Source organism: Elaeis guineensis, chromosome 5 (genome assembly GCF_000442705.2).
Source record: "Elaeis guineensis isolate ETL-2024a chromosome 5, EG11, whole genome shotgun sequence".
Lineage (NCBI taxonomy): Eukaryota > Viridiplantae > Streptophyta > Magnoliopsida > Arecales > Arecaceae > Elaeis > Elaeis guineensis.
This window is the reverse complement of record NC_025997.2, coordinates 6,449,987-6,594,165: the sequence shown is the minus strand read 5'-3', so window position 1 is coordinate 6,594,165 and position 144,179 is coordinate 6,449,987. Positions and strand designations below refer to the sequence as shown.

The following is a 144,179-nucleotide window of genomic DNA, read 5'->3' as shown; positions in this document are numbered from 1 at the left end:
CTCCTGTGCTCTTGAGTGCCATTCAATCAATTCTGCCATGCTGTAAGATGCATCTCTCATTATTGCTTATAAAAACTTATGAAATCTGTGTTCTATCACCTTTATACATTTTTTTTGTCATGTGATACTATCTTGTCAGACAACATTTCTGGTCCTTTCCGTGTCATCTTTAATATTGATTTGATTTATGTTATGGGCTTTAGACATTGTAGGGGTCTTGCTCTCTGAGTATATATTATTTGTTTAATTTGTGTTGCTGCAGAAATTCTTTGGTGATTTCTTAAGTGAAACTATGGGATGATCACAGTCTTTTTGTTGGTGGGAGATGATTTTGATAGTTGAATTTGGTTTGCCTACCTTGATCACTTCTGAACTTGGAAATTTCAAACCTTGTTTTTCTTTTTTTGGTCAGTTGGTGGCATTATATTCATTTCAAATCTGTTGAACTGCTCATCTTTTATGATTGGGATATGAGAATAGCTTCAGCATTTTGCCCTCATTATAAGATGCAAAATTTGATATTTGCCCAGCGAAGTATGTTGTCTACAATTGTTTCATGTTGGTTTTGTGTGTAATAGTCCAAGAACTGTATGCCCTGCTTTCTATGTTGGAATGGCCACAAGGTGGATCTTATCTATATTGTCTAATCAATATTTTATATTGAAAGTCTTATACATACGACACCTTGAAAAGCTCGCTTATGGATCCATATATGCTACCTCTTATTCTGTAACTGAAGTTTGGTTTTTTAAGATACTCCCCCATCTCTTTCATCAGTGCAGCTGCCCTTAACGGCACAAGAACACCTCCTCATTGCTTTTGTTATAATGTTGTCTTTTATGTTGAAAAATTGGATGTTGTTTATTCATGATGCAACGAGAAGGATGAAGAGTGATTTGATCGTCGGGATTAGACTTCCAAGATTAACACACAGATTGAAGCAAATTGGATTGAAGAACCCTTCGTTTGGTGATGGAAGATTCTCTTCGAAAAATTTTTATTAACATGTCAAAAGGCCACCTTCATACAGAGTATTAGAAGCATGGTTCACCGAACCATCCCGAATTGGGCTATTCCGGGTGTTCCGAGCCGTACCGGCCACAAATCGGAACGGTTCGGCCTTTGGAATCATAACCTCGGACGAGGGAGAGGGAAAGAGAGGAAGAGAGAGAGAGAGGAGGGGAGGGAAAGAGGAGATGATGCTGTCGGAGGGCCGGTGGTGGCCTGCGGAGGCCGTCGAAGGGCTGCGGAGGCCTCCGCGGCTCCGTGTAGCCCAATAGGGCATTTAATCTAGAGAGAAAGGGGGAGCAAGGGTACTGGAGGGAGGCGCAGTCGGCCGAGAGGCTGTTGGATGGCCACCGTGGCCACCGGATGGTGGAAAAGGCATGGACGAAGCTACGGAATATGGGCGACTACACCTGTTTATCGTGTTTTTTTTCTTAAAAACGATGACAAACCTATTGCTGCTTCACTATGGTTAGGCTTTTTCAAAAAACCTATGTTTCACACCCGTCGAGCCGTGAGCCGCGATTACACCTTCCGATGGCCCTGGCGGCTAGCTAGAGGCCCTCTGCTGGCCTCTTTGTCGGCTTCTTCTCTCTCCTTTTTTTTCCTCTCCTTCTATCTATCTCTCTTTCTCTCTCTCTCGGCCGTGATTTGGTGTAGGAAGCGAAGGCTTTGGCGGCCCTCTGAGTGTGCCCCCAGCCTGCCTATGACACCATCGGCATCTCCTCTTGCCACTTCCTCTCTACCCCTCCCTCCCCTTCCTCTCTTTCTCTTTTCCTCCTCCCTGGCTCCTTTCTTCGTTCCTATGTCGGTTCGCGCTGGTTCGGTCCGATACAGGCCTATACCATCTCGTACCGCTAGCCGGCCAGCATGAGTCCTGGCACTGGTTCCACAGACATTGATTAGAAGTGTATTTTGGACATGACCCCAAACTCTAATTTGGTATTAAAACTGGTACAAAAATGTTCTTGAAACAGAAATCCAGCTGGTCATAGTACTTGCCGGCTGTACCTTGTGCTTCATCAATTCAGCAATTGTTTGAACATGGCCATGATGCTGACTGAAATTTTTGCTTTTATTCTGTAGTTGGGAGTTTGTATGTATGGTGTTGACTTTAAAAAAAAAAAAAAGAGACTAGTGAGTATGGATCTTATTTCAGCTCTGAAGCTCATCTGCAATCATGCCAAATAGCATTCCAAGTGAAAAAAAGCTAACATTACCTGACTCTCATCTCTGCATTAGATATGCAGTAAAATACTACCTTGGGTAGTCTTGTTAGGATTTTTGTCATCATTGTCAATTTCTTTGGAGTTATTTATGGTTATTCCATTGTGCTAGCTTTATGGTTAGATTGAATGGATATTCTGATGAATGTAGTTTATCATGTAAGGTTCATGTGAGAACCATGGAATAAACCTAATTTTGTTGATATGATTTTATCTTATAATAGACTTGTTTATGTGGACAGTTAAATTTTTTTTTATTATAGCCCTTAATTTCATCATGCAAGATTATTTTTTTTTATGACAGATGAGAGGAATTTTCATCTATGTGGACAGTTAAATTTTTTTTTATTATAGCCCTTAATTTCATCATGCAAGATTATTTTTTTTTATGACAGATGAGAGGAATTTTCATCTTTAGCTTCCACACGCTAAAAGTTGTTATTATCATCGATGAGTTGCACCGCTGTTGTGCAATATGCCATGCAAAAACCTAGTACTACTCCCCCACCCTGTGCGCTCCTCTTTTTTTTTTTTGTTTTTGTTTCATTTCGATAGAAATTTTTGCTTGTTCGAATATTTTATCTTTGACTGTTGATTAGTGAGAAAAGATAACATTTTATTTAGGTTCAGTATCAGAGAAATTAAACTGCTCTAGGATATTCGGCTTGGTATACAGGGCCAGTGACTTTGATCAATGAACTTATTCTGTTGAAAGTGTAGCTGGTGATGCAGATTTATATGACTAAGAAAAGAGCCATTGAATCAAGCTATATGCATCAGTATTCCATGAGATCAAAGAATCAACAAGTATGATGCAGTACCCACCAATGGATCCCTGGTATCTGGATCTCCAGCTATTGGTTCTCTTGTTTTGCTGCATAAAGTTGCCAATGCATTAGGCACATGGGGGGTAGGGATAGGGTTGATGTGAGGAAGTTATAGCTGGTTGTGGTGGTCGGTGATGGAACTTAAGGGGCTAGGGAGGGGGATAATGTGATACCGGATCCTAGAGAGTGAAAGTAGGGAAAGAAACTTGTTGCGCTTCTGGTCTGGTTTCGTCAGCCTCTGACTGGTAATTTCATCAATCAACAAAGAGCAGTCCAATGCTGATCCTTTGAATGGTATTTACTTACTTTATGCTTGAATATGTCAAAGCTCAAAACAAGAGTTAATTAATGTGTTGGTTACATTTTTTGATGACATAAGGTAGATCAACCTTTTGGTAAGCTCTGTAACCAAGTTTAATTCTGATGGCACATCAGTTTTAATGAACGGAAGCTGCAATTAGGAGAAGTTCTATGAAGAAAGAAATGATGCAAGAGGAGAAATAGAGAAAATGGATGCTTATGCCTCGTGGAATCAAACTCTCAATTATCTAGGAGAAAAAGATTTGCCTTTCTTTGTCATCAATCAATATACATGTGCCATACACATGTCATCTGCTAGAGGGGGCAAATTGACTAATATTCTGCCATTAACAGATCGATGCTGATTCATGTGTCTTGAACATGTGTGGATGATATATGCAGAAAACAGAAATTTAAATTGGGTATTAAGAGTCACTAACCAATTCTGTTTATCCAATGTAGTGATCCAGTTAATCAAACTGCTATAATCAAGTTACCTTGTCCAATTTAGTAAGATCATTTTTTGAGCTGGGTGCTGGAGTATCCATCTTGGTTTGGATATCCAGTAAACATTGATGTCCAATAACGTTGATAGATTGGTTGATTGGTGAACCACATGGAATGCTGCATTGACCTTCTAATAGACCAAGTCTCAAACAATTCAATGTGCATTTGCACTAATGATGCACAAGTTATATGTGATATGAAATGGCGGCTTCCTTTTGCAGTTACAAAGTGTAGGTGACAAGAAGTGCCACATTAATTCTTAAATTCCATGACCAATGGCTTTAATCTGCCTTCGCTGTAATTTTTCAAGTCCTTTTCTTCTTTACCTTCTCTACTGGTTTTAACTTTTTTCCAGCTAGTTATTGCTCAGTTTTTTTATTAAGATTTTCCTTGCTGTGTCTCTCTTATGAGTTATTGTAGTCCACAATTAAGTTTGTTTTCAGGTGAATAAATGTTAGATACTTGCTCTTGATTGCATATAATTATGACGAATTTCTGTAATCTCTAAAACTTTGCAATTAAGGTCATTAGTGGTCTATCCATTTCTTTATGTTTGTCATATTACAAAATTAGATCCTTATACATAGCATGTAACTTAATCTGTCCATATGTTCATTATTTTTTAGTCATCTGAGGGAAACAGACCGATTATTTTCTGCATCAAGTTTTCTGCCGTCGGTCAACTTTAGAATATCTCCATTTGCTTAAATTACTAATCTTCTTGAACTCTGCAGACTCTTCATTCCTAGAAGGACAGATTAAGTTAAGTGACTTCATGAAGAGAGCATGCACTAAATTAATGAAAGTTTTGGTTGCATTGCAACGCAAACATCCTTATTCGTTTGGTGACCAAACTGTTCTTCCAGCTGTTTTAGACTTCTGCTTGAACAAGATAACAAATCCTGAACCAGCAGTTGCATCGTTTGAGCAGTTTTTAATTCAATGCATGGTCTTGATCAAATCGATATTGGAGTGTAAAGAATACAAACCAATCCTCACTGGTCGTGTGATTGATGGAAGTGGGGAATCCCTAAGTTTAGAGCAAAGGAAGAAGAGCATCGCTATGGCTGTTGGTGACATTCTTAACACTGTTTTGCCTAGCGACTGCATAATATTGCTGTGTAACATTTTGATAAGAAGGTAACTACTGCACTGGACTTTCATGCATCTTCACTTTTTCTTAGATCTATGTCGGGAATAAGTCACAGGCATTCCGTGAACCTCTATTCTTTATTTGTAAGTTGTTGCAAGGAACCTCACACAATAATCTACATGATCTTATTTAATAGAGGTCTTCCATTGTAAAATTTCCCTTTTTTGCCTTTTGCGGTTGTTAGAATTTTGTATCAGGTTATCATACACATATAGCTAGCTTAAAGTTGTTTTATATTCATCTAATAATGAAAAGAAATTGCATTTTTTAAAGGCACTTGCTTGCTTTATCTAAATCTAGATTGCTGTAAGAATCACTGTGGTTGTTTCATTTGATTACCTAGCTATTTTCTAGCAGTTTTTGCTCCTACAACTGGATGTGTGTTATTTGCACTGTCATTGCAGTTATTGCTGTCTCTAGTTGTTGACATCATAAATTGGACTTGTTTCAAGCTTCTAGCACGGTTGTGCCAGTTTCGAACTAGGTCTGAGCATCAATCAGGCAGGATGGATTTTGGTCCCTGCGATGACAGTATTAAGCCTTATGAAGTTTTTTGTTGTTAGGAGATCCAAATGGGACTTGAAAGGGAAAGAGGGAGGGGTCTTACTGTTTAATGAGGGACTTTGTTATGGTTCATCGGCACAGGCATATCATAGATCCTTCATAACCTATGCAGGTCGCATTTGCTTACTATGAGCTATTTCACACTGAAATGGCATGCCGGTTGGTAAACAGGATACTAAAAGCCATGTTGAAGTGATTGATAATTATGATACTCAAATCATTTTTTCACACTATGAAATGGCATACCAGTTGGTAAACAGGATACTGGAAAAACATGTTGAAGTGATTGATAATTATGATACTCAAATCATTTTTTCTATTTGCTTATTTTCGGGGCATGTTTTTTGTTGTGGTGTTATTTAATGTTGATGTTGGTTATGTTTCGCAGCACTAACCTGCAAAACTATGATGCAGAGTATAGAAATTTGGTTGATTCGACCTTGTATAAGTGCTTTAGATGACTTCCCTCTCAAAGCCTTAATTTTTTTTTGAAGCTAGAGAATGTTTGCTATATTGAGCAATACATCTTACTTTTTTAAAATCTGAAGCTGTGCTTTACAGCCAGTATTTGGCATGCACATCATGCTTGTGCTTTGGTTGGCTAATACGGGCATGATATGTGATTTCTTAACCTTGATCTGGGTGATCATATCTAGAATTTCAATAACTTCTATTGGATAAAGATTCTGTTGACATCTTTTTTTTACTTTTACTGTAGCTATAAGAACATTGTTGTGTCCTGAATTTTCTTATGCAACATGTTTGCACAAAAGGTCCTGAATTTTCTTGTGCAACATCTTCGTACAAAAGGTTCTATTTATATAAAAATATGTCAGAATTTGTGAGAGTTTTTTTTTAATCCATTTAGTTGTGCATATTGCAGTTTTGATGGATAACAGGTCCATTTTGTTTTTAAGTCATAAAAAAATGCTCTTTAGAATTAGATGATGATAGTGTGATTGCTAGAAAAGAGTCTTGCTTATTAAACATACCCTTATGTTGAAGAATGGGACCATAGAGGTCTGGTTCTTCCAGATTAAGTGGTTCAATTCGTGCTCTCTTGATCCAGTATGCTTTTTTTTTTTTTCCCTTTTCAATTGTTGTCGATCATCTATCTATATAGCCAAGTTTATAGATTGTTGCTTGAGTGGCGCATGCAGTGGTTTAACGACTTTTCATTGTTTTTACAGATTTAATTCCTTCATAATACGTTCAGTTTATTTTTTAACCTTCATAGTGACTACCTGAGGCATTGCTTATTGATCTTTTAACAGGTATTTCATTTATACAGCAAAAGATTTGGATGAGTGGTATCAGAATCCAGAGTCTTTTCACCATGAGCAGGATATGATTCAGTGGACAGAAAAACTAAGGCCATGTGCTGAAGCTCTATATATTGTTCTGTTTGAAAATTATAGACATGTTAGTACACTTATCTTCTTGCTTTTGGTAATTTTGCAATCTATATATTTTAATTTTGATTTGAATAACAAATGATCTCTGTCATGTTGTTCTCAGCTGCTTGGTCCTGTGGTCGTTTCCATTCTTCATGAGGCAATGAATTGTTCCCCACCTTTAGATATCGAAATTACTCATGGAATGCTTCTAAAAGATGCTGTTTATAGTGCTGCTGGTCATGCGTATTATGAGCTTTCTAGTTACCTCAACTTCAATGAGTGGTAGTGTTATCATCATTTTGGAAAATATTTGCTTTTGGTTTTTAATTTGTCTAGAAGAACAAGATTTCTGTTCTGCATATGTCTGTCTTCATTTACACTTTTCTTGAGATGCTTTCCATGGAAGTTATTTGTGCTTGTCTTTACATAGTCTATAGAAACTTAGCATCATAGATTAGCATATACATTGATTCTTGTTTAACCTGTGCATTTTATAGTTTCAAGCAAGGATTGAGGTGGTGGCTGCACCTAGCCCTGCTGACCATGCTGTGCCATGATGAGCCCATGCCGGCCCATGCCATGTGTCAGTATGTGCACGTGCTGAATAATTACCAGCATGGGTAGTGACTCTTAGACACATTGGTTTTAAGGAAGGTTTTGAAGTATCGGCAATGAACCCCATATAATTTTCCCAACAGAACAGTATGGTATCGGTACAATATCGGTGCTGAACTGCTGATGGTATGTACTGAAACTAACAACATCAAAAAGCATAGAAAATTGTTGATATGCATTGAGTATGTTTGGTTTAGGACCACCAGTACCCAGGTTTTGGTGTCCTAGCAACCACACTGGTGCTGGTCTTGCAATCGAAACAGTGCAGTGTGATTGTAGCTTCCCATTCCAGCAGTCCTTCGAATCCATGGTTTCAAGTATTCGTTGTACAAAATTAATATTTTTCAACCATGCTTTAACAATACAAATTAGCTAAGAGATTTATGATGAAATTTCTTGGACATAAATCGTGATACAATGACAACTCGTGCTGTGTTGTGCATGTACTACCGGTACTACAACTATATCAGTGTTATCGCTGCTATGGTTATCTTTAAAGCATTTTGATGTTACAAAACAAAATTGGTGCCATAATGCCTGCTATTCAGGTCAGGACCGTTTTGGAGGAGATCACCATGGTGGGGTAGTGGTCTGAACTTCATAGTTTCTGCTGATTAGAGTCATGTATGTCTAACAATAGGACTGATTTTGAATATTTTGAGACACATTCAATTTTGAACACCATGCTGATCCGATGGCATGTGAAAATGTGCTCTACTCGTGAATGGTGGTATTGAGGAGATCATCTATAGCATGGTTCGTTGAACCCCCCTAGTTCAAGGTGTGCTGAACCGTATTGATGGCCAACTGGGATGGTTCTGGCGTTAAAAACGAGAAACCGGTAAGGTTGTAAATTTCGTGGGACGAGGTTGTTCCAGTTTTTCCATGGAATGGGATGCATCGCCGTCTTGCCTCGTCCCGACACTTGGGATAGAAGATGTCTCAAGACGTCTCAATCAGGATGCAGGGATGCTAGCGGACGGTCTGTCCCAACACATGGGATAGTACCCCGTTCCGGTGTCTCACGAGACGTTCCGCTGGGATTTGAATCCTTGCCGGCAAGGGGAAAGGGAGAAGGAAAGAAAGAAAGAAAGAGGAAAAGGAGGAGGGAAGGAGAAGAGGGAGACAAAGCCTTTGGAGGGCAGTTGAGCTCATTATGCCACCGTGAGCTTGACAGAACCTGGAAGAGGGGGAGGGAGGGAAGGAGAGGGAGAGGAGGTCTTTGGAGGGCCGGCGATGCATCTCCACTGTGTCAATGAAGGCCAGAGAAGGGGCTTCACCCTTCACTTGATTAAAGCAGGGGCTTCGGCCTTTGGGTTTATCATGGGATGTCGACAGCTGAAAACCCTAAAAAAAGTAGAAAAAATAGTATAGTTGCCGATTTTATGCGATAAACCCAAAAAAGAAATACGAAATAGGGCCGAAGCCCCTGTTTCAATCGGGAGGGCAAAGCCCCTCTGGCCTTCATTGGCACAACGGAGACGCAGCGGCATCACCAGCCCTCTAGAGGCCTCCTCTCCCTCTTTTCCTCCCTCTCCCCTCCTCTAGGTTCTGTCAAGCTCATTGTTCCGAGCTTAGTTGCCCCCCGAAGGCTCTCTCTCCCTCTCCTTTCCTTCCCCCCTCTCTCTCTACCTCTCTCTTCGCCTCTCTCTATGTCGGTTTGGGCCTTGTACTGAATGGCATGGGGGCAATACCGAACCACACTGCTGGCCGACTGGTCTGAGCTCCGATACCGATACAATAAACCTTGATTTGTGGTAACCTACATGCTTTTAGGAAGAAAACCTTCTTTAATTGTTTTTTGAATGCATTAGTCAAAAATAATTAAAAAATTGGTTACATTAATTGTCCACATTGGATGTTATTGAACACTGATCTATGTCACGACCATATCTGAGATGTATAGCTGTTTAGGTTTATCTACCACAAATTTGCCCAAAAATATTTTAATTGTTTGTCACTAGGTATGAATTGTATTTGTTCACGTGTGCTATGTAATATTTGCATGTGTGACCATATATTGTACCAGCTTTTTGCAATCTATATGTTTACTGTGATGTTGCATAGCTTTCTTCATCATGCACATTCCTTGAATTGTTGTTATAGAAGACTATTGTTGAAATATGTTGGCGTTCTTTATTGTTAATAATTCACTTTGTCCTTCCTATTCATATGCAGGTTCCACAGATCTCTAAGTATAGAACTGGCAAATGACCATCCAAATATGCGCATTATTCATCGAAAAATTGCATTATTACTTGGACAGTGGGTTTCCGAGGTTCAAGTTTTTATTCCTTAATCCTGCTTTGTTAGGTTTTTCTTTTTGTATTTCTAGATGCTGTGTTTATTGCAAAGCATATTTTATTATCATGGTGGTTATTCATAGCTTGTGCTTCCATTCAGGCTCATATTCCTAAATCTAGTTCTCAATGGCTTTAAACATTCATATACTTTTCAGCTACTGTTACATCTTTGTCTTGTCCTTAGGCAAACACAAAATTTATTCAGCTAGTAGTAGTTTCAGCATGGTTTCAAGTGCTAGCTATGCCGGTCTGTGCCAGATTGCTCATACCTGGCCAAGTTGGTAGCAATGCCTAGCACTGTAGTGATTTAATTTTTTACCAAGTAATTTGATATTTTAAATTTTTTTAATTAACGAGGATTTAAAATATTTTTAGCTTTTCATTTTTATATTTTGACATTATGTGGCACATGTACCAGCACAACATCCAATTGGCATGCCCATTAGCACCAATGTATAACATTTTGGTTTCAGCACAGTGGCATTGCTGGTAGCAAGGAAGGCGAAACCAGAATCGAGACCTGTGCTGGTCAGTCAGTGGTACAAATCGGTATGGGTCCGTATCGGATCGGACTGGTGTGAATTGACACAAGAGAAGGAAATTGGGGATGAGGAAAAGAGAGAGAGAGGAGGGGGGAGAGAAAGAAAAGGAGGGAAGCCATTAGAGAGGCCGTTGGAGGCCCTTCGGCTAGCTGTTGTGGCCGTCGAACAGCGCAATTGACGCTTGTGGCACAGTGGGGGTTTTTTTTATAAAAAATCTTGATTATAGTGAAGTCGGCAAATACATTGTTGGCTTCACTATTCATCGTCGTTTTTAAAAAAAACGTGATGAGTGAACAAGGGCGGTCGTCACTGTTTCGTGGCCATGGCTCTGTCCACGCATTTTCCACTGCCTGATGGCCACGATGGCGATTCTGCACCCTCCGACAGTCTCTTTGTCGGCTGTATCTCCCTCCGATATCGTTGCTCTCCTCTCTCTTCTCTCTCTCTCGATTAATCACTCTATCGGGCACACATCGAGCTGCAGAGGTCTCCACGGCCCTCTGGCAGCCTCAACAGGTCACCACTGGCCTCCAGCGGTGTCGTCCCCTCTTTCCCTCCCCTCTCTCTCTCTGTGTTTCCCTTTCTTTCCCTCTTCCTCCTTCGGTGTTCCGATTTGCTCGGCCGAACCATCTCAGTTTGCCGCCGGTATAGCTGGAATGCCTTGAACCTTCCGGCTTGGGATGGTTCGGCAAATGCTAGTTGGTAGTGTTACATAATTAGCTTTTTGATCATTGCAGATTGTTTTAAGTATTTTCAGTATTCAGTTTATAGTTTGCTGGGCATTATCATGTGATGGAGTCCAATACTTTATCAGCATGTACTTCATAATTCTTAAACTAAGCTGCATCAGCAAAAATGATATTTCTTATAATGTAACGCATTAAAATAAAACTCGTTAACTAGGAAGAGCATATTTGTGGTGAAATATCCAGTGTTAAAGTTAAAATATGTGAGGTTACTTGTGCTTTTTAGATTTTATCATTTCCATTGTCGAACTTTTTCAAGCTAAGCTATTTTGTCTTGGGCCCATTTTAATTGTTTTTACTATATCGCATAAAACCAGTCAAGCTGCTGATTTGGGTAGGGTACTTAGTTTGTGCTTTGCAGAAACTATTATAACATTTAGTTGGAGTCATGTCTGACTCATGATATAAAATGTCAGCATTGTATATCATTAGTTTGATATAGTGTGACACTGATCCTATCATGCTAGAGTAAAGGTCATAATGCTTTTGATGTAACTGAATCCTTCGAAAGACATGGCACTTTAACCTCTCTGCTCGTTGATATGAAGATGATGAGTTATATGTCATGTGGTTTTTATCAAGACTCATAATAATACGGTGTGCATATTATAATAGCAAAATGCTTACAGTTAGGATGTTAATTGGAACTGAAATTAATGGTTTTGTCAAACATGGAAGCCATCTATTTCTGATAAGTTTGTTTACTCTTGTAATTGATGGTGAGCTAGTGAGAGTTGAGCCTATGCTGTACATTTGACCTTGCAACAATTTTCAGTTTCCCTGTTCAGCTCACTGCCATTTTGTGCTTTGCCTTCTGATGATTACCTTTTTCTTGGTAGATCAAAGGTGAAACTAGAAAGCTGGTGTATTGTGCTTTGATCAAATTGCTTCAAGACAATGATATAGCTGTCAGAGTATGTTTTCTTGTCCTGAATCATGCCTTTCGAAATGTTGGATTTCTTAACTATACAACATCAACTTGAAGAATTGAAACAATGATTTAGATCATGTGGGACGGGGGTCTCTTGATATTTCTGTGGAATTGGACATGCCGCTGTCCTGCCATCCCAATACTCGGGATGAGGGACGTATTGGGACATGCTGAATGGGATGCTAAGACAATGGTGGAATGGTCTTGTTTGACATTTAGGATGGTGCTCCATCCCGACATCCTGCGGGATGTCCCACTTAGAATTGAATCCTTGCATTGCAATAACTTACCATGGGTGCATTTTCATCTAACACTCCAAGGTTTTGCTTTGTTCATTAAGTGTCTTATTTGCATGTGTCTTTTACAGCTGGCAGCTTGTAGGTCTCTATGCTATCTCGTTCAGGACACCAGTTTTTCCGAACAAGATTTTTTTGAACTTCTACCAGCTTGTTGGAGTTTATGTTTCAACTTGATGGAAGATGTTCAAGAATTTGACTCAAAGGTTTGTTCTTTAACTGAATTTCTTTAATTTCTGAAAAAACGATGTATTCTGCGTATTTTTTCCTTCAGATTGGCGGGTTAATTGTCAAGGTCTGAAATCTTGGTTATGATGTGCTTTGTTGTTGATGGCTGTATCAGAATCTATTGTTTGTTTTTCGAGACTGCTTACAGTTCGTGCAGTTACTTTAGCTGATAAAATATGGAAATTTGAGTTTGTTGCTATGAAATTTGTCTTTAATCGATAAATCTGTTTTAATGTATTCTTGCTTTTACCTCTCATACATTCTCTGGAGATTGAGAATGAAGAGGTATATGCTTATGTTTGAATAGATGTATTCATAGACTGAGGCTCATGCCCTCATGTAATTGTCCTACTTTGAGACATTCACATCATTTCTAGTAAGACTGAAGAACTGAAAGGTAACATTAAGAATTAAGGAAAAATAAATATATTTTAATACACAATGTAAGTTAAAGTGGAAGCATCTGAGAGTGCAAATTTAATGTTTTCAGTATTATAATTGCTAAACAAAACAATATACCGAAGGCTTTTCATGTAAAAACTCTAACGAGCTCTACTATCCGGTTATTGGATTCTCTCAGATTCATGCTGTCGGTGACACCAATAAGAGAGGAAAACATACCAACTGCTTTCAAATAAAATAAGTACATCTTGCTGTAATCGTGGATAAGTATGTTATCATGCTTCGAATGAAATTTCAAAAGTACAACCTTTAGTGAAGAAGTGAAAAAATACAGCTTTTGACTACTTGAAAGGGATGCTCTCTTAAATGTCCATTGGATTAAAAATTTGACTTTTTAATGCTAATTTTGATTTTGCTTGAGTGCTTGTATTGAAGAGCAAGGGATATTAAGGGCTGGACTGATTCAAAATTGATAGATTTTAACTTAGGTCAACGCTGTTGTAAAAATTGAGGCGAGGCCATTGGAGATTTCTTGAAAGCTTCTATGATTCTTCATTAAAGTAGGCTTACATATTAACATTTTAAGCTTATGTAAAAATTGGAATCCGTGCCTTGTGTTCTCTGACACCATCCATGGGAAACATAAGCTTCAGGTATTTTCAATTCTTATGATTTTTTTTTTAATAGTAGATGGCTAGAAGATTCAAAATGGTAAGGCTTTAGGTTAGTGGCTTGTATATAATTATACAAACTACTACATAAATTTAGCATTATATGCCCACCGAATTAGTAAGGGTGTTGTGGCAGCATTGAACCCTGCTCGAGCAAGAAGGCTCTGTTTGGTTGGTCACTAAGAATGTGAGAGAAGAAATTTTGTAAGAGAAGAATCTTCTTTTTCAATGACCGGTGAAGGAAATTCAAAGGAAAAAAAAAATTTCAAGAGACTACATAATGTATGTGTTTTCTAAACGCCCATATTTTTCCTTGCCAGAGATAGTGATTTGTTGGGAAAGAAAAATCAAATGCCTGTTCCTCTCCAGGACTTGGATTACAACAAAATTGTTCCATGCCAGACCAAGAAAATTAAAAAGTAAAATTTTTCTTTATGATTTTCGTAGGGCAGGCAAACAGTAGAAAATTCCCACATATTTATTTTCCATCAGGGTTTCCCCCTCCTCAGCAATCAAACAGAGCCTAAGAACATCGATCTAATAGGAATGAATACTGTTGTCTCTCATTAATTATTAATGAATAACTACACACCTGGAACATACCTTCTAAATTTCAATACCTAAACTTGTATTCATATTAGGCATCTTTTCTTGCGATGATAGAATTAGAATCTACATATGCAAAACCGCAGCTGATGAATGCGTTGCAAATAAACAAAAACCTTCTCATCCACTACATGACACTGACATGCAATTTGTTAGCAAGAATTACTTTCACAAGGGTATGCTTTACAGTTGTGCCTAAAAGCATGCTCGATATTTTTAAAGTTATACTTTCTCCTTTTCTTTAGCTTTACCTGATTTTGCTAAGAGGGAGTTGGTTTTGGCTTATCTCATCCCAAGTTTTATGATTTTGTCTGTTTTTTTTTTGGTTTTGAGGCTGTTCAAGATGTGATCTGCAACTAAATCAATATATCTAGAAATGTGCTTGCATTGATATATGCATTTAAAAATTCAACTAGAAAATATCCATGTATAGTTTCTAGTATTCTTTAAATCTGTGTTTGCTTTATTGCAATCTTCTATTACATTTAATCTTTTGGTTTTGAGTCTTCTTAACTTTTTCCCATCTTCTTGGGTAGAAATTCTATGAGCCTGTAGCAAGTTCATTCATCTCTTTCCATAACTTGCTTTTATTTCTCAACCTGTGTGCGGTCTTGCATGAACATGTCGATGTGCTTTGCTGGTGCTTATATGTTTGTGTGTGTGCATGCGCGGATGACCATGTTGTGTGTGTGTGTGTGTTGGTGAGTTTATATAGAGACTTACCTCCTCCATTCCTATTTCCAGGTTCAAATTTTGAATTTGATATCTGTACTGATTGAACATGTTGGTGAGAAACTTGCTCCATTTGCAAGTCAGTTGGCAGATTTCTTCCACAAGGTATGCTGTTGATCAATGACTTTGGTTGCTGTAAAGCTCCTGTCTATGCAGATTTATTATTTCTGTAACATGGAACAACAATAGCTGTCATTTAATTCTTTGTACATGTAGTAGAACTGTAGAAGAGTTTTATGTGGGAATGCTGTTTAACCTAGCAAAGTAATAAATATTGTTAGTATGTGAATATGTCATGGCACTTGTTTCTGCATAGTTGAATGTAAAGCCTATCCATTCTTTAGACATCATGACATAAGTTTTGAATTTCTGTTAAACCATTCTGCACACAAAGTTGCATGCTTTTGGAATAAAAAATGTCGTCATACTAAAATCAATCAGTTCAGCCTGCTAAAATTAGTCATTGCAGTTAGCATTTTTTTAAAAAGCAATATGTCGACCATTTTGTTTGCCTTGAGATGCAATGTAGTTATATGACCTTCACATATTAGTTTCACATTCAGATCATGAACCTAATTATAGATAGGCCCCCTCCACCACCCCACCCCATTGCCTCTTTTTTTCTCTGTGCTGCCCGAGACTGAATCATCAGAACTCTGAAATGGTTGCTTTGAGGTTGTTATTTGAGATTGTTTCACTACCTATAGGGTGTTGTTATTTTGTACCAGTTCTTGACAATGGTCTGATTTTGGGGGCTTTCTAAACAAGCAGGCTGTATGGGAAGTACATAATGGCTGTTTTTAATTCCCCTGATGGAATAGTTGGTATTGAAATGATCGTTACCTGTTGGCTGTTGTTATTTGTAATTGCTGGCTCAAGGGACCAAACCACTCATAAAGGGGGATGTAAATTTTGAGTCTGAGGATGTATCAAGCGTAACAAAGAGAATCCCAGAGACCAACTCTTTGGCCTGCTTACATTTCAATGCTTGATGGACAGAATGGGTAAAACTTGGGGTGCTTTATAGATCAATTATCATTTGCTATAGGCTAATACAGTATGCGTAGACTTGTGCCTGATCATGCATTTCTAATGCTTGACTTGGAGGATATTTTTTTAGGGTTGAAAACCATGTGCATTTAAAAATGTCAGCCATAGCATTGTGCTTCTAATGGGGCTTCTAACATGTATATTTAATAATGATATGCCATTGAACCAGAATGGTTTCAAAAGACATTATTAAAGGCAAATTATTGCCGATGATAACATGAACAAGATTTTGCATGAGTAAAACAAAAGAGGCCATATTAAAGAGAGTATAAACAGTGTCTTTTCTGATGTACTCCATATAGCTAGATTCCAAGTGTGGTGGTATTGAATATCTTCTTTCATATAATGGAAATGATTATATTTGAGCTCAACTTTTCCATTTAAACAATTCTATGATGTAATGCTAACAAATTGTCGCACTTCTTAACTGGTTCAGTTGTTTGAATGAAGGTCTCCATTACGTATGACCTGTCAACCTCAATAATGATCTCCTTTGCATTCTTGGGAATCAATGTCCTGGTGTTTGGGTGGACCCTGTTACACTTGTATTAAATTCAGTTTGGTGATCCCATGGAGTGCGATTCAGATTTCATGAAATGACAAAGAACAAGTTTTGCCACAGGAATTTTATGATTTGACAGAACTTTTTGGTGTATCATTACTTCTTTTGTTCAAATTTTATTAAACCTTTTCAGTTTCTCCTACTGTAGGTATGCTCCATTAGGTGGTCTTCATCACATGATATATCAAAACTTGGATTTGCCAAACAATCAAAAATTCACTGATTATGAAACAATAAATTATCTTTTCTTTAAGGTGAAGATAATCCCATACTAGAATGGGATTGGAAGTGAAATCATTTTTTCAAGGTCTGCGAAAACTGCAACTTGAACTTTAGACGGAAAGAAGTGACAACCTGTGCAAGCTTACAATAATTGTAATGTATCCATTGCCTTGCCGAAATACAACCTTGAGTTTTATTTTGTATGTTCATATTTGATTTCATTCTATGTACTTAACTAACTTAAACATGTTTTAACATGCCATAGTATTTTGGTTTCCCGAACATGATGTTGAGTCTTTACAATCATACTATACTACTGTTCGACATCGCATGAGCTGTATTATTTTATTATTATACTTGAATTTATACTTTGTCTCTTTGGTGTTAAACACTTGTTGAGCATAGGCCTTATATTGGAAGGTATCTTATTAATTTATTTTTCTCAAGAGATTTTACCTTTTCTTGTGGTAATGTCCATTCAATATGATGCACTCACATAAGCTGATATTTATGATTTCTTAAATATTATCAGATCTGGGAGGAATCAACTGGTGAAAGTTTATTACAGATTCAACTGCTGGCAGCCCTCCGGAATTTTGTGTTTTCTTTAGGTCATCAGTCGTCCATTTGCTATAACATGCTTTTACCTATCTTACAAAAGGGTATTGATATAGATAACCCTGATGCTCTCAATCTTCTGGAGGACAGTGTCCTGGTTAGTTAATTGAATCAAACTTTTAAACCTTCAAGTTTATTTGGTTTGATGTTGTTGTTTCTAATTTTAATTATGATCATGCTATGCAGCTTTGGGAGGCGACACTTTCTAATGCTTCTTCAATTGTGCCCCAGCTGCTAGATTTTTTCCCATATCTAGTTGCTATTACTGAGAGAAGTTTTGACCATTTGAAGGTTTGCAATCAAGTTTAATAGTACAACTTGAGTATATTTGGATTATTTTTTCCTTAAAAGTTCTCTTGCCTATAATGTTTGCTTGGTCTTTGCCATCCAATTGATTTCTTGCTGTCTGTGCCCATAATACCTTTTGTATTCCTGGATCTTGCATTATTTTCTTGTTGCAGGTTGTGAATGGAATGCATTCACGCCGTTGCATGATTGAAGAACTTCGTGGCCTCTTTTATTTTGCTTTCTAACCGAACATATTTGTTCATTGTTTTGATTACTTCCATCCTTTTGCTTGAAAGCTCTTGGTCAAGGTTCACCATCTTCGTATCCGACATTGTACAAGTACCATCCTTTTATAGTATTGGTATGCAGTACAGTATGAGATGGTGAGGCGTACCGAGTGTTGGTATAGTATGAGATTGCAATTCCAGTACTGACCGGTATGGCAAATCTTGCTCATAGTACGGGCATAGGAGCCTTACTAAAATTGGCCATGACTCTCTGGTCTTATAAGTACTTGAAGTATAGAGTCATAACTTTGTAGTAGCTTGTGTCTCGACTATACTAAAATCAGTGCAGCTTCAAGAGCAACCTCTTTGTTTGAGTGCCGGTTGGTTCCTTTTCTATTTTGTCTTCATGATATAAGTTGAAGGTTGGAAATAGGTCTATAAGTTTTTAAGGAGTGTTAGGTGGACAAAAATATGAAAAGTACAATATGCTTGGACATAAGAACCACTCTGGATTTTGGATTGGCATAAATTAGGATGGTTTTTCCTACGGAAAATTGATTAACAAGGGTAGGTGCAGGGTATTGGAATCAAGACCTAAGTAAGGTCTCAAAGAGGATTTGGGAATAAAAAGTGTAAGATTTGGTTATATTTTTTTATGACAGAGTTGAATATAGTCTATGTCGAACAACAAGAGACAAATTAGTTTAGGAAAAGTCATATGGGGATGATAGCTAATATGTTTATGTAATCAAAATTAGACTATCATTTACTTTTGTGGAAATTATCTAGCTTTACTGAAACAGAGATTACTTGGTGAAGAAGAAGTTATGATTTGTAAGAAACTCTTGAGTGTTGCTGCTCTTATGATGTCACCAACTATTCTCACTTTGTTGATGGCCCTCAAAGATGTCTGTGAGGACTGATTTCTGTTATTTTCTGGACCAATCAATAAACCAGTGTAGGCTGCAGCCTTGTTAGCTATATAAACGGGCCATTTTTTTAAATATAAGACAAAAACCTAAAGAATTTTATTTAATTGCACTTCGGGAGATGCTGGCCTCTAGAGTGTTATTCTATTAGAATTATGTCATAAGTAGGATTTTTTTTTTCTGTTTTAAAATATGGAAATAAAGTTTGATTATATAGGGTGTTCTTTCCTGATTCTTAATGATACTTATCTAAAGTTGTGGATCTTGGACTCTTGGAAGCCTAACACCAAAATTTCTCTTATACTTGATCCTGCAAATTCTAGAACTTCCTCATCCTGATGTACAACTAAAATATAACTGTCAGACACTAATCATACCAAAAGGGACTGAAACTGAGCAACTGGTCAGCTAAAAAACCAATGAAACAGTTAATATATGAATAAAATACCTTAACTACCATATCTACTACAGAAACTTTGATCAACCCCATGGTATGTATAAATGACAAGAACAACTAGGAGATTTGTTGGTGGCCAAACTTTCGTGGGGGCAACAGGACCCCATTTTTCTTCTTTTTATTTTCATTACTTCTTTCTTCTCTTTAGAAATCTACCCCTGCTTTACTTGAAACCCTCTTTTTTTTTTTGTTCAGAAAACCCCTCATCATCGTTGCCGATACCATGGAGCATCAGCCAATGGCTTTTCCTTATTGCTCTATTTCTAGCATCTGCTAACGGCTTTTCCTTATTGCTCTATTCCTTGGCCTTCAATTTATTATGCAATCATCAATGTCAAGTAACTACTTTGTGACATTGAAATTCAGAATGCTAAAGGGGTTAAATTATCCACTCCTGAAATCCAAGTTATCCACTACTCATGGACTTCCTGGTTATGACTCAGAATAGAAACTAAAATCCTTCTTCCTTCTTGAAATCCTTGGTTAAGGAAGATGCAGAGGGATGAACCTGGAAATGTTGTTAATAGGGTTGGATGGGAGATGATAAGGTCTGTGATCTTCCGTAATTTGGTTTGGGGCTGAGGGGAGAAAGATAGTGCTGGAGTCTTGCCTAATTTGGTTTGGGGGCAGGGGAGAGAGTGTGCTGAGGTCTCACTGTGAACTATTTTCACAAATTAAATGCCTACTCTGTATATTATGACCTGCTACATGCTCTCCATCAGCATGGGTGATGTTCCACAGACCACCCATCGAGACGACAGGAAAAATAAACCCTCAGACTTGATGCATGGATGCAAGATAAAGAGGCTAGGGTATGATAACGGTGGGCCACCATATGATTGGCTGGCAGTAGTGGGAGGGGAGGGGGACAGAAGATGGAACATAGGGTGGCCTGCTGGTTAAAGAGTCTAGAAGAAGCAAGTGCCTTTTGACATTTAAGATTTTTTGGACTTTAATCTTACAGATACCCTCAGACAACCAAAATCTCAAGGCTTGCTACAACAGCAATGACGTAAGGATAACGAAGATGATGAATGACTTCGTGTATACTTTGTAATACTTTTATACTTCTTTGTCATATTTTATTTTATTTTATTTTTGCCTTTTTTCTTTTTGGCTTTCTTGCCTTTGTTCTAGTCTTTTTTCATGTTCTAAATCTGCTCTAAGATGTCAGATATACTGAATCATATTTTAAAATTGTGGCGTGATGTGAAATGGGATATTTTTGCTTTGGGATGGGTGATGGCAGTACCAATGATGCACTTCAAAATTGTTTGTAGGTTGGAAAATGTGCACAGAATCAAGTGTTTTAAAAGGGGACTTTGGGTTTCTGGAGCAGGAATTTAAGCTTAAATTGTTCAGATATTAGGAACTGGCAATGTACTAATAGCATGTCATTATTTTGCCAACATTCCATTGGTCAAAGGCTAATTAGAATTGGATCTTGTTCATGTGTTTTTTCATCACCTGATCAATATTTTGATGCTTTTTGAAATTTTGGTCAACACAATATGGTTAATATTTTTTACTAGATTGCTATCTTCATGTTGCTAAAGCCACATATAATGACTTCATGAACATCTAAGCAGGAACAAGGAAAAAGATAGATATTGCTTTATAGAATTAAATCTGATTAATTGTTAGTGCAGGCGACAGTCAGTATCATTGAGGACTATGTAATTTCTGGTGGGATTGGATTTCTGAATAGGCATGCTTCAAGTTTAGCTAAATTACTTGATGTTATCATTGGAAATGTTAATGACAAAGGACTGCTTTCAATTCTTCCCGTCATCGATATTTTAGTCCAGGTATTTACCTCTCAATTTTCTTGGCTTTTAGATTTCATACAACTAATTGTTATGCTATTCATTTGATTAATTTAAAATATTCAACTTAAAAAAAAAGGTCAAACAACTGAAGTGTCATGGGTGGATGGGTGATCCACCTAAATAGAATGAAGTATCATTTTTTCCCCTATTTTCTGATCTGTTCTTTCATTTCTTTTGTTAAACTGAGGTCACACAGGTAAATTATGCTTGACATTTTGTTAAACCGAGGTCACACAGGTAAATTATGCTTGACATTCGAACATAAGACGTCATACAATTTCTTGCTTTCTTTCTAACCACTTATAGCTGGTGCATTAATTTCTCAGTTTTTAAGAGTGAAATACTATTTTATTGTTTCCTACATCTCTCTTGACACAAATTTTATGATTATCTAATATTTGGAGATGATGATGACATTGATACGTTGGCTTCGCAAACTGTGTACTTTGTTTTGTCATCTGGATCCTCTTTTGCAACTGTTCTTCATTTTGAGATTAGTCTGTAGTCACTGCAGCAATTCTGATAATGGATGTGCCTTTTTTGTCCATTGTATAATTAGACCATCCTAACATAATGTGTACTTCTTCCATCTTGCATCATATTTTTTTTTTGAATCTGTGAACAAGTCTTTTTTTTAATATTAAAATCAGTAAGCAAGTTAGCACGGTAAAGTGTCCTAGTGGCCCAAGGATTTGAACCCTCCATTGGTGGTTGAATATGCTTATGTGGGTCTTTTTTTTCTGGTTTTCAAGTTTTGAGGGCTGCCCAATATATGAATCTGGTGCTTTCAGACTTTTGTGAAGGAGGTTGTGCTAGTTGGGTCTCAAGATAGAGATGCCTGCTATCAGATCTTTTTCATCTAGACCTTTTTCAAGTTAAGAGGAACGTTGGAAGATTGACAGATGACCTTAGACTACATGTTTTTCTCTACCTGCCAATTGGCCGTTTAGGAAGATGACCACATGTAGACTTGTCAAATTCCCACCTATCTGCAATTAACTTCAGATTTCATACCCCAAAAGTGGAATTCTTTCTTAGTGGAACCTGTGATCATGGATAATCTTTCTCCTTATGGAATAGTGATGTTGATTTATGCATAGCTATATTGTGTTGTTTGTAAGCATCATGTTAATCAAGTTCAACTTATATGTAGTGCTTTCCTGTGGAGGCGCCTCCATTGATATGTGGAGTTCTTCAGGTACTTGGGTTTCTTATTGTTTTATGAAATCTTTGAGAAGCATCAAGTAAGCCTTATACTAAGTTTGTTCCCCTAATTTCTCTTCTTCATGATATTTTCTAGAAACTCATTCTTATATGCTTGAGTGGAGAAGATGATTGTAATCCTTCCAAGACAGCAGTGCGTGCATCTGCTGGAGCCATTCTTGCAAGGGTCCTGGTGATGAATACCAACTATCTTGCCCAGTTAACATCTGAGCCATCTCTTGTAACAGCCCTTCAGCAAGCAGGGCTTTCTGTTAACCAGAACATACTTCTCTGTTTGGTTGATGTTTGGATTGATAAGGTAACAACATCAAAAGTGCATGGCCCTTGCACAGCTTAAACTCTGTCAAATTTTACCTTTTCATCCAGTAATTTTATATTGTATGATTATGTTTGCTTTCCTGCTTTTCTTTGCTTTGTATTATAATATTGATTATGATGCTTATGAGTTTTACATCTTGGATTCAAGTGTGATGTTCATATTCTTTCTTTTATTCTATGGAACATTATCTAGTTTGAATGGCTTTGTTATATTTTTTTGGTGAGCATTTGTGTTGGAGCTGTGTATGCTTAGTTCATATCTTCAGTCCTATGACTTTCAGATTTCCATTGCTATGGATAGTATTATTTAATGATTGTTTATGGGCATATTGCTATATAATACATTCTATGTTTTGGTATGCAATCTTAGTCTTGAATTCGACATCTTATGCAACCACCACCTTTGCTGTCTGCTGGGCAATTTGTTCTTTCTTCTAGAGGACCTATGGTTAGTCCCAATAGAACCCATGCTGCAATCTCTTGTAGTTCATGTGGGCTATAGGCTGGTTTTGCTCTAATATCATTTGTAATAACCCAAGACATCACCCAAAAAGGCTAACCAAGAATGTGTTATTTGGGTTTTTTGTTACTGCATAGGTATCCAAGATCTTCCCAATGTGGGACCAGACGCATGCTTGCATAGGTCCTCAAGACATGGGTTATAGATGTCTTGGTGCTGTTAGATACTTTAAATGTGGAAAAAACTGTATAGAAGAAAATGTATTTATGCCATGGAAGGCACAACTCATCCAAGTTTTCTTGATTGTAATTATGAGGGATAAGGATGGACCTAAGGTATTTTTTTTAGTTATAAATATGAGCAATAAATATGTATATAAGGTATTCAGATTATAATTATGAGGAAGTAAACTTCTGGGAACCCACCGGAGGGATGAATTTGGACTTCACTCTTCCTTGCACATTCCTTGTATTATGAGCTCACCTCCTTTCTAAACGATAAGAAACTTTCGGTATCAGCCACACTTGTACTCTTCCTTGCACAATCCTTATATTATGAGTTCACCCCCTTTCTAAAAGATAGGAAACTTTCGGTATCAGTCACACTTGTTCTAATTTCATCCAGCAATATTGTTATTAAGATTGAAAATCCATTATTACCATGAATTTCTCTTTTCCTGATGGGGGAGTTTATTGGAGACTAGGTCAGAAAGGGAGAATTATGAAACAGCAGATTCCTTTTGCAAGCATATAGTTCGGTTGGAGTTTGGGATGTCTGTGTGCGCGCGCATGATTGTGCTTCTTTTTTTTTGAGAAGGCATGTGCTCTCTCTCTCTCTCTCTCTCTGTCTCTCTGTCTCTATCCATCTATCTATCTAGCTGTGTGTGTGTGTGTGTGTGTGTGACCATGTGTGTGTGCGTGTTTTATTTTGGGCGGGGGGAGGGGGAAGGGGGAGTATGTCAGGGGACTCTTTGATGCAGAGTATTGGGAGTGTGTGTGTTTTTGGGGGGTGTTTGAAGCTTAGAAAGATGATTAATAGGGGGTTCTATTTCTTGGTAATAGCCATAATTGCCAATGTTTTCTATACATGGGAGTCCTGCTGAAAAAGTCTGTTGATGTCTGTTCGCATGCTACACACATTAGACATTTGGATATGTGTGGAATACTTCAACCTTGCATTCTTCTTAGCTTGCAGTGGGTTCCTTTATGGCAACAAGAAGGAAGAGGAAAAGGACTACAATGACTTGATCCACTGGAGTGGCTGACAGTCATGATTGAAACACCTATATTATATGATACATGCAAAAAAGTTACATTAAATACCTTTAGTAAATGTTGTGAATTGAAATGCTACTAGATATGTTTTATTTTCTATCTTGTTCTATGTCACTCTCTTGCTGAACAAAACGTCCAAATCCTAAGTCCTGCCTTTTGTATGCATGTCTGTTCAATACCATCATTAATGTTTAAAGATTTAAAGTTGAGGTACAAACCTGGACTGATCACGGACTGGTACTCTACATACTTCAATACCTGGTTGTTTGGGCCTGGTTGGCTACAATCCAGGCATGCCAGGTTCCCCTGTACTGGTCCTTGCATGGTTTGGTATATATGACCTGGTATGGGGCCAATCAGGTGGTTTTCCAGTCGATTAATTGTTCTTCAGATGTCCTGGCCATGCAACTATCCTTTTCACCAAGGAAGGCTTATTCAAGTGTTTTTATTTTCAACCAAATGTCTAGAGAATGCTGTAATATATGTTACTCGAACACATAAAGAGACGAAAAGATGAAGCATTGATGAAAATAATACAGGAGGTTTCTCGGTACTCCTGCTTCTCACATTCTTTTTGTCTTCCCGACAGGTGGTGAGGAACTTTCCAACTTACACCAAGCTTGTTATAGTCTTTTCTAAAGATCATAATGCAAAACACAAAAACCATTTTAACCGCACAGGATGTTGATAACAATGCTATTTGAAATGTGAAACCAGAAAATGACCATGTTTATACCTCCACCCCCAACAACCACCACCAATGTATGCATGTTTGTAAGAGCACTAGAAAAAAATAGCAAATCAGCAACAAACTGCTGGCCGGCGACCGTCATTCAGTAGCTGAAAAATCTAGTACTATGATATTTGTTGTCAATCATTTAAATGTAGTTGTTAAGAACTGCACAAGCCTCTAGCAAAATAAATGCCTAATTTGGCACTTATTAGCTCATGCCTATTGAACAATTTAAGTTATCTTGCATAATGCAGGTCTGTATAAGCTCCTTGCTCTTGTTTATTTGAAATCTGACATATTTAAGAGCCAAAATTCCACAACTCAACTAAGCCTTAATCCCAAACTAGTTGGTACATAAATCATTTTCCTCAATTCATCTCTATTTAGGGCCATATTTATTAAAAGATGTAATGATATAAAGTCATTCCTTACTACATCCTATATGATTTTTGTTCACCTTTACTCTTTCTATATGTATCAAGTCGTTCCTTCATACTAGTATCATATCCCTGGCCTACGCTGAAATGTCCAAACCATCCAAGTCATCCTTTTCTCAATCTGTCCTCAATTGGGGCTATCTCCATCTTTTTATAAATGACTCCATTTCTTATGCTATCTTTTTTTTCCTATTATCATACAACATATCAACATTTTCATTTTGGACTTATTCGTCTCATGTACATGTTGTTTGCTAATCATCAAATATTTTATGCATAAAGCATAGCTAGCCCTGTAGCTGCCCTATAAAATTTTCCCTTTAAATTGTAGGTATAATATGATTACATAATATTTGAGTTGCATTTCTTCATTTAATCTAACCTGCTTTAATCCCATGGATAACAACCCCTTCAATCTCCCTCATGAGTAATCCATTTTACATACCAAAAAAATCATCCCTCTTTTAGGATTTTCATGATCCTTAATCTTCATTTCTATTTCTAATTTTACTAAAACAATATTCTATCTCTATGCATTCTATCTTTGTCCTACTTAACCTAAAACTTCTATAATCTAATGCTCTCCTCTATAATCCAACTTTTGATTAACTCTGACTTTGGTTTCATCTAGTAAGATCTGTAAATAGTATGCATCAAGAAATGTCATCCTAAATATGCATAGTAAGCTCATCTATAACTAGTGCAAAAACGGGTATAGAATTAAAGCAGATCCCTGATGTAAATATATTGTGATTGGAAACTCACTTGTATTATATCGATAGATCTCACACTAGCAACCACTCTATCATGCATGTCCTTAATCATATTACTATATCTAATGAAAACTCTTTTTTGTTCTAACATCACCATAAGATTTCTTTAGCAACTTTATCATAGGCTTTCTCTAAATCAATAAAAACTATATGGAGATCTTTTCTCTTTTCTCTTTATTTCTCCATTAAGCTCCAAAGGAGAAAAATAGCTTCCATAGTAGACCTTCTTAGCATAAAACCAAATTGGTTTGCTGATACTTTTGTGCCACACCTAAATCTGTACTCAAATCACCTCTCTCAAAATATCATAGTATGGCTTATGAGTTTGATACTATGATAGTTAGAATAATTTTGAATTTCATGGTTATTCTGGTAAATTGGTACTATAATGCTCTTCTTCCATTCATCAGGCATCTTCTTGGTCTTTAAAGTTTCATGAAATAAATTAGTCCACTAGTTACTCCTATATCACCTAAATATTTTCAAACCTCAATAGAGCTTCTATCTGGTTCAACCGTTTTTCCTATTTTTATTTTTTGTAGCCTTTACCTTAAATACTTTGATTCTACATGCATACTTGACATTTCTATCTTTAATGGAACTAGCAAGGCATCCTTTGTCATTTACATGACTTTCGTTGATTAGCTTATTAAAATATCTTGTCCATCTTTCTTTAATCTTGTTCTGCTTAACTAAAAGAATTTTGGATTTTCTTTGATGTATTTAACTTGAGTCAAGTCTCGAGTTTTCTTTCAAGTCTGGCAATCTTATAAACATTTTTCTTCTCATCTATTCCAATTTGCAATATAACTCTTCTTACACTTTGAATTTTGTCTCTCATACTGCGTTTCTAACCTCCTTCATGGTCATCTTATAGCTTTCATACTCTTCTCTATTGTTACATTTAGGTAGTTTTTGGTAGCATTCTCTTTTAGCCTGAATCGTTGATGAAATTTTCTTATTTCACCACTAAGTTTTCGTATAGGAAAGCAAGGTTCACCAAACCAGTACAGGGGCTCGTATTGGCCAGTGAATGTCATGGCAAATGATTTGTCGACTTCACTTAAGCAAAGTCGGTAAACCATTTGCTGACCTGGAACTAAAGTCAACAAACCATTTGCCGGCTTCAGTTTTAAATCAACAAAAAAAAAATATAGTGCATCCTCTGTTTCGAAACAAAATAGGGGAACCCCCTGCTAGCTAGGCTTTCAAGCCCTCTCTCGGCCTCTCCCTCCACCCCCTCTCTCCCTTTCTTCCTCCCTCTCCCTTTCCCTTCCTTCCTTTTTCTTCCCCTCTTTCCCCTTCTCCCTTTGCCTCCGTTTTGAATTGATGCACTGAACTGTGCTGGTAAGTGACCAGCCAGTTCATGGATAGTCTGGTTCAACATAATTCAGCAAATCATGATATTGATTTTGCCATTTTGCTTCCATATTCTATTCTTGAATATTTGTCTCTACTCACAAATTCTATCATCTAGTTCTAGAGTTCTATTTTCTTTAGTCCTCTTTCATTTCCTTATACATATGCAAAACTACCAACCTATATTGGGTGGTTAAACTCTCATCCTGTATAACCTTGCAATTTTTGTACAAAACTCAGTCAATTTTTCTAGCAAGGAAGAAATATAGTTGACTACTATTTTGTCTACTTTTAAAATCTATATTATATTTTTCCACGTGCCCATTCAGATCTCCTCTGATAATATCTTTTATCTGCTAGGAATCTTTTAAATTAGTCCATCCGTGTCCTCACAAAAGCATTGCTTTGTAGCATCATCCAATTCTACTTGAGGGGCATAAGCACTAATTAATTAATATAGTCCTCTTTGAATACTAACTTTATCAAGATTTTCTTCTTCTCTCTTAATATATACAATCTTATTTTTTAAACTCTTATCTATAATAATTTCTACTCCATTTTCGTTCCTATATTTTCCAGTATATCAAAGTTTATAATCTGTCTTACGAATTTCTTTTGCTTATTCTCCTATCCACTTAGTCTTTTGTAAGCAAGCTATGTTAAGTCTCCTCCTGAACTAACTTCTTTACCCACGCTTGTCTGCGAGAGTGTGAGAAACCTTGCCTTCCCGCCACATCCAAGTGTCTTTGTGGTACGTTGCTTTTTTGGAGATTGCCCTAGCTAGCCCTTGCTCACTTTCACTACACTTAGACCCAAGTGCGTTGCTAGTAGGGAACATTCCAACAGTGTCCTTATATGAATTCATGTTCATCTATAGTTTTACACTAGCCACTAATCTACTGCAACCCTGGTTAGCCCTTGCTCACTTCTCACTACATTTAGACCCGATGCAGCACGTTGCTGCTTGGGAACATTCCAATGGATTTCTTATATGGATTCATGTCCATCTATAGTTTTACACTGGCCACTAATCTACTGCAACCCTCCTCTGTTATCTAGGCTTGGGACTCTCTATGTACAATACATAAATGGAATTATGTTCAAGAGCCAAAATATGATCTGGTAACCTTGAATTGAGAGGGAACCATCAGAAACAGTTTCATGTGAAGAAACTCATCTATCAAAGCTACTGCATAATTTTTTGAATGACTTGTAGAACACGGCCTGTCATTGAATAGTGCCTACCTTGTAGAAGTTTCCTTCTCAAATGCAGAAGTGACTGCTATCTGGCACTGTCCTCGCATGCACCTGAGAACCAAAAATCATGTATATGCTATATTCTTCAGGTTATATGCCACAAAATTGGCAAAATAGAAAAGGTAACAGTTCCTAATGCCTCAAGTAAAGCTGCTGGATGTAAAGGGGCCATGGTGTACATTGCACTAGTGTTTCCTAAATACTGCAAAGTTTTGATTGATGTCTTGTGAGTTGCATTCTACATCTTTCACACAGTTTCTGGTGCATGTTCTCACCTGTTTTCCTTCAATTCGTCAGATGGATAATGCTACGGCCATACAGAGAAAGATCTTTGCATTAGCTCTTTCTATTATTTTGACTTTAAGAGTGCCGCAAGTCATTGATAAACTTGATGACATCCTAAGGTATATTTTCCTATTAATGGACAATGAACACCTGTTTTGTGTATCTTCTTTCTGTAAAGCTAATGATACTAGTCTTTTTTACACGTAGTGTTTGTACAAGTGTTATTCTGGGAGGAAGTGGAGAATCAAGTGAGGAAGATCCCAGGTGATATGTCATATGAGTTTAATACCAGTTTTGCAATTAAGGTTTTTATCTTTGGACGTTCTACAGTTTCTACATGTTTATGGACCTTTTTTTTTTTCGTCACAGTGGTGATGCAACAAGTTCTTCCGAGCCCCACAATGAAAGTCTTGCATATGGTAGTTTTGCAAGTAAAGAGTTCAGGAAAAGACAGGTAAGGGCTGATGTTTGCAGTAGGGAATCTTAATTCATACTTTCATTACATGAAGGAAATGATGTTAGGAAGAAAGTTTTGAGTTCCAAGTCATTCTTGAGGGGATTATCTTCTGTGAGCAGATAAAAGATTCAGATCCCATCAAGCAGTTGTCATTGGAGGATGTACTGAGAGAGAATCTAAAAGCATGTGCAGCTTTTCATGGGGATGCTTCCTTTAATGCGGCTATTAGCAGAATCCATCCATCAGCATTTGCCCAGTTGCAGCAGGCATTGAAGATGGCTTAGAGAACGTGAACTATACAACTCCATTCCTTCAATATCTTGGGTTCACTGGAAGCAGAATAGGTTCTTCTGCGCCATGAGTACGATGTCTCCACAAATTGCTTACAAATGCCTTTATCCTGGATCTAACATGTGGCGTCTTTCCTTTTTCAGGTGTCTTTTAATGCTCTTGCCTGCTTGTTCTTTTTTTCCCGCAAAGTTGCTTCTGTCAATCGACCTTCACAGAATGCTGTAGAATATCTCATATGGAGATTGAGTAGTTGCTTGGGGAGTGAAAATACCATATAGGGCATTGAATAGAAAAGAAATACGTTATGGGCATAGAATAGAGAAGTTAGCGTGCAAGTTCTTCAGCTGTTGTGGTTTCTGCATCCTATGATATCGTTTGAGAAGTTATTGGGTAGGTAGCCCCTATACAAAGCAGGCAGTTCTTTTTTTGTTTGTCCTGCTTCAAGCTAGACTGCAATATTGCCAGGCGATGTTGTATTGCCGTGTGAATTGGGTACCTAGAGTGGGTGTGTACCATGAAAGTGGGTGTGTGACAGTGGCCTCAGATGGCAGTCGTGGAAATTGGCCTCTTCCTCACAGCAAAAGCATTCATTTTTGCATGAGCTATTGTATTTTTATCCATTGAATTTTATTAAAGGATGTTGTAATCAGCGCGATGATACGTTTATTGGAGCTGCCTATAAATTGTTCACATATGAATCAGCAAGCTTGGATTGCAAAGACTTTCACGTGTGTGTTATGCTTGCATGTTTGCAAGTACGAAACACAGAGCCTAATCATTTTGCGGTGGAGGTGATATTTTTTAGTCGAAAGCATGTTTTCGGTGCATCCATTTCATACTCGACGGCAAGGTAAGTGGGGGACATTCCCCATCCTGGCCTATAGAATAGAGTTATCCCTGAAGATGTTCCCTTGTCGGACAAAATGACTTAATTCCGGCCTTTTTGCAGAATAGGGAAACCCTGTGGAATAGGGCGTAAATAGCTGCCTAATTATCTCCTGTACCTGTATTTAAACACATGAAAGGTGGGTGGATAATTGTATCCTCTTGTAGAGAAAATCAAAAGGTTATCAAGTCACGTTTTATGGATCAAGTCTTGCCACTTCAAACTTGTTCAAATAAGTTTGGTAGTTTCATTTATTCTTTTCAAGTCTGCTTGTCAACCAAACGCAGCTTCACGAAAATGATATGTATCGTTTGGCAGATCGGTGTTCGGCGCCTTCACAAAAATCCGGTAAATAAAATTTGGTTTCTTCGCTGTACGAGCAACAGCCACTGGTCATAAGCCACAGCCTGGTTGTGTGACAGCAACTGTGCCTTGTATTAATGGATTACAGTGAAAGTTTCGTTCAGACACGCTCCTGTAACCATGAGTTCTAACTAACAGGAACTTAAAAAATGAACCATCGTATGGTTCGTTTCAGCCTGGATGGTACGTCATGGGATCTCCAGTGGGAACTTTAAGTTAGAAGCTGTCCTCCCAGCATATTTCCTTGATGAACAGGTTTCCTGAATGATGCATCCCCAATGAGCTGGAGACGCGTGGAAATCTAAATAGGGACTAGGCGCTCTCCACGATATTTAAATAGCTAAATTAGAAAAACGGTTATATTTTTTAATGTCTTTAATGTGCCATTATTGAATGATAATTTTTTATCAATTTTTAGGATAAACTATATTTTCGATCTCTGGATTAAGTCAGATTTTTTAAAATAATTTTTAAATTATAAAAATTTAAATTTTGATCTTCTAACTATCTGAATTGGTTTAATATTGTCATTAAGTACGATTCTAGCAGGTTTTTTCACGAAAAGTCTGATGTGGTAAAATTAAATATTTATGTAGAGTATCTTTTTTAATATAGTTTTAAATATTTTTAAAAAATGATGCTGACTTGATCAAAATTCTTAATATCCTCTTCTCAATTTGTAACTGTGTTCTTCCTATTTCAAATAAAAAGGATAATTTTCGCTATGGTTCTACCCAATTGTTCGATATTCATTTGTTTGTCGGTCAGACGTTCTTCGTTTTTCTATTGTCTTCAGCATCTTTCTTCCCCATTAAAGTCAGGTATGCATCCTAAATTTATGTGGGTCTTGGTTCCGTATATGTCTTATTTTTGGAATCTTATTTTTCTCATTTCTATCCGTTGTCTTATGAAATGAAGGGTCCTTCTTTATATAAGCCATCCTCCAGCTACAATCTTTATGGATAAAAATTCGATAATTGGATCTATCGGCTCCCATCGATTGAGGATTTCAAATAATAAAAGAGAATGGTTTTATTTTTATAAGCAACAGGCTCAAATAAGGACCTTATGGACAAAAACAAATCCAGATCCAAAGTTTTTTTTTTTTTTGATAAGAGGTCGAAGGTACTTTAGTTGCCCATGATTTGGGGTATCAGTTACCTTTTGCCTTAATCCTATTTGATATTTTTCTTATTTTTGACTTCCAGAAGTATTTTGTACACAGGAGGTATTTGTCTTGTGACTACGTTGAATGGTATAATGATGAAATCTACCTCCACAGGAAGGTGGTCATCAATCGACATGAGGAAATGGATGAGATAGTAGATCAAGTCGGACACTTTTGTGCCAAAGAGAAAATATATTGGAGAATTTTTTTGTTATCTTGGGTGATTATTAGCCTATTGATGGCCAAGAATCAATAGCAGTAGGACCTTGGGATTCATTATTTTGAAATGTATTTTGAGAATTTGGTGTGGGTAATGTTAGAGGTTCATGGGCGTTAAATGGAATGTTTGTAATGAACTAATCCAGAATTGGAACTAAAATCTTTGTGTGCTCCTCAATTTATCAATTTTTTTAAAAAATATACTACAAATAAATACATGAAATGATGTTATGGAAGTAATCAAAAATAGAGCAGGACTAAATATGTTATTATCAAATATTGAGTACCAATTAAAAATAATTCAGAAAGTTCATGGACTAATGAGATATATATTATACAAGCCACTCATTGGAAGTACAATAGTAATTCATTAAAACCTAATCTATATGCAGACATAAAAGCTATTAGCCACCTAATATGAAACATTTAAAAATTTATTATCATTAATAATAGTGTAGGACCACCATTCATTATACAATATCATTTGGTGATTCTTATCTTGACTTTGACTCTGTACACATCAAATAGAATGGGACTATCATTTACACTTTTTAAAATTTTGGACAGAAATAAAGTGGCAAGACCAATATTGTTTACATCCAAAAATTGAGATCCCTATCATTTACAACTATTGCAACACTACTTACAATATAATGAAATCCTTGAGCAGTAGATGAACTAGATCCATCTCTCCCACTACTAGCAGATGTAACCCTCATAGCCCTCTTAGGTGGTCGAAATGTAGCCCTCCCATCAACAGGTCCAATCCTCCCACCCCTAACTCCAGCTGAAACTCCAAACCTTCCAACAGATGTAGATGAAGCTAAAGCTCTCCCGACAGCAGATGAAGTGAAACCCTCTCAGTAGCAAATGAAGCTCTACCAACAGTGGATCTAGCCCTTGATGCAGCAGCCCTCCTAACGACACCCCTATGTAATGGAGGTCTTCCGGTATGAGCCCTCCCAACTGCAACCCTAATACTGCTATCAATAGCAGCAGCACCCACATGGAGCATCAATCCTAGCAGATATAGATCCCTGTAAGGTAGCAGAATTAATTGGTTAGTATATTATTTTGATTGTTGATGTGAAATATTTGATTTTTGACATATCAACATGCCACAATACTTCGAAGCAAGTCTAAATCCCATGAATCTTCCACTGTTGCTCTCTTGCCCTTAGCTTTCATGTGTTAAAGTAGAAGTATCATTGCTTCATTGCATCTATCTTGGATTTTCTTCAATTGCTTATCTCCTGTAAGTTCTTGAGTTATATCCTTATAAATGATATCTTTCACACCTTATTCTTGTGTTAGTGTTTCTTATTCTATTTGAATGAAGTATTGTGGTTCATCTATATCTCTTCTTCTTTGCTTTTTTGACAATTAGATGGCCTTCTTACTATTAGAGATAGTGGAGGAACTAAGTTAGTCTTAGGCCATATGTTATATCCATTAAGTGGTTGAAGAAAATGAGGGTATGTTCTTAGATAGGTTTTTCTATTAAAGTAGATATGCTCAAAATCCTCTGACCTCTTTTTTAAGAAGTATATACACTGTATCAAATGTGCACAAGGTATACTAGTCAATTGCCATCCGAAATAGCTGCATTCATACTTATCCAAATCCACAACATACTGATTAGGATCATATTCAACCTCACATATGCTGCCACCAACCCATGTTACTAGACAATACCTTAAAACTTTCTTATTTTTTCCAACTTCATGATGTTGGGATAAATTGGATGATTGTATTTCAACATCAATTCTCTCTTCTTAATTGTCCTTGACATCATAGCCTTGCATATCATCTCCATCATTTGTACTATTTGCTTATTCTTAGAATGCAATATGTAAGCATTAAAAGTCCCAGATAAATTATTTAGGAACACATCATATCTTGACCATATCCTAAATATATGTTTGGACCAGAATCTTGTTAGAACAGCCATCAACCATTGATACATAGTTGAATCAATTTGTTCTATCAAATTTAGTTGGAACTTAAAATCTACCTTTGTAGTTGCTCTTGCTGCCTTCCATAGGGCATCCTTAAGTATCAACTCCTTGAACTTTGCTTTAAATTTGCCAAACAAATGATATATGCAAAATTTATGATCAACCCTTGAGAGTAGATCATCAAATGTAGATAGCAAACCTTGATAAAACCATGACACATGATTAACACATAGACTATTATAAATAAAATAATTTTTGTCCAATGCAAATATGTAAATTATAATGGTACCTTCTACAGGTCAGATATTGATGTCCATCCTTTGTTCTTGTATGAGCCAATGCTAAACTGAAGATGCTCCAAGAACTAATATCAGCTATCTTTGGAATCAGCTTCAACAATAGCCCAAGCAATTGGGTATATACCATCATTTCCATCAATCCTAATTACAGTAATTAACTATCCCAAACAAAATCTTTTTAGATGACAAGCACTTAAGGCAATTATAGACCTGCAACCATTCAGAAAATCTTGCTTATGGGCAGCAAAATAGATATAAAATCTTTTAAAGATTGATTGTTGGGAATAGTGTCTCAAAGCCAATCGTCAGCCTGTTGATGGTTGTGCTCCTTTTGTATTAGTACATAAATTATAAATAAATAAAAGTTATTTTGATATTTTTTTATCACAAATGTTTCATCTTCTAATGAACTCCTGTGTTGTGGTGAAGTTCTTAGGACTATTTAGACTCGACAAAGGAGGATTTGTCGCTTAGTCCTTAAACCTGTTCGCGATCAAATGATACGTTGTTACCAAGGACGACAACGTTTATCGAGCATAGGTCGTTGTGTGCATATGGGTTGGTTATCCTCATAACCAAGGAGTGTGGAGACACTGGTATGGCATACAGGTGAGATGTAATGGTACATCTGCACTGAACGTGACCGACTCCGGAGCTATTTCTGCTGTCAAGATTTACTCCAATGGGATATGGGTATAACTGTCCCTTCGATCTGAGACCGCCACGGTGACTTACAGGCAACTCACTGCACTTAGGCACTGGACTACCTGAATTTTTAATTCAGTGACGGAAGGCTGCTGGGTGTAGTCAAGTACTTGACTTGTCAGTGCGTGTGTCAAGATGGGATTGACCACTCCAGTTTAGGAGCTGTGTACAGTCATGTTTCAATTTAGCAAAATCTTGGCCAGGGTAGTCCTAGTGAGGAGTCACAGGACTGATTGAGTTGAGCATGACTCGGATGATCTAATCAGGGTTGACAGTTTAACCCTGAGTCATCCTAAACACAGAGGTCAAAAGGGATGAATTATACGGTAACCATATTCACGTAGGTTCTGAATATTGCGATTGCGACTATTCGACCTATCCGAATATTGGGTATCATTGCTAGATAGTCACTTCGATTAGTACAGGAATTGGTTCTTGTGCTACCGGCTTAGGTTCGAACCTGCGGGGTCACACACATTAGAGGTTCCTTTCTGATCTGATGGTTGATTATGAGTCTTATGTGTTTGGGACTCTATGATTGAGAATTAGGATTCTCTGATCATGAGTTCCACACATTTTGGGTACCGGGGTCAAAATTTTGAATTTCAAATTTTGAATTTGAAATTTGAACTCTTCGATCAAGGTTTCATATTGATGGACTTTGATACCCGATTGCCCATCAGATTTGAACTCAATAATTATGAGAGATTTTATTAGTGATTTGATCGCTAATTAACTCAATTTGATTGAGTAATTATTTTTGGATCAAGTCCAATTGAATTGGATTCAGTTGGGTTTGACCCGATTAGGTTAAGAGTTGACCTAATCGTCGAGATAGTTTGGTCTCTGATTTGATCAGGAGTTTGGCTTAGTCAATTTCTAATTTGATTAGAATTTATTGAGCCTAATTAAGTTGGATTTAATTTAGTCTAATTGTGCTTAACCTATTTTGATTAGGTTGGTTCAATAAAGATCAACCACCATTTGAATTTGAATCCCTGCACCACCTTAAATCTCTGCGCCCATTTGAATTCACGAGAAGAAACTTCTCGTGAATTTTTTCTCACGCAAAGCCCTTCTCACGCCCACTTTTGTGCACCATATGGATGGATAAAGCTGATTAGTTAACCATTCAAATTCAAAGCATGTTTGAATTTGAATGGATAACTTATCTCTTTTGCCTTCTAGCTTATTCATCTTGTGCGCCACATAATTCACACGAGAAAATTTCTCGTGAAACCTTTCCACGCACAAAGAGTCCATGCCCTTCTCTTCTCACGCCACAAGTGGATAGGGATGAGTTGATTTTCATTTGAATTCAAATTTGATTTGAATTCAAATGTGTAACCACTTGTCTTTATCCTCTCACGCGGATAAGACACGTTTTGAACTGTTTTAAAAGAGATAGGGAGCTGGGGCGTGCGTAGAAAAATTCTGAGAAAGAAAGTGGGGCGTGAGGAAGCCTTGTGCGTGAGGTGAAGGTCCAAAACTTCCGAGAGAAAAAGAAAGAAAGAAAATTAGGCGCAGGGTTTTTGGTGTGTACCCTAGGGTTTCTACCTAGGGTTCGGGAAGTGAGATTGGTGTGCCACGAGTTCGTGAGTCCACCAAATTTTAGGAAGAGATCCATCCGCCTCTCAACCAATCGTGCAGACAATCCAGAGCATCCGAGGAGTCGGCACACATCGATCGAAGAAGTTCGATCAACATCAGCCATCAAAAGGGTGAAATCACGAACTAACATTGTGAGGAGCCGATCAGACGGGAGCTTGTGTGGACGATCCGCAGAGGTCAGACACTAGTGTGGCTGTGACGTGACGATCAGAGCCCCCCGACGGTGATCAGATTGCAGTGATCGATTATCCGCAAAAGGTGATGTGTTCTGAACACAGTACAGTAAAAAGTTTACTGTTTCAAATTTGAATTTCAAATTTAAATGCAAGCTGTTGTATCATATTTAGATCTTAGTGTAGGGTTAATTAGTATTAATTAATGAGATTAATTAATAATTTCACTGTAAAATAGTAATTTTAAAAAATTTTAAAATTACTATTTTGCCTCTGCACTGAATTTTCGCTTCAAATGGTATCAGAGCATGGTTCTAGAATATGATATACATATGCATGCATAGATTAAGGTATAATCTATAAGTTCAAATTGAAATTCGAAATTTAAAATTTAAAATTTGAATTTTGAAATTTAAAATTTGAAATTTGAAATTTGTTTGAAATTTCAAATTTGAAATTTGAAATTCAAAATTAAAATTTGAAATTCAAAATTCAAAATTTAAAATTCAAAGATTGAAAATTTAAAATTTAAAATTCAGTTGAAATCTCAAATTTAAAATTTAAAATTTAAAATTTGAAATTCAAAATTCAAAATTTAAAATTCAAAGATTGAAAATTCGAAATTTGGTTGAAATCTCAAATTTGAAATTTAAAATTTAAAATTTGAAATTCAAAATTTAAATTTTAAATTGGTATATTTAGATATACTTGATCCAAGTAGCAAGTAATCTAATTGGGTTGGTTGCCATGGCCGTCGGTCATAGGAGAAAAGTAGGGTTTAAAGGCCCTCTCTTCCCTTTCGATGGGGTCTCCTATGGCGGTAGGGGTGCCGATGTAATTATATCCCATGCCGATGAAGCAGCGAAAGGACTTAATTATAAAATTTATCATGAATGTGTTAGATTAGATCTAAAAAAAATTCATGATTTATTTTGAGTTATTTTCTGTTATGAAATGAGCAATAGGATTGCTGTTTATGAAATGTGCTGACCCGTTTGTGAAATGAGTCAACACATTTGGTGAACAGAAAATAAAATCTTTCAAAATTTAAAAATTATTTTCGAAATGCCAAACCCTGACCCATCAGCCCAAGTACTTAATTAAAAGAATTAAGTGTTGTCTAGTAGATCTAGAATTATGAATTAAGACCTAAGATAATTGCATAAACTTGTGGGTCAATGGGTTAGATGAATTAGGTCCATAATTGGGTTAGACCTAAGGTTAGCTTAAAAATAGACTAAATGGAGTAATTGGTCAAATCTAATCAAAAGTTGAATTAGATTAGGTCAAGGATACTCTAGACTCAACTTCAATAGTTGTAGTTGAATGGGTCCATGTCTTTAACTAGACCAAGATGGACTTAATTCATAGCTACGCGGTGGAGCCCTATTTACTAAGTTGATCAAAATTAAAACTAATGAACCGGTTGGTGTTAAGGTAAGTTCGGCAGTTTTGACCAGTGATTCTTAAGCGGGAGCTACTCGCATTGATTCGATCATTGACGAGTTAATGGCAAATCCCCACCACTGATCTCACTTACCTGGCCAATCTGGTAAGTTAGATTTTGATTAGATCACTTGGTGATTAGAGCTCACCCATGTCATTAGGTAAATCGGTGTGACTGATTTAGGTGCTCCTAATGCCAGCTTTAATTAAATCTTTTTTAATCTGACTTGGTGTAGTCAGTAGGAGGATTGAAATTGGCTGGATGATTTCTTCTCTACTATCCTTTAATAAAATCCTCAAAAATTATTAGGTCCTAAAATGATTAAGTTATAATGATAACTAAGTCAATGCCTCCCATTAAGTGAGTGATAATGAGTCCATTAGTTCAATGATCATTGGAGGCCCAAAGGTCTGGTGCTCATTGGCTAATGGAATTATCATTCATAATATGATAATTTGGTTGAGTCTTTCTGATGGTGGTTAGGTTGGCCGGCCAAAGTCGGGCCTGATCATTTATTGGTCTGATTCACCAAATTAAGTTATGTTAATGGTTGGACTTAACCAGATCTTTTCAGTGGAGGCCAAAGCCTACTGATTAGGTTCTCAGGCAAAATCAATTACTAGAAGTTGTTTAGAGAAACAACTGGTTAAGAACCTACCCATAGATGCACATGGGTTGACCAACCAAAGTTGGGCTCGTGTGTAGTCTGTGTAGATTCTAGTACCCATTAAGGAATTAAAGTAATTCCTCAAATTGGAGGTTGAGGCTACCAGTTCGTAAAAATATTAGAAAAAATTTTAGACTAAAGTCCAAGTCTTTAGTATTAATTTATGTACTAATAGAGGTTTGGTTTTTCTTTATACAGCTATGGCCACTACCCTGTCGCTCCGGTCATTATTAGATAATGACAAGCTCATGGGACCTAATTTCGATAGCTGGTATCAAAATTGAAAATCGTCCTTGAGCATGAGCGGATCCTTTATGTAGTAACGGATCCAGCACCTGAGGAGCCAGCTCCGAACGCTAGTAAGGCGATCCAAGACACTTACCAGAAGTGGCTCAATGACCGCACTATCGTCCGATGTATTATGCTGGCAGCAATGAATGACGAGTTCATCCGCAGGTTTGAGAACGCCCAGCCATAGGAGATGCTTCAAATGTTGAATGACTCCTTTGGCACGCTTGACGACGTTGAAAGGCACAAAACTAGTTGTATCATTTTCAATGCTCGGATGAGGGATGGGGTCTCAGTTACTGATCATGTACTGTACATGATCGAGATGATTGAGCGCCTAAGCAAATTGGGTTTTCCTCTGCACGAGCAGCTCGGTAAGGATGCGATCCTTAATTCCTTCCCAAGTCCTTCCTCCCATTCCTTACTCATTTTCGAATGACAAAGCCTGCAGCAAACTACCACGGGTTGTTGGGGTTGCTGCAGAACTTTGTGAAGGATCACCAGCTCCATAAGGAGTCGGTGAATATAGTGGGAGGGTCTTCTTCTCGTCGTCGACCCTTTGGGAAGGAGAAGAAGAACAAGAAGGTGCAGCCTCATGCTGGGATGGATGCACAAGGTCAGACCAAGAAGCGCAAGCCCGACCAGAGCCAGGCGGAGTGCTTCTTTTGCAAGAAGCAGGGGCATTGGAAGAGGAACTGTCCTCAATACATTGCCTCCTTGGACCCGAACAGGCCGAAGAAGAAGCAAGGTAATTATATGATAACTCCTTGCAACTTTTTCATTTGTGATACTACTGCCTGGGTATTGGATACCGGAAGCCCTTATCATATTTGTAATTCGATGCAGGGTCTGCAGGTCAGTAGGAGATTTGATGAAGGCGAGAGGTTCCTGAACGTTGGAGATGGAAGCAAAGTTTCAGTTCTAGCTTTAGGAATCATGAGTCTTGTAATCAATTCTCGTAATGTAATTCTGAGTGAATGTCACTATTGTCCAAGCTTTTTATTAAATATTATTTCTGTAGGTCTTTTGGTCATGTACGGTTATGATTTTTTAATAAAAAAAAATATTTGCAATATCATTTTGAATGGTGTTACAATGTTTGTTGGATAATTAAATAATAGAATTTACTTACTATCACAGCTTGTTAATATGGTTCAAAACTTCGATAAACGCCCTAGAATAGATAATGTGTCAGAAGTCTACCTTTGGCACTGTAAGTTAGGTCATATCAATAAGAACATGATAAATAGGTTGGCTCAAGAAGGAATTCTTGAACTTGGTAATTGTGAATCACTTCCAACCTGTGAGTCTTGTCTTCTTGGAAAGATGACCAAGTCACCTTTTACTGGAAAAGGTGAGCGAGCCAGTGAACTCTTGGGTCTGGTACATTCTGATGTATGTGGACCTATGAGCTCAAGTGCAAGAGGTGGATATTTCTACTTCATAACCTTCACAGACGACCTATCGAGGTATGGGTATGTTTACTTAATGAAGCATAAGTCGGAGTCGTTTGAAATGTTCAAACTATTCTGAAATGAGGTAGAAAAATAAACTGAAAAGTGTATTAAAATTTTTCGATCTGATCGAGGAGGTGAATACCTTTCCAATGAGTTTCTGACATATCTAGGGGAGAATGAGATTCTCTCTCAATGGACTCCTCCTGGAACACCACAGCATAATGGTGTGTCTGAAAGGAGGAATCAGACCTTATTGGACATGGTTCGATCCATGATGGGGTTTGCTGGTCTGCCGATCTCCCTCTGGGGATATGCGCTCGAATCGGCTTGTTACCTTCTAAATAGAGTTCCGAATAAGTCTGTAGCCAAAACGCCATATGAGATATGGATAGGACGTAAGCCAGTACTCTCGCACCTTAGGGTTTGGGAGTGTCCGACTTATGTTAAACATTTAATTACAGACAAGCTTGGACCTAGGTCTGACAAGTGTAATTTTATAGGGTACCCAAAAGAGACCAAAGGGTATTATTTCTACCTTGCTGATGAGCAAAAGGTGTTTGTCAGCCTTAAGACAATCTTTTTAGAAAAGAAGTTCCTTAGTGAAGGAACTGTTGCCTCTAAGGTCGAACTTGACGAAGTTCGATAGGTGAAAAAATCGACACATGTTACTGAACCTGAACCGGATTTGATTAGATCAGATTCGGAGCCCATTGATTATGCACCCTTAAGGCGGTCTGGTAGAGTACCACATCAACCGGACAGATACTATGATTTCTTGGTCCGGGATGGCGATCCTGTCGAACTTGATGAAAACGATGAGGATCCGATCACCTACATGGATGCAATGCAGAGATCTGACTCTGAGAAATGGCTAGAGGCCATGAAATCCAAAATGGAGTCCATGAAGGTCAACGATGTGTGGACATTGGTTGACTCACCCGAAGGAGTAAAACCCATAGGTGTAAGTGGGTCTTCAAGAGGAAGAGGGGCGCAGATGGAAAGGTGGAGACCTATAAAGTCCGTCTGGTTGCCAAGGGATATCGTCAATGTTATGACGAGACATTTTCTTCTGTGGCAATGCTCAAATCCATTGGATTATGCTTGCGATAGCTGCCTATCTAGACTATGAAACCTGGCAGATGGATGTGAAGACAGCTTTCCTAAATGGAGAGCTGGACGAAGAGGTGTATATGATACAACCTGAAGGGTTCACATCCACAGATGAGTCTAAGGTATGCAAGCTACAAAGGTCCATTTATGGACTTAAGCATGCATGTCGAAGTTGGAACATACGTTTTGATAGGACGATCAAAACGTATGGCTTCGTTAAGAACGGAGAAGAGCCCTGCATTTATAAGTGGACTAATGGTCCGGTAGTAATATTTCTTGTATTGTATGTGGATGACATTATGTTAATCGGGAATGATGTCCCTGCATTACAGGGAATAAAGATTTGGCTGTCGTCACAGTTCTCCACGAAGGATCTGGGAGAAGCTTCCTACATCCTAGGGATGAGGATCTATAGGGATAGATCCAAAAGGTTGCTTGGCTTATTTCAGTCCACGTACATTGATACTATGCTGAAAAGGTTCAGCATGGAGAATTCAAGAAAAGCTATCTACCGATAGGCCATAAAATTTCTCTCTCGAAAAGGGATTGTCCGACAACACCTCAAGAGAGAAAGCGTATGGGTAGGATTCCATATGCTTCGACAGTAGGATCTATCATGTATGCCATGACATGTACATGACCAGATGTGGCATACTCACTAGGATAGTGAGTAGATACCAATCTGATCCAGGGGAGAATCGCTGGAAGGTTGTTAAAACCATCCTGAAGTATTTAAGAAATATTAAGGACCAGTGGATTGTATATGGTGAATCGGACTTGAGACTTATAGGGTTTACAGACTCTAATTTTCAGTCTGATCATGATGACAGCAAGAGTGTGTCAGGATTTATTTTTACCCTTAATGGTGGGGTTGTCTGCTGGAAGAGTTCCAAGCAGCACACTGTGGCTGATTCAGTATGCGAGGCAGAGTATATTGCTGCATCAGATACTACCAAAGAAGCGGTGTGGCTGAAAAATTCATCACTGAGCTCGGAGTAGCACCCTCCCTTGTTGGTCTAGTTTTGCTCTACTGTGACAGCTCTGGAGCCATTGCTCAGGTGAAGGAACCGAAGGCACACCAGCGGACGAAGCATATTCTGTGCCGCTACTATCTCATCCGAGAGATCGTGGATCGAGGTTCCGTCGACCTTAAGAAGATCGACGGAAAGGAGAACCTGGCCGACCCATCACTAAAGCCATTGCGGTGAAGGAGTTCAACGACTATAAGTCGAAGATGGGTATTAGATACTGCACCGATTGACTTTAGGCCAAGTGGGAGATTGTTGGGAATAGTGTCCAAAGCCAATCGTCAGCCTGTTGATGGTTGTGCTCCTTTTGTATTAGTACATGAATTATAAATAAATAAAAGTTATTTTGATATTTTTTCATCACAAATGTTTCATCTTCTAATGAACTCCTGTGTTGTGGTGAAGTCCTTAGGACTATTTAGACTCGACAAAGGAGGATTTGTCGCTTAGTCCTTAAACCTGTTTGCGACCAAATGATACATTGTTACCAAAGACGACAACGTTTATCGAGCATAGGTCGTTGTGTGCCATATGGGTTGGTTGTCTCATAACCAAGGAGTGTGGAGATACTGGTATGGCATACAGGTGAGATGTAATGGTACATCTGCACTGAACGTGACCGACTCCAGAGCTATTTCTGCTGTCAAGATTTGCTCCGATGGGATATGGGTATAACTGTCCCTCCGACCTGAGACCGCCACGGTGACTTGCAGGCAACTCACTGCACTTAGGCACTGGACTACCTGAATTTCTAATTCAGTGACGGAAGGCTGCTGGGTGTAGTCAAGTACTTGACTTGTCGGTGCGTGTGTCAAGATGGGATTGACCACTCCAGTTCAGAAGCTGTGTACAGTCGTGTTTCAATTTAGCAAAACCTTGGCCAGGGTAGTCCTAGTGAGGAGTCACAGGACTGATTGAGTTGAGCACGACTTGGATGATCTAATCAGGATTGACAGTTTAACCCTAAGTCATCCTAAACACAGGGGTCAAAAGGGATGAATTATACAGTAACCATATTCACGTAGGTTCTGAATGTTGCGATTGCGACTATTCGATCTATTCGGACGTCGGGTATCATTGCTAGATGGTCACTTCGATTAGTACAGGAATTGGTTTCTGTGCTACCGGCTTAGGTTCGAACCTGCGGGATCACACACATTAGAGGTTCCTTTCTTATCTGATGGCTGATTATGAGTCTTATGTGTTTGAGACTCTATGATTGAGAATTCAGATTCTCTGATCATGAGTTCCACACATTTTGGGTACCGGGGTCAAAATTTTGAATTTCAAATTTTGAATTTGAAATTTAAACTCTTCGATCAAGATTTCATATTGATGGACTTTGATACCCGATTGCCCATCGGATTTGGACTTAATAATTATGAGAGGTTTTATTAGTGATTTGATCGCTAATTAACTCAATTTGATTGAGTAATTATTTTTGGATCAAGTCCAATTGAATTGGATTCAGTTGGGTTTGACCCGATTAGGTTAAGAGTTGACCTAATTGTCGAGATGGTTTGATCCCTGATTTGATCAGGGGTTGGGCTTAGTCAATTTCTAATTTGATTAGGATTTTATTAAGCCTAATTAAGCCTAATTAAGTTGGGTTTAATTTAGTCTAATTGTGCTTAACCTATTTTGATTAGGTTGGTTCAATTAAGATCAAACCACCATTTGAATTTGAATCCCTGCACCACCTTAAATCTCTGTGCCCATTTGAATTCACGAGAAGAAACTTCTCGTGAATTTTTTCTCACGCAAAGCCCTTCTCATGCCCACTTTTGTGCACCATATGGATGGATAAAGCTGATTAGTTAACCATTCAAATTCAAAGCGTGTTTGAATTTGAATGGATAACTTATCTCTTTTGCCTTCAAGCTTATCCATCTTGTGCGCACATAATTCACACGAGAAAAAGTTTCTCATGAAACCTTTCCACGCACAAAGAGTCCACGCCCTTCTCTTCTCACGCCACAAGTGGATAGGGATGAGTTGGTTTTCATTTGAATTCAAATTTGATTTGAATTCAAATGTGTAACCACTTGTCTTTATCTCTCACGCGGATAAGACACGTTTTGAACTATTTTAAAAGAGATAGGGAGCTGGGGCATGCATAGAAAAATTCTGAGAAAGAAAGTGGGGTGTGAGGAAGCCTTGTGCGTGAGGTGAAGGTCCAAAACCTTCCGAGAGAAAAAGTAAGAAAAGAAATAAAATTGGGCGCAGGATTTTTGGTGTGTACCCTAGGGTTTCTCCTAGGGTTCGGGAAGTGAGATTGGTGTGCCACGAGTATCGTGAGTCCACCAAATTTCAGGGAGAGATCCATCAGCCTCTCAACCAATCGTGCAGACAATCCGGAGCATCCAAGGAGTCGGCATACATCGATCGAAGGAGTTCGATCAACATCAGCCATCAAAAGGGTGAAATCATGAACTAGCATTCGTGAGGAGCCGATCAGACGGGAGCTTCGTGTGGATGATCCGCAGAGGCCAGACACTAGTGTGGCTGCGACGTGACAATCAGAGCCCTCCGACGGTAATCAGATTGCGGTGATCGACTACCCGCAAAAGGTGATGTGTTCTGAACACAGTGCAGTAAAAAGTTTACTGTTTCAAATTTGAATTTCAAATTTAAATGCATACTATTGTATCATATTTAGATCCTAGTGTAGGATTAATTAGTATTAATTAATGAAATTAATTAATAATTTCGCTGTAAAATAATAATTTTGAAAAAAATTTAAAATTACCATTTTGCCCCTGTACTAAATTTTCGCTTCAGATGGACCATTGGGTTGCTGTGTATCAAGAAGCCTTTTCACTATACTACCTTCGTTTGTCCTTCTAATGTCAGTATAATCCTATAGTCTGTTGTATTACTTTGCAATATTCCCATTAATCATCTTCATAGTCTTCTCCTTTGCCCAATAAGCTTGGAATCTTGATATTTGTGCATTCAAATCCTATCTAACTTGCACAACCAACTCACTTGACTTCCAAGAGGGCTAACTCTTGAATCTTTCAAGATACTTGTTGCTAGATAACTTGATTTTATATTCCTATTCCAAATCTTCCTCCAATAAGTGTGCTCACCATCATAACACTTAATCTGTACCGTTGATCCATTCTGCATCAAAAAAGCATGCAATTTCTACCTATAATTGTTATGGCATATTGCTCTTACTCTCACCTCATTATTCTTCACCAACCTAACATTGTGGCCCCTATTAATTGCATGCTCTCTAATTGCTGCTTTAAGAATAGTGAAGCTCTTGAATTTCATGTTTTACTTAAATTGAACATTGTTCAAATCAATTTTCTCTCTGAAAACATCGAATATATCATCTTTCCCCTCATTTGAAGATTCATATGAATCTAATTCATCACTGCCTATGCATAGTCTGAGGAAACACCCAAGTGGATTTCATCCTCTTCAGCCCTAGGTTCAGATGATCCAACCCTAGCTTCAGCCTGTTCATCTCTAGGTTCAGCCTCTTCGGCCATAAGTTCAGCATCTTCGGCCCTAGATTTAGCCTCTTCAGTCCTAAATTTCACTTTATCATCATTCCCTCATAATCACTGCCATATAGGTTATCCAAATTAATACTTCTATCACTCTCACTTCCACTTTGTTCAACCCCGACTCCCTCACTATTTCAGCCCTAACATCCTCACTTTCTTCCACAACAGGTTTTTTATGTAAATGAATGGGCACATACTCTAAATTAAGTAATGGCTTGATAACTGAATAATGTTGTAGTTCCTCCTGCTGCATTGGCTTTGGCACAACTTCTTGTTGAGCACTCGCAACTTCATCTCTATGTTCCACATAAACATGTTTTATACCATCTGGAGGAATATCTGAAACCATGTTTAAAATATCTTGATCATCAAAAATGAACTTCAATCTATTATTTAAATTTTTTTCTGGCTTAACATTATAAAATTGAGAGAAATCAGAAATCCCAATATCCCTCAACTTGCTTTCCATCTCTGGAATAGAGAATGTATCAGAATCCACGTTGTTAAAAATTGAAATTTGCCCTCCAAGATCTGAATATAAATTTTTCACCATGATGAATTGTGATAGAAAACATGTTGGAAACCATATCCACCAATGCTCTAAGGATTATATTATATATCCTTTGAAGATTAGTGATCTTTTAAAAAAGACATATATTGTGAGGACTACAGAGATACATGTTAAAGGAATTGCATATAAGAATGCATCTTAACAAAAGTATAATAGCAAGCGATCTACTACCTAACAATGTATCATTTAAAATATTGACAAATACTCTGAGGATTATACATATACCATAATGTGAATGTTTACAGAGCATATAGAGCATAAGTTTAATTGGCAAACAGAACATGAAAAATGAGAATCATTTAAAACATTCACATATAAAAATGAAGACCATAGACAAATTCTAAATTATAGTACTCATTATCTTCACTTCAAACTAAACAAAGTATATAAAGTATAACTTCAATTGTCAAATAGAGCACAACACAAATTGTTGAATCCCTTCTAAACCCATCTCAGCAACTGTCATAGGCCACAAAGGGAAGTATGCCCTAGTTGGTGATGATACATAATCCTTTATGTACTGCCTTTGCCCTAAACCCTTGATTTCATAGTGACAACAAAAACCATCAAAATTTTTAAATTTCTATATCCTAATTCACATACATGATATATATGCATATTATCAACCCAACATTATAAATCTGGGATGCATACCTCAGTTCGATGGGAAGAAAGATGTCAAACACAATGGGAAATAAAGAAATTTCGACAAATGAACATTGCGGAAGAGGAATGACGAACATGACATCTTTGAGGAATATTGCTAACACTTAACAAATGATAATGATTACAGGATCATGTTTTGAACTCTCCAATACCATGGTAGGGCAACCTTTTAGAACTACCGAAACAACTGACATCTCCACATGGACAAGTTTAAAAATGGTTCCACTTACATGGAATTAGAGACTATCACTTCGTGGCAATCACATCCTCCAAAACAATGTGTTTGATCCAAATAGCAACGAATGGGTTGTTTTAGAACAACCATCAACCTCAAAAACAAGATGACTAATCTAATATTAGATGTTAGAGGTAGAAAAGAACAGGCAGATTCTTTACCATGAAAAGGTGATACAGGATATTCAAAACTCCTAGACAGTGCAACAATTTGGTGAGACCAACACCCTCTTTATTTATTATTACACCTGTCTTGGAGGACTATAGCCAAAATGTAAAAAACAATATCAAGTGATCACAATTATGCTTGAACTCTCAGATTAGCATAGGCAATTTTGTTGGATTAGCAAAACAACTGACATGACCAAACCCAATCCTAGATTCTGATTTCAACTTCTTTATTTCAATTGGAAAACGAGGTGCTGAGAAAGTGATAAGACAGGCACAGAACTCATAGATCCAGTAAAAGTCTAGAACCAACCTCATACATGACTTTCAAGATCTGTACGTGTTTCTACCTCACCTGTAAGGAAATATCTAAACAGCAATTTGTTGGAAGAGCAAGAAAAGTTTGACCCTGTAAAAGTGCCTGAAGCATGCATAGTACCAAGTGCCTCAATTAATAAATAAATAAATAAAGCAGTTGTGGCTTGTAGAACCTTCATACCTTCAAGTTCTAAAAATTAAAGTTGCAAGTCAGTGTGAAAGGTCTTTCAGTCAATCTGAACCCAAAAAGGAACTAAGACAAACACATTCAAGAAAAACTTGTCAAATCACATATATAGACAAGACAATCTAGGTGAGTGGCGCAAGAAATAAGGGTTGAAAAAAGAATCTGCAACAGATTCTGTACAAGCCTCCAAGTAATAAATAACAACAGATGAAAGTTCAGAGACATTGCCTAGCAATTGTAGCACTTTCATGTCAATCCCAAATAACTAAGGCTTGGTTTGTTAATTATTGAGTATATTGCATCAAACCAATTCAAAGCTGTAAAAACTAAAACTATATGATAATAAGGCCATGCCCACGATTGACATTTTGAACCACATGATGAGAAATAGACTTCTGTTGCTCCTCAATATAACAGAGCTAAATTGTAATGACTACTAGGTTACTTACCATAAACCCAGCTGCAGATCCCATTTAGAATATTAGATGCATCAGTTCATGGATATATCTTGATTGTAATTATTTTGCACTGAGTAGGAAACAGAAAAGTCCACTGTGATATTAAGCATTACAAAATGGAAATTATATACTTCCCTTAGCTCCATATTTTCAATAGGAAAATCAATGTATCATTTCTTAAGTGCAATACCAGATTCGATTGTGAATTAAGCACCACACTACTTCGAAAAGGGGTTTCATTAATTATACCCTTTTTATTTAAGAGATAAATGTATGTACAATTTCAGGATATAACACCTGCAAAGATGGTGACAGTTACTTCTACTAGCTTGAAATAATGAGCAACATATGTACAATCAAGGTTTACCAAAATGGTATAGGAGCAAACTACATCATGATCAAAAAATTTGCTCCCCATGAACTTCTCTAAAAACCCCTAAAAGAATCTATAGCCTACTTGGACTACTCATAGACCTGGCTGTCAGATGGTAAGCGACATGGCTGGTTGTACTTTGACAATAATGCCAGTATATTGTAAAACTGGATATTGCATTGTAATATAAAAATACACCAACTTTATATCATCATGTTCACTTCTGAAAGGTCATCCATGGGAATTTGGAGACCCATAAAATCATGGTCTTGCAGCCCATCTTCATCAACAATGTTCAACCATGAACCAATATCGTGTCCTTGACCACCAAGATCACCAACATCTATTTCTGGTAGGTGCAAATTGCTCAAGTCCATGGTCTCAGCATCATTCTGCATATTCTGTGTCCTGGCAGAACTTGAAAACACAGCTAAATCTTCCTTCTTAGCACTTCCACCAACAATCATATCATGAGATTTTTGGTCTGAAGGCAAAACTGCATTAGGTAACTCTGCAGCCTTAGAAAGAAGGCTGTTGACAGAAACAGATAACTGGGCCGTCTTCTGTTTGGGCTTTGTCTTGTTCTTTCTTTCACCTTTCAAATTAGATAAAGCTGGACGGCCTCTTGAGGCCGCATCTCTGTTTTGCCCCTTTCCTTCTCTGTCTCTCTCGCTCCTCTTTTTTTTCGTACCACTTACAAGAGAACTTCCAAGACCTGAAGATGTTCTCAATGAAGCAACTGAGGTACTAGCAATAACATCATCAAGCAACAATTCCCTCTTTTTGATTTTATTTGACCACTGCTCCTCTTTACCAAATGCTTGTTCTGATAAATGATTAGCTGATTGAAAAGCATCAGAATACTTGTCACAGGTATCTACTCTTTCTACTGGTTTTGAGGTCAGATTAGGGTTGGAATCTGCACATACAGAGAGAGAGAGAGAGATTAATCATTTAATATCTGATGGCAATTTATATTCATACACATTAACTATATATACCCAAGAACATTTACAGGCAAGATATGAAACTAATGCAAAAGCTTGCAAATTCTGAAGCGGGTTTGCATATGATGTACAGGCTTGTATGTACATGCAGGGAGCCCCAAACTAAATATTGTGCTGTGGAACTCATGTTACCTGCTAAAGTACTTTGCGGTTGCAGGACGGTAGTGAAACGAATGGCAGCCTCTCCATCTGTAGAAATGTCTGTACATTCTGCACCACTGCTGCAAGAAGATACAGAAAGAAACATATCCCTGAAAGGAGGCTCATTAAAACAGCTATTCCCCGTCTCTTCCAATTTCTTGCATCGCGCTAATGTTCGTTTGACAAAAGCCAAGGCAGCACGTTTCTTAAGTATGCTCATATTCTTACTACCGGCAGCATTAGGACCGCAATACACCTGTTGCATGAGAAGTATTCACCAATGATTAGCCAATCACACCAATTAAGGATATAACTCCTTATGATTCCCCTACCTTGCAAGGCTAAAGTATTTATATGCAAGAATTGTATCAAAGTTGCACACTCAAAGCAGTCAGTGCTTATACTTTCCAAAGATGATAAACGTGCCCATACTTCACCTCAAATTAGCATATCTGTTAACATGAATACCCTTATAAAAGGTAATGACTCGTTTAACATGTAAATGAAAGATCACATAATCTCCATAATATCTCCACACTCCTTGCACCTTTCCTAAATATATAGTCCAACCATCTCCTGTTCCCAACCCAACTACTGCCAACCATACATCATGTTAACATCTTTTTATTGCAAAAGGAAAACTATCATACAATGAGGAAGCTGATACTAATTATAAGAAAGAAAGGAGAAGCAGGATACAGAAGTGATGATGCACAGAGATGAGAGAAATTGAGGAGACAGGATGGAACAGGGTGTTGCAGAAGATTTATTATTTCAAGTTTGATAAAAATAAAAATACTTCATAAATTAAAAATGCTCATCTGTCTGCCAAAACTACCCATTCATTTAGTCTAGATCTGAAAATCTGACCTTAAACAATGCCATGGGAGCATTAATTGATGAAACCAAAATAAGTTGATATCATAGTTCGATAATTATCACTAATCATTCGCATATCTTACAGCCTCGCTTCCTTTCTTTTTCGATGGATGGACCAAAACTAATGGTGTAAGGCTTTCTGTATGTGTAACATTATGATGGTTAAGAAACAGATCATTTTTGCTTTCCAACTTCAAGCTATGTTATAAACAGAAGAATGGAAGGCTTGACACACGGGAAAACCAATTTGCAGAACAATTTGTACCAAATGATTATATTTTTTTTAAAGAGATATTAAAGTATAGAAATTACCATATATCTCTCATAAGCCATTCCTACCAGCCTGTCCAAAGCTTTACACTCAAGTTCCCTACACAGTCAAAAAGAACCGAAAAAAGATAATTCATAAATGCAAAAAAGCAATAATCATGCACATATCAGCAATTCCATAGAAGAAATGGATGCTCTGACAGAATACCTCTGTTGAGACTCCCTTGCTTCCATAACAGCCTTCTCCAGCTTCAGCAGAAGATTTTTCTTCTTCATAACCTTTATCAACAGAAAAATTTATGTAACAGGGAAGAGATTATTTTCATGATACACGTTGTATAGATATAGCAACTCAGGAAGTTCTATCATAAATTTTTCCCCTTCCAATAGGATCAAAAGATTTTCTATCAACAATTTTTCAATTCTGTGAAAGTATATCATGGCAACTATGCTGACAATGTACTTTACAAAACCTTTCAAGTCACTTTCTAGTTTAAGGTCAGTGTTGCAAAAGCCTTAGTTATGGATATTAATTAAACAATATACCTACCTAAAATATCTTCATAGTGTATAATCATTTCAGCTCATGCATTTCACAAAAATGCATCTTAACTTTCAGATTCCAACTATACATTTGTACATGATATGAAGATTATTTAGTCTTTTCTTTCACACTGAAACAGGTGTACATTTTCTGAGAAGATGATGCACATTCAATTTCAATGGAAGGTTCACAAAAAACATACAAAACAAGATTGCACAAATTTATCTCTATTTCAGTTGATAGGATTATAGGAACACATCTTTCGAACTGATTGTAGTAAGCCAGTTATATTGCACAGCATGGAATCTGAGCAAGAATGAATGAAAGATGGACGATGCGCAAATGATTAGCGTAATTGATAAGTGCCGAAATTGCACTAGCCAAGGTTCTAAATCCCATAGGATGGAGGTCTCCTGGAATTCCATGGAATGGGACACCCTGCTGTCCCGTCCCATCCCGATAGCCGTCTCGATCATGCATCCCGATAGATATCCTTATCTCTCTCCCTTTCTTTTCTCTTTTCTTTTTTTCTTTTCTTTTTTCTTTCTTTTTCTTCTACCTTACTTTCTTTCCTTTTCTTTTCTTTTCTTTTCATCATTCCTTTCTTTCTTTTTTTCTTTTTCTTCTTTCTCTTTCCTTTCTTCCTTGTTTCCTTCCTTTCTTTTTCTGCTCCCTTTATTTCTTTTGTTTTTCTTCTTCTTTCCTTTCATTTTTCCCTTTCATCTTTCGTTTTTTCTTCTCTTTCTTCTTCTTTTTCTACATGGATGAGTTTCGGAGTCCCGACCCCGTCCCAGTCCCATTTTTTCATAGGAACGAGTCGGACGGCCGGGACCCCCCCATCCCGCCAGGACGTAAAACCTTGACACTAGCTATCAATAAATAAGTAGCAAGAAGACACGAACCATGCAATGAAGAATGAAAGGATAACATAATTAGGGTTGAAAATGGGTCAGATATGGATTGGATACACATACACGTATCTATATTTTTCAACAAATATGGATACGGGTATGGATATTAAGTGGATAACAAAATTAGTATCTATGTTTTATTCTAAATGGAAACCGATACGAATCAGGTATCAAGATTGTTTTAAACATAGAAATAAAAACAAATCGGATATTAGTTATATCTATATTTTCTTTATCTGGATATGGATATAAGTCGGATAGTATTCAAATATAAATTAGATATTGAGTAGAATTCAATAATGAAAATTAAATAAATGACATAATCATAAAAGATGGGTATAAAATCTGCTATTAGGATTGCAAGAGATACATTGTAACTAGATAATGGTTTAGGATGTAACTATAAACTTGCATAGAGACCAAGTTGACCAAGATTTTCAATGATTAATCCAACCTAATTTGAATTAAAAAATATCTTAAAATTAAAACTATTTAAATAAAATATATAACATAAAATATTAAATTTTTTCTTATCAAATATCATTATTACTTTTTAATTGCAATAATGAATAAAAAGAATCATGAATTATCTATTTTTAAAGAATTTATAAAAGAATATATACAAATATAGGAATATATTAAAATTATTGATTTTTTAAATATTTTAAACAAAAAGGTTTTCAAAGCATTACACAAAATAAAGTGAAGTTACTCATTTTTTAAGTTTTTGCCAAAAGGAAGAGGATTGAATTTTTTATGAAAATAATCAATTATTAAAACATGGAATACCACAATATATTTGAAATAATCATATTTTATAATGCGAAGTTTTGTTGAGAAGTCAACGTTGTCATGGTGGCTAAGTAGTAGGCAATAATTGAAGCGGTCTTGTGTTCGATCTCTTGTAGAGATGTATATAAAAGATTTTCTTCCCATAATATTCATATCCATATCTGATATCCAGCAAAATTGTAAGCATATATCCAGATCTGAATGAAAACAAGAATTTCTATCCAAATCCGATCCGAATTGGATATCGAAACAGATTTGGTTGAGGGGGAGAAAAAAAAGACTAGGGTAATATCTGTTCCAGTTCGGATCGGATTCAGCTGGGCAATATCCAACCCATTTCCAGCCCTAGACATAATAGTTTAACAAAGGAAACAAGCCCTGCATTATAGATGATGAGACAAGATGGAGGAAATAAAACAATGGAGGAGATACCAAGGAGATGAATGGGAGAAAGACTAGAGTGAAGATAAACAAAGATGAGAAACACAAATAGGGAAGGATCATAAAAGAAGAATAAGAAAATAAAGGAAGATCAACTTGGGGATTTGCACCGAGAATGTGGAGAGAAAAAAAGAGCAGAAGAAGAAAGAGCAGAACCTGGAGATCCACATGGTCCAGTATCTAAGGACACGAATTATTACAATGATCAAGATGACAACCATAACCTAAAAATAAATAGCTCTTAACACTAAACCTACTTAGAATATGACTCATAAGCACTTAAAATTACTAGCCAATAAATTTCCTAATCGACTTGATGAGAACTTCTATAGAAATTGCAACCTTTGACTGAATTTATGTTCACACTTCCAATATACAAAATATAAATTATAAATCAAAAACAAAATTGAAGACCTATTTTTTATGTCCCATTATCTCTTCAAGATGAAAGATCCTTGATTGTCCTATTTTAAGAGCTTCAACTTCCCGGGCATAAAATATCCAGGCTGCACCATTGGCCTGTCATGTTAGAACCTTTTGCAATTGAGGAATCCTCCAAAGGTCACACACAAGTCACAACACAAGAACAAGCCCCTTATTTTTTGTTGAAATTTGCTCTGATACTGAATATGATGCAGGCTACAGCTAAAAGCAAGCAAGTGCTTGAAGATCATTTAGGGAAGGACCAAGTATCAGAACTATAAGTATCAATCAGCAACAAAATCCTTAGAAGTAGAATGCAGTCTCAGACAGCAAAATATCAAGATTTCAGCATTAGATAGATCAATGGATATAATGGAATGCAAGATGAAGCATGTGACAGAGAGTAGGGCTGATTTCAAGTAAATACAGTTGAGGATGAAAATAATTTGTTAAACAAGCAAAAGTATTGATATAGAGAAGAGGATAGAGAAGAGCGAGGTGACTTACCGAGAGGAGATTCCATCATGATCTAGCAAGCATTGTTGTCATGCACTTGAGAAAGGGGCAGAAGTTATGAAAGTGTGAGAACAGAGAAATGAGGACCATCAAAATGTGGGCAGCTAACCTCCATTTGGTTGTGAGCTTTGACAGAGGGGAAGCATTAGTATCAACCTTCCCTTCAAATCAACCCCTAGACTAATCTAATCTTAGTTGGTCATGTTAGACCTTACTCCAAGAAATTCTTACATAATGTTGCACCATAGTCAAGTATTTATGTGCCTATGGCATATCTATCAGTATCACAGTTAATAACCTCAACAACTATTTACAATAAAAAGTGATTGGCGAAATCCAGTCATTATCTGGCATTGGCAACCCACTAGTTTCCACATGCATGAAAAGCACAACCTTGTCAAGTAGCAGCAATATATTCCTAAATGAGGCTTGATAGACTGCAATGCCAGCATACCATACATATGGTAGGGAACCTGTATAGTAGCAGGCCTCAATACAGATTGTACTCATACATGGTATGGTATTGTACTGATTTAGCACCTTCACCAAGATTGGGTGTGGTGATGCACTGCACTTTGCCGCACCATACAGGTGAACCAGTACCAAGACGTAAACCTTAGTCCTAGTAAAGGTCCTGGATTGTCAATGCATCTTTCTCTTCTCAATCTGTGTTTTCCATTAAGAATCAGGCCGATGGTTCCTTTGCTCATCAAAGAATGCATAGAATAATGTATTTGCAGCAAAAAATTAAAAAAAATAAAAAAGAAAGAAAGAAAGCAAAAGAGGAAAGAACTCTAGCTTAAATTAGTTTTTAGGTTGCCAAGGACATTGTATTACCTAATTTTGCTCTTATATCATTCATTTCTCATTCAAAAACATTATTACAAAGGGCTGATCAAAGAATCTACTTGACGTACTTCACCCCTCAAAAAAATACACAACAAAAAAAAGGAAAGAATCCATGCAAGGTTGCGCTAGCAATACAAGTTGGTCAGTTTAGGTTTGGTTCAGCTTAAAAGATGCTCATCTGAAAACCAACCCATATCTGATTGGGTCAAGAATTGGAAAACTCGTACTAATCTTCTCTGGTTCTGGTCAATTTGAATAAAATTAGAAAAGAAAAAAAAAAACAAAATTGTACTTCACCTGCCCATTTCCATGTGCAACTACAAGCCAAACTCTCTCTCTATCAACCACCCCCCTCCTCCCAGAGCCCTACCATGTTTACAAACTCACGGTTCCTCCTTTTCTTCCCCAAACAATGCCATCAGCAGCCTACCATAGGCTAGGGTTTTGGGTTTGGCCTTGTGCTAAGAGCATGGCAGGGGCAAAGAGAACCAAAACAGACAAAGCTAGTGGTCAGGATATTGCAGTTGCAGTAACAAACAACATTCCAAAGTAGGGTAGGCTCAGTCAACCTGGACTTAGTTGGAATCAAATCCTGTTTAGAAGGCTCCATTAAGCACTGCCATCATACACCCAGGTCAAGTGTCAAAACATAAATTGAATTTAAATAACTAGCTATTCAAACAAATTCCTGCATCGCTCAATAGAAAAAATACCTAGAAGTCACTACACCCTGAAAAAGCAGCAAGCAAGAAAGAAATACTTATTGCCCCTTGAGTCATTACCACAAAGGGTAAAATCACAAGCAAACTAAGTCAATCATATGATGCAATTAGGGACAAGTCACCGACCACATGATTTTGACTTCCTAAAAGTAATATAGCAAAGAGAGATCTTTTTCTAAAGAAGCTAAGAAACGAGAGTCTGAATAACTGTGAATAAACATACCTGCTCATGGAGCTTGTCCTCTAATCTACTGACTCCATCACTAATATCTTCATCTTCACTCTGTGCTAAATCAGGCTGAGAAAAGATGGAAGCACAATACCACATTAGAATTTTTTCCCCGAAATGATTAAGCAAGCTACACAATACGTCCACAGATAGGCAAATGAAATTGAATCAGAAATATGCTTGAATCTTATACCATTGTGGTCAATGTTAGGCAATAAACCAGCTCACAGAGAAGCACTTCCTCCAAAATCAATGAAATAAACCAAAACAGTTCTACTCTATTTTCAACAATGAATAAGACCATAGAGAAAGCTAATAAGGGGCATAGAATATGACAACATTAATTAATGCAAAGCTACTAGTACAGATGTGCTTTAAGAAAAACAAATGCACAGTTATGTACCTTCTAATAAAAACACAGAAACTGCAAATTGTGAAAAAAAGCTTCTAGAAGGTAAGGAGTTAAAAATAAGTGAAATTTCTGAGACATATGATATAACACAATTAGCTCTACAATTAAATATCAAGTCCCAACCTCTATCAAAGACCAAGAACTATCCTTAATTAAATATGATCAGCCCTCCTATCCACCACATTGAAGAAATGGATGACGAAGAATTTTTTTGAGAGAAAAGAACCATATGACTTAAATGAGGTTTATTGCTCCCATCAAAAAAAAGAAAAAAAAAACGTTATATCACTTTCAAATTTTATGTCACTATCGCATGAAGACTACTAAAAATATGGCAAACAAAGATTGCCGACTCAGAACCAGACCCCATGCTAGCCAGTCTGCGGTACGAGTCGGTGCCCCTTGTACCGGGCCGTACCATGCCTGAACCGACAAGAAATGAGGGATGAACCGGGGAGGAAAAGAAGAGAGGAGAGGGAGGGAGAGGAGGGAAGGAAACGAAGGCCGGTAGAATCATTGGTGGTGGCCATTGGAGGTTTGCGAAGGCCGCCAGACGGCCATCGAGGCCTCCCAAGCTCCATGGTCCTCAATGAGAGAAAATGCGAGGAGAGAGAGGCGGGAAGGGAGAGAAGAGGAGGGAGCAGAAAGCGACGGGAAGGCCGCTGGAGGGCCCAAAATTGCCCCACGGTCACCACAATTCAAAACAGGGGTTTGTCCCTATTCATTGTATTTTTTAAAAACCATGATACATAATGAAGCCGACAATAGATTTTTTAAAAAACACAATGAAACATGGACGAACCCATGTTTCGAACATGTGGCGGCTGCAGGGCTATTTTGGGCCATCCGACGGTCTCCTCGCTGCATTTGACTCCCTCCTTTTTTCTACCTTCCCCCTCTCTCTCTCTCTCTCCTCGCATCTCGTGGAGGGCCGAGAGCCGCGGAGGCCTCAACGACCCTTCAGCGGCCTCGGCGGGCTACTGTCGGCCTTTTCCTTTCCTCCCCTTCTCTCTCTCTCTCTTCCTCTCTTTCCTTCTCCTTTGCTCCGTCTTCGCCAGCATTCTGAATTGAATGCCTAAACCACACCGATGAGCCGCCGGTATTATTCGGCACACTTCGAGGCAGTTCAGCAAACCCTGATGGCAAACCTTTCAACAACTTATAAATTAGAAAGCTGAAGCTATTAAAATGACATGAAAATGGAGAGAATTCAAAGAAAAATAAGTTTATATGGCAGTAACAGATGGAACCCATAATGAAGGAGACCACAAATAGAAGGCAGAATTAAGGATATTTGTAGTGGTAATAGCACGCTAGCAGAAAGCAACAAATTCAGTATGTCAAGCAGGTACAAAAATATTGCAAGGACTAGCATATGATTACTCATGGCCACCTAAAGTAACATAAAAATTTAAAACAGAATATTGGATATGATACTTACAACAGAATCTGGGTAAAGTCCAATTTCACTGAGCTCCAGGAGGATTCTATCATTGATGCCCATTTGGTTATACTGAAATTCTGTGCACACTGTGCTAGACTCTAATAAGACAATGCTACTTTCTAATGTCTCATGTGTCAGTTCATCATGGTATCTCCCACCAGCATTGTCCCTGAAACCATTAGAACGGCCTCTTGCTACAGTTTGAAAGGTTCTTGATGAGTGAAAATTTGAACCCTTCGACTTCAATTCACCCTCGACCTCAAAACAAATTTCATGAGATTCAGGCAAGTATTCTTCTCTTTGATGCTGTGGAAGTTAATATTTTCAATCTCTTCTTCTTCAATAATAGCTGAAAGAAGTGCTTGGCAAATTGAAACCCCACTTTGAGCTCCAATTCCCCGTATTAGTTGCTCTAGGAAAGGTTCAACATGCTCTGTTTGCCAAGCAATCTCTACTTCTCTCTCATGTGCGTTGAAGCTAATTCCATTTGAGACGGCGCCACAATCACCTCTATCAGCAGCAGCTGGAGTTGATGGCAAGGATATATATTCAAGGTCACCCTGAAAAAGGAGACAAGAATTTGGTATCAAGCAGACAGTAATGACATTAAATTATTGGCTTAGAAAACAGGTGTTTTCGTAAAGATAACTTACATCCATGGAAGACAGAAGTAATAATAATTGTCCCAAACAAAAGAGTGCATTTTGTCATAACTTAACTGTATTTAGTTTATATTGGCTCCACAAAAATAGAAATTTCGAAAGTAGCAAGGCTTTCACTCAGAAATAACTGGCAATGCTAATTCATGAGAAAACAAAGAAATGCAATAGAATAAACATGTCAAAAGATATGTTTACAGGGTTAGGTTGTGAACAGCTCAAAACCCAAATGCATTAGAATCATGTGAATATAGTAGCTCAAAGATTTTTTTTTCATGCGAATATAGTAGCTCAAAGTTGAAAAGTGAAATAGCTCCAAAATTTCTAAATTCAAACAAGTTCCATGATTCTGGTCAGCAAGAAAGGAAATACCTTCAAGTCTTGATCATCACTCCCAGCAACGTAAGGATTTGGAGAAGACACATCAATACAATGGATCTGGTTGGTAATATTAATTTTGCAACATCAAAATTAAATGCAAACATAGATTATGAGCCATATAAACAAGACAGAAAGACATAAGTTCTGTACTACCTGCTGGTTCAAATAGGTGAGATCTTCTGAAGAAAGAAAACAAAAAAATGGCTCCATTTCCTTCCAAAAATGACTGGGACAAGCATGCCCTGCAGCAAAGTTGTAAAACTTTTACTTGTACGAATAACTGGTAATAGAAGATACCCAAGCATTATAGATATAAAATTAATACTTGTGTACAGGGCAGAATTGGCAGCAGCTAAAATCTCTTCACGGTCATCATCTGATCCTCCTGAAAAGAATATCAATAATAAATAAACACTATGCATTAGACTGTTTTTCAAGGAAAATAAAAATTCATTGCTCCATGACTCCATCCATTTAATACATAGACAAATACCGGCAAACTCGAAAGGTGCATTGTTCACAGAATGCCGTGGACGTGTATACCCCTTCCTCTCAGACAATTTTTTGGTAGGTGGGCGACCAGGTTTACTGAGGCAAAGGGAACACCAATAGCAAAATCTCAGCAAAAAATCTAAGTGTTGAACATGAACGGACTACCAACAGCTAGTTAATTGGCAAGGAAAAACTACATCACCTTTCAATCCTCTCGGAACCAGCTCTTGTGCTTCTCTGTTGTTTTACAGTGACAGCATTGTCTAGCTTTTCAATTGGACCAGCCATGCCAGACCTTGTAGGAGCAAAAGCTCGTCCAACCCTGCCATGTCTCTGGACACCATCTCCAACATCTTCATCAGTAGCCACCTTGTTCTTTCTTGAAGGCAATGCAAGTGCTGAAATCTTCTGCATGGATTGACCAATATTCTCTTCTATTTCACATTTCTTACTCTTATCCCTTGACTTGCTATCAGCAACTCCAGATTCCTCACTTTCTGATAAACCAGGCATGCTATCACCTTTTAGTTTAATTTGCTGAGAAGCATTAGAAGGTAAGCATCTTGTCAATCCTAATCTATCTTCATGGATGCCTGCATTATCTCCTGTATCTGATGCAGGGGTTCCATCATGGCTTGATATAACAGGAGAAAAATTTGATCTCCTTGCAACACGTGAGATCTTCTGAGGTCTTTGTCCAACCCACTGCACAGGGGGTGATGAAGAGCGAATAGATGCCGTGCGTTTGCGATTGACAGCCCCACCAACAGAATTGATCTTGTTTACGCTCTGAGAATATTCCCAATCATCAGAATTTCCCACCACTTGATGAATGCTGGGCGGTGCCTTTGACATGGAACCTGAATTTGATCGTGGCCCCCGAGCAGGCACGTTCATCTTTGTTAATGAGGTAGGATTAGTAGCAAAATTATCTTCACGGTTATTAGGCCTGAGATACAATGGAAGGAAGATATATTAGAACATTAGATTATGTAAAAGATAAATTCAGTTTATATGTAAAGAGAAATAAAGAAAATTTCTAAGAGACAGCTTGAAGATAATAAACATCATTTCCAGAAGAACAGGAACAATAATAACAAGATTTCTCGCAACAACGATAAGAAGAGAATATGTCTTACTTGTTAACAGCTTTAAGATTGGCACCTTCCTTATCTAGACGTTCTCTTCTATCATTGGGAAGAGAGTTGTTGTCTTGATCATTCCTAGCTAAGGGACGGATTCCAAGACCAGAATGTTGAGAAGCTGAATCTACTTTTCCAACTCCAGAAGCTCCAGAAGCAGGTCTTGACCTGTATATTAAGAATTTCAGCAAGGAAGAATAATGTTCTGTTCCACAAAACAAGCACATCCCAGATGATCAGGCCAGATTAATGTAGAAGACCGAATCACGCAAACCAGGTTTCATGAGATAATAGATGCCTGAAGGCAGGCTCCCCATGGAATACATTACAGTTGATACTAAATATATTTTACAAAGCTAGGATCCAAACCAAATCAAAATGTCATCCATGGCATTCTGGTTTTATGAGAGCAATCCCATCTATCTTTTCATTCTTCTTCTTTTTAAAATAATAGCAAAATAACAGATACTTGATATCTCCTTCCATCTAGAGAAAAATTTAAGCATCATATAAATTCCCCTCCAACTGTATTCTTTTATATTTTCTTTAATTAGCACAAGTATCACAACACTTGAGTAAGCAAATGTCTTGGTATCTCTATTATAAATTTATGGGTCCCTGCATATCTATCTATTAAAATGTCTGCATCGGAAGGTAATATCGTTGTAGAGGAACAGGGTGTCGTTCAGTAAATTATGGGCAATACTCTATAACTGATGTGGCCAAAATGGTGAAAAAAGGCTCAATACATAGCATGTAGTCCAACCCTCCATGTGCGTGTGTGCGCACACGTGTGCATAGTTAATATGCCTCTTATTTGACTTATCTTTTTTGCTTAATATTGTTTTAGAAATCAATACAACTTTTATCAAAAGTTATTCTAAATTATCAACCCTTTCCAAGTTTTGGGCAACTTTGGAGGGATACTTGAGCTTAACCTGCAGCAAATAAGATAGACCACATACCAGCCAACTGGCTATAGCTTTAGGCCCCTCTCTTGTGTGATTTACCTCAGACAGGAATTTGCCACAGTGGATCTAATTGTAACTAAAACTTGAAAGATGTTCCTTGATGTGGAGTGACAATAAGCAAACATATTTCTCAAAAATTGTAACATTGCATTATCCTATTCTAAAATTTTATAATAATATTTTTTTCAGCACCAGAGGGTGGGCCTTGGAGCAATGATAAACTTGCTTCCTTGTGACAGGTTTCGTGGTTTGAATTATGGAAACTGCCTTTCTGCACGTGGAGGTAAGGCTGTATACATCCAACCTTCCTCAGACCCCGTAGTGGAGAAAGCCTCGTGCACTAGGAAACCTTTTTGTTATTTTTATTTTATTTTTTTTAAACCGTAGCTGCATAATAATGCTAGTGAGACTTTTTCAATGGAGCAGAATTGCTATGATCATCTAATAATAGTGATTGAAAATTAGAATAAGATGAAGCTGAATGCACCTTAAATATTATCTCTACATTGCAACAAGTTTTGTCTATCAAGAGAGCGACAAACTTAATCCAACAATTAAGCCTCATAAGTATGAGACAGTAATACAAAGAGCAATCTAATTGCATGGTATGATATCAAACCTGAAGCCATGGACATTATTTGTCATTGGTCGAGCAGCAGTGCCAAGCTTCTGCTGTATTCCTCGTTTGGGTTCTCTATCAGCATCCAGTGACCTAGTCAAAACTGCACCTGTAGAAACATCTGACTTTATGACAGACCGTTTCTTCTTCATCTTTGACTTGTCCCAACCATCAACACCGTTAGTCAATGCTCCACCCTTCTCTTCTGATAATGCCACACCACCATTTACAGGTTTGATGGCATCTCTATCCTTATTCACAGGCCCGGATGGTCTTGCAATACCATTAGCCCTTACATCCATCTAATCAATCAAAACAATATGCAAATTCCTTGTGAATGAAAAGCTACAGATGGAACAGAGATCTTCATCACTAAAAAGGAAGTCAATCTGCAATTACTACAAAAGGAAGCTTGTCTATGCAGATATTTAGAAATAGCTTCTATAATGCAACTCAATCTGCATAGAGTTCAAAGCAAATAATCTATAATGGTTAATACTAGCTGGCACTATTCTCCAAGAATCAAGAAACTAATAGGCAGGATCTTACAGTTGAAACAATTTCATTCTCTTCTGCACAAAAAACGAAATGAGAACTTGCAAACACATCAGTTAGCAACACGTCTCAATTATGATGCATAAGCATCTAGAAAATAATCTTATCTTTGTTTTTGTAAGCAACTAAAATACAGTTCTATGACATAAGCAGCAGCAAATCATAAGACAAAAATAACTGTAAATCACAATAAAGGAAAGGCAGGCAAAAGGCTCAAAAGAAAGCTTTGAGATACAAACCTGTGCTTCTGCCATAGAAGTTCGAATTCGTCTGCTCGGTACAGTGTTCTTGGTCCTTTCTTCTGATTTCTGAGGCCCAAGCTCGAGACAACGTGAAGACATATGGCTTTGAGGGCTACTCTTAGGGATGCTTCCTCCTGGCATCGATGTACCAGACCGCTCATTCGATGAAATATCAGCTCGGGAACGTTTTTTTGACAGATTGTGATAATACTTATCAATTTTGAAACCAGCCTCACTACAGGCTTTTGCTCGATCCCTATCAAATCATGCAGTGGAGACTAACTTATTTGATCTCAAATACCCACAATGTGAAATGTGAATTGCAAAAAGTGATATGCTTGGAATGGATGAGCAAACAAAGTCCAATGCAGACTGGTTGAGGAAAGTAAAATGAGAAATAGAATCATGTGGCACAATGGGGAATTTTTCGAAGAAAAAACATAAGAACATAAAATGAAAGAAATCGTGATTGCTGTATAGACATCACAATAACGATGGAAAGGAAAACATATATTTCCAATAAGGAAAGAAGAAATTTTTGAAAGATCATGTTGACAAATATTTCATCTACTTAATACTATGATATTTTTTTTTAATGCAGGGCAGACCTTTTTATTTATTTATTTATTTATTGGGGGGGGGTGGGGAGCAAGAAGTACCTCGCCTTAATAATGCCCTCGTGAAGATTACTCTTCACACGTTTGATCTCCTCCACAGATGAAGAAGTTAAATGCCTCATACTAAATGTTGCAGGTAAAGATTCTTCTGTAGGGATGCCAATAATAGAACCCACTGCTATCTCAAAGTCCCCTGTTCGAGGGAACTTCTGATCGCTTGTTTTCAGATCAACAAGAAGGGAGTGAAGTGAAGTGATTGTGTCAGCTTGCGATGATACCAAACCAGACCTCGACATGCTTGAAAGCGACGATGAGATTCGGCTATCCATGCCTTCACGGAAGCTTCCCACCCTTTCCATAGAAGCAGCTGCATATGGCCCACGTTGCCCGTTCATGTAGGTGGGTCCATCTGGGCTGCTGGAAGATAAATCGAATTTGCTAGTAGCTGACATTCCTTTGATAACGTCAGGTTCTTTTATTTACTAAAATGATAAAGACGCTGGCACATAAAAAGAATGAACAATCAAAGCTTATAACCATCGAAACCAAAGGTTGCAGCACAGCTATGCTAAAGAGTAAAACCAGCACATCCGCCCAAAATAAATGCAAGTTAAACCAAAAGAGCATAATGATCTTTGAGCCCAAAGTTAAAGGCACCAAACCCCATTTGATAGACACAACTAGATGGACAAGGAAAGGAGAAGGTGAAGAAAAAGGCTAGCAAAAAGTACAATATACTGAAATGGAATTGACAACATATAAACTTAAAGTGATAAAACAAATGGGGCACTATAATTCAATGATTTTCTTTCCATAATTGAAAATATCTGTTATCTTCTTTTCTATACTTCACTCTCTTTCTGTTTCTTTTTCGTGGTTTTCCAGTGAATCTTCAGTAATAACAAACAGGTTCAACAGAAAACGGGAATCAGTCGACATAGATAGTTCTTTCCACAATAGCACAGCAAGCACTCTCCAGAAACGAACATCAGCAAGCTGCTTAACATGATGAGTACAACAAAAAAAAGAAGAAGAAGAAGAAGAAGAGCAAAACTAAACAAGATCATTCAATTTTCTCACAAAAGGTCAGCATTAGTTTAAGTAACCCACGAAACAATAGTGGATTAAATGCAGTGAACATAATCCAAGTATGTTTAGCCCCAGTGAAATCCATAATTTACAAATAAAGCTAAACCCATGGTCACTGTCAAACCACACTCGAGAACATAACATTACAACCCATTCAACAGATGTCAAAAACAAACCTACAATCTTTCACAGCTCTAGCACCATAATTATCCAGCCAACAATTCCCCCAACAACAAAAGAAAGGTAATCAAGTATCACAATCCCTTTAACCAACATGTTAACAAGTAACGCAAGCCGATCGTCAACATCGACTACTTTGAAAACAAACTACGAACCCACAAAAATAAATTTCGTAACCAGCCGAATCCGTACCAAAATTCTCATGATCAAAGAACATAAACCCTAGCAGAAGATCAATCCGAGCTGACGTAAAGTTATCAGAACTAAATAAACCCATCATCAAAAGGCAATTATAACAAGAGAGAAAACTCCATCTGTCTGATCAAAAAAACTGAACCGAAAAAAAAGAAGATTCCGCCGTTTTGCTATCTAACATAGAAAATCCGAAACAGAAGCGATCAAAGACGAGACATACCTGAAAGCAGCTGGAGACGAAGGCGATCTTCGCAAGAGAAGAATTAGGGTTTTGTTTTTGTTTTTTTTTTTCCTTCACCTTTTCTTTTCCTCGTCCTCCTGGAAGAGTATTATTGCTAGGAGCGGTATTTGGGAAGAGTAATTTGGGAGGAAAAAAAAGAGAGAGAATAGCAGGGCTGGAGACCAGTAAAAGAATCGCGAGACGAGTATTTCTTTTGGGGCAGGGGGTTTGGGTAAAATAAATAGAAATTTTGGCTCGGCGAGCCCTCTTTCGATTGCCAATTCCGGGGTATTCTGGGTAATAAAATGGCGAAAGGAAAGGAGATTAGTGTCATAAAGCGCGTATTGTTGGTGATTAATAAATAATGATAAGGTGGTGATATTTCCACCCCATGGGACTTGGGAGTGCTTTTGGCGGTCAAACGAGAGAGACTGGTGGTGGGTGCGGCCTTTCAACCAAGCTCAGCGGAGGTATACAAGTTCGCGTGTGGAAATATCAACGCTTCCAGACTTAAGAGAACATCTGATCTAACGATGATAATTAAGTAGATAATCCCCAACGCGGACTACCGCCTTTGCCACTCCAAGGGATGGGAGTGCAAGTAGGCTTGGGTCCAGCTTGAGCTGCAGGGTGTCCGGGATCGGAGCATGGCGTGAAGGGAAGGGTGGAACACGGAGGACAGATACGGAGACATGGGGTCAGCGCATGCTCCCCAGGTGATTTTAAAACAAAAAGGGAGAAAGCACTCGATATTTTTGGGACTGCCGCTGTCATCGGTCGCCGGTCAATAGTTGGGGATTGGTTTGGTGCAAGGTCAACACGACCTGCCTCAGTCGATCAATAATCAGGCTACACCCCAGTGTGATCATGTGCATGATCAATTACCGAGATGTATTTTTATGGATCAATCATCAAGGTGAGTACATTGATGAATAAAATCTATAACAATACATCACGATAATTGATGGCATGTATGACCATATTGATGCATATAGTGTTTTTTTTTTGGTAGAATGCATATAGTGTATGTGCATATAATCGTCAACATCTTATCTCCTGACCATTGGCAACGGGCTGCATGAACTTCCTCTCCCAATTTCTCTCTCCGGCTATTGAAACTCCAATATCTCACCAGCCTATACGAGAAGTTCCCGAACAGCCTTTGTCTGCGGTCCAAACTTAGGCAAGACCCGTCAGCGGTTGGGCTTCGGTTGTTTTAGTCAGGCCATATTTTGTATCTTATTTTTATCATGCAATGTTCTAATCATATTCAGCCTTCACTGATCTCTTATATTAGAAGCTTGGATCTCCATTTAGAACTCATAATCAATCAATAGGTACAAATTTTTGAGTATGGATGGACACGAATCTGGTCTGATATAGAAAAGGTCTTGGATTGATCAAGTTACTCGCACCCCTACCTTACATTTTGCTTTGAATTTGTATAGCATGTGCATATACTGAAACAAAAGCATAAAATATCCTGCTTACTAGCGATAGATGATCGAGCAAGCATACAGGCCTCAATTTTTGACTCACTGCCACTTCTCGCTGCGAACTACTTAATAATGAAGCACTGGCCAATTCACTTAGCCACACATCTCTCAACGTACTTGCAGCTTAGCCACGTCTCTCAACATACTTGCAGCAATGTCGCACGCCAGTGTGGATGGACATAGTTCGAATTATAGGGTTATATGACTTGCGAAAATAGCACGAGAATGTCATCCTACCACTCCAATAAGATTCCAAAAGACTCTGTGATAAATTAAGAATGTTATCAATGAATTATTTATTCTCAGGTCATTACAATTTGAAATCTTGATTTCATATTTGTATTCATCAAATCAAGGATTTAAAATTACAATTGCAAAGCCCTTGTTGGTATTGAGGATTAAATAACCGTGGTTGAAGACACTCTAGTCAAAAATATCAAGTTCACAGCCGAGCTAACAAAGCAAAACAAGCCAAGAGACGAGAGAGCCCTGAAGATTAACAAGCCAAAGACGAGACAGACCTGACCGTACGAACTTGTTCAGTTTATACATTCTGACCGATACTGCCGCATGTACCATAAGCACATCATAACACTTGGCCGTACCACCAATCCAATACTTAAAACCAGACAAAATACCATCAGGCTCCATAAAGAATTAAGATGCCAAATAACCTTGTACTTACAGAATTCCGAAGCAAAATTACATCAAAATACCGCAGGTGGAATCAGAAAACTTCCTCCCACCCATCACTTTCGTTTTTGAAAGAAAACAAAGAATCTTAGAACATTATCATCATATATAGCATGGCAGATACAAGGAAGAGCATGGAAGTACCAACCAAAAACTGCAATCTATTATGAATCTAAGAATTCGATTAAAGGTACATAAAAAAAGACTGAAATTACAGAAAAAATACGATTGATCAGGTATAGAACCAATTCAGATGATGACATATTCCAGTGGTCTGTAGCATGAGCAAAATACTTTGATCAAAAGTGACTTGAATGAAGTCTCCATTTTATTTCCAATCCAATGTGGAAAGTGTTCCAACAATTTCACTACATTCACACTGAAGCCTCAACTATTTAGATAACAGAAATCAAAATATAGAATCAAAACACATGCAGCCCATTAAGCAAAAACTGGACAAACTTACAGATGACCATCAGAAAATCATACCAACCATTAAAACAAATATATCCAAGATCCCAAGCATTCCATCACCCACCAGACCTGACCTTTAAAAAGAGCAATGAAAGTCTGAGCAACCGATTACATGACAAGATTTAAGACCACCCGACCCTACAGAGAGACTGACTTGTCCATTCTATCTGATCACATTTTGTCCCACTTTTGAATCTCTGATGTAACTAAGGAGTTTGTGAAGACAGATCACCAACCCTACAGAGAAAGTGAGAAAAATGATATGCGGTGCTCTTCAAGAGCATTACTTCCTCCAGCCTAAGCTGCAGAAGACGGTTCTTCAGCTTTTGTTTCTTTCTTTGATTTTTCTTCTTCCTTCTTTTCATCAGCGGCAACAGGCACCTCTTTTGTTGGATTTTCCTCGGATTTGCTTTCACTGACAGTCAACTTTTCCATCAGACCAGCAGCAGCTGATGCATCCTTACTCTCCTTCTCTTCATTCTTCCCAACTGATTCAGCAACCTCTTCAACCATTTCCTTGAATTTCTTGCAGTCTGACCGACAAAGGAAAATACAGACCATGAGTGATGGAACACAAGTTGCAAGGGAATGACACAAGACTACATAAGGAACACAACTAATGGAACTGCAACGATTGAAGTAGTCAACCAACACTGAGTAATAGAAAGCAAAAGAACAGGTTGGGCAGAATCACAAATTCATGCACTACAAAAGCAGAACGACTGCAACTATTGTTGCAAGATGGTCAAGTTACATGGAAACTTCAGCCACCACAATAAGCTGAAGTATACGATTCAGACTAATAGCCAACCAGTTCTGCTTATCGGAGCAAATCAAGTCCTCCAACTGACTCTTAGTTTACCTTTAACATGTTAAAGAGCAAACTCAAGTGGAATCAGAATCCTTGACTGATTCACAAAATGATCATCCAAAGCCAACTACATATGGCTGCACAACGTAAATAGCAAGGGGCACCGTTCTGAATAATTCTCAGAGCCATCCAGTGATGCCAAGACTTTCAAGTCATTCCTCACAGCTATCATCATTCTCTCCTAGATTTCTCCCCTCTCTGATCATTAAGAGAAAATCCAAACCCCTTCCCTTTACAGGTCATACTTCAGTTTCCCTTTTTAAGTACATAAGCATGAAAGAGTGAAAAAAGAAAAATCAAATTCCATCTGTACATCATTTCTGCAACAACAAAAGCTTACCCAGAAGTCCTATTTCCTGATGTTATCCGTTCAATTACCCACACAGCCACCTAAATTATTTGCAAAAAAAACACCATTTGCATGTCCTTGGATTGGCAGTATTAATTTTGTCATGTATTATATTCACTTACACACAGCATGTAGCAATCGCAATCATTTGTTGCAAATGCATTATTATTGTAATATATATTGCGAATCCCTAACCAGTCTCAAAGGTTCTGGCCGATGCTTCTAACAAATTTCAGTGTTCTTCCACAAGATAAGCAAAAGGAGCCCTTTATCTATTAGAGTGACATATAAAAATTTGATTTCTATGAAAAAGAAGTCTTATGAAAATTAAGAGGGATTTTCCCATTTATGGTGAAGTATATAGCCTTGAGAAGTTAGATGAGGCATTCTTGACGAGATTACCTACATTATAATATCCACCTCCATCCAGTCTGTGAATCTAGACTAGCATGAATTTCTCAGAGGACTAGGTCTGTAGGTTATGATCCACAAGGACAAGGTTTGTCGGTTATGATCATTGTAGAAGTAACATCTTCTAATAAGGCAGGCATGAAATGAAAGAGTGATTTGAAGTATTAAGACCTAATAAAGGTTAAAAGATAAAAACATTGTTTTTAAAACTCAAAGCATTTCTGATTAGCAATGTTGCTTCTAGCAAACAATGCATAAACTGAATTGATCCTACTGTCCTAAGAAGACAAATGACAAAATCCTTTGACTTAATGGTAAAAAAACAATGCTAATCTATACTACCATACAATGCAAACTCCCACAATGAGTCTCTGCATCAGATGTGTTTGACCATCCACATTTTCCCATGGCGCTTTTTCCATCTCACATGTTTCCTTCCCTCTCTATTAGTTTACATTTTAACCGCAAGAACAAAGGTTCGGATCCTTCTTCTACCATTTACTTATCATTTATTGAGATAAATTTTTAGTAAAACCAAGTCCTCTTAACATGCATTTATTATTCATCTATATCAAAAAAAAATAACACGAGTGCATCACACGTGCCATATTCTTGTGTCACTAATGCATACCCACCTGTATGAGTGTGTTCAAGCACATCATTTCATCTAGACACCCTTGGGGAGTAAATCACAAAGTCAATGCTGGTGATCCAAGACAACACCATCACTCGAATAGAAACTCCCAAAAGACTCATAAGCCTATGAATTACTAGCTTCTCTACAGATACAAATCTTGTATCCGCAGCTTAACTCATATGGCTTCTCTAATTGTATGAATGATACACACCTACAAAACATAGTTGTCCAAATTGTAGTTGCAAGGTATATAAACAATTAAGTGCCAACCTATGCATAGAAGTTCGATAAACAAGACACATGATATGGTGGACTCAGTTCAGTGAGCAAAAAAATAGCAGAATACAAAACTCAAAGGCTTCAACGTAACTAGTTCCTCATACTAATTTCACGTGACACCATAAGTTTAACAGATAATGAGTTTTAGCGAGTCGAAATTCATAGTTCACAGCAAAATGGTTGTGCTTCTGAGAAATTCTTTAGATTGGGAAAAACGAAAAAACAAATTATAGTCAGAAAGTATAATGAAGTTTAATCCAATATAAGTCATATTCAAATAACCACATCATCTCTTTAATGGATCCAAAGGAGATGGACTGCCGTTAAGCCGTTTGCTTCTTATGTTTACTTTAAGACTGCAACCAGACCACCTATATACTGATAGTACTTCCTAAATAGGAATGAATTTCACTAATACTCTAAAGTAAGCTCACTAAACCTACTCAAGAGGCTTTCTTGTAACCATTGCTCGAATACCTTTAAGGACATGACCTAGAAAAATACCACGAAGAAGACAGAGCAAACTGGTTCTTGTTTCCAAACAAATTCCACAACATTTTTTTAAAAGAAAAAGGTCATGACACTTAAGTCATTATCATTTACATAAGAACCCATAATTTTAGACCCAGCAAGCAATAATAGCCTATTAAAAGCCCCAATCCTGCAACCTTTTTATCATCATCTGACAACAAACTTACCATAATAGGTACAAACTGTTTATCCAAGTACTTGGGTTGTAATGCTCAACAAGTATGGTAATAAGCTTTGTATAGCACAGCTAGACTAAGAATTGAGAAAACTAGAGAAACATCGTCAATGCATATCAGACAAAGTAGAATAAAAGCTGTCCTTTAGATGGAGGCTAGAATGCATTTATTTACTCATGGAAAAGTAAATGCCAGCAAATACGAAGAAATAGTGGAGTATGGCATGAGTTAAAACCTATTAAACTGACCAGATCCATTACAAGATTGGTGTTCTAATGAACACGGTATGTCAAGAAAGATAAAAACACAACATCTGGGACACTGGCCTCTCATAATCTTTATTTAAGTTTTAAATATGATTTGTATCAAATAAAAAGAGTTTTTTTTCTTTTTTTCGCTCAAACAAACGAGGTGATCCATGTTGTTTAACTGACCCTTTATAAACTTAATCCTCTCCTCTCGGACGAGTTGCCTCCAACTCATTCAATTGTCAGTTAAAAAAGAAAAAGTAATAATGAAGAAAGTAAAAGAATCAATAAGGGTGCTTGATGACAAATCACAACAACTGAGTTAAAAAATATGAAAAACCTTTTCTATTCATTTATGTAAAACTTGGGCTCATGAACAACAACTTACTCATAGAGACAGCGGCATCTGAATGTAGCATGAAATTGTGTGGTAAAGAAGGCATTAGTTGCATGGAACTTTCCAAGACAAAATGCAATATATACACAATTCATGACATGGAGTCTAGAGAGACAACCATAGATAACAACGAAATTACCAGTTTAATCATGATTAGACTCGGTGAAATGGTGATAAATTGCGCATGAATATGAAATAGTTTTAGGATGAGATAAGAAACACAAGATATGCACCTAGAAAAGAAATCATAGGATGTTTGCACGATCAAAAGTTTGAAGTTCATTCATATCAAACAAGACAAGTTATCACAAGTGTTCAACATATGTCCATATGGAAACACAATAAGAAGCAAATATGCATAGACACCAAGAGGTGATGGAGGAGGACCACAAACTAACTGATCTTGAACATGTAGCAAAGTAATTATGGATACATTGCAAAATATGATGAAGAAAAGTAAATAAAGCTTAATAAGAGATGTAGCAAAAATAAGGGATATGCATAGTCATTTTCAAGTAACACTTAAGTGCCACATGCCAGTGAGATCCATACACAATAGAATGCGTAATGTCACAAATCAGAATGCTGTGCAACAAAAGGTGTCAGGATGTAATGGGAGTTGCAAACATGTGAAAGTTAAGGTTTGTTGTCTGATATAATTAGACATGAAAATATTACAGCAACTTCAGAATTGCATCTAGATAGATAGAGAGAAGAAATGGATACTTATGGTCATGCACAGAAAACAGGACAATTAAAAGAAAAAAGAGTTCTAAATATGATGAAGAGTTCAAAAAAAAATTCAAAAGGGTCAGCAATGATAAGAATCAAGAACCTAACATGAAAGTTGTAATATAAACTTCTGTAAAGCCAATGATACAAAGCACAGATAAGGTTTCAACAGCCCCATATATGGTGTAATGGTTATGGTTACAATTCTTGCTATAATTCTAATAGGCAAGGTCAATCAATTGAATGTACTTGCTCATTAAAACTGCCAATAAGAAACATTTTCCTTCAATTTTATTAAAAGCAGTAGATAACACAAATGTCAATGCATAACTTAAAAAAAAAGAAGAAATTCATGCTAAAATTATATTTCAAAATGAATGGCGTCCTCTGTGATAAAACCAAATTAACGATTAATTTTATTGACGGTACAACATGCATAACATGTTCAAGCAATTCCTTAAAATAAAAGAAATTATGGCAACAAATGCATCTCTTAATGACCATGGTATCAAGATTTGGACAATGTTATATGAACGGTTAACAATACAAGGATTTCAAATATTTTGCAAACTTCTAGAGAATAATACATGCACATTAGTTATGCAATCTTGCTCAGGATGATGTCCTGTTATTACCGTAACCTACAAGCAACCCACTTGTATCTTTTCTATAATGCACATACAACAGATTTCAAATGCTTCCATGTGGTCCTAGATACCTATTGCCTGCTCTAAGTTTTCTTATGCAAATACATTATGGATGAACAAAATGATATTTCTGTACTCAAGAAAACATGGGATTAGCATTCTGATCGGGGGGGCAAAAAAAAAAAAAAACCACCAGTCCAGCCAGACATTATGAATCGCCATAAAACAAGAGAAACTCTCATTTTGAGATGATCCACAGATATCATGATGCATGCATCAAACACATAAAATAGATAACGGACTTGAAATAAATCCCACTCAACAAAATCTACAATCATTTCCCTGTTAAAAGGAATAGAAAGCACAGAACTAAAACAGCACATTCTCAAACATAAAAGCATCCAGTTAGATGTGACAGAAAATTAGAAGATACTCACTCTCAACAGATGCAAACCGAATGGCAAACATCTCCTCCTTCAGTTCCCCATCAGAAAAATCCGTCGCATGCCACACGCACGACTTATCATTTCCAGCATGCTCCTGCATCTTGGTCGTCGAAAGAACTGCAAACCAGAAAGCAAACAAAAGAGGGCCATAATTCCATACATCAGATATCAAATTCAAATCTTTAACCAGAGAGAGAGAGAGAGAGAGGAGAGAGAGAGAGAGGAAGAGCAAGACGAAGACCTAGATGGTTGGCACAGATCTTGAGAGTCTTGGCCTGCCTCATGACCAGCCGGACCTTCGCCGTCTCCTTGTGCTTCAGGAGCTTGACGCTCCCATGGCCCCGCTCCTTCCACTGGTTCCCCTCCTTGTCGAACCGGTAGAGCTTCGCCTTCCTGGAACCAAGAGAACCGATCAAGATCGGAAGGTAAAACCCTAGAATCTCACGGAAAAACCATAAAATGGGACAGGAGGAGGGAGGATCGAAGCCTACAGGTCGAGAAGGACGTCCTCGTCCTCCTCGCCAGTGGTGACGGCGACCTCCTCAAGCCGGACGATGGGGGCGACCTGGGCGCCGGTGTCCTCGTCCTCGCCGGCAGGGGCCTCCGTCTCCTCTTTGTCTCTACGCTCGGGATCGGTGCTGGCCATGGCGGCAATCCAAAGAGAGAACGAGAGAAGGGCTACAGCAGGGAGCCGACGGTGGAAAGAGCAAGGTGGGACTCGGGATGGTGCTAGGGTTTTATTTTTTCTGCTCCTATATATTAACATGCAGGCTAGAATCAGAAAGGCGGGAGAATTTTACAAAGAGCCCCTGATCATGTTGAATATTAAATGGCAGTTCCTCACTTTTCTACTACGATACCCCTGTAGGTATAAATGGAAAATTGGAGACGTTTAACATAACATCTGTTTAGAAAGCATGGTGGGGTCTGCTTGGTCATGTGTGCCTGCGATATCTGTGGCATACTCATGGCAATGAATTAAGAACGAGGAGAAAATATGATCCGATCTGTTTCGTATTTGATCCGGATCAGAACAGATTATCTATATAATAAATAAATCAATTTTTTTTAATTTATTTAATAAATAAATTAAATTAAAATTGATAATTTTTTGATCCGATCTATATTAATTCGGTTCATATCCAATTTGATTCGATTTAATTGCTATCCATATAAAAAACTACATAATCTGACGTCTCGAGGGAATTTTGTGCGTCTGAGCCAAACTGCCGAATTGATGGGCCGATGGCATGTGCAAATTGCCTACATGGGAAATCTTATTAGTAATTTTTCTACTCCAAAGAGAACTAATATAAGAGGTTGGATCTTATATAAAAAATATTTTATTATTTTCTAAAAAAATCCACCCTTGTAAAAATAGTTACACAATTTTGATGGTGGATGCACCGTTGGATTGGATAGCAAGGAAAAGAGAGAGAGAAATAGATTCACATTTAAGCAAGAGGCAAGCTATGAATCATTCACAATTATGTGTCATTTTGTTTAACCATAATCATAATGACTGGAAATGAAACAAACATGGAGACAAATTTGAGACAATACATTAATATAGAGATCTATGGGGCTTTATCAATCGCAAATTATTGGTCCCACATATCCCTCCATGTAGAAAATTTGCTCTGGGCACTCAATTCAATCATCCGCATCGATAAACTCAAAAATATGCAAATTACTTTGAAAGGGAAAGCGAGGTGGTCTACTGGTACCAGAATTTTTACTCTCTTTGAGCCTAATTCAATCGTTCCACTTACCGCTTAGATCCTTTTCCCAAAAAAAAAAAAAAAGAAAGAAAGAAAAGCTTACTGCTTAAATAATTATGGATGCATGGCTAGCACTAGATACAAGGGGCCGCTAGAATTTATTGCTTTTGTCCCAAGTTATAGCCATCAACTGTTAATGTGTAACAAAAAAAAACGAGTTAGCATTTCACGTCAGAAAAAGGGGATAAAATTTATCCTATTTCCCTTGCACCAATTATTTATCGCCGAAAAGGGGTGAAAAGGCTCAAAGACGCAATTCAATCGAAAGAAATATCTAAACTAAAAACCGAGTGTCCCAAATACCAGTCAAAAGAAACTAAACCAGAAGAAAACAACCATGAAGTAAACAAGAAAGCAACAGTCATATTATTTAGATTACGATTGATGTAAGAAAGCATGCAGATAAAGCATAGGACAAAAGGCTTGACTAACCAAGATAGACCCAAAAAAATGTTCTATTCCAGCATCATGGTAGCAGGCAGACGTTAAGCCAAACTAATCCAACACATGAGAATAAACAGAACCGTCAGAAATGATCATTTACAAAAACCACCACTTCCCTGGTTTTGTTGAGAATATAAGCCCCATCCCTCTAAGAAAGAGTCATGGGGCTACCGGTGTCACCGGAAATACCATCCCCACCGCCAATACAAACCCTACGCGGATGAAGGACCTGGAAATACATCTAATGTTAATTTTCAATTGAAGGCTCAAGCAGTCAAGAAATTGTGCAATCAATGGATGGAAGACAAGTAAGGCATAGATTAAAGACCAAAAGGCGAAGTTTACATTAATTGAACAAAATATTAAAATATGGGATGCCCAAAATTATAACTTTTAATTCATTAATGCATGACAGCAGGCTCAACATCCAGGTAATTGTAGCACACTTAGGCCGCAGATAATCCACTCATTTTTCATAAAATTATAACAAAGATCAGTGAAGGATTGAGAAGACAGGCTTGCAGCTGCTACAGCATGGCCTGGTTACCAACACTCGCATGGCGAGGGGGAAACCAAAACAAGCAACGAAACTAAATAGCTGTCTCCATAATCTTTTAGCTCATCATACAGAAGAAACTCAGCAACAGATTACCAGCAAACATCCACACAAAATACTACTCAGAAATTAGCACCTTCTTTTTGTTCTTACTCTAAAGATTCAGCATCTTATAAAGATTTTATTCTGCCACCATGTCATAATCCTGCAGAAGCTTTGCTGACTCTCAATACAGTTATCTTTCTCATATTTAAAGCACCCTGAATTTTTGTATCCATATATGACGAAAATCCTGAAGGCACCTAGAAAATTCTAACAGTAAATGAAGAAGAAAACACCAAAACTGTAATTTCTCATCCTTGGGAAGCGGCTCCATTTGATGCTTCATCCATCGGTTCTGCCTCTGCTGAATCATCTTTAGCTTCACCTTTTTTACCTGCACAACATAAAGCAAACAGCTAAGATCGAAGATGTAGGTAACATAATGCTTATCCAAGGTATTTTGCTAAGTTTACTTTTATAGAAGACATTATGATTTTACTTAAATAACCTGATTCCACATATTCTAGGCTTTAAAAAAAAAAAAAAAAAAAGCTAGAAGAGAAGAAACAGTATGCATCAGACTACACATGTAGCTCCAACTCTATTTGCATACTCCAAAGAAGAGTCACTTTTGCATAGAATTATAAAAAGTAATTTCAAGATGAATAAATATGAGCCATGAGAAAATGAAGATGAATCATTCTATCACACACCTTTCTTCTTCTTTCCTCCACCTTTTTTCTTTGTTTTTGTGCCCAAAGAAAGCCATGCCTTGATCTCAGGATTGTTATCAATGGACTTGGTAGGCTTCAACTCTTGCAACGGATGGGAGGTTATCCGGTCAGAACCATTTGGCATTAACAATACCGTGAACTTGATATGAGCAACAAGATCTCCTGCAATATAGGTCACTATTTACATAACATCAACCAGCTCAAAAGTATCTGTTCGATCAGAATAACAAATAATCGGTTCCGATAACATGAAAAAGAGAACAAAGACTCAAGATATAGCAGCTTGCAGTATTCAGTTGAAAAGATTTCGTATTTAACCAGTTGCACAGAATGAAACTTCAAAGGTTCCTGCAACTAAAACAGGACAGGTTTCCAACTAGACTCCCACTTTAACAGCCAGCGGAACATCTATATTCAGATTCAGTAGATACACAAGATAACAATCGACTAAAAATACAAATTCTGCTACACTAAGGCTGAAAACCTTTGTAGAAGCTAATTTCATTCGATGGAATTTTTCACAGACACTATCTATATCATCCAATATCATACTGCCTTTTGGCATCTATTCCATACAGCAGTATCGTTAATCCTAGCATAACCAAACAAAACTTGGAATTTAACCAACTCGACTGCTTAATTGATTACATGAATGTAAATTTTTACCTGGCTTCTCATGCAGAACAGGGTATGGCTGCAAAAGCTCATGGTTGACACACTCTACAAGCCCCAGCCGAGCACGCTTCTCTTCCAATGCCCTATGAGGGGAAAAAGGAACACAAAATTTACAAAGATGAAAATTTTAAGTATAAAAAAAAACACATGGTGAGGATAGCAAACCTTGCAGTAAATGGCATGATTGGAAACTTCTGATTTATTTCACTAAAAATAAATCTTGATGCTTTCATTTTTAAGTGATAATTTTTGTCCACAGCTCTTTTATAGATGGTAGTGTGTTTCTCATCTAAGAGCTTTGGCTGCACATAAAGATACTCTCCCATCACAATTTCAGAACCACCAGATGGCATAAAGAAAGCTTATGATATAGATTAGCATAAGCATTACCTTCCCTTCACCCGTGCTAGTAACTATATCAATTGCATAGACTTCATTTTCTTCAAACTCTGCATCATCAACTCTGGTCTCAGGATTAGATACACTAATTATGATTTTGTTGCCATCGATGACGAACTGTTTAAGCTGGTGACTAAGCACTCCTTCAACAATTTTGCAATCATAGGCACCAGCTACTTTCTGAATAGCTTCTGTAACATCTTTGTTCTGCAAAAATAAGAAAGAGCATGATAAAGAAATGAGGTGATAGGAGCATCACAAGAATAGAAGCATTTATATAATTGTTTAGGTGATGACATGGCAGCCCCCCAAATCCACAGCCCCAAAAGAAAGGAGCACAGCCACAAGAATCATACAGTAAGGGCATCCCAAGAATAAAACCACTTACATAAGCGGTTGGGTGATTACATGGGGGGCCCCTCAGCCCTCAGCCCCAAAAGAAAGGAGCACAGCCACAAGAATCATACATAGTTTATATGTAAAATTAAATTACAAAGAAATCATCATGAATTAGTTAAGATCACCATGAATAATAATATATTCAACAGGATCAGGTAGTTGAACAAAAAAAAAAAAAAAAAAAAAATCATGATAAAGGGTTTGCATTAACTTATATGAACATGCTAATTTTCAAACTCAACCAATACACAATCCTCTAGCATAACAATAACAAACAATTATTAAAATAACTTTGCTAGACTATATTGTTTGCCTTCAAGCTTTTCTAAAAAAACAAAAAGCTTACAACTTAGCATGGTGTTGCTTAAAATCATGCAACGCTGAATCTACACTCAAAGGTCAAATATAAAAAAAAAAATTGCTGAAAACTGAGTAACATATGCGTATAGACTATAGACATCATCTCTCCTCAATAAAATATGGGTTAACTTGGACACAGCCAAGCCTAACCTTTCAACCTTAATGGGAACAACCATATATAGTTCATCTCATAACAATCTGGGATTTTGGAAACTAAAATAGCCCAAAAGAATAGCCACACTTGACCCAGTGTTAGCCTCACATAATCCACTCCCCAAATTCCAAATCTGAAAATATCGTGTCCCCTAACATAACCCCAAAATCCCAAACCCAAAATTGTTCTCTATGCCATCATCTTAGAGTTAATATGACACACTAGCCCATTAGAAGCCCAATCACCATACAAAACAGCATGTTGTGGCGTTACATGTTTATCCTCCACAAACTTGCCGCTATACCTACATCCACATCCATCCATGGCCTTGTGCCATCCAAACACCATGACATCGCCCAACATCCTGCTTCCTCATATCATTTTAGCCTTCAATTCTTAGCCCCTAATTATCTTTTTCATCCAAAAAGCCTCCCAACTTCCACTTCATCCTGCACATTCCTTTGTCCATCAGTAACTAAACCTCTTCCATCCACACATCCTCCTCCTAGCCCGCTTCCATCCACACATCCTCCTCCTAGCCCCTAGGGTTTGGCCTTAGCCTTTGAGAAGCCCCTTGGACTCCATCCCTTTGTTGAACCTGCTCTAAAACCTTCAGCATTTCAATTCAAATGAATGAATCCTGGCTGTAGATCAATCTTATCCCTCCTAACTAGCAGTATGCTCTATGCCTACAACTCTTCATCCATCTTCACCACTTCAATTCAAATGAATTAATCTTAGTTGTAAATCAACCTTATCCCTCCTAACTAGCAGCATGTTCTATGCCTACAACTCTTCATCTATGTAACATATTATGTTTACCTAGCTCTTATCATTATGCCTCTCTCACCCTAATATCCCCCTACCATTGGAAGATCTCATTACCCAAGGTAATGCAAAACCAACTTGAACCACATGATTCAGAGCACACCCTATTAAACCAGTGTCAAACACAAGTTAGTTTGCAGGTCTGATTCAAAACTTGGTAGGAATCAATCTTAATCAAGCAGAGCTAGGGCCCTCACTTGACAGAAAAGAGAAGAGGAGGCATAGTGATGCCTTTCTCCTCTCTTTTCTGCTGAGAGCGTGAAGGGCGGGCAGGAAGGTGAGGAAAATCAGAGAAGGGATTTTTTGTGGTTTTGAGGCCCAATCCAAGCCAAGTTCAGGTATAAACCCCTTCCTCCTCTTGATTCTTCTCCTTTTTTCTTTTTATACCTAAAATATGTCTAAATGGTAAATAAAGGAAAAATAGTACTAAAATTTTGTGTTTTGTCATAATCTCATGATATGTTATAGATCTCAAGACGATCTATGCATTAAAAAAGAAATCATGATTTTCATTTATCATATTTTTTTTAGATTAAAAATATATTTTTACTTTTAAAATAATATTAAAAATAGATATTCAAAAATCAAACATTGGTAGCATGTTTGATGGTATGCATGTTGGTTGCTATCTCTTTTTTGACCAATTTATTCAAACTTGAACATTAACTAAAAACAAAGTTCAAATAAATTTAAAAAATAAATGATTATCAAGGTATAAATATATACATACACACAGTACCTCCAAGAGGGTTCTATATTAATCCAAGTTAAAATTATTTTTTAGATATATTATAATTAAATATAATTTTTGTATAAAATAATTAACATATATAAGATAAAAAATAAAAATTAATATATAATTATTTAGAAATATTTTCTGAAGTAATTCAACCATTTTGCATACGATATAAATTATCAATTGTTTTAGATATTTAATTATTTTAAAATTATTAATTCAACTAAAATCATGAAAATATGGCAATGTATATTCATAAGGGGAGTTCTTTCTAGGACAATACAATAGTTTTTACATTATAGTATGAATTACTACTTGCATTAAGCGAAATTAAACTATAGAGTTGGTAATATGTCTAAAAACGTATAGCATTCTTTTAAAATATTCTTTTATCATTTTAAAAGAGTAAATCCCTTTTATGTAATTTGTAGTAACAAATGGCATGGTTTATGGTATGTTGTCATCAAACTTGCAGATACATATTCAAGAAAAAAGGATAACAATGCTGACATTAGCTGCGAGTATGATGTAATAATCTCAAGCCGCATCATTGGAGGTGCAAGGGATGCAATTTTTGAAGCAATTTTGGCTGATGGTTACCCTACTGTACTTGCATGCAAAAAAAAAGTCCATTAACGAATTGGCAGTTGAGGAAGATGCAATTTCATGACTTCAAGAAGTGCAAAAAGAAAAGATCAGAGAAACAAGCAAAAATTTATCATCAAACCCAAGAACTGGAATCCATCAGATAAATATAATATGGAGGCCCAAACTCAAACTACCATATGGAACAGTCAAGGTGGTGGGCCTCATCGAGCCACCTAGCAGAGACAATTGGGCAGGAGAAGCAAAGAAAAGAAAGCAGTTCATCGAGTAGCAAAAAAGAAAAGGGAAAAAGATCTATCAAGACTGCTGATGAAGAGCCCATTGCGATATGAGCAATGATGCTAATGACAATCCAAACGATTATGCATTTAGTGATCAGGAAAGTAGTTGTGGACATGACAAGAGTTTATACGCTTTGCCACCCCATGGTCTGAGTCCATTCACCGATGAATAGTGCCTCACTTATGGGATGCATGATGCCAACCATTGCACACAATATAAAGCCGTGAGTATATAATAGCATACAAGAAACATGCCCCTCAAGGCTGTTCAAGATCCAGCAAGGCAAATCATGATATAACATGTGGAGTAGGATCTATGACATCTCTAGATCCTCACATACACCGATAACTGATCTACACAGCATATGACCTGTATGGATATTCTTTGTCTGAGACGTCATATTGAATGGCTATCACCATCCACAGTCCCACCACATTATGGGATAGATTTTATGGTCACAAGCTTTGCTCGAATGGGATGGCAACCCGGTATCAGCATGGATATCTAGGAATTCTAGATTATTGCATACAGGATGGGCACATTAACTAGGTTGGAGTAAGTCCAAAGCCCTGATTATGAACGAGATCCTGACATCTATAAGTGATCGACACTCCACAAGTGACTAGATGTCGGTATGTATTTCATAATTCTATTTATATATTTTCAAGCCTAAAAAAACTTTATTTATTGCAACTGTATCCATTAAGCAATTACAAGATCTCCAACGACCACTCTGAAATAAAATAATATTAAAATGATCATAAAATCACACTTTCAAGATCCTAAACCATAAAATAACTATCACAACTAAAAAATAGAAAAAGCAAAAAGATAAAAGGGTGAACGAATACCATATGTAAGCTTCTGCATACTGAGTTTGTCAGTAATGATAAGGTACTGTACAATATCAACCTGATACCAAATTGACATGGTACCCTGTATCAGGAACCTTCCCTGCTACAAACTCTTTGGTCTCACTCCTTTACATAAGCATAAACCAATCTTTAGCCATACCATTCTTGGCCCTATCAAACATGATCAGATCATACCCTCCAATCCCTCCCCCTGCAAAGCTAAACCCTCATAGAAATGATTACTTTAGAACCATGGAATTCACTATACAAACCCCATCCATTAAAAGGGCACAAGCTGTAGGAGACATAGAACTTGAATGGTCCATAGCCGTAGGTTAAACCTTAGAGTTCTCCAATTCTCACAAATCTCTCACCTTGACCTTCCCCATGGAAGTCTTAGAACCCTACTCCCCTCCATCAAGAAATACAACTCTACCCCAAGGAAGTCATAAATCTTTAAAATTAATGGTCTTGACAGGGGAACCTAAATGCTTCTTTGTTGATTGGGCATCAGATGGAATGATCTAGAAGAGGAACCTAAACAAGCATATTTTTAGAAAGAACTCATAACGTAGAGGGAATCACATTGGAACTAGAAAAATTGCACTCATGCATTCAACATGTCAGTGGGGAAAAACAGTGAAAAGTGATTGCAGAAAAAAAGGCCATTATTTCTACAAAGCGGTAGTAACCCAAAACCAATAACACCCCTCCCGAAAATTAAATAAATAAATAAATAAATACCAGATACGGAAATTTTTCAAACTACTTTATGTGATAAATACCTTCCTTCCGGGCCTCACAAGCCTCAAAGCAACATCTGCTGCAGTGTTTGCAGCTGCAATTACATCCGCTGCCCTCCCGGTGATCGGTCCCTCCTGAAGGACATGTGTGTGGGCCACCACGGCAATAAAGCCATCTATGTGACACCCCATATCTCTGCAGCACAAACATAACTATTTCAAAATTAAACCAAAAATGACAACTAACGATTACAAAAAAGCGATTATCATACATTTTCACAACATCATTTTCTTCCAAAACAGCCTCGTCGCCGCTGAGTGGCGAAAAATGGCAAACAGTGTTGTTCACAGATATGCATGTCGGAAATGCTACACCCCTCTCGATCTTTTTCTTCACGTTCTTATACACGTTGCCGCTTTGCCTGAATAACCATCAAGATTCCAAAAATTTCGACAAGAACTAACACAAAATCTAAATTATTAGCAAATTTAACAACTATACAAGGCGAAAAAAAAAGTCTCACTCTTTAATGAAGGTATCTCCCTTCTCACAAATGTCGACAATTTTGGCTTTCGGCTTGCACTCTGATACGACCAGCTGAAGAGCCTCTGTTCAAAAAGCATTTTTGTTATCACTAACCTAATGAAAATAACAAGAAATTTAAAAAACCATAGAATTTTTCTCATCAGGAAAAAACAAGATTTTTTTTTTTTTTTTACTGTTGAGGATCTCGGCGGCACACTTGTACTTGGTGACGACATCAGGGAAACTGAGATCCAACTCCTTCTCCTCCTTTGCCTCGTCGTCCGACATCTCTCCAGGCTAAGCAAATCCTAGCCAACAAAATAAGCAAATTTTTTTTAAAAAAAAAACTATAAATACAAGAAACACTGCATACAGAGGAGCACCAAAACCTAGATAAATCAATTACCAACAAATCCAACCCAATAGAAATCTTCAGCGAGGAAGGAGAAGAGAGAAGCTAATCTCAGCGCGATACAGATAATGTGGATAAGTCTATCTAGGCGATCTCTGCTTGTTGAGAAAAAGAAAACGGAATGGAGACCAGAGGGTTTTGGTTTGGGGTTTCGGCTTGGTGGAGAGAGAGGAAAGAAAACGGTGTAATGGAGACGCGGAGGATTGCGAGCCGCTTTAGGGCATCATGTTGTCTGCATACAAGGAGCCGCGGAAAGGGAACGTCACGCATGGTGCACGTGGAAACAGTAGACGGACGTTACGTGGCTAGCCCCGGAGCTGCCCGGGGCCTCACAAAGTGGCATAGGATTAGGTTAGCCATTGGCCCATTTTGTTTCCTTTCTCGTTCAAGGGCCGCAAGTCTGTGCCGCGTGGACCTGGTTGGGTCACAACTCCGGATGCCTTGTTTTATCTCTGCCGGTCGGTGGAACCGTGGAAGTGAAACTGAGGTTTCTTCTTTAGAGGCATGGGGTAGCCAAACGCACAGCATCAGTCTACATGGGGACTCTCCAAAGCTTTCAAACAGGGAACAAGGACTAAATTTGGGAATTCATAAATTGTTTACCATGCAAACCGTTCGTCCGCTGCGTCCACCATCTTTCTCGAGAGACGTCGATGACCATCATCTAATGGCACCTCGGGTATGGCTCCGGCAAATGGAATTGGAATATATCAGATATGGCTAAATCGGAATGACGAACCCAACGCGATGGCCTGCACAAACCTGACATTGGATATCAATGGACCCATAGCATCATTTGCGGACCCTTGAGCCGAAACCAGACAAAGAGACAACCTTTCGACCAATTGACTGCTGACTTGCATGATACGTGATTGAAATAGCTTTTCCATTTTTTTTGTAGAAATATAGCTTGCTCAATTCAAGAGCGTGATTTCAGCTCGTGTGGGAGACGGATCATCTTCCCTTTGGAGAGAGAGAATACTTTTTAAAAAAGTCATCTTTCCGTTCCAGTCATCTTGACTAGTTGACTCATCAGAAGCAGGTCTGAACAATGGGGATATTACAATAACAAGCTTAATTTGTGCAATTGCGACCGTATTTCTTTTCCTGAACGGTACCACTCCAAAAATACAAGTTGGGTTGGACAGTAAAACAATGGCAGAGGATGACTTCCGACTGCATACCATCTCCCTAACATTCAAAGCTACCAAGAATGGGATGATGAACAATCATGACACATTCTCTATGCTTTTAGATGCTGGAATTCTTCAACCAAAGCTGCAGATAGAAATAATCCAATCCAAGTGCCCATTTTTCCTCTTCATAGAAAGGGGAAAAAAAACAAAACAACCTACATCAGATATGCTACATATCAATCTGATTCTGTAAATTAACCTAGAAAAGCCAGGCAAAAACACCACTCAGTTCTGATACACGGTCAAGCGAATGAAATAGAACAATGAATGCATATAACTCCAAGTAGTGATAGTATACATGGAAGCAGGAGAATATGAATTTATACATACATACATACATATATATAAAGCATGCTATCCTTCTAGTAGCGGCTCGTACGTACTCACTGCCAGGCGCCCGTTTAAAAATATATATCTCAACTACATGTTTCACAAGGCGCAAACTGTAAAGTCAACTTACCTGGACTGACCGGAAAATATAAGATATGGCACCAAAAATGGAATTAATACAGCAACTTATTGTGCTTCTGCTAGCAAATTACTGAAAGTATTGATGACTTGTACACATGAAACCAGCTACCGAGCATGCAAACTCAGAACATTCCACTGCATCTGCTCACCACATGAGATCACTCACCAGACAAGCCTCAGCTCAGCCCTGAATGGCACCAAAAAAATTACCTGCTACAGAGAAGGTCGAGCAAAACCAATACTAAAATTACAACGTTGGTTTATTTTTTCTTGGCTGAATGCCTGCTGCTGCACAAAACTGCTCACCAGCACAAAATGCACCTAACACATCTGTGGATGAACATCACTCAGTGCCGTAACTTCCCACGGGAGGCATGCCAAATGGTGGCATTGGAGGCATCCCCATCCCACCAACCGATGGTAGTGCTGGAAAAGGTGCGCCCATGCCTGGCATTGGCGGTGCTAGCAATGCGAGGGGAAACAACTGGGCAAACAAATTCTGCAGATAAACCACATTTTCAAAATCATCAGTTTAAATTTGCAGCAAAATATATGCCAGATCAAGAAATGGACCAGCCATAGAAAGGCATAATACAATGATGAAGGCATAATATTACAAAGAACAACTCATGATAGCTACCTGCTGAGCTACCATTTCCTTCTCTTCCTTTCCTTGACTTTCACCTCACTTAATGCATCAAGCTTATCTTTTATCAGTTCATCCACTTTGCTTGTATACTCACGGACAAACTGCACGACGTAGATGCTTGCTGTCAGTACACAACGCTATACATAGCCCTCCTGCTATTGCACATTTTCTTACAAAGAGCAAGAAAATCTGCATCATGGGTTACACAAACAACCCAACCCACAATAATGTAGGAGACGTATGTGAGTTTCAAAAGCTATCACATCAAGTCGAGGTGCCAGCATAGTCACTTTGTGTTTGTACCAGAGACCTCAGTTTGAATCCCAACTTCATTGGCTTTGGGGGTATTAGGGAGAGGGATACCGCCGATCAAGTAGCCCATTGCCATTGGGCCTCTTTTACACAACACTCCACCCCACCATGAGAGAGAGAGAGAGAGGGAGACTGATCAGACTTGATCTAGTTTATGGTGTCTCAAGACTTGATCAGACCGTAAGAGCAATTATCTTTTTATCAGTTTTTTATCTGAATGAAAATGATGTGCATAAAAACAACCGGTTTGAGTAAAAGGACTGTCACCCACTGACCTAAAGGAAATATTGATTGACAGTGACTGAACATTAAAAAAAAATGTTAGAATTTGACGCCTCGAGATTCAGCCCACATTGAGCCCACAGCGAGGTTCTCGGCGAAAAACAGAGTCCAACGAACCAAGATCACCTGAAACGGAGCTCGGATGGAGGAGATACGAGCTTTTGAAGTCGGTACGATATTCGAGGCGGTGGAGGACCGCCGGCGACCGGCGGCGGCGGCAGCGGCGCGGCCGCAGGCGGCCGCGCGCGGGACGCCGACCCAGGCCCGCGGCCCAGGCGAGCGCGCGGCCCGGGCGCGGGAGCAGGCCGGCCCAGCCGGCCCTGCTGACCTTTTGCACCGGCCACCGTGGACCGGGCGGTCCACGGCGAGGCCTGTGGACCGCGTGGGCGTTTTCCACGCGTTTCACGCGGTCCACGACACTATTCCGTGGACCGATCGCGATCGGACGGTCCAGGGAAATTGCGGTGACGATCCGACGGTTCAGGAGGTGATTTGGCTTGTTTAGGAGACCTAAACCTAATCTAATTAGGTTTTAAACCACGTTTAAGCCTTTAAAAAGGCCTGTGACGAACAAACAGTGGGTTGGTTTTCTCGCGCCGTAAAATACGAATCCGAGAAGAGAGAAAGAGGCGAGAGCGCTGTGAGAGAAGGAGTAGAGGCTCCTGGACAGCGGTCGCAGGCACTTCAGGGGTTCAGGGGGGTCTTCAAGAGAGAGAGAGCTTTTGTGAGGGGAACTTAAGGTGAGAGAGAATTGGGTGTACAAGGATTGAGGGTGATGTCTCCTCTTGTAAAATTTTCTTTTTCATAGTGAAGTTTGCATGCTCCGTGGAGGCGAGCCCTTTTGTGGCTGATCTACATATTTTGATTGTTTTTCTTTTGTTTTGTTTCTTCTTTCTTCCTGCTGCATCGCGTGATACTGAAAAGATCTTGGGAGGTGGTGTCCTGGCCAGACATCCACCCAAAAAAAAAAAAAAAAAAGAAATCACACATTCCTGCGTAGAGGAGTTACTTGCAAGTCCGGCTTGTCTCCAATTTTCATGAGATACATTTCAGTTCAGTTTGCATGCATATAGAACCAACTCCATATTTCAGGAATCAGTGATTTGCAAAGAAAAACAAACTAAAAAACTTGAAACTATACGACTTATGGAAGAAAAAGGAAAATCAGCACATTAAAGTTTAGCAGGTTTTCAGCCCTCGGAAGATTTCCTCATTTGGCAAGATTAACAGCGAGCTCCACATTGTTCAACTGAGGAAGCAACCATGAAATGATCATCAATGTATCATTTAAATCGATGGAAGCACGAGGAAATGAAAAGACAAATGCAAACCTGGCCACCTGACAAAGGGCACAATGGCTGCTTTATTAACAGCTGCAGAAGAACCTGCCCTCTCCTATTAATACCATAAAAGCCACCAATTGTTGAAGCTTCAGTTGTTAGAAATATAGGATCTGCACTGATTCTACTTCTGTAAACTGCTGTTGCCCACTCCAAATCATACACAAATAGAAGACCAAGTTTTGTGATCACATATATCAAACTGTACCTTTGAGAGATCTGCCAGATAACAGTTCTTTAGCTTAAAATATTGAAGATATGATGTCATAAATCCTTTAAATGTAGTTTAGTTAGAATGTTGAATTATCGTACCTGCATGACAACTGGAAAGTCATCAGCAAAATCTGGCAGGAAGAACAGATCTGCTTGTTTCTTTGGGAAACCTGGTTTACCTGATGAAAAACACTAGCATGTAAGTGCCAGGGAAAATTGACTCAAATGTCGTATATTACATAACAAGCAGAGGATGGTTAACCAATAGCTGTATTAGTGTATGAGCAAAATTTAATAAGAATACGCTAAAAAGACTCCTAAGCAGATCTGTAAAAGTTCATCCAAAACAAGTTCATTTCTCCAACACAGAAAATACCCAGTAGGCCAGTTAAGCATGAATGGCGCAATTTAAGAGAGAGAGAGAGAGAGAGACTCTTGAGTCTTAAATGTAAGCTACAAAATGTAGCATGGTAACACCAAAAATAAATGGTAAGACATGAAACCACTTCCTTCAGAAATATCTAGATTTGTGAGATATGCAGTAATTATTTAGACAACCTGGTTGGGCACCAAGTTCGATCACATGCAACTTTGAAGTTATATGTCCAGCATTGGAGGTCTTTGAAGCAAAGGAGATAAGAGTAGAGGGATTCTGATTTACAGTAACCTGCACAGATAACATCCAAGTCAACAATGGCAGCATAAAGAGGGAACAAACCTGGATATATAACATGTGCAAGCATCAGAATTCACAAAAAAAACATATGATCACAATTTCACCTTGAACGATGCATATTCCGGTTGACCAGTTGTGGTCTCTACAACCAAAATTTAGGGGAAAAGAGTCATTAAGATCCACAAGTTTCTTGGATGACAATTGCATATCACTTGCTGATTAGTTTTAAATTTAGGGTTAGGAAACCTCCTACTTCTGATGCAATCTCCCCATGACACATTTTTCTTCAACACCACAGCTAAGGAAATGTCTATAATCCATTTTAACACAAAAATCATCATCAAAAGCTTTGAATAGGGATAATGAGAGATACACTCCATCAATTCCATACATAACTGGTAGAAGATAAAGCCAAATAACAAGTCCAATATAGGCAATGTAATAAGGGATGCTCTAATCTATTACGGAACAAACAGGGTATGCTGATCAAAATCATCCCAACAAAATCACAATAATAAGAAAATGGTTCACCAAGTCCACCACTACATATGAAGATGGCAATAGATGACTTGTGTAATAACACATTTTGCAACCCAAATTTCTGAAAAGAAAAGGAACCATAGGCTGCTTCTTTATATAATCCAGAAGATGATGCCCAAATGGTGACACGGCCCCATTCCAAATTTGCTAATGGCATACAAAATCAGAAGATTTTGCAAGGGCAAGATAAGACAATAAAAGGAATCAACAGTGACAATTGGCAACTACCACACAACACATGATGCTGAAAATTAAGGACATCTCCCCATCTCGACATCAAACCTAAAACTTATAACTGTCATATCTATTCAAGATAACTCCCAACAGCAGGCCTACCATTTGCACTGATCCTGACTCCTAAATAACCCAAAACAAATATATCTTCACTATGATGGTAGGCCAATATGCACTCAAAAAGTTTTGGCCATATGTTCACGAGTTTACAAACTATGACATCCACTAAGAGCCTGACTAGCATCACTATTATTTCTTATTTTTTATTTTTAAAAATAAAATTATAAAAATTGAGACAAAAACATGTTTGGTACTACTGTTTTTATTTTTATTTTTTAAAAATTACTTTCATTATTTCTAGAAAAAAATAAAAATAAAAATCCTTACTTCCAATATTTTCAGAAACAAGAAATTCATATTTTTATCACCACCACCAACGTCTCTACCACAACCATCACCACTGCTATCGCCACTACCACATCATCACTGCTATCACTACAACTCTGCTATATCACTAATGCCTTCATCACCACTACTGTCACCATCACTATCATTACCATGACTGTCTCTACCTCATTACTGCCATAGCCATCATCTCCGCCACATCATTGCTACCCTCACCATCACCAATATTGTCACCACTACCACCGCCATCACCATTGCCGCCACCGCCGCCACAGCTATCTTGCCTCCATCACACTACCATTGCCATCATCGCCAACTCTGTCATGCCACTATCATACTTGCCATTAGTAGCACTATCAGTCTATCACCTCTACTACTTTTGCTACAACTACCATCATTGTCGTGGTCACCAATATGATTATTTTTAAAAATACTTAACTATACTAAACATGTTTATATTTTTAAAAGTTTGAAAAAAATATTTTTTTATATAATAAAAATAGAAAAAAAAAGTGATGCCAAATGACACCAAAATTTTGAAGTGAAATTTGTGTTGGTTGTGATTGTCAAATTAACAAAAGCATGATCCAAGACAATTTGATTGTTCAAACACCAAGGCTAAAGAATGAAAAGGCAAAAACTAAGTAGACCTATGGACAAGCCAATGTTGTATTCAAGTGTTGAACAAGCCACATGGCTTGTACTCTTATCTTTAAAAATTAGATCCCAATGACACTGGTTTGTATGTCCAATACAAGATGCAGTAGCCAGGTAAAATTCTCCTAGTTTTTCACCAATGAAGCACCACAAATTCTACCCCACGCTTGTAACTATCATCAATCTTGGTGAATTTCATTTTTTAACATGTGGCGATCATGAATTTGAAATAATTTTTTAACATGTGGCGATTATTTTTTAACAAATTCTATACTGTTCTTAAAATAATTTCTAATAATACATACAGAGAATTTGAAGATAGAAAAAATTGAGAAAAATTCATTGTGAGTAATATATTTCTATTCTTTTATATGTAGATGTTTATATTTATATATTTTGTTTTGATGATTGGTAACTAAATCTTTTTTGCAAATTGAAATAAATGAAAATGAAAGTCCTATAATTGATAGGACTATAAAGAAAAGAGATGTGTATGGGATACAAATAAGTGATCGTGCTCTATTTGATAATGAGCATTTCGAAACGATGTTGAAAATAGTATTTCAAGCAGAGGTGAACCTTTTCAGGAACAAGGGAGGCCGTGGCCCTCTTAAAATTTTTTCAAAAATTTTTATATATATATATTATACCATGAGTAGGATGTCCTTTTCCCAAAACTTCTCCAGAATCTCCATTAAGTTAGAAAAATGGACAACTAAACAAGGACCACTAGAGAAAAAAAGAACCACCAAGCATTAATTTGATGACTTATAATAAAATATAATATATTATAATTTGAGAATTGAAGGCCAACAGATAGAGAGACCTGCAGCCCTGTGGGGGTTCTAAAAAGAGAATGAACCCCACAAAAGAGAGAAAACCCCACGTAAAGTAAAAAGAACATACTTGTTGAGAAAGTACTTTCATGATTTTTTATCAAACAAGAGGAGAGGACAAGAGATAGCAATAGTCAAGTATTTTCTTTATTGTCTACGGCATCAATTTTCAGCAACAAGCTAACAAAGATTTTTTTTTAGTTTTTTGTTCTCCACTTTTTGATATTGATTTACTTTGGTGGAAATCTATTTACTTTGTACAATTGTGTGGACTCAGTATGAGCTCTTATTTATGAGTTTGTTCTGTATTATAAATTCTTTGGAAATAATCTAATTTTTCTTGGTGAATTAAGATTTTATTATTTATGGGTGTATTTAATTATTATAATTTACATGTTGTTTGAATTGTTCAATTTAAGTGAATAAAAATGTTCTAAATTTAATTAATCTTTTTTCTTGAATAATTATTATATTATTTTCTTTTACTTTACATAGATGTCTAATTTGTTCTAACTAATTAATGTAAAAATTTTTCAAGTATCAATTCATCATGGTTAAGAAAAGAACTATTGATTCTTTGTTAGAGGAAGGTTGATGATGAAAATACACCTTCACCATCAATTCAAATGAAAAGTACTCTTGAGGTTGAGGAGAGTCCTTCTAAGAATTGAAGAATTGATATTGAAGAAAATAATGATATGATATAAAATATGACCCAGGATTACATCGACAAATTTATGAATTTTTAATAAATCAAAGAGATGAAATAAGAAGAAAATATTTGAAAATGAAAGCATATCAAATTCATCTTCAAAATTATCCTCATTCTAGTCCTGAAAAACATCCTCGTAGATTTTCTGCTGCATGGTTTAATTTGTTCCCATGGTTGGAATACTCTATTGCAAAGAATGCTGGATATTGTTTTCCATGTTCTCTCTTTGGCAAGCCATCAAATGGTTGTCTTGGAGCAGATGTGTTTATTGTAAAAGGATTTCATAATTAGAAGAAAGTTAATGATGGAAAGAATTGTGCATTTCTTAATCATATTAGAGACGATCTTCGTTCATTGCATAATAATGCAGTGAAATGTTATGATACTTTATTGAATCAGTCACAACATATTCATAATTTTATAAATGTGCAATCTTTAGAGGAGAAATAAAAAAATAGATGGAGACTTAAAGCCTCCATTGATACAATTTGTTGGTTATCATATCAAGGTTATGCATTTAGAGGACATGATGAGTCCTCAAGTTCTAAAAATTATGAAATTTTTTTTGAAATGATAAAGTTGTTAGCATCATATAATGATGATATCGCAAAAGTTGTCTTGCAAAATGCTCCATATAATTCTCAGTGGATTTTTTCAAAAATTCAAAAGGAGCTCCAACATATCCTTGCAAGTAAAGTTCAAAATTATATTCGTGAGGAGATTGGTGAGTCTAAATTTTGTATTATTATTGATGAACTATGTGATGAGTCGAAAAGAGAGCAATTGGCTATTATTTTGAGGTTTGTTGACAAAGATGGTTTGATAAGAGAACAATACTTTGATTTAGTGTATGTTAAAGATACTTCAAGAGCAACTCTTAAAAAAGAATTGTGCAATGTCTTTTCTCGATACTGTCTTGACATTCAAAATATGCATGGTTAAGAATATGATGGTGCTAGTAAGTTGCGTGGAGAGTTTAATGGGTTGCAAGCATTAATTCGAAAAGAATATCCTTATGCATATTATGTGCATTGCTTTGCTCACAGGTGAGAAATTTTACTAAATTTAATTTTTAAATTTTAATTTATTGATATATTTTATTTTATTAATATATTATTATAATATTATTTACATGTTACAACTTGCACTAGTTATTACTTCCAGAGATGTTATCCCAATTCATCAATTCTTTTCAAACTTGACGTTCATAATAAATCCCATTTGTAGCTTAAGTAAATGACATGATAAATTAAAAGCTGCTAAACTTGAAGAAATTATATAATTGTTAGAATTTGAGTGGAGACCGGTAGAGGGGTAAACCAAAGAAACCACATTGAAATAAGCTGGTGATACTCGTTGGAGTTCTCATTCTAATTATGTGTGTAGTTTAATTACAATGTTTGGTGCAACTTTTTCTATTCTTCAAAGCATTATTAAAAATAGAGCCACTTACTCTCAACATGGAAATACTGATACCGCTTACAATTCAATGAATTCATTTGAATTTGTCCTTATTTTACTTTTTGTAAAAGAGATAATGGGAATTATTAATCTTCTTTGTGATACTCTACAATAACAATCTCAGGAGATTATAAATACCATGCAATATTTGCAACAATAAAAAGTCTAATTCAACAATTAAGAGAAGATGGGGAGATACTCTACTTGAGAATGACAAGTTATTCTGTCAACATCATCTTATTGATATTTCTGATTTTAGTGCTCCTTATATAGCACGTCGGGGTCGAGCTCGTCACCAACAAGATAAAGTTACCATCGAGCATCTTTATCGAGTGGATATTTTTCTTATTGCAATAGGCAAACAATTGCAGAAGTTGAATTATCGATTTAGTAAGGAGATAATAGAGCTCTTGTCTCTTTGCTCATATTTGATTGCTAAGAATGGATATAAAGTATTCGATATTGATAATATTTACAAGCTTGCAGAGAAATACTATCCTATAGACTTCACTGAGTAAGTGTCACGCCCCGAACCCAACACCCGGGTCGGATACGTAATGGCCGCACACTCCTTAGAGCAAGCCCTAAAGAATATGCAAGGCCAAAATAAATATTACAACCTTAACATCCATAATAATTAATTTCAAATATAATTCATAAAATCTTGCATAATTACAATTTAAATTTCTTCAATTCTCTGATCAGATACTATGACACTCTATTTATCCTTCTGCTCACCCATAAATCCAAGCCATAGCCAATCTAAGTCATCCTGTAACTCTGAGAAGAAAAAGAAAGATGAAGGGGTGTGAGCTTTACAGCCCAGTAAGAATTCCCATATCACACTAACATAGTAATATAATCTGAAATTAAGAATAAGCAATAAAATATAAAACTTATATTCAACGTCCAGAATAATGCAAACATTCATAAATTTTCTGTCTTGTTAAAATAGATGCATCATCATATGTTAACAGGTGAAACCCCTTTTATTCAACAATTATTTCATGTCTTATCTTTCATTTCCCCTTTCATAATCACATGATTTTTAATCTTTTCTTTCTGGTTCTGGACTATCCAATTCTATACCTCAGTCATCATCCGGATCGAATCCATTTAAAAAGTCTTTCAAGACTGTCCCAGGATGAGCTCCTGGCCGGCTGTCCCACGTACCAAAGCCCGTGAGAGGCTGTCCCAGGCATAAGCTCCTGGCGGGCTGTCTCAGGCATGAGCTCCTGGCCGGCTGATCCACCTGTAAGCCAGTGGGGGCTGTCCCAGGCATAAGCTCCTGGCGGGCTGCTCCACATGACAAGGCTAGTCCATACCATATATCTCTTTCTTTTCATTTAATCATTATGTATTGACTTCATCAAATCAATTCCGACTTGCATTATGATCAATTTAGATATGTCATATCCATATAATCATGCCATCAATTTCTGATACATATATATTGACATAACATACTCATGCTCAAAATCAAATAACAGTATCTCAGGTATAATAAATTCATCAATCTCAAATCCGACGATGCAAAATCAACGATGCAAGACCAACAGTAAAATAGCATATATATAATAGTGATCATGTACAGGGATTCTTACCTTTACCGGTGACTGATCCAAACACAGAAATCGATGTTCTTCTTTGATTTATGAATTTCTTTAACAAAATATTCCACTCGATATTATTTGCAGATGATCATCTCTTCGTAACCCTGATCAATATAAAAATCACATATGGAAAAAATTACCGATAATCGACCTGATAACACAAATCTAGGATCTCTCTTAGGATTAACCAAAATTAGGATTTACCTAAGTATCTGAATTCTCCACTGATCCATAAGACTTCTAGAGAGAGAAAATCCATGAAGAGAGAGAAAATTCTAGAGAGAGAAAGTAGAGAGAGAAATCTTCGTATCCTTCCGATGAGGCACTCATGATCGAGATCATCAGAGGTCCTATCAGGGTGACTCAATATGAATCAAGTGTTACAAATTTCGAATAGGATCGAACTGGGATCAGATCTACCGCACGAATTTCGGAGCAACCTCAGATCATCTTATTTTCATCTCAATTCTATCCTAGGGTCCGTGATGAAATCAGAGAGAGAGGAAGACTCTAGAGAGACAAAATCCATAAAAAGAGAAAAAGTCTAGAGAGAGAAAATAGGGAGAGAATCTAGAGAGAGAAACTGGAGAGAGAAGGTAGAGAGAGGAGAGAAAGAAAATTTTTCTCTCTTCTTCTTTTTATTTTATTTTATTTTATTTTTATTTTTATTTTTCTCTTTCTCTTTTCCCCTTTTTTTTTTCTTTTCTTTTTCTTTTTTCTTTTTCTTTTCTTTTTCTTTTTCTTTTTTTTCTTTTCTTTTCTTTTCTTCTTTTTCTTCTTTCTTCTTGTTTTCTTTTCCCGTGGATTCATTTGGGCCGAAATAGGGGAAGAATTAGAGGGACGTTTGTCCATGGTCCGGCGGACTGCAGTGGCATGGCTGGTGGTCTGCCAGCAGCAACCAACGACGGTGGAGCCAGAGATGGCCGGCGATGAGGTTCGGCCGGTGGGCAAATTAGAAAAATTGAAAAACAGGGGACCGCCTCTTTTTTCTTGAATTTCTCCGGTCATTGGCCGATCACCGGCGGCCATGACCTTCGGGAAACATAAGCAGAGAGGTGGGGGTCCAAACCTAGGGGTGCGGCACCATGGATAGCGGCGCTGGTGGCCGAAAAAGGGAGGGAGATGGCTCGATCGAACAGAGCAAAACAGGGTCTCCTTTTCTTCTCGATTTCTGGCAAAATCGGCTCGCCGGCAGCGAAGTTTGGGGCCAGAGAAGAAAGGGAAGAGCGAGAGAAAGAAAGGTCAGAGCCTTACCTGAGCTCCGGGGGCTTCTTTGACCTTCAATTTTCGGCGAATACGAGAAGAGGCTGCCGCGGCTTCTACAGAGAAAAGGAGAGGAATCGGGCTCGAAGATCACCGGTGGAGGGTCTTGAGAGAGGGAGAGGCTTATTTATAGGGGATTCTAGAGTTCTAAAAGACCTAGAGTCCTTCTCCGATCGGGATTCATCGGAGAAGAAGACTCCCTTCGGGAGTCTCCTTCCGTCCCCCTTTTTTTTTTTTTATCTGGGTTATTACAGTAAGAGAAGATCAATTTCAAATTTCAGCTTCAATATTTTATCCGTGATGCATCTCGTGATCCAAATTTGAAGTCTCTTTCTAAAATATCTGATCTTTGTAAAGCATTGGCAGCAACAGAAAAATCAAAGATATACTATTTGCTTGATCGATTGATTTATCTTGTATTAACTCTTCCAGTATCTACTGCTACTACAGAATGAGTATTTTCATCAATGAAGTTGGTGAAAACAAGACTCTGTAATAAAATGGAAGATAAGTTTCTTGCTAATAATTTAGTTGTCTATATTGAAAGGAAAATTGTTGAACTTTTTGATTTGAATTCCATTATTGATGAATTCAAAGATTTAAAAAAACATCGAGAAGCACTATAATAGAGATATGTCATTGTACTGATATGACTTATTTTTATTTTATAAAATTATTTTATATTTGGCCCCTTCAAGTATTTCATCTAAGATCCGTCTTTGATTTCAAAGGATAATTTTTATATCAGTAAAAGATAGAAATGATTATATTATTTTTTACTATCATGATTATATCTTCATTGACAACATTTGATATCATCGATGATATCTTTTATGTTATGTTGCATTTCTAATCTATAAATTCTTTAACATTGGATATGTATGATATTATTTGTTCTAAAAAAGATTACATTCTGTGCACCGCATGGGTTATAAACTAGTATAGTTTTAAGCTAATTCACCTAAAATTTAGATACAGGTAACTAAATATCTTAGCTATAAGAATTTAAGTTATTAAAGTTACGTCATCTTCAAAGTAAATAAGATTGCTCTACTGTACATTATTTCAACAGACAGATACAGCTAAGTTCTCATTATCACCGTTACGAGAGTGTCAAATGCCTTTGCTTGTACGGGGAGACGGCTGGTCATTACGTTTGCACCTGTTTATAAATGCTTGATGCGCGCATTAATGCGTGACTTAGGATCAGATGGCCACACGCCAGACGCCAGCCCAAGCCCAACCAGCTTTCAGTAAATGGGTTCCAGCCCAGTTTTGATTGGGCCGGACCAAGCCAATCAGTTACACTACATCATTTCTGGAAGCTTTTTCCTTTTTCTTTTTTTCTTCTTCTTTTTTAACAATCTATGCCCAGTAGTTTTCACTGTGTTTAGCCTGGTCTGAACCCCGAACCGACTTCATCGACCTATTGCCCAGCCATCGAGCCAGTCACAGGCTCTTAGCAGAAGATTAAAACCCATGATTTCACAAAAAATATAATGGAACCATCATGGGCTAAATCTAAACTTGGGGCTCTAGAGAGGAACATCTCGTGATGACTCCAAGTGGCTAAGGTGGTGCATGAGAGTTTTACTCATCTGAAGGGCGACAGCTTTCTAATGAATTCTGTCATCCAATGAGAGAAGAGTGGCTATCCACTAAAATGTTCCATCAGATGAATGAAAATTAGCTCAAATTATAATGAAGATTTTCAATTAATATCAGTTGGCTTTAAGTTGTCACATAATTTAAACTGAACTAGTTTCTGGGAAAGATAAATTGTGAACTAGTTTCTGGGTATTAGTTGATTATTATGCAATAAAGTTGTCTGCTAATGTATATGCTAAATATGTAATCGGTATGCACATAAAACCAGGTGAAGACAAACAAAAAAAAATTGGCACTGCATTAACTACCATCAGATGTAACAACAAATGACACCAATCAAGGCCAAACTCCCAAATGACTCCACCCAATTGCTGACAGTCCATACCACCCTTTCTCAAAAAAAGACAGCCCATACCACCCTTGCAACAGCCATAACAATAAGAACACCAGTAATAATGACAACAACAACAGCAGCAACAACTGGAAGCGGAGCATCTCATTCCATTGGACAGCCAACCCCACTTGCCTCACTGCCACCCCCACTCCATTCCCCCAATTCCTTACCCAAACAATCCAAATATTCCTGGTATATCCCTCCCCCTCCCCCTCCCCCTCCCCCCACCGAACCGGGCTCCCCCACCGATCTAACCACCTCCCACCCGTCACTCTCCCACCTCACCACTGTCCCATCCAAAGCCAATTCCCTCACTCTCTCCCTCGCACAATTCATGGCATCATCAGGATCGATACTATGACTATAATTGTCTGAAGAATCTCCCTCGTCGTCACAGAATTCCAAATTAGCCCGGTCGAGCACGCTCCTCGGCGATGGCTCGGAGGCGTTCGTGTCGTCGTCAGCCAAGAAAGGATGCTGCAGCAATTGCTCACCGGTCCACCGCTCGGTCGAATCCCTTCTCAAACACTTGTCGAGGAAATCCCGACCGGCCTTCGATAACCAGTCCGGGATTTCAGGCACCTCGTCACCGAAACCAATCCGGAACAGAGCGTCGGGGCCGGAACTCCGCCATGGTTGCGCTCCGGTGAGCATTTCGATGACGGTGCACCCGAGGGACCATATGTCGGATGCCGGCGTTGGCCGCTCGCCTCTGGCGACCTCGGGCGCCATCCATAGTGGAGTTCCCTGCGCGTATTGCTTGTTGGCATCCATGCTGCAGCCATGAGGAATCCTCGTCGCTGATCCGAAATCGGCGAGCTTGGCGACGCCCGGGCTTAGGCCTACGAGCACATTCCGGCCCTTGACGTCGCAGTGCACGAGGCCGGCGACGGAGTGGAGGTGGTGCAGTGCACGGGCTATGCATCTGGTGTAGTTCCGCACTTGCGGCTCTGCGATGGGTCCATTCCTGGCTGCCAAGTCTGCGACGGTCCCGCCGGGCATGTACTCCAGGTGTAGGTTCCGCCACACGTTGGTAGGAGATTCTTGGGTGGTATCGTCGCCGAGGTAGGAGACGATGTAAGGCGAGCTGATGGACTGGAGGATTTGGATCTCGTTCTCCAAAGCCTTGGGGAAGAAAGAGGGGAGGAATTCAAATTAACAGATTTTACCGCGAAAACTTGACCGTTGGATCTGTCCATGGCCAGGCTCACAGCCCCAAAGGAGCCCTCTCCGATTCTGCGTCTCCTCACCCAACTCCTCCAAGAGAGACCAGCTTCTCTTTCCATTGGAGAGAGCTAGTCTCTGGAATGGAGAGATCAGAGAGACGAGGGAGGAGGATTGGGAGCAGTTGTGAAGTACACAAATTGAGTCTCCTCTCTATATATATATACGCGCACACGCAGTTAGGCTTCATAAGTTTACGCAAATCCAGGTCTGACGGTTTATTGACGTAACAGGGTTGGGGGTGGGAATAGAAACATGGAAAAGGAGGAGACGTATACAGCCTTGCACCTTGCCTGAGGATCAATGGATCATCCATACCCCAGGTGGGGGCGTATCTCAGCCGTCAACATGGCTGGGTGGATGGGAGTTGGGCCTTGGATTGACTCGCAGGTCTCCACCGCTCTGACTCACGAGTCAAACGTCCGGGAAGAGTCCAGAACAAAAAGATGACGAAGACCCGGACTCTTGCAGGTTCAATTAGACGCAAGTAGAAGAGCTGGGAGTGGGGCCCGCAAGGTGTTGAGACGTGGCGAGATGCTGTTGGTCGAGAGCGAGGTATAAATCAAGGGTAGCCAGGTAGGGCTGGGTGCTTTCCTCGGTGGAGTGATGGGGGCATTCGAGGCTTGTGCTGGTGGTCGCGGAGCGCACGATGCTTGTGCCCTGAGATTTGGCTGGTGGAGACGTGCACGAGCTCTGGCCAAGATAGATGTCTCTCTTCTCTTTTTCTGGAGTTAGGTCCAGGGGTGCACGTTACGATCTCAAACGAGCATGACACTCCTAATCTTTTTACATAGTGGAGGTGTTTACCCATTCATTATTTCTTGGACAAGACCAGAATTTATGCTTAGATATCGAACAGATTAGATTGCAACGAACTGGTCCAGCTAGCAATGGATTCATCCAAGAGGGACAGCTGCAGTTGGCTGAGCCCGTGATACACAGCAGCGAGCCAACCGCTGGCCGGAATGTTGGTGGAGGGCGAGACATGGAGGCAGAGCTCCCACGACTCACAGAAAAGTACGGCGCCCATTCTGGTGATGGGTTTGGTTTGCTAGAAAAAAATTATTATTCTTTTTCGCTATATCAATCATTGGATCGCATCTATGCAAATCTCTGAACATTCCGATCTATTTTATTCATCCATCAACTTATATTTTAAAATGCTCATTGCATGATCTAATGATGGATTCAGGCAAGAAAAGATGAATTCTTCTTCCATGCGAAAGATACAATCCCTATCCTATGATTATGGTATTGTACATGATACGATCGCACTGGTTACATATCGGAGGAGGAAGTTCTGATGGTTCAAATCAGAGATCTTGAGCATACGGAGGGACATGGTCCGTGAGAAAACGGTGGGTGCTTTTAGAGGTTTTGGTTTTTGTACTGCACATCATATACATACTTGTCCAGTGTTTTATTCCATTGAACATTAAAGAAAGCAAAAATAAAAAAATAAAAAAAGGAAAAAAGAATGGCGCGAGTTGTGAATTCCCTTAATCCTCAAGACACGGATCGAACCAACCCAATCGCTGCATGTGCGCGGTGGGAAGGGCAAATTGGCAAATTGCTTGTGGCACCCAGGCGTCTGTCCCATGACATTTATTGATCGGTGCACTTAACCTTGCACGTTGGAACAGGAAGTTCATAGAATTCCGCAAAGTAGTTCATAGAATTTGGCAAAGAAGTTCATAGAATTTGGCAAAAAAAGTTCGTACAATTTGGCAAAAAAGAGAAATCTAAACTAGCACGGGACCTTGGGTATGAAAGAACTTCTCTACAATCCGTGAATACATGCAACCAATTGCCATGAGAGACGACAGAGAGAGTGACTATTTAAAACTCGGGTTGAGATTTGGTACCCTCTGATCTGGTATATGGGCCTATGTTCACAAGCTTATTGGCAGCAGGAAAACAGCAGCAAAGAGCTAAACAAAAGCCCCACCTCAGGTTAGTTGGATTATGCTTTAAGATACGGGATAGCAGCTAAGAATAAATGAGAAAAAAGGATACTGCGAACTTCAAGCCAAAACCCACACGATTAACTAAAAACCACTTCCTTCCAAAAAGAGCTATCAAATTCTAATCCTCATTGGTTGCAATCTTTTCTATCGAAAAGATCAGTCATCATTAATATTCAGTACTTATGAACTCATTATTGGTATACATGACTCATTCTTTCACGCCACCAGTGTGCCTATGAGGTTGTTAATTACAACAGATTAGACGATAACTAAATCCTCATAGTAGTTGATAGCAAAATGGATAAGATCAGAAATAGGGAGACGAAATGGCTGGCAAACAAACACAAAGTGGCCATCAAATGCATTCCACTAGCCCAAGTTACCTAAGAAAAAGGAAAAGCATTCCACTTGTCCTCGTCGAAAGACCACCAAGGGAACCAGAAAACATGAGGAGTACGTGAGGCAGGCAGCGCTTCAGCTTATCACCACCATAAGAACAATCTCCATAAAGTGCACACCCAGCCATCACCGAACCCAAAAAAAGGGTCCAAATGGATGAGAGGGAGAGGGGCCCTCTTCATAAAAAAAGTTAACGGAATACAAGAACCACATATCAGTGGATCGTATACAATCTCGTAATGTTATATTCTTCTTCCCGCAGGGCATTGATTGCATGATATCGACAGCTAGAATAGAGGCAGGAATAAGAGGTGAATCTCTCTGGCGGTGGCCTCGTAGTATTGGTGTGCGCTTGCTGCCTTAAAAAGAGATGCCTTCACGCCTTGGTTTTAGGGGAGTCGCTTTCCAGAAAAAAGTCATCACTCTCCCAGTTCACGTGACGAATCTGATGAGCTAGCCGAAGCTGGGCAGGCCACTAGACCACCAAATAACATAGGCCACGACTTCCAGCGGAGTTTGCCTTGTGGCATTCATTCCTATCGTAGGGGCTGCCCCATGCTCTGCTTGTTTGTGCCAAGCACCAACCATGATCACCTCAATATTCTCCCTAAGCGAAATTGATGACAAGCCGGAATGATATTCATATATTTTGTTCAGGAGAATATCCAGTGTGCCTGTGTTTGTCAACATGACATTATTATTCTCGACACCTAAGTTTTTTATTTTATTAAATTTTGGTTGATTTTGATAACGTATTGTAATACACTAATTACTGCAAAAATCGTCTCTGCACATAACTGATCTCCTGTGCATCTGTCTAAAGACTGGATTGGAGGCACTCTTTATTCCTGGGGAATCGTGGCTTGTCCACTTCTGATTAAAATCTATTGCTTGGGTAAGAACCATGTCCTCATTTGCTCACGCAACTGGGCAATACCCTCAGAATCGCCTGTATCATCTCACACTTTTATCCAGCGATCAACCTATAAACGAAGCTAGTTTTGATTTCAGCGCATGTCCATCGCCATATATCTTAATCAGTTTACAACTCAAGCTTTATGAATTGCAGGGGGGGGAAATCCCAAGAACAACCCAGGGCTCGCTGCATTCACCAGAACTCCAATATATGGTCTCTACGTTTCCTTTTACAAACAAATAATACATGCTCGGGCACAACCAAGCAAAACGAACATAACGTAATATTGCAAAGCTGAAGTGTCATATAAACTTTTTGAGTAATGATGCACACTAAAATCCAGCCAAATGAATGCTGCCAGATGCCATAAAGATCAAATGTGCTGATTTGCAAGGTGAAATCCACCTCTATCACTGTCGCCAATGAGAGCTCAGCTGAACACAAGTTTGGATCTAAAACAAGCCAAGTTAATGATTTTTAAATAAAATCTTGTAATCATCATGATTTATTGAAAAAATGGGTGCAGCTTCCTGATTCTACAGTAGTAATAAAGCCATTCAACGCCTAATAATACCAATCACTCAATGACAAGTTAAATCCTGACTTATGAACAGCATTCAGCCGGAAATGTTAGAAATTTGCAGGTGCGCAGATCAGAAGTACGTCTGAAAAGTACCTGAGCAGCAAGGCATAGGTGCACAGAGAAGTTGCGTTAAAGAAATTCCACGACACAGAGAAGAGAACCCTAGTTACTAGGGCGACAAAACTGGACTGATTCAAATGCAAGCATCACAGATGCGGTAAATTCCAACGAAACCTGTGAACAGTTTTCTCGCGGGAAGACTCAACAGGTTTGTCCAAACCATCTGTAATTTTTCACTCTCTACAGTCTATATATTATTTCAGATTAGGAGGGCAAGCCCCACAAGGTATTTGAAAGGAAAAGGACCCAAGAAAAAATCCTATTATTCTTGAATTTGGATGATGCGGGATTAGAAGGAAAAAAATTCAAAAGTGAGCACTCTGCAAGTATCTTTTTTCATAGAATCCGGTCACTTGATCAGCAACAGCCCACATAATAGCCTGCCCAGGTGGAATCCTCATAAGCCTGGGAAGCAACCCTTTCCAAAGAGCTAGTAATCCCTCTTCGGCAAATATTGTTCTGATTGCATGGATCATGCCCTTGTATTTGACCTCACCACCTGATCTGCTTTGGGCCATTAACCTTGTCTTAACAACATCAAAGGGCCCCGTACAGACAGGACCCGCACTCCCAGCCAGGAACCCAGAAATCATAGATTGCCACGGCTGAAGCACTTTTCCATCCCCTTCATGTTTCTTCCACAGAATGATGTCAAATGCATTCTTGGCTGTGAACATGGCAGCCTGGTTTGTTCCATTACGCATAACAGTGGGTGCTGCTCCTGCCCAGAGCCCAAAAATTCCTTCTTCACGAATGATCATCCTTGCACAATGTACTGGACCCTTGTATTTCAAAAGCTCAGGGCTCAAACCTTTTTGCTGTTGCAATCTGATTTTGACCACCTGTACTCATGCTACAAACATATTAATTGTGAATCAAATTATAATAATTTACTCCAGTCAGAAAAAACCAACCAGCAGGAGTTAAAATATCTGCAAAAAGAAAATCGCCATAAAGATTCAAAGAACTTAATATATAGTGTTTGTAAACTTTAAGTATATTATTTACCCAATGGAACAAAAGGAAGCAAAACTTTTATACAAACTAGGGGTGAAACCTGGGTGGGCTCAACCTGACCTGCCAAACCCACTTATTGGGTCAGGGTGGAGCTGAGATTTTATGAACTATAGGGTTGGGCTCGAGCTCAAAAATCCAAGGCAAACCCAACCCTAACCCAAATCAACCTAAGAAATAAATAAATAAATTTATAGTTATGTTTCATATGAAATACTTATATGCTCTATTTAAAACATACTTTACACTATTGAGTATTGGGTCGGACAGCTGCACCTAAATAAGATCCCAACCAACTGAATACTAAATACTAACCTAATAAAAGAAGTCCAAAACCTTTCCCTGGTCTAAAATTACTTATATAATCCGACCTAATCTGATCAATCAAACCCAAACCAACAGTAATCCTATCCAAACCAAATTTAGCTGATGAGGTTGGGTTGGTAAGAGAAATCACAACCTGAGGTCTGGCTGGGTTGGGAGGTACTGGAGCTGGGTTGCATTAGGTCCACCCTCAACCTGAACCAACCCGCCCAAGTTGCAGCAATGAAAAACACCCTTCTTAAAACTGCATGTATTCCGATGCTCCCAAACAGTTGATCCATTCTGTGAATTTGCAATGTAAGCCACATGCTGTCACCAATCTCAGAACATACAAGAGTAATTTATATGAGCTTGTTACTCCTTACCTTCCGTATCACTACCACTCCCATCTGGCTTAAAACAGATTCTCTCACAAATTATTATTTCAGACTGATCTCTTTCTAAAGATAAGTTCTGTGTAACTATGCATTTTCCTTCCCTGTCAAGGAAAATGTGGAACTTGCTTTACTTCCTCATTCACATAGATCATAATGGCTGAAAAAAGGGATCATTTTTCTCATTCAAATCCTTGCATTTTACTTCCTCTTCACCAAGGGCAATTAATATTACTCAAATCCAACACCTGAATTGATCGACACCATTTAGAGATAGAAAAGACAGGCAGCATCGCAATGTGAATCAAAAGAAAAGAAAAAAAAAAGATAAACAGTTATCCATTTTCAAGGATTGACAATGTCATTGCATTAAATTTGTTCTGGTAACCAGTTGTCAAAGAAAATCATTTTAGAGAAAAGAGTTAAACGCAAGAAATCCTTATAATAATTTTTTTTCCCTAAAAAGAAGGCAACAATCATATCTACCATTCCAACAATGAGGTATCTACACGGATTAATATTTTTCACCTAAAATAGTTTGTAACCCCTTCCAAAGAGACAAATGATCTCCATTTTCAACAAGCATGAATATTTCTGAGTTATGTGTCCATTTCATACACTTGAATGATAAATTGATTTCCTTTGCAAACACTAGGTATCTTTTCTCTTTAAAAGAAAGTACAGAAATTTTTTTATATCATTACTTGCATAATCATCCTTCTGGGCATGCATAAGTTAATCATCTGGAGAAGCTTAATACCTTGAAATCCATGAACACATTTACAATCTTAACATATGAAAAAAGTAGCATGATCCTACCAAATCCTGCTTGCATGATAAGGTAAGAGTTTGTCTCATTTGATCAATTCAATCATTGAACTAGATCATGTCATATTCCTAGTGCCTTCTTAATTTTGCCTTAACATCTTCAAAGTAACAATAGTGACAACAAAGATTATCCTTTCAAGTTTTAGCCATGTTTATAGCCATTGAGCAATAGATGATTCCAGTTAATTTTGTTGCAAGGTCTTGAAAAAAAGGAATCCTGTTTGAAATCTTTGCCATGGCTTCTTTCTAACTCACACAACCATTGGATATTGAGTCCCACAAAAGAAGACTTTTTTTAAGGTAAAAGATATGCTAAAAATTTGAAACATAGTAGACTTGTTGAATTCGAAACTTCCCAAGGAATGAGCAATAGAGAACAAAAAGACCAGCTGCAAGCATAGAAAGCACCTTCTCACCAATCCTTTCAATTGGACCAATGTAGCATTTTGTCTTCCATATATACAACAAAAATGAAAATAATATCTAGAACAACCCAATATCTCATCTAAAAAGACTAGCTAGAAGATGTTATTTGGGACCTTTTGTCCTATATAAATACCGAAGATCCCCTAACACATAATGAAACTAATACAAGCCTACATGGGCCCTCACACTCGCTCGATTTAAGTCCCGATGTCTTCGCCAAGCTAAGAATCCAAATCCAATCAAATGCAATCATAAAAATCATGGTCGGCCCATGTTTAGCCCCAAAAGAGCTTGTGCTACAAATGTCCCTTCATCCACATGGATCATCGGCCAGCTCATCTATGATACCATTTGTAATAGCCTAGGACTTCACCTAAAAAAGCTAACAAGAATATGTTATTTGGGTTCGTTGGTCCTATATGAGTACCAAGACCTCCCCCGCGCACAACTAATGTGGGACTAAATACAAACCTGCACAAATCCTCACTATACCATTTTGAAAATGCATGTGTTGTGTTGTAAAAGATGTATTGTTTTTTAAACAAGACACAGATGGATAGCCATGATTACTCAATGTAAGCAATCTATCAGTGATCTCTAAAACCAGATGTTTTAAGCTGTCTGATTTGTCCAATCAATGGAAAACTGCATAGCAGACTGTCGTAACACATGGCCAGAAGCACCATACCTGATGCTACCTAAAAGCCATGGTTTACAAATGCAAGAACCAAAATCTGTATCACCAAGTGTCTGTCAATATGGATCTAAATTGCAACATCAGCTGCTAATACAAAGATACAAGACCTTTCATAATTACCAGATTAAAATTCATGAGAAATATCAAATTTTCCTGGATTTTTTATTTTTGTATGTTAATTTGTGACATGAAGATTTTGACAATGATGACATGTAAGCCTGTTCTAAAATGAGGTCTAATTTTGATAACTAGATTTGTTTTCATATTTCAGGTGTGAGTTGGAACAAAATTAGGGGTACAAGTCATACCATGCTCTACTCAACTTACTGCAAGTCTATTCCAAAACTTGTGTGACATGATGACAACAACAAAAATCCGTTGCATCCCAGATTCACGCTGGCATGTAACCATACACCATGGGGGCAGAGAAGTTCTTAAAAAAGAAGTTACATTGTCATATGCCACTGGCTCCACTGATCACTTACTCAGAATGACTGTAGAATTTTAATATATCAGAACATGCCAAACCAAATCTCAGACCACGTAATCAAAAGAATCTAATTTAGTCCCCGCCTAGCATAATTCCACAGCTTCCCCAATCTGTACCTCCAAAATATATGTAGAATTTGATACATGCCATATATTTCTCGAGACCCATCCAAGATCACTAAACATAAAACAATCGAGGGCTACAAGAAACCCTAGAGAACGTAGGAGAGACTAAGCAAGGATCGAAGAGCGGAAAGAAAAAACTTCAATCGAAAAGAATAATAAAGATTAAATGAAAAGACCACCCCCCAACCCAAAAAAAAAAAAACATTTACAGCACCAGATCATTTTGCCAGTAGAATTAGTTATAGAAAGTCGGAAAAAAGAAAGGACAAAAGCAAAGAAGGGGGCTCGCCTCGAAGGGGGTGACGATGACGAGGGCCTCGAGGACGCCGCGCCGAAGCCGGAGAGGACGCGGGCGCGGTTGGAGAGGTGGCCGGTGTCGGGGTCCTTGAAGGCGGACTGGAAGAGGGCGTTGGAGCCCATGCGAGGGCGTACTTGAGGGTGAGGTGGGTGGCGAACGGGGTGAGCCCCTTCCAGAGAGCCCGCACCCCTCCGTCCGCGCCACCGTCGCCCCGCAGTGCGCGATCCCCCGGTAGTTCCCCGTCCGGTCGAGCTGCAGCCGCGTCTTGATCACGTCGATGGGCTGGAGGCAGCACGCCTCCATGATCCCCCCCAGCGACCCCGACACCGCCCTCATGTACGGCGGGATCGACTCGCTCCGCGCCCTCCTCGCCTCCGCCAACGACCCGGCCTGCCGTCCTCCTCCTCCACCACCGACGCCGGCTGAGGAGGACTCGCCTCCGCCATCTGCCGCCATCTAGGAGAGGGGGCGGCGACGCGTCGAGAGAGACCGGAAACAGCAGGAGAGATTCCAGTTGTCCGGCTTGTAGTTACGTAGGGTAATTTTATATTGTTGTCTAACTTTTTGATGGTGGAAAGCCGATCGGAGCCGTTGATCTGCACGTCCAATTATGCTGTCTTAACGGCTGCGTCGATCGGATCAGATTATCTGTTGAATAAGCATCTCGGATTTAGATTGGCGATTTTTTGATTCAATCCGTATCGATCCGATCCAATTATCATCCCTACACGTATATCCCCTTTCCTCTCTCTCTCTCTCTCTCTTCTCTACTCATTCAATATTTTTACTAAAAAGTCACAAACAAAAAATTTGAAAAAATAAATAAATAAATTTTAAGGTAAGCCAACTTGTATCAGACATATCAACAAAACAAAACTTCGACAATACAGGGCTGAGAAGTGCACCAACGGAGAAAGTTACAGATGATTCAGCAGTTCAATTCAAGATTTGCAATAAATAACATGCAATCCTCTGGCTCCAGTTTCCTGGAAAAGGGAATCAAATTAGCCCTCTCCCCACCGGGTATGGGGCGATGTACAGTCTGCTTTCAGGAACTTAATAGGAGAAGCCGACGTGGGTTCCACGGAAGGGTTGTATGAAAATCCTTTGATATGGTTCCATGTACGGGAAAGTGAATGCACAGGAGCTACGGAGAAGACCCAATGCTGACATATTGTCTACATGGACACTTGAATAAAAGCCAGCTTACAATTCAGTACTTAGCGAAAACGATGAGCCTCGTGCTTTAGCATAACTAATAATACCGACCCATGCAACAACCTCCAAAAACTCTATGCACGCAACTCTACACAATACATCCAAAAACCATCAGAACGAAGTAGATTAACATGAGCCATGGGGAGACAGCAACAACTCGCTGAAAGAAGCCCCTTGCCAAATTTGCTAGCTGAGAATGGATGATAACAAAGGAAGAAACAATATCAACCTTATGAATCAGCTGCACTTTCAAATTCTATAGCAGTGAGGAATAGATGACGGCAAGGATTGGAGAAGCAATGCAGAAAGAAAGTTGATTTATTTTACAATAATTCTTGGATTTGCAAGATTCATCAAATTCTTTTTTAGTAAAGATTGCAATAATGCAACCTAGTGTCAGGATTTGCCAGTAAAAAGCACGCTGCCAAAAAGGAAAGATAAAAAGCGAACAAGAATAAGCCAATATTGGTCGATGTATTTTACTGATAGAAATTTATATACATTATAACAAGAAGGAAGCTTGGACCTTTACAGGTTCATACAATATAAAACTTCTATCAGGCTCATATCTCCTTCAAACCTTCTCGCAACACCAAGATTCGCGTCAAAAATGTTTGCAAGCTTCCGGTCCGGTGCGCCAAATTACATTAACCACAAAATTGCAGTTCAAGAAGTCGCTTTTAGAAGTAAGAACCTTCCGCCAAGGCTCCCTGGACCACTTACAAGACAAAAAAGCTTTTTGCCTCGACTTCGTCACAGGTTTACTGCTCTGAGTGGACTTGAAATGATGAGATGGATAACAATCGCAATGACACCTACTCACAAAGGTTTCAGATTTCCAAGAAAGCTGTCAAAGTTTATCTTAAGCACCTGGAGGAGGAAGCTTCTATGCCAGCAAGATAAGGATTAAAGACTTGATGATCAAGTCTTATTCTACTCCAGTTCTGTTCCCAAGCCAAATTCAAAACGCTTCAGTATATTTGTAGATTGAAATAATTTGTGATATAATATTTTGAACTCTAATACCAGCGAAACTTATATGTTCTTTAAAATCCAAATGAGCATAGAAGTTGAAGGTCTTTGCAGTATAATATCAGAACAAAAAATTTTCTGGATGTATAACACATAGCTACCCAGGTCAAGTACAAAAACATACGAAACTTGACCCATACCTGAACTAACCCAAAATCGTGTCCAGATCTCTTGACCCGTACCCACCATGGGTCATTTCAGATCACTCATTTGACCCTAACCCAATCTATTTTGTATGACTAAAATCCCCAATAAGCCTTGCTAACCTATCAAATTACAATTCTTACTAGCTAACTTTCAAACTGATTTAAACAACCAATATCACGAAAAAGACCAATTACTGACCCCAAAAAAGAAAAAGATTAATCACTCAAAAATTCTTGTCCAACACCATGACTGAACCCAACCAAAACTATTTTGACCTAAATAGACTTCTACCGTCTTGAGTCGAGTCAGGTTAAACTCTTTAACCATAGCGAACCTATTTACAGTGCTGAACTAAAAACCTCTAGACCCAAACCTAAGCCAAATAAGGTTGGGCCGGATTGGATTTTTTTTTTGGGCCAGCTCAATTTTTGCCACCCTTAAAAAAACATATGATATATATGCTTTTTTGGAAAATAAGTAAAATGAAGTGGAACTTTTTCCTTAACTCACCTATGTTTTCTTAAAAGTGATGTCTAAATTCGTTGCACAACTTACAGGTTACTTGTAATAATTGCAAAATAAAATAACGGCCACACACACAATAATTAAGAGCTACAAAAATGTAGGATAGAAAAAGTTGACCTCAAGTAGTGAATAGTCTCATTTAAGTTCTCTGTGTTTGCTAAAAATATTTATGGTACTGGAAAACCATGATTGTTATGAACATGTTCATGTCGAAACATAATTGCTGTCATGAGGTGATTTGTGGTTAGAATAACACAATCCAAGCAAAGTTCTGGCAAGTGTGGAGTTAAGGAGAGATCATGTTTTAAAATAAATTACACGTGCCCCAGAAGTAGTTGGAGGATCCGAAGATGGAAAAATCAGAGCCTACCATTGACCATCTTTTAGGCTGCAAACAAATCTTTATGAGGTAGGATAATCTCGAGTGGGGCCTATGAGTAATGATGCATGACGTGTATCTGTGCCAAGCATGTTTATCACATATGTATTACTAATATAAAGAAGGAAATTTCTTAATTGTTTATACCAACATTTGATGTGGTGAAAATTGGAAGAATCAAAAGCTAAAAGTCTTCTACAGAAATCTTTTTCTTTTAAGGTAATGCATGCCAATGTATCACAAAATGCTTGACTTGAGCATTCAAAGTATGGGCGGCAAATTTGATATCTTTAACCTTGGGCTGCTGGTGCCAGATCAAATGTAATTTTCTTTTACTAAATTGCATGCATGGTTCCCCTACGATAATGTTGATAAAAGCAAGTAGCAACTGACCATTTCGGAGTTATCCCGGATTTGAAATAAGTTTTGGAACTGAATTCACAAAAGGAAAATTCAAAAATCAACTAATAAATTAGAGAAAGAGTTAAAGGTTTAGTTAGAAGCAGAGCTCTCTAAAACTCACCATTTAAAGATTGTGAGTATTGGTAGCTGTTATGATAAGGATCTCCATTAAAATAATGCATCTATTCTTTCATTCTGTCATTGCCTTTCTTTCTGTCTCTGGACCTTACTGACTTAGAACTGATACCAGATTTCCTCGCTGTTTCTGACTCCACATATTCTTTCAACTTTTCCAATGCTGTTATATTTTCAAATAAAAAGGAGAGGTAAAAAGAAAGAATAAATATTACAAAAAGGAATAAAAGTTCATTGAAGTTACCAGAAGAATAAATAGGGCGAAGCTCTTCTATTGAATCATCAGGCAAAGAGTGAAGGTTACATGAATTATTGTTTATCTTCCGAAGCATCTTACTGAAACGTTTAATCTGAGAAAACAAAAACAAATATGTTTGATCATGGCAAAACAAAGAAGCAGAAAATTTCATCACAATATTTGCATGCATTAATGCTTTTAAAATGTTTGTAGTGGCAGAGCGCATAATATTTGTACTAAAAATACAGTGTGTAGAATCCATCATAAAGAAAAAACTACATTAGAGTAAGCTTCTTCCCAACCAAAAGAACCTCCTCTAAAGAATCACAAGATTGAAACATCATCGGGATTTTTTTTTTTTTTTTAATTTCAGTTTGACAACGAAATCTGGTACGCACAGATCTGCAGTCTCGAGCCTTGCATCCTCTTGCTAATGATGTTTGAAGAGGTCCTTTAGAACACAACTCCCTTGGAAAAGATTAAACATTTTGAGATCATCACCCTTTTAATATTCTTGCTTCTAACACTGTCAAGGAAAACTTCCAAAATACATCTTAATAGTCCATGGAATTATGTTTCAACTGCGCTACTCATCATTAACCCCCCCCCCCACTCCCCCCTCCCCCCCACCAAAAAAAAGAAGAAGAAGATGAAAATAAAGGCTTGCACTTTGCACCTCACAGCGGTCAACTCAGCTGTGTATCCAAACTTTCCTTCTTCTTTCTTCATCTAACCCCTCCCAAGTTCAAGGAAGTATTTGAGGGTTGGCAGTTAGTATGAGCCCACTTGTGGCCGGTAAAATAAGTTCTTCCCGCCAACTACATTATGGCAGGTCTTCATCTTGTTACCTTGATCAAGAATTTTAGCAAATTCAGATAAGGTCGACATCAGGTCAAAAGACTGTTGCAGAGAGTCACTATAATGTGTTGGACTGTATGCTCATCCATTTAGCCAACCCTTGTGCATTTATATATTTAATGTATGGATGATATAAATCAATCTTTTTCAAGATTATTATTAGTAGTTAAAGGTGCTTAGAACCATTCATATCAAAAGAGGCAATTGATTTTCATCATAATCTATGTCACATGGACATCATAAGATTCATATTCGATAACAATCTCCTTAACAAGGGAAAGTGAAAGCAACCAACAATAACTGGTTACAAAATTATAAAAATTCTGTTACTTAGAGTATGTCAAATATTAGACGCTTAACTGGTAGAATTACATAGAGAAAAGGCATTGCGGGTTGCAGTCTGACAATGCCAACTTGACCTTCACATGATCAAACCCCTTCTTTTTGTGGAAAGTGTGATGAGATAGTTGTGATGTACTAGTTATGAAACAAAATTGTAGAGATAACAAATGATTTTGCATGCCAAACATAGGTCAGCATTCGAAAAGCTCTCGATGAGAATACAAGAATAATTACAAGTTAAACAAATCATAGAAATTTGAATTCAATTTGTTTTAATGTAGCCTCATCCATATAATTTCAACATGAAATATTTCGGACAGGCAAAAAGCATCTCTTCAAAGAATGATGAGATGATCACTACATAAATACAAAGAAAAGCCTCTTATCAAGTCAATTTAGGCTTCATCAATGTGATCTTCACTACTAGTTACTATCAAAGGCCAGGTCCTCCATGGTGATTCCTGAAGCTTTGAAAATTTATTAAAACAACAAAAGAACTAGACACCTACAGGACCAATGTGGGATCATGATAGAGAGCCGGCAGTGGCTATATAATCAGCCATCCAAGTAAACGCAGAAGATTATTATAGTAAGAAGCATTATGCAATGGAAACTATCCAGTTCGAATCATTATCTTTCACTACTTGCAAAGCACATACCAGCTGCTAACAATTTAGTAAACATGATAGGCATACTCTTTCCCATTGTCTCTTTTTCTCTCTGTTCCTATCTCGAAATCCCTCTTGATGCAGAACGACTCATGGAATCAATATATTTCATAGTAACTCTTTCCTAAAAAACTTTATTTTTAATAGTTCGAAGGTTATCGTGCAGGGAAAAAGTATACCTCATCTTTTCGCAGTAAAGTAAAGCAACGCCCAGTCTGACCTGCTCTTGCAGTGCGGCCTGCTCGATGAATGTATGTCTTAACATAAGCAGGCATATCATAATTGATAACATTTGCTATTCCTTCAACATCCATTCCTCGAGTCATTGCATCTGTGGCAACAAGCACTTCTATTTTCCCTTCCCTAAAGGCCTTCAATGTTTTGCTGCAAGGGAAAAAAAAAATCCACCATCATGACATAGATTCCATAAAATGATTGATATAATAATTGTTGAGCTAATCAGTCAGATTCGCATCAAGCAAATAAGTCATGTAGGAAAAAGACATTGTTCAGCAAGACCCATACTCTCAATGCAGTGTGGGCTCCAGGAATCCTTCACCATAAAGTTGGTAAGGATATAAGCACCTAGTTGAAATGTTGACATATGCATATGTATGTGACCATGCCTAAGCATGCATGCCTGTGAAAATGCGCTCACGCCAGTGCTTTCATAAGGTCAGTCAAATTCGTGTTAAGCAAATAGATCTGAACAGCCTGTCTTGATAGGGCAAATAACAATGTTCAGCAAGCCCTATACTATAAAAGCAGAGTGCGCTCTAATTAATAAAATTTTAACAAGCACCCTGTAGAAATGTTGAGGTATGCATGTTTGTGAGAGTGGCCAAGCATGCCAGTGGATGCACTTGTACAACTGCTTTCATAAAATAATCAGATGGTGAATTGGTAATGATAAAAATGGTTAGCTGGACAAGGTCAGGTACAGCCAATGTTTGTGGTAAGTACTTAGATTGAGGAGCGCTCCCAATGGGGAGTCCTTTGGCATCTGTTCAGGGTGATCTTAATTACCTTTGAAGGATATAAGGATCAAATGCTGATGACAACAGGGCAAGAAAACATCTTCTGTAAATTTAGACTACTTGTACAACAGAGTTCTATATCTTGATGTTTAGAGCCTGTTTGGATGTCAGACGATCTTATCAGTTCAACAGGGCCTATATTTTGAAACTATCATTGGAACCCTGAGGTAGAAACAGGTAGAGGCAGCCACAACATCCGGAACTAATTCTATTTTTCAGGGACAAGTAATCATTTCTCCAAGGTGATTTACCTTATCCCTGAGAATGAGAGATCAGTGACTCCTCCAGTTCCCAATCTCTCCCTGATCTCTTTCAAAAATCCCGTTTTTGCCATAACTTCAATCAAAGAGGCTCCACCAGAAGAATCAGATCATTAAGATCTTCCAATGTCCACACAGGCACTCAGTCTTGTAAGACGAGTCAAATACAATCACACTACCAATGCTCCACATCAATTGTTTGACTCGTGTAAGGGCATACAGTTTCAAATTGTCATAATTTGAACTCCTTCAAAAGTATATGGTGAAAAAAATAAGGAATTGTCCGACCTTTTCCAAAAAAAATTTACCATCACATATAACTTGATCCTGACATTCTCTATTTCCTTCAGCTACCTTTCATTCAATTTCTTCACTATTCTCATGTTATACATCTAGAGTGCCCAATTCTTTTCAAACTATTTTCTTAGTTTTTTTTTTTTTTTTCATTTAACAGTGTAATGTAGACAAATCTACAAAATAATGTGAAAATTGAAATGGTTATCCATCTACAGAAGAGATCCATCATCACAAAGATGTTCTTCAATAACTTGCTAATTAATAAATTTGGATGAGAACAAGTTCACCAATCCAACGCACAATGTGACATAAAGTACTGCATGTGATCTGACTATGCTCTTTTTTCTGCTATGTTGGAAAAAGGGTTAAAACCAAACAACAAATGTCATACTCCTATACATGGATTAGCCAAGCTAGAATTGCCAATCAGCATGTCACTTGACCACTAGGTCACTTGACCACTAGGTAACAAAATGGCCATCCCATAATCTTTTAATTTTCCAGCCATTCCACATGATTGAATGGACAAAAAGATTTGTTTGGTGACTGCAGTATTTGGTCTATGGCCTTCAACAAGGTCGAAAGTTGTCCTTTTCTTTTCTTTTTTTTTTTTTCCTTTTTATAAAGATCATGCTTCGCAAAAATATATAATTTATCTGATATTTTTCTTGACAAATCATGTCCAATGGAGGGATGAACAATGCATCAAAGCAACAAAACCTCTTTTCTTACATGAGGAAATTTAAGTCGCAAGTTTCTCATTTACCTTCGCAAAGACTGATGCTGCCTACGTGAATATTCACTAATTTTACATGGCAAGTCTCCAAAGAAATTTAGTAAAGTGCATAGCCTGTGAGTTGATTCTACGGATGACGTAAATACTATACACTTTTCCCCTCTCAAATCTTGTAGTAGAGCAACTAGATACAGTGGCTTCAGTTTTGATTTACAAATCTACACATACACCAAAAAAGAGTCAGACATAAAAAAATAAAGCTGTAATCAAACAGACAACTAAAATAATTCCGTCACTAATAGAACATTGTAGACGATTCAGATTTCAGTAAGTTATGTTTTGTTAAGCTAATGCATTTGAATCAGAAATGATATTTTCACTTTCCCTGTTGACATTCATTCAAAAATCATACTAGCTGGAAAACAGCAAAAGTAAAAGAAATCTATATATAATGCTCAGCAGGTTAAAAAATTATAATCAGATTTATGTTCAAAGATAGATTTTCCTCAAGGAGTTTACTGATTTTGTCAAAAGCCTAAAATGGGACAAACCAGCTTGTAACACTCCAGTTTTTCAGGAAGTTTGTATCGCCTCTGCCCACTTGTCAACAACAAAGGATGATGCAAGTCAAGTTGAGAAAGCTTGCTTGGATCTTGAGTCAGTGTAGCAGAGAGAATCATTTTTACAAGCCTTGGGTAACTTTTACCTTTAAACCCCCTTTCAACACCACTGCATTCAAAGACATATCATTGAATTAGAAAAATAGTTTAAAATAATAAATGAATATCATTCTGCTCAGCTTGGGAAGAAGCCCTCAACATATGAATTTTGATAAGAGTTCTAGACACTATATATAAGTCAAAATCTGGACACTGAGTCTTTTATTAGGGCCTTAATACTGATTTATTTCTATAGATTGTTTGAAGCCAGATAGGAGGAAGTAGGATTACGATCTCCTTATGGTTGTCAAGGAACCAGACATCAAGGGCCCAAGTCTTGGATGGTCAAATAATGCCTGCACATTTGAACAAGTGAGCTGAATCACAGTTGGCAACCAGGACTGATATGCCTCCCTTAACAATCGATCTGTCTCATCAACTACCTGAAAATTCAACAAATAGGCTACTCAGCACAAAACATGTAATGAAAATAACACGAAAACAAGTCAGCTTTCAACACATTATTGCGAAATTTAATTGACATGTCAATCACTTAAAATATTAAAACAAGCTAAATACACTGATAAAGAAACAATATCATCTTAAAGATAATAGTTAAATGCTTTGCATATATCTTGGTACTTCATCTTTCAGAAGAAGCAAGGATCCATGTGATATGCTTGTATTTAAGACTAAACTAAGATAAAGAAAATGGTAGCGCCACAACACCATGTTGCCACGAAGGGCATTTCTGAAATGATATATAGGTGCAGGAATAATTGCTTAACATGACAGGTAACTGTAGAAATACAAGATCCATCAAATAATAAGAGAAGTTCATGTAATCTTTGAGTAATTGAAAATAGAATTTGTGAATGAAGGGGATTCAATATATTCATCTGGCTGATGTAGGTCTGACAAAGGGTGCAATACAAGATGCCAATGATAAAAGGTATCTTTTCATTGCTCCCATGAATTGAATTAATAGCAAGAAGGAGATTGTCCATGAAGGCACCTAATCGAGTAGGTACAACAAATCAAAAGATCGAATCCAAGGTAGCTCCTCAACATCAAAAGAATGTGAAAAGAAATGTTATTTACGTATTCACTCATAACTAATGCAGAAAGATGGATAGAGTTATGAGGGAAAGGAATTGGCAGAAATCGAGTCAACATGTATCAATGCTGCTGGTTTTTGGTAGCAGAGAGACACTAAGCCGAAACCATCCACTATCAAGTAAGCCATGAATACATTAGCTCTAATCCCATTACATCTATTGGTTCAATAATTCCAAATGGCAATGTTAAGTTACTTTACAAACCGTGAATCCTTCCCCTGAGATTAGATTTCTGAAATTAAATTTGAGAGCGAACGTAGGAAGGAGGTTTACTTCTCTGGTGAATGTTTCTTTCTTCTACAATAGGTAGGCAGGTGATGCGGGACAACCCTAAAGAAGAGAGAAAAAAAATCAATCCTAATGATCAAACTCTCTTCTGTTCATCAACAACAAATCACGTCCAGCCAGAGGCTCATTATTCCAGGACAGACAGTATAGTTGCCTATACTCTGCTCAGGAGGCGTGATTGATTGATACGAGACTAAAGCGAGATCAATCTAAATGATACAGATGAATGCCATTCGAGAGATCAGTAAACAACTAGTAATAGAGAATTTCATAAACAGATAGAAGAAATTAAACATGCTCACGAGTAAATGCAAAAAGAAATAAAAATGGAACGAGAGAAAATAAAACATTAAATCCGTGAGAAAATCCAAGAAGATGATAAGAATCCGGATTGTGGTAGTTAAGAAACTACTCTGATTAGGGCTCTTAATCTTTTAACCAAACAGATCCATCGATAAAGAACTAGGTCTTTACCAACATCGAATTAAAAAAAAATCAAAGATCAACTGTTAAGGAACGAAGGTCCTTGACAGTATATGATCTATAGAATAAGAAATCACTCCTTCTCTCAGCACGACAGATGAAAATTCTGGAGGAGACAGATCTTCTCTTGACGGAATAGGCTTGCGTGGGTAGATGGTGGAGTCGATCAGAGTCGCAGGAACACTGGATCTTAAGTAGGAGTAGGATAGAAAGTGGGCCTCACACCCTCCCCTTATGGGGCGATTTTGGGTCTCACACCCTCTCCCTCTCGGAGCGATTGACACAAGTATTTGTGGAGTTTGCAAAATCATTCATTGTCTTTTTCATGGAAGATACAAGGATTTATATAAGACTCTAAGGGTCCTGTTTGTTTAGGAATCTCTTATCTTTTACAAAGAAGAAATCAACCCTCCACAAAAAAGTAAAGCATTATAATCTACCATGGGAAAGAAATCAGCCTTCAACAAAATAAGTAGCCAAGAACTCTTAAGAAATTCTAAGGAAGAAATGGAACTCCATGTAGGTGTTTGATGCTTGACACAACTTGGTATGAACACGGCACATGCTGGCATGCATATTTCTTCTCTTGGCATGTGGAGAGTGGTGGTTCCAAAGATGACGTGGACAAATCCAAGTATGGCCCTATGGATCCAAAGCTAAATGCATTAAAAATTTATTGACTGAAAATAAATAACTGAAGTAAAATCAATCTAATGAGGCTTCTTCGATCCAAATCGAACTTAAATCATGTTGCCGATTTTTGATGGCTCTGGTGTCCGCACCAACAGGAATGGTTATGTCTCATCTAAATCAAAATTGCCATTATCTGATTTATAAGTGCAGATTTTCTTTTGAATCAGATATCAGAGATGAGAAATTGAAGGTGGAGCCCAATCAAGCCTCCAATTGTGAGAAGGGAAAATGTCAAGCCCATAGGCCCAACACATATGCAAATGTGGAGTGCCACCATATCATTTTTTTTTTAAAAAAAAAAAGGAGAAATGTGAAAACATCCAAAACATTTCACCATTCTGAAAATTCATTGCAGCACACATGCCTTATTTAGGATGAGAACAACCCCCCACCCCCACCCCCACCCCCCCAAACCAAAAAGAAAAAAAAAAACCAAAAAAAAAAACAAAATAATTACCAAACTCTTGTTCTTTTAATAAACTATCCTTACAAACCCATGTACAACTTTCAGTGAGTTTTTAAAGGCTAAAAGGTTGAATCCGAAGTTCGCCGTACCGGTATCGAACCCCATACCAGTGAAATTCTATTTAATGTCGGTATGCGGTTCGATACGGTACGGTAATGTGAGTACGCTTCGGTATGACGTACCGGTATGGTACGGTACAGGCGGTATAGGGCGGTACAGGGCGGTACCACATTCCATAGTTGAATCAAATATTGTCCTTGCTCTGTTGGTATGATTTGATATACCAACCTCCTCCTAAAACATAGTGTCAAAAATATGTACCAAGAAATAGTGAATGTTGTACATGAGGGTTCATGAAAACATAATATTTAATGCAAGAAGGTTTTTTATTGGAATATTTACAAGTGAAAGAAATATATCACAATTTTTTCAGAGAAAGAGGATGGCATCATTTTTCCACCTAATTATAGCCTTTGGTTAATCAGAGGATCCTTTCCTATATTTAAACTTGTCCTCATCCACTGACAGAAGCATTAAAAAAGGTTATTTTCAAACTAATAGACTCACTACTTGATGAAATGAAGAAGCACATTCATTGCAATTGCCAGTTAAGTGGCCAAACTTTTGAGTAGCCATTTAGTGATTTCAAATGCTTATCTATTTCTCTTTATCTATGTCCTTCATCTCTTCATTCCTCTTTTTCTTTTTTCCTTTCCACCTTTTTTTCTCACCCTGGACAAAAATGAGACGCCCTAAACTGCCAAAATATATGCTGAAACACCAAACTCTCCTTTTTCTCCTGAAAATGACTTACAGCCTATTTCCACCCTAGAGCTGGCCATGGTTTCTCTTTCTTTTTTATTTTTGTGTGAGTGTCTGTGTGCAGTTGTGGGGGTGGGGGGCAGGGGGGAATCTAAGAATGCTGCAAAAAACGTATAAAAGAGCTCACAAAAATTTTAAGTATATGAAACAAAGCTCAACTCGCTTGATCTGCATCATCACTTATGCAGAGAAAGTCTTGTCAAAATATCATTCTTCTGGTCCTTGAATGTTAAAGGTAAGAAAGAAGAGCTAGCATAAACTGTTATCAAATGCAAACCACCTTGTTCTATTAGAAATTTTGATAGAAGACAGCAAACAAAGGACTCACATAGATATACTCAGATAAACTAGATAACACGTACACTAATAGATACAAAAGCTGATACAAAGGAACAGAAAACGAGTGCAGAAAAGATGATCCACAGCCATCTACCAGATAACAAAGATGTTCCAGACTAAAACCCTTTGTCGTGTTAATATGATCCATCAGCCTTCCTGGAGTTGCCACCAATATGTCAACTGAAGTTTGTGGCTCCATTTGTATGTCATCTGGATCAAATGATGAGCACATCTCTAGCTTAGGTCTCCTAATGAGCTCTGCAATTTCATCTGCAAGTGATGATTGACCAACTGCTAAACCTACACGCAGACCTACTGCAGGGGCAATAGCTGCAAAAACTTCTTTAACCTGAACCACATAACAAGAGAAAAGGTAGCCATTAAAATGAAAAATGAAATAAGAAAAAGAAGGGATTCTCTTACAGAATTTGACAAGGATATACACAAGCAAGGAAAGGCTTTAATAGATGTAATCATGTAATGCATAAATATATTTCCTCTTTATGTATATATTGAAAAAATGAGTGACAAAAATAACATTGCTTAATTCATTTCACCAAGATCATATGAAATTGACTAACTATATTACAGATTTTGAGTCTGGATTACATCCAGCAAGTTGTGGGAGAAACAACACGAAGACTCATCCTATGCAGTTGTACTGCCATTGCAACGTAATATTTCCATAATAGGGGTGTGCATGGTTCAATTCGGATTGATTTGAGGTCAATTTTCAAACCAAAGCAATTTGAATTGGTTTTCTAAAACCAAACCAAAACCGAACCAATTACATAGAAAAACAGATTCAAACCAAACCAAAAAAATCAGTTCGATTCGGTTGTTTGATTTATCGGGTTGTGGGCTATTTGGCTTATATCAAATAGGCAGCTTATGGAATCGGCTGAATGGGTTGGTATCCATTTTAATTTTTTCTAACCATGCTAAATAGGCAGCTTACGAGATGTCCCAAATGGATTGTTTATGGGATAGGCTGAATAGGCTAAATATAGAAGCAATGAACCCTTGAGGCTAGGGCAAAATATAAGTAGACTAGCAGCGGTTCATATATATATACACATATGCCATGGGTCAATTCGGTTTAAATCAGGGTTTTCAAAATTGAAATTGAAACTGAACCAAATTTTTCGGTTTCTAAAATTTTTCAATCGAATCTCAAAAGAACATGTCCAAACTGAACCAAAATTAGCGGTTGGGGTCAGTTTTGCAGTTTGATCAATTTACTTGCACACCCCTATTTCCTAACCACATATTATTGCTAAATAGTCAATGACATAATACAATATAAAATTAAATTGTTGCAAATTTTTTTGGATGAAGGAATGCATTGAATAGACTCTGCTCTCCAGCGTATCACTGACAAACAACAATAATCTGAAGGCCTACCATTGTTTTCTGTGATGAAGTTGGGTTTACCTTCCAAATATACTCTACATGGATAATGTTAGTCTACAAGACAAGCAATCAAGAATATGAATGTTGGAATCCGAAAATCAAGCAAGATCTAGCTGCTTCAACCAGCATATAACAAACTAGCTTTAGCAGTTTCGCTCTTGAGCTACTTTGGGAGCCTCACGTGAACAACACTTAACAAACTCCACAAATTAAGCCGAATTGGCAGCTCTGACAGAAGTGGTTATAACATAAAAGTGGAGGTGGCTATTACAAAAGACATATTGTCAATAAACAGAATTCATTCTGAAGTACCTGTATAGCTAAATCACGAGTAGGCAAAACTACTAATGCACGCAAACATCTTATCTTCTGAGTTGAGAGCATCTGCACAATAGGCAAAGCATAAGCCAGAGTCTTGCCGCTTCCTGTCGGCGAATTGACACAAATGTCTCTCTCAAAAGCACCGGGTCCAATTGTTTCTTGCCACACTGCTACTTGCACTGGAAACAGTGACTGAATACCTATTTTCTGTAAAGCCTCCGCCAATCTACAAATACAGAAAATAGAGAAATATCATTCATATATGGGCAAATTGAGTTTATTTTCTGTTTAGTATATATAGCTTCTACATGCAATACTCAGCAAATTAAGGATGTAATAGCTATTGCATCTCAGCAGTACCAAATAAACTTCACCACAAGCAAGACACATCTATTCCCGCTTCCCTTTCATTGCAGGTGCCTAACCTAACCTTTCTTTCCTTCTCTCTCTTTCTTTCTTTCTTATTTTTTGCATTAACCAGGAGACCATTCTTCCAGCATAAATCCTTGTTTGCTATGGTAACTTGCATCTCAAACCCTGGAATTCTTTTTCCTTTGACAACAAATCGATGATCTTCAGAACGTAGCATGAATCGGGTTCATGTTATACATGAATGCATGCATTGGAACATATATTTCAAATCACCCACTTAATAAAAAGTAGGGAAAAGTTTGCAGATATCAAATTTTGACCAATAAAAATCATAATTTTACACCAACAAGCACTAAATTCACGCTATAATAAGCTAAAAAGACTTCTTCTCAGCCTATCGCGTTGAGAAGAAACGAGTGAACATTGTTCAAAAATGATATCGACGTCCCACTCAAAGAGCAAAAAAAAAGAAATTATGAGGAGAAAATAAAGCGAGGGCACCTGGGATCAAGAAATGGCAGGAGACCGACAGGACATTCTTCACAAAGATCGATATCGACGGGGTTTCGCATCCATGGCAAGTGGGGAACCCGCTTCGCCTGCGAGTCCTCCATATCTCGTACTCCTCCGGATAACCGAACGTGGGCGATCGAGTCCACGCAGGGGTTTTGGATGGCTTATTACGGTACAAGGGTTTAGGGTTCAGCGTCGCGAGAAGAGAACAAGACCTTAGGGTTCGCGAGACGTAGCGGCTCGGGGGCGACCCGACACAGAGGCGGTTCGAACCGAAAAAAATAAATGCGGTCAGACGACATAGAAGGAGAGCGAGAACCAAAAAATAATAATAGGGAAGAAAATAAAAAGGTTACTCAGGAAACTTCAGAACATGCCTTGGAAGGCAGCGCATTAAAACAATTAAAAAAAAAAAAAAAAAACTCAGATAGCGTTGTAAATCCTAATCGCAAGTGAATATCTTAATTTTCAACAGCAAAAAAAAATAAAAATTTTTAACAAGAAAATAGATAATCCAAAATCGAATTACTACCGTACTAAAAGGGAGGATAATAGAGCAATATTCCTTGAGAAGGAGGTTAAGGATGTGTGAGAAATTTGAAACCTTCCTCTAATCTACAATTAACCTCCAAAGATGATTTGCACCTTTTTATATACAACTAAGCAGAAAGGTGATGGAGTAGCAAACGATCAGTACACAGTACTCTCTTATCTTCTAGCCATTAGTATACTACAGATTACATCGTACGGGAGCATTAATTAACCGTAATAATAAATTCGATCACACTACGTCTAAAATAGGTATTTATTATAGATGAATTGGCAAGTTCATATAGCTATTCTTTTTTTAAGGTATATTCTTTTTTAGATTTGATTCTCGCCCTTCAGGAATGGAGCCTACAAAAAAAGGATTGCATACAATTTATCAAATTTTAAAAAAATCTTTTATATAACATTCAAATTTGATAAGCAATAATGATTTCTTGGGCAGTGTGGGTAGGTCTTCATCTCAGAGATCAGGGTGTTGCTAAAATACCTCATTCTGAAATTTTTCTCCATCGATTGGGAGGGGAACGAAGAAACCTCTAAAGATGAAATCTCAGAAGAAGCTCCGGGTTTTCATCCGATCCTCTGACCTAAACCCCCCTTCCGCAGCCCTAACCCCGGCCTCTGATCTCACCCTGCACCACCTCAAGCTCTCCTTCGTCCCCCAATCCTTCCTCTCCCCAACCTTAAACCTTGATTCCCTTTACTTCTTTCTCAACGGCAAAACCCTTATCGACTCCTCTCTCGCGAAGGCTGGCATCCTCGGTTCCTCGACCCCCACCCTTCTCCTTTGTCTCTACGATGGCGGTGGCGATGGTGGCACCACCGATGCAAAGTCCCGTGACTGCTACCTCAACATGTATACCGTCAAGAAGCTTGACAAGGTGGATCCGAATGAGATCCGATTCTCCAAGTGGACCACGGGCGCCCTATCCATTGAGCCCGCGCTCCGCCATATGTGATCGACCATAAATCCGTGTTTGCCATGGTAACTTGCATCTCAAGCCTCGGAGTTTTTTTTACTTTAACAACATATCGATGATCTTCAAAATGTAGGATGCATCGAGCTCATATTATACATGAACGCATGCAATTGGAACAAATATTTCAAATCAATCAATAAATATAAGTAGGAAAAAGTTTATGGATATTAAATTTTCACTAATAAAAATCATATTTTCACTCCAAAAGGCACAAAAGTCTCTCAGCCTATCACGTTGAGAAGAAACAAGTGGACACATCATGCAATAATTATATTGATGTCAAAATCAAAGAAAAAGAAAAAAAATTATGAGGAAAAAATAAAGCGAGGGCATCAGGGATCAAGACATGGTAGGAGATTGAAGGAGCATTCTCCAAAAAGATTGATATCAATGGGGTTTCGCATCCATGGCAAGTGGGGAATGCGCTTCACTTGTGACTCCTCCATATCTCCTACTCCTTCGGATAATCGAATGGGGGTGATTGAGTCAGCATAGGGGTTTTGGATGGCTTGTTACGGGACAAGGATTTAGAGTTCAAGGTGGGCGGGGAGAAAATAATAAATCCTTCAAGTTCAAGAGATGCACCATCTCCGGGGGCGACCCGAGAAAGAGGCGGTTCGAATCGGTTTACTTAGGAAAACCTCAGAACATGTGGTTGGAAGGCAGTGCATACAGTGCGCACGCACGCGCACACGCACACACACACACATATACATACATACATACATACATATATATATATATACCATCTCCGGGGGCGACTCGAGAAAGAGGCGGTTCGAATCGGTTTACTTAGGAAAACCTCAGAACATGTGGTTGGAAGGCAGTGCATGCAGTGCGCACGCACACACACATATATACATACATACATACATACATATATATATATATATGTATGTATATGTATGTATGTTGGGTATAAAATACCCTCCAACCGAAGTTCGTATCAGGAGTAACCCTCCCAGGACCCTACCGACGTCCGACCTTGGGCGACATCTTTCTGAACCTCTCCGACGGTCGAGTTTCCGCAATGTTCCCAAGTTCTGCCGACGGATAAACCCTCACAGCTTCTTCCACAAGTGTCGATCGGCTTCTCCCAACGGACGAACTCCTGCCGCATCTCCCGGGCTTCTCCGGCGATAAGCTTCTTCGGTCGTCTATCAGGCTGCTCCAAGTGCTCTCTGGATTCTACTATCGGCCGACCTCCTACAAGGGTCAACCATTCTCCGGACCTCTTCCAGATCTTTTCCAACAGGATTCGATCGACTCCCAATCCAAATTTCTTCTAGAACTTCGTCAGTTCGTCAGCGATCGAACTTTTTCAACAGCAGATCTCCACGACGGACGGATTCCATCCAAGTTTCTACGACGGTCGACCGCCTTCTGGATTTCATCCGAGCTCCTACGGGAGCCGGACTTCTTCCCCAAACTCCTACTACAGGTAGACTTCATCCGAGCTCCTACGGAAGCCGGACTTCAGCCCTGAGCTCCTATTGCAGGTAGACCTCATCCGAATTCTTATAAGGGCCGGACTCCGAGACCCCACCACAAGCGATCTACTCCGAGCTTCTACTACAAGTGATCTACTCTGAGCTACCACTACAAGCGGTCTACTTCGAATTTCTACTACGAGCGATCCACGTCGGATTTCTACTGTAAGCCTCCACCTGAGCTTCTATTGTGAATGAATTCCTTCTGAACTTCTATTGCAGGCAGGCTTCGATCGAGCTTCCTCAACAAATGATCCCCATCCGGACTTCCACGGGAACCAGACTCCGACCGAACTTCTGTAGTGGACAGATTCCAGACGAACTCCTACGACACACGGGCTCCAGCAGCCGGGCCCCTCCAGTGGGTGAAACTCTCCAGCGCCATCCGACATCCACTGCCGGTCGATCTTCTGTCGGATTCTGCATGAAACCGAGCTTCATCCACAGAAAGCCCCTGACCGAGCTTTTATAGCAGATGACCTTCGCCTGCAGTACTAGCATCCAAGGCACCCAATGATAGAAGGCTCGCCAGCAACATCTGAGCTCCTCTTAGACGGAGAGCTATCCCTCTCCATCAGACACCCCAACCGAGCTTCGGCCGACGGGCTTGGACTCCCTGGCAGGCCACAGTAATGGCCACGACTCTGCTCCACTTCCTATAACGGATCCCACACGGCTACATCATGCTCTGGCAAGTCACGACAACGAGCATCACTCCACTCTCCACAATAGGCTCCACGTGGCAGGCTATGGCGATGGCCACGACTCCACTCCACTACTCTCCGTAACAAACTCCTCATGGCCCCGAACGGCCCACTATCAGGCGGTTACAGATGTCACTGTCGATCTGTTATGCCCTCCGCCTATAAAAGGAGACCCCCATATACGTTATTCTCTAAGCTCTAATCTCTATCTCAAAACTCTGCTAAAATTTTCGTTCGAGCACTCCATTCTTGTTGAGGCAGAGAACTGACTTGAGCGTCGGAGGGTCTTGCCGGAGCACCCCCAACTCTGGTTTAGACTTTCTTTGCAGGTCCCAGCGGCGACCGCGACTCCCTCGACTCCAGCTTCTCCGATGCCGGCAGATTTTTGCACCAATAGGATTGACACTAGAGGAAGGGCCGTGTGCCTTCGCAGTACCCTTGTTCTTAAAGGAGCGCTCAACGAGACCACCTCTGGTCATCTTCTCCGACATCTCCTCCTCCGGTTGCCTGCCTGATCTCCACCTGATGCCTCCCCTAAGGGCATCCACCAGACGATCAACGGCCTCCATGGCCAGATCTCAGCGAGCTCCGCAAGCCTCGGCCTCATCTCCGGTTTCCCAGGCTCCACTTCCTCCGACGACAGCAGTCGGCATGGAGCAGTTTGATCTGCTGGTTCAACAGGTCAAAGGCCTCACTGAAGCAGTGCAGGCCATGCAGCAGCAGCCGCAGCAGCCGCAGGCATCGGTGCAGTTGGAAAGAGCATCACCGGAGTTTCAGAATCCGACGACCGGGCGGGCCACATGGGCCAGCCGCCCTGTCTTTCCCAGAAAAGGAAAACAGAAGGTGGAGAGTCCTCCGTCCAACCATGATTCAACCCCCGGAGAGTCCCTGCCTCCGCTCCACCAGGAGACCCTCGAGGCCCACGATCGAGAGGACCTCCTGGATCAGAGATTTCAGGAGATGAACCGGTGGATTGAAGAGCTCCGCCGTGCTCCCACTGCTTACGGTGAGGACATTTGCACTGACCCTCCTTTTTCTTAAATGATCATGCAGGAACCAATCCCGCCAAACTTCAAGCTCTCCCAATTCGAGAGCTACGACGGGACCTCAGACCCGGTCGACCACCTAGAGGCCTTCCGAACCATGATGCTGCTCCATGGCGCGCCAGACGTCATCTTGTGCCGAGCTTTCCCGTCTACCTTGAAAGAAGCAGCAAGGAACTGATACTCGACACTGAAGTCGGATACAATCTTCTCCTTTGACCAGATGAGTCACCAGTTTGTGGCTCATTTCATCAGCAGCCGACGTCCCCGGCGAGGTTCGGAGTCCCTCATTAACATCAAGCAAAAGGAGGAAGAATCCATCCGAGCTTACATCAACCGCTTCAACGCCGCCGCCCTGGAGGTTCAGAACCTGGACCAATCGGTTGTAATGGCCGCCTTAAAGAGCGGCCTTCAAAAGAATGACCTCCTCTTCTCCCTGGAAAAGAAGTACCCTAGAGACTTTGCCGATCTGCTGGCTCGGGCCGAAGGATATGCCCGAGCGGAGGAAGCCTTCAAGCTGAAGGATGAGGAGGCTGCGAAGGAGCGACAGGCGAGCGACTCCAGCAGGCCCGCAGTTGAAAGAGGGCCGAATGAAGCTTGGCCATGTTCTCGAACTCCTCCCGGACACAAGCGCACCCAGACTCCTCCCCGAGCACGCAGGCAGAGAAGCCTGGACCGTAGAGTTCGGTGGGGCTCTCCCCCAGGAAGATTCCGCAGCTATGCCCCCCTCAATGCATCGAAACCCAGGTGCTGATGCAGGTCAAGGAGCAGCTCCCAAAGTCGGAAAGGATGCGCACACACCCCGGGAAGTGCAATCCTAACAAGTTCTGCCTCTACCATCGCGACCACGGCCACGACACAGAGGAATACATTCAACTCTGAGACGAGATCGAGGAGCTCATCAGACGAGGTCAGCTCGACAGGTTCATTCGACGCCGGTCTGAGGGTAGAAAGGATCGGCCAAGGGTCCTGCCGCAACCTGAGCCGTCGAGGAGGGAAGAGCAGCCCGGAGATCGACCTCCAATCAAGATCATCAACTCCATCTCTGGAGGACCTCGACGGGGTGCAGACCTTCTACGACTATGAGATTTGAAAAACCTGTAAATGTATTACTAACGACTTTGCTTTAAATCAAGATTCCTTTCAGATTTGCATATCTTTCTCTTTCGGCATGGACTCGTAACGACAGGGGGTAACCCCTTCAGACCACAAAAACACGGCCATGTTAGGAACAAGAGGAGAACCTCTTCCTAACATGAGCAAAGTTGGAAGTCCGATTATTTTAAGACCGGACAGGGGGAGAGGCCCATATAACGGTCCTTATGTGCCCCACGACCATGTTAGGAACAGGAGGAGAACCTCGTCCTAACATGAGCAAAGTTGGAAGTCATGTTATTTTAAGACCGGACGGAGGGAGAGGCCCATATAACGGCCCTTATGTGCCCCACGGCCATGTTAGGAATGGGAGGAGAATCTCGTCCTAACATGAGCAAAGTCGAAGGCCCGGTTCTCCTTAGACCGGATGGGGGAAAGGCCCTACAATGCCCTTATGTGCCCCCACAGCCATGTTAGGGACAGGAGGAGAACCTCGTCCTAACATGAGCAAAGTCGAAGGCCCGATTCTCCTTAGACCGGATGGGGGGAGAGGTCCTACAACGCCCTCATACGCCCCCACAGCCATGTTAGGGACAGGAGGAGAACCTCATCCTAACATGAGCAAAGTCGAAGGCCCGATTCTCCTTAGATCGGATGGAGGGAGAGGTCCTACAACGCCCTTATGTACCCCCACAGTCATGCTAGGGACAGGAGGAGAACCTCGCCCTAACATGAGCGGTACTAGGATTCCCGATTTGCCCGGTCTCGTCGGACCCTAAGACTCCTATCGGGAGTCTTCTTCCCGGTTTGATTCCTCTGTTTTTTTTTTTGGGGGCTTGGGTCTGCTGGATTAGGCTTGGTTTTGGGCTATGACATTCTTCACCCCTAAAATGAAATTTCATCCTCGAAATTTTTCATACCTGTCACCATTGTATTGGAAGCCTGTGGATTCTGTTGAGTAAGCGCATAAACTCTTCCCTGGATTTTAGAAATCTGTCCACCACCCTTATGTTGTCCTTCATAAGTTCTTTGGCCAACTTGATTTTCTGTATTTAGTGGACAGCTAGCAATTTTATGATCCATCTGACCACATTTGAAACAAGCACCTGTATTCCAATAGCAATCCTTGTCTGCATGATTTTTGCCACATCTGGAGCACGGCTCACCATCAATTTGTTGACTCTTATTATCTATTGCTCCCTTAGCTGATCTTTTGATGTTTTTATTATTCTGCCCTTGTGTATCATTTGATTTTGCTCTCTTTCTTTGCTTTCTTTCTCTTTCCATGCGTTCTTCATTGACTTCCCTTTCAATTATCAGTGTTTTGTTTACCACATCTACATAAGTTGTCAATTCATATGGAACCACTTGTTTTCGAATCTCAGTTCTCAGTCCCATCTCAAACTTGTGAACATGTTCTTACTCACCATCCACAAATCTCGGAGCAAATTTTGCTAACTCTGTAAATTTTGCTTCATATTCAGTCACACTCATACCCTTTTGCTTCAAATAAATAAACTCTTGCTCTTTCTGGATCCTTATACTCCGAGGAAAATACTGATCATAGAATGCAATCCGAAATCTTTCCCAAGTAAGTATTTCGCCGTCTTGTTCATGCTTGCGCTGTAGTCGCTGACACCAGTTGTATGCTTCTCCTTGTAGTAAATAAGCTACATACCGAATCTTTTCTTCATCAAGACACTCTTGGACAGCGAAGGCCTTCTCCATCTCCATTATCCAGTTATCAGCCTCCAAAGGTTCAGTAGTCCCCTTGAAAGCTGGAGGAGCAAGCTTTTTAAATTCTAAAATATTATTCCATTGTACTGGTTGCTCTCCATGTTGTGGTGGTGGATGCTGATGTTGTTGTGTATCTCGTTGTATCTGCTGTTGTTCAAGTATTTGCTGCTGTATTTGTTGTTGTGCTTGTACCATTCTAATTAGGGTCTGCATTAACTGAGCCATATCTGATTCTTGACGTGCTTTCGAAGTACTCCCATCAGGATCTACGACTCCCTCCTCCTGAGGGGTGCCACTGATCAGATGGGGAGTGCTACCATCCCGTGGTTGTGATGTCTCTCTTGCAATTCCTTGAGTAGTTCTTGTCATTCTACGAGGAGGCATGATAACCTTGTAGTAGTAAAAACCTTATTAGATTCATTTATCTATTTGTTAGGATAGATTTATTATGATGCTCATACTTTAACGTCCCAATATTCCTAATGTTTACCCACCTACACTCATACTATGTCAAATTCTGCGTGTCATAATTTATCCACTTATGCTCTGATACCATATTAATTGTCACACCCCCGACCCAAAATTGTGAATCGAGGGTCACGGCAACCGCCGCATACTCATGAAGAACTCTCTCCATAAGCATGCAAGGCATCTCATCACGATATCAATGCATCACAGCGGAATAAATTCAAATAATTACTATTCAACTGTAATTCAAGTAATTAAATCAAATGTCTTACATCCAATAAAATTTTACTAAAACAATAAATCTAAGTTCAATAAAGTTGACAATGCTAAATCTCACCTCTAAAAGCTCTATCCCAATATTTCTTCCCACGCTCGAAATTAATTTTCTGAATCTGAAAAATAGAAAGAAAGGTAATGAGCTAGACAGCCCAGTAAGTAACAAATATCTCAACTAGATAATTCAGATATTATAAAATTTTCAAGAATAATGCTTCAAATAAATATAAGAGTATATTTCATACTGATTTAATACAAATCAAATATTTTCAAATATTCACATATAATATAATCATAAATCTGATTCGATTCAAAATACTCGTAACTCAACAGTCTTGACTATGACCAACGTTTAACCCCCATTTGCGGGATCCACAGAATACCAGCGCACAACCCCCACTAGCAGGGTCCATAAATACCAGCGTACAACCCCCACTGGCAGGGTCCATAAACATCAGCGCACAACCCCCACTGGCAGGGTCCACTGAGTACCAACGTATAATCCCTATTGGCGGGGCCCACTGAAACATAGTTAGGCTGAGAGCATAAATCCGATCTGTATCAAAACACTTTGTATCATAATATATCATAATTTTTCACTGAACATGTGCATAAATCGACATACCATAATATTTTAAAAGTACTTTTCTATCAAAACATAATTTCATAAATCATGCATAATTTCAGAGAATAATTATTTATTTTCAGAATAAATATGAAATATCTCGAGAAGATGATTCATTACTTACCTTTCACGGAGCACTGAATGAACAGATCGACTAACTTCTAGGAGATTTTTCCGTGCCTATTATTCAAAATTATATTTTTATATTAATTTTAATTCAAAATTAAATCTAACAAATCCCAAAATCAAAACCTCACTTAAAATCAGACTCTTCCCTAAACTCGATCAAAATCATCAGATGAAGTCTTCCACTACGCTAATCCTAGAGGAATAACTTTAGAGAGAGAAAAATCCATCAAGAGAGAGAAACAATCTAGAGAGAAAAAATTTTAGAGAGAGAAAGTAGAGAGAGAAAGTCCAATTTCAGAGAGAGAAAGTCAGGATTCAGACTGAAAGAAGAGAGAGAAACTCTCTCTCATCATTTTTCTTATTTTTTATTTTTATTTATTTATTTATTTATGTATTTATTTATTTATATATATATATAAATATATATATATTTTTTTTATTTTTCTTTTTTTTCTTTTCTTCTTTTTCTTCCTTTTCTTTCCTTTTCTTTTTCTCTTTTTCTTTTTTCTCTTTTCTTTTTCTTCTTTTTCTTTTCTTTTTCTTTTTTTTTTCTTCTTCTTCTCTTTTCTTCTTCTTCTCTCGGCTCCTTCCAGGTCGAACAGGGGACGGCAGTCCCCTCCTTGTGCCGGGCCATTCAGGCCACGGCCGCCGCGGCGAAGGCCGGCGGCAGGGGGGCCACTCCCCCGGTCACGGAGGAGCATGGCCGGCGATCGATTGCGATCGCCGGCGCCGGAAAATTCACGGAAAAAGAGACCGAAACAGAGGTCTCTTTTCCGATCGAAAATCGACGACTCTTGTCGTCGACAGCCGCGCACAAGAGCACGGGAGGAAGGGGAAGGAAGAGAGGAAGAAAAAGAAAACTCACCTCGGCCTCCGGTGACCCTATCGACGAGCAATCACGATGAGAACGAAGCAAGGATCCGCGGCTCTAATTCGAAAAAATCGGAGAGAAAAAGAGGGAAAGAAGACCGATGATCGGCTTCAAGGGAAAGGGAAGGTCTTTTTATAGAGGACCCTAGGACTCCGAGAGGTCCTAGGATTTCCGATTTGCCCGATCTCGCCGGAGAAGAAGACTCCTATCGGGAGTCTTCTTTCCGGTTTGATTCCTCTGTTTTTTTTTTTGGGCTTGGGTCTGCTGGATTGGACTTGGTTTTGGGCTATGACACTAACTGTTATGAACGATTATCGACTACATGTAACGATCATTAATGGGCATAAACAGTCTATTAACTCCATGAGTATGGCCTCATAATTGGGATAATTGCCCTTTAGTATCATAAAAAGCGAGACCACATGTTCGACGGTTACATCTGAATCACCTATAAAAGGGAGATAAATGAATAGCATTGGTAGAACAATTCTGGACCGAGACTCTGCCATTTCAAATATTCTTCATCTGCTATTCACCATTTTCTACTGACTTAAGCATCGGAGAATCCCGTCGGATCCAATTCTGATCATTGTAGACTTCATTTTGCAGATACTCTTCACTGACGATAAGTACAACAGAGGATTGGCCACAATAGAAGTTTTGTGTAGGACATAATGTCATTGCTAGCAAGCCACCCATACTTTTTGCCCAAGCCTTTATTCTACAATATCTAAGAAAAAATTGTAGAAAATATTGCTGCCCTATTTATTCGGCTCATGCAACTTTCTCTTTTTATATATATATTTTTTTATTGAGGATAAATTTAGTGAGAGTATGATCATTCTTCTCAAGCTCAAGACCTCACCTCTCCGTCTCCTTGGAAGGATAAGTGCCAACCGAGGTAAGGGCAAGTCCCTTTCATATCTGGGATACAAAATCTGATACAAGGCAAACTCTTGCATCCAATACTAAATTAGTTTTTTTTTTTTTTTTTTTTTTAACAAGAAAAAACTTTTATAGACCTCTGACACTGAGGTGACTTAACCAACATCTGCGAAATAGCGCTATTCCAACTCGTCGTGATCATAGCGTAGCAACTTCACAATTGATGCCCAAGCAACAATGTTCCTTGGTATTGTTTAAACATTTTGATCCGTATATCTATAAAGCCATTGAGATCAAGATCTTGGCCAAAATTAAATAGCGATATCAACCAGAGGAAATTACAGAATTCCTGGAAAATATATTGCATAAAATATTTACACTAATCAAAGAAACGAACATCTACAGTCCATTTCTAGAGTCATTTTGAAATAAACTTTGGCTGCCTGACTCACCAACATATAACATAAATATGTTAGTGGCATCTCTTAGTCTAATTATTACTTAGACTAGGTTTAATGGACCACACCAAATCCAACGGTGGATGACCCATCACATGACCCCTTCTTTTTTTTTTTTTTTTGGTACAAGCAAATGCTCACATCGATCTAGCATGAATATATTTCAAAAGATCAAAAAATCAAATATCCTACAAAATTTGAGAACAAATCTGACCCTAATACTAGATCGAGTCATCACTGTGCTCAAACACACGAAAGACGATCTAGTCAACAATGCTATTCATCTTTTGAAAGACGTGATGAACAGAAACCACAATGAAATTATGCAAACATGTCTGAATATGACTGATGAGCTTCCATCTTTTATTTTACCCATTTTAGATTGCACATTATCCTTCGGGATTTGCCCTGGTCACTTGGACCTGATCCATGCAATTATTTCTCCATTTCTTATTGCATTCATCCAATTTTAAAGAGCAGCTAGAGAATGAGTATCAACGAGTTTGTATAAAATGAATCCATAAAATGATGCCTAAAACCCAATGAATAACCCCGCAAGTTGCTGAAAAAACAAACACTTGCGGAACCAAAAAAAAAGAAAAAAGAAGAAGAAAAATCTTCTCTTGCTTCAGACAAAATGCCGCATCTGTATTATCATCACACTAGTATCATCAAGTGAGCCTCTAGCTGCGGATAGATCAGCAAGCTTTTTACAAGCAGAGAGAGGTGACGGCTTATCAGTATCGAAGCAAAAGGGCCGAGCTATATCTACTGCCTCCTGATTGCCAACCTGGAAGGATAGAGAACAAGAACATTTATGTCACACTTTTGATCCAAGAAATGCCCACATGAAAGATTAAATAGCCATCCAAGACTTGTCAAGAACAAAATGGTACCTTATCCCATAGCCCATCAGAGGCTAAAATTAAGAACTCGCATTCAGGTTCGATCTTAAGGATTTTAGTCTCTGGCTCTGGTATAACCCATTGTTTAAGATGTGAATCTCCAATTCCCCTGGATACAGCTAGCGAACCTTGCAACCTCCATGTTCCTCGACAATAATCCACAAAGCCTCCCTGCATAGCATAATGTTCATAACTGTAAGCCAATGTCTGATACAAGAAATGTCTACATAACTAACACATGGTAAATAAAAGATTATATTGCACACCCTCACAACCACAATATACTTCTTATTTTTAAGTGTCAATAAAACTAAATCAATGGATGTTAATACTGCAAACTTATGATGTAAAAAGATGATGAAGCCCAGCCACCCAAACTCCTAGTGCCAATTTAGAGCCAGACCATGATTTTATAAAATCCTAGAATTCTATAGCACTTTTTAATCCACTAAACTGGCTCATGTGAATTTTGTTATTTGGAATCCTATCCCAAGCCAACAGCCAGGATTGTCAATCAAAGTTCATTTGAAACGAAGACGCAGTCATCATAACAAAAAGAGCACACAGAGGCCACCAACTTTCATAACAAATTGGAAGATCATGAGACTAGAAAAGAAAAAAAAAAAAAAATGTTGGAAGATACAACATAGCATAGACTGACAGAAAGAGAAAGAGAATAAAAACTACAGCTACTGGGAAGTAGACTTACAAGGCTCTCAATTCGCTCCCTTTCGTCTTCCCGTGAAAGCTTGTGGTCGGATGTTAGAGCCTCCGCCGTCCCAGCTCGGCTCAGAACAGCACGACAGTCCCCAGCATTGGAAACCACAAGGTCTCCCTTTCGAAGCAAAGCAGTAACACAGCAAGTCCCTCCTGCCACATCCTGTTTCAGAAACTCGGCATCTGTCTTCAGGTACCCAATCTTGACTGCTTCCTCTATCTCGCTACACCTTTCTCCTCCTCTCGTCACCACCTCCTCCACTATACGATCGCCCATGTTCTCTGAAGCAAATTCAGCAGCTCCCTTACCACCATGGCCATCGAAAATGCCGAAGAACGCCTGTTCATCAAATAAATAAAAAGGATAAATTAATTAACTGCAACTTCTAAGTTCAAGACGGGAATTACCCCAAATTTTTCACCTTCTACTCAAATGATGGTGTAATTTTCTTAAAACAGGAGAAATGTATGGTAAGATATAAAAGTTCCCGCCTTCAATTGCTCCAGAAATTCAAACATTAGAAAAGTTCCAACTTTTCTCTGTTATTAAAATAATAGAAAGTAATTTCCTAAAACCGGGAAAATGTATTCTCGGACTGCAAACACCCCCCCCGTTTGATTCATTCAAAAGCTCGTAACATTTGAAAAATTCCAATTTTTCTCCCCTTTCATTCAAATAATAGTATAATTTTATAAAAACAGGAGAACTGGATGCTATAAATTCCAAAAGTATTATTGTTCCGTATATTCCCATCCCCTTTTTCCGAAGGAACGCTAATATGGGAAAAATAAATAAATAAAAGGAAAGGGGGAGGGGAGTGACTCTGAAATGAGCAGTTACCAGTTGGGGATCACCGTGGACATCGAGTTCAGCCTTATACCGGTCCTCCATCTCCAACCTCTTCCTTCCCCTCTTGCAGTACACCGAGAACCGTGCGCTCTCCATCTCCATCTCCCTCCGGCCGTCCGATCCCACTGGCGCCGCGAAGGTCAAATCCTCCGTCAACGGTATATCGATCCGCGCCGGCCTCTTCCTCTTCAGCAGCGAAGATTTCCCGACCGAGTTCGAACCCGGATTTGAAGTAGGCGGCGGAGAAGGGGATGACGAGTCTACGGCCCAGAACGCCCTGAGCCCCCCCGCCGCTCTCTGGAACCGGGACCTGAACGGCGAGGTGGAGCATGGCGTCCCCAACGGCGACGGCGAGCCCTCGGCGGCCTGGAGGTGGTGCTGCGCTAGGGTTAGGGTTCGGGTTTCTGGGGAGCTCTTGCAGGAAAGAGGGATTCGAGAAGGCGAGAACGACGGAGAGCTCGCAATGGCAACGGAGCAAGACATCTGTTCCGTTGCCAGAAACCAAACCTTTCTTCTCTTCTCTATTCCCCTCTCGCAGCTTCCTTTTGTACCCTGGGGAGCGGATTTCAAATAGCCCTCCCGAATATTTTGTGTAAAGAGACTCTCCAACCACAAGGGTCGAGATGGCACAAATATTTCCGTTGCGACTTGTAATTTATCGCTGGTCTTGGATAAGAAGATAGGAACTGAATTGATTACGTGTTGGAGCTTGGGATGGGTCAAAGGTTTGTAAATCGCGTGTAAGAGAAGTGCGTTGAGCCTGTCCTTAACGTTTGAAAAGTCGGACCCGGTCCGTTGGACCTAAAGCAGATCGAAGCTGTTTGTTCCAAACACGAAACACGCAAACAAAGGACAAGAAAGTCGACACGAAGGAGAATTAACTAGAACCGACATCATTTTGCGTTACCAATCAGGCTGCGGTTTACCATTTGCGGTGTTGTGTGGTTTAATGAGATGAGATGATTTGTTCAATGGAGTGGTCCTAGTCTTAGTCTCAAGAGTCATAGCAATCGACAGCCAGGAGACCAGATATAAAGAAAGAAATTAATAAAAGAATTGGAAAACAAACGTTGGAGGGGAGAGGGCGGAGAAACTAACCGTTGGAGGTGACGAAAGCGAACGTCATCCCACAGGGTGATTCGTTTACTAGTGCTCTTTGCGTGGCCTTCTATAAAAGAAAGAAATAGAGCTATCTCGATGTACTATTTTCCAGAGACAATTTTGCCACGCGCTTGCTGCAGGGCAGGTCGGCCGGTGCGGTATATTTTCCTTCTTTTACACCGTAGACCGGCTACAAAAAGAGACCATGTGGCGGTTATGTGCTGGCTAATTGATTGAACCCCAAACAACTGTAATGAACCATAAGCCTGCCAACTGGGCAGTGTTGAACGTGAGCTGTGCTAACTTCTGGTGCTAAACTATTTGACTTTCAACAAAAACTGCTTGAATTAAACCAGACACATTTATTTTACCAAAAAAATCAGACACGTTTACGCATCTACGGCGTAACCTGCACTTTTGGTAATCATATTTGTAGTTTAAATGTTCGTATGTTTTCTTCGTGACCTAAATATAGGTTAATCGGGGATAGATACTATCACTAAAATAGTATTTAGTGATCCAAATAAAATCATCATGATGATCTAAGATTACTGATGATCCAAAATCTATGATAATCTGATCATTAATGATCTAAGATCGTAGTATTTGATAGGTCATATTGTAGTGATTAAAAATTCTCGAATAACTTATTTAATATTCTATAAAAATCTAAGATCACTAATTATATAATATCAAAACTATCTATAATATATTTTATAAAAATATTTTTATTAATTATATATAATATATTATAAATAAAATATTATTATATTTATTAATATATTAATAATTAATAGATTCTATAAAAATATATTTATTAGTTCTATAAATTATTAATCCTATAAAATATATTAATTATTATTATTATTATAAAATTAATATTTTTATTTATACTTATAAATTATTTATTAATATAAATATTTATTTGGATTAGAAAATAAGAAAAATTGAAGTAATATATTAAATATTTTATTATATAAATATGAAGTACAATAACATATTTTTACTCCAATTTAAGGTTCTCATTGAATCATAATATGACAATAATATGATTAATAATATATTATCAGATAATATATATCATAAATATAATATATAATATCAAATATAATATAATATTATATATATAATATTGATATAATATATTAACAGAATATTGATATACTAATTTTTCTACTAAACTAAGATATATTTTTATCTTTATATTTTAATCCAAAATCACTGTCTAGAGATTATTTTGGATTCTTGATCTTGAGGATAGATATCCCATCACTGGATTAGGGATAATTTGAAATCACTGCCATATAAAATCATCATAGTATAATCAAATACGGTGATCTCAACACCTCCGTCCACATCATCTTTGATCTTGAGTAGATCACCCCATACCAAATGCTCCCTAAGCTTCAATACAATTTGTATAGGCAAAATATTAGAGCCGAAGAATCATGCCGATGGATTTATAGAAAAAAAAAATAGTGCATGCTTTGATATGTATGTCATCAATAGATCGATGATTCAATTGATAATGAATTTCTAGCTCAATAGTGGTGCCAAGATTTTTTTTTTATTTTTTTGGTTGAAGAAGATATTACTGTAGTAAAAAATAAGATACAATATCAATGATAAGATACAAGATATAGGGATGAAATTTGTATGGATATTATCCATCTAGATCCATTTTCATATCCAAATCAATTCGGATATAGATAGAAATTTGAGGATCCGACTAATATTCATATCTATATCCATTAAAGAAAAATGGATATAGATATGAATAGCCAACTATCTAATCTGTATTCGAATATCCGAATCTATGTGCATGTAATCCTATATAATTTTATATAGTATTTATTAGCTTTTAGGAAAAATATACAAGCATATAAATATGTTATTAACTTGATCTATCATCTATTCAGTAATATCTTTGATTATGTATTCAAAAATTTAAATATTTAAGTTATATCCACAATTATATCTATATTTTCAGTGTTCGAATTGTATCTATATCCATTTAAAATAAATATAGATATAAATTTTTACATCCAAATAATATCCATATCCGTATTTGTATTCATCAAACAAAACAAATATGGATATGAATATGGTGGTATCCAATCTGATTTCAACCCTACAGATGAGAGAGACTACAGACTGGCACCATAACTGATAAGGATTCCAAGATCTTATTTTTTTTGGTAAGAACATTTTTTTTTATAAGAACCAAGATCTTCTTTGACAATAGGAATGATCTATTGGTATATTTTATACTTCCATGTGACCCTTATAACATCTTCGGATGGACAACTTATATGTTCATGATCCATTTCAAACCAAGATAACACTAGCTCCACCGACTTATTTTGATTCTCATTCCCACGTGTGTACCTCAATCGTATTGGGTAGATCCAAGCACCATATTGACATGAGGCTAAAACCTTAGGACTGCAAGAATCTAACTCTCACAAATGAAACTAAACTCATTCTCATTCGTAGGCTGCGTTGGGGCTCAAATTAGGTTGGATTCCGTGCTTGGCTTAAGGGGCTCATACCCAACCTTACACACCAATTGACATTCCTCAGTGAGGGTGTGCAAATAAACTGATTAAACCACAAAATTGATCTGAATTATTAATTTTGGTTCGATTTAGATCAATTTTTTTATATATAATTTAGTTTCAGTTTAAAAATTTTAGAAATCAAAAAAATTAGTTCAATTTTTGCTTTAATTTTTAAAAAATCAATTTAAAAACGAACCGACCCATAGATTGTTAGAATTCGAGGTTAGGAGCATACATGTGTGTTTTAAAACTTTATTTTTTAAATACCACAGTAAAATATAAGATTAAAATATTTTTAATCTGAATCATACATACATAAAAATATAAAACCACAAAGATCTAGTTCATGTGCTGAAATTGATATATGCTGAAATTCATATTGTGATCAAATCGCAAACATGTTTCGCAATCTTTTTCTTCAAATCTAGATCTAAAAGAGAAGAGATTTTTTTCTAACTGCACAAGTATCTGGCCTCTATGGGGTATCCACT

At 38.4% G+C, this 144,179-nt stretch overlaps 8 protein-coding genes across 17 annotated transcripts in view; 1 reads left to right on the top strand and 7 right to left on the bottom strand.

Moving 5' to 3' along the window:
* The window catches only part of LOC105044570 (uncharacterized), a 41,838-nt gene extending 11,032 nt beyond the window's left edge, over positions 1 to 30,806 (top strand). For 2 of the 5 annotated variants that reach the window (XM_073257285.1, XM_073257284.1), the window contains exons 6-23: positions 1 to 42; positions 4,600 to 5,005; positions 6,857 to 7,004; positions 7,101 to 7,261; positions 9,773 to 9,872; positions 12,025 to 12,099; positions 12,484 to 12,618; positions 15,064 to 15,156; positions 17,418 to 17,600; positions 17,690 to 17,794; positions 21,054 to 21,212; positions 22,387 to 22,431; positions 22,534 to 22,755; positions 29,366 to 29,472; positions 29,561 to 29,617; positions 29,723 to 29,807; positions 29,930 to 30,171; positions 30,245 to 30,470. The exon at positions 1 to 42 is cut by the window's left edge and continues 25 nt beyond it. In XM_073257285.1, the coding sequence (XP_073113386.1) occupies positions 1 to 42; positions 4,600 to 5,005; positions 6,857 to 7,004; positions 7,101 to 7,261; positions 9,773 to 9,872; positions 12,025 to 12,099; positions 12,484 to 12,618; positions 15,064 to 15,156; positions 17,418 to 17,600; positions 17,690 to 17,794; positions 21,054 to 21,212; positions 22,387 to 22,431; positions 22,534 to 22,755; positions 29,366 to 29,472; positions 29,561 to 29,617; positions 29,723 to 29,807; positions 29,930 to 30,094 (2,288 nt within the window). In that variant the 3' untranslated portion in view covers positions 30,095 to 30,171; positions 30,245 to 30,470. Of the gene's footprint in view, positions 43 to 4,599; positions 5,006 to 6,856; positions 7,005 to 7,100; positions 7,262 to 9,772; positions 9,873 to 12,024; positions 12,100 to 12,483; positions 12,619 to 15,063; positions 15,157 to 17,417; positions 17,601 to 17,689; positions 17,795 to 21,053; positions 21,213 to 22,386; positions 22,432 to 22,533; positions 22,756 to 29,365; positions 29,473 to 29,560; positions 29,618 to 29,722; positions 29,808 to 29,929; positions 30,172 to 30,244 lie in introns of all 5 variants that reach the window. The other 3 variants (XM_010922501.4, XM_019850864.3, XM_019850863.3) reach the window with 3 other exon arrangements.
* A 19,224-nt stretch (positions 30,807 to 50,030) lies between these two features.
* Positions 50,031 to 67,086, bottom strand: LOC105044574 (uncharacterized). The gene is given in 17 exon segments (XM_010922508.4): positions 50,031 to 50,895; positions 51,116 to 51,380; positions 52,316 to 52,373; positions 52,482 to 52,552; positions 57,695 to 57,769; positions 59,554 to 59,865; positions 59,868 to 60,116; positions 60,588 to 60,653; positions 60,750 to 60,838; positions 60,922 to 60,981; positions 61,090 to 61,184; positions 61,291 to 62,037; positions 62,228 to 62,398; positions 63,821 to 64,122; positions 64,615 to 64,873; positions 65,277 to 65,733; positions 66,919 to 67,086. Coding segments are annotated over 16 exon segments (3,945 nt in total). The 5' UTR covers positions 65,687 to 65,733; positions 66,919 to 67,086; the 3' UTR covers positions 50,031 to 50,179.
* A 2,315-nt stretch (positions 67,087 to 69,401) lies between these two features.
* On the bottom strand, positions 69,402 to 76,055 carry LOC105044573 (ran-binding protein 1 homolog b). The gene is made up of 4 exons (XM_010922507.4): positions 75,797 to 76,055; positions 75,547 to 75,698; positions 75,297 to 75,422; positions 69,402 to 70,114 (listed from the first exon to the last, which is right to left on the bottom strand). The coding sequence occupies exons 1-4, from the start codon at positions 75,949 to 75,951 to the stop codon at positions 69,879 to 69,881; spliced, it is 669 nt and encodes a 222-aa protein (XP_010920809.2). The 5' UTR covers positions 75,952 to 76,055; the 3' UTR covers positions 69,402 to 69,878.
* Positions 76,056 to 78,205: 2,150 nt separating this feature from the next.
* LOC105044571 (ERBB-3 BINDING PROTEIN 1) lies at positions 78,206 to 86,024 on the bottom strand. Of its 4 annotated transcripts, none has more exons than XM_073257281.1 (10): positions 85,831 to 86,024; positions 85,619 to 85,721; positions 85,423 to 85,507; positions 85,171 to 85,320; positions 84,941 to 85,094; positions 79,928 to 80,143; positions 79,703 to 79,839; positions 79,529 to 79,620; positions 78,842 to 79,024; positions 78,206 to 78,522 (listed from the first exon to the last, which is right to left on the bottom strand). In XM_073257281.1, the coding sequence occupies exons 2-10, from the start codon at positions 85,710 to 85,712 to the stop codon at positions 78,440 to 78,442; spliced, it is 1,194 nt and encodes a 397-aa protein (XP_073113382.1). In that variant the 5' UTR covers positions 85,713 to 85,721; positions 85,831 to 86,024; the 3' UTR covers positions 78,206 to 78,439. The 4 variants fall into 4 exon arrangements, with proteins under 4 accessions (XP_073113382.1, XP_010920808.1, XP_019705915.1 ...); XM_010922506.3 differs by having other exon boundaries at positions 85,619 to 85,732; positions 85,831 to 86,022; XM_019850356.2 differs by having other exon boundaries at positions 85,642 to 85,732; positions 85,831 to 86,022.
* A 14,776-nt stretch (positions 86,025 to 100,800) lies between these two features.
* LOC105044694 (mitogen-activated protein kinase kinase kinase 18) lies at positions 100,801 to 102,039 on the bottom strand. Its single transcript, XM_029264938.2, is given in 2 exon segments — positions 100,801 to 101,849; positions 101,852 to 102,039. Coding segments are annotated over 2 exon segments (1,182 nt in total). The 5' UTR covers positions 101,985 to 102,039.
* Positions 102,040 to 105,939: 3,900 nt separating this feature from the next.
* On the bottom strand, positions 105,940 to 111,014 carry LOC105044575 (mitochondrial succinate-fumarate transporter 1-like). Its single transcript, XM_010922511.4, is given in 5 exon segments — positions 105,940 to 106,749; positions 110,475 to 110,515; positions 110,518 to 110,610; positions 110,613 to 110,669; positions 110,672 to 111,014. Coding segments are annotated over 5 exon segments (996 nt in total). The 5' UTR covers positions 110,940 to 111,014; the 3' UTR covers positions 105,940 to 106,212.
* Positions 111,015 to 112,156: 1,142 nt separating this feature from the next.
* Positions 112,157 to 127,622, bottom strand: LOC105044576 (DEAD-box ATP-dependent RNA helicase 1). 3 transcript variants are annotated; one of them, XM_073257280.1, is made up of 11 exons: positions 126,233 to 126,544; positions 125,351 to 125,585; positions 123,720 to 123,974; positions 119,708 to 119,859; positions 119,309 to 119,486; positions 118,788 to 118,975; positions 116,607 to 116,811; positions 114,566 to 114,671; positions 114,308 to 114,484; positions 114,178 to 114,216; positions 112,157 to 112,645 (listed from the first exon to the last, which is right to left on the bottom strand). In XM_073257280.1, the coding sequence occupies exons 1-9, from the start codon at positions 126,343 to 126,345 to the stop codon at positions 114,369 to 114,371; spliced, it is 1,548 nt and encodes a 515-aa protein (XP_073113381.1). In that variant the 5' UTR covers positions 126,346 to 126,544; the 3' UTR covers positions 112,157 to 112,645; positions 114,178 to 114,216; positions 114,308 to 114,368. The 3 variants fall into 3 exon arrangements, with proteins under 3 accessions (XP_073113381.1, XP_019706526.1, XP_073113379.1); XM_019850967.2 differs by lacking the exons at positions 114,178 to 114,216; positions 126,233 to 126,544 and adding an exon at positions 127,281 to 127,622; XM_073257278.1 differs by lacking the exon at positions 114,178 to 114,216.
* A 10,423-nt stretch (positions 127,623 to 138,045) lies between these two features.
* LOC140857898 (putative protein phosphatase 2C 53) lies at positions 138,046 to 140,548 on the bottom strand. The gene is made up of 4 exons (XM_073257277.1): positions 140,018 to 140,548; positions 139,169 to 139,516; positions 138,451 to 138,630; positions 138,046 to 138,344 (listed from the first exon to the last, which is right to left on the bottom strand). The coding sequence occupies exons 1-4, from the start codon at positions 140,507 to 140,509 to the stop codon at positions 138,183 to 138,185; spliced, it is 1,182 nt and encodes a 393-aa protein (XP_073113378.1). The 5' UTR covers positions 140,510 to 140,548; the 3' UTR covers positions 138,046 to 138,182.
* Between the last annotated feature and the right edge of the window lie 3,631 nt (positions 140,549 to 144,179).

Coding starts and splice junctions, on each gene's coding strand:
- LOC105044573 (XM_010922507.4), bottom strand. CDS start 75,951: ATGGCCAGCACCGATCCCGAGCGTAGAGACAAAGAGGAGACGGAGGCC. Junction 75,699..75,796: donor GAGGACGTCCTTCTCGACCT/GTAGGCTTCGAT, acceptor TCTTGGTTCCAG/GAAGGCGAAGCTCTACCGGT. Junction 70,115..75,296: donor TCGGTTTGCATCTGTTGAGA/GTGAGTATCTTC, acceptor TTTGTCGGTCAG/ACTGCAAGAAATTCAAGGAA.
- LOC105044571 (XM_073257281.1), bottom strand. CDS start 85,712: ATGTCGGACGACGAGGCAAAGGAGGAGAAGGAGTTGGATCTCAGTTTC. Junction 79,621..79,702: donor ATCATGCCATTTACTGCAAG/GTTTGCTATCCT, acceptor TTCCCCTCATAG/GGCATTGGAAGAGAAGCGTG. Junction 78,523..78,841: donor TGGAGGAAAGAAGAAGAAAG/GTGTGTGATAGA, acceptor TATGTTGTGCAG/GTAAAAAAGGTGAAGCTAAA.
- LOC105044576 (XM_073257280.1), bottom strand. CDS start 126,345: ATGGAGGACTCGCAGGCGAAGCGGGTTCCCCACTTGCCATGGATGCGA. Junction 118,976..119,308: donor AACTGGAGTGTTACAAGCTG/GTTTGTCCCATT, acceptor GTGTATGTGTAG/ATTTGTAAATCAAAACTGAA. Junction 116,812..118,787: donor CAGCATCAGTCTTTGCGAAG/GTAAATGAGAAA, acceptor TTTCCCTTGCAG/CAAAACATTGAAGGCCTTTA.
- LOC140857898 (XM_073257277.1), bottom strand. CDS start 140,509: ATGTCTTGCTCCGTTGCCATTGCGAGCTCTCCGTCGTTCTCGCCTTCT. Junction 138,631..139,168: donor GGGAGCGAATTGAGAGCCTT/GTAAGTCTACTT, acceptor TATGCTATGCAG/GGAGGCTTTGTGGATTATTG. Junction 138,345..138,450: donor CTGATGGGCTATGGGATAAG/GTACCATTTTGT, acceptor CTATCCTTCCAG/GTTGGCAATCAGGAGGCAGT.